A 144179-nucleotide genomic window follows, 5' to 3' on the forward strand; every position below is an offset into this window, starting at 1 on the left:
AAATAGGAATTTGGCTATGTGGACTGCGGGAACCAAGGCAACAACTGTTTTCCAAAAGACAGAAACGCAGCTTCATGCTTTTACTTATAGCTGTGTGGCTTGTAGTGGCCCATAAATGGAAACAAAAGCAGGGGCCTACGAACGTGGACTGGCTACAGAAAGTGTGGAACTTTATAGTACTAGAATGGGCTACCCACATGGCTCAAAGAGATCAAGCCGCCTTTAAACGTAACTGGGAAGATGTGACTATATGCTTCAATGGTGCCCCCCTAAAATACGTATTTTGGACATTATGTGAATGCCCTTAGAATATACTAAGTGGTCTTATAGAGTTTCATACAAACAAATTTGGGTATAGGTCTGAAAAATTTAGGAAGCATTCTCTGCAATTACATTATTACTCACCAATCGGAACATTTGAATTGATCATAGGCAAAACACTAGTGAAGTGTGTCACTGTTTATCATAGGCTAGCACAACCAATCAGACCTATACCCAAATCTGTATGTGTTTCTGTCTGAGGTTGTGAGTGGAGCCTCATAGGTCTGGTGTTGCAGCAAGTCTTACCCCATTTGCGGACACCTAGCGCACTGCAAGTCGGATCTACTCACCTTCATTTACTGTCTTATAGAGTTTGCCTCCAGGGAGGAATGGGGTTGAATTGTTTCTGTTATTTTGGAATGTGAACATTAATAAAAACATATATGATTTTTAAACTCTCCACTTTGGCATCCCTCTGAGGGTGATATGGAGTTGTACGGGCCTTCTTGATGCCAACCAGCACCAGCATCTGCTTGATGAGTGTCGATTCAAAGTCTGGTCCTTGGTGGGAATTAATGCTGGCTGGCCAGCCGTAGTATATGAAGTATTTTTCCTACAAAACGTGAGCAACAGTGATGGCATGCTTATCTTTGGTGGGAAACGCCTGCTCGTACAGAGGCAAGTGGTCTGTGTGATGCTGGAAATGTATTGGAGGGAAAGGGCCTACCTGTCCTTGATCTGTAGTCCTTTTTCATGTGTGTTCTGTATTGTTTTCTGCACAGGAGTCCATGTGTGACTCCTGGCAGTGCAGCTCTGCCTCTGTTTGGTTTGGTGTACAGACCCTTAGGGTACCCTTATGGCACCCATGGGTGGGGTACAACCCTGTACCCATAGTGTATGTTTTTGGGCACCTCTGTGTGGCCCACTGAGCAGGGTATGGGCTGGTGGCAGCTCCATGCTGAATTTGACAGGTGCGCCGAGTATCCTCCATTTTGGGATACGCAGACCCTGCCATTGGAATCAGTTGATTCCTGATAGGAGACAAGATGGCCCCTGTGGCCTCTTGCTTTCTATTGCCTGTTACCTTGTTTTCCCAAAGTCCTGGGAAGCCCTGACTCTGTCCCTTCCCCCTGACTGGCTGTTGGGTGGAAGTTCCATATATGGTGTTGTGGGGAAGTCCAGGCCAGACTGGCTGGAGCCTTCCCAGTGACTGTATGTTGTGGGTACCACCCTTGGGGTGGTACCTGGGTGAATGGAGTGTGTGACCAATATGCACTTCTTGTTATGGGTGTCTGGTTTCTGGTATGTGACACAAAGACTGAGGCAGCCCTGCCCAAAACTGGTATGAATGCAGTGTGGAGTGCTGAATGGCTGGGTACTTATCCCAATACGCATTCCTTGTGAGTGTCTGGAGGGAGGAGAATGGCCTGAATGCACTCTGAGACTGATTGGCTGTCTGCCTGCCTGAATGCCCTTCTGAATGATTGGTTGCCTGAGTGGTCTCTCATTCACTCTGCTGCGTCACAAACAGTACATCTGGGTACCTCTCACTGATGGAAATTGTTCAGAAGCTGAAGTTGATACTTGATGCTTATCCTTGTAGCCCAGCTGGAAGAAGACTTGCTGCTGCATTTGCTTCGATCCTATCCGAAAGCTGTCGAGTTTGTCGAGGACTGATCTGAAAGTGGACCTGGTTAGGAGACCGCTCCCCGAGCTACGAGGGAACATTGTGCAGACCACTAAACCTTCGCTGAAGCCCCCTGGTAGCCAGCCTTCGAAACACTGTTGACCGGAGACGAGGACCGCTGAGGAATGCCAAGTAAAGCACCCGGACATTCTGACCACCGTCATCGACCAGGTTTCCGAGGAACGCCGTAACCGCTGGAGGCCCGGCGAAACAGTGTCGCCCAGAAGTGGGGGCTATGCCGACAACCGGAGCCGCAATGCTCCCTTGCCTAAGAACATTTGAATCCAAGGAATCTATCGCCTGTACCGCCGACCGATTTCTCCTGCCGGAGATAGTTGAGGCCACTGACGTGCCGAGGAGAATCTGCTGGTGGGTTTCCCGCCACCCGAAGACCACAAAGATGCCGACGACCGAAAGCCCTTGCTGGGCCAAAGTTCTTCAGTGACTCTTTGCGGCAACAAACTATCACAGTTGAGGTGCACCGCAAGCCTCGTCTTCGCAGGACGTCCACGACCGATTGTCGATGAGCACCGCCAGGACCAAAGCTGCTGCCCCGACGACATTGTATTGCTCGCCCAGAGTGCACAGACAGTCATTATTCACCAATGCAATTGCAGAGCCAATACTTTAAACGCAGGTAGACGACGCAATGACTTACAACCACACGCACTCTTAGAAAATGATAAGCACTTATACGGCTATTATTCAAAGCTTGGAAGCAACAAGTGATAACACAGAAATAAATCACAGAAAAGACAGAGAATTCAAAAGAAAATACATCACCGTGGGTGTAACTGAATCCCTCATCTTGCCAGAAGCGGCTGGAAGACCCCGATAACAGCCAGGCCGAGAGCACAACAGCCCACAGGTATGCCGGATGGAAGCGTCCCCCCTCCGACTGAGGTCTTTGTACTTGTCCCGTCTGACCGTTGAGGGGTTCCGCATATATGCACTCCTCAAAAAGGGGTGGTCATTTCTCGAACCTTCTGGCAAATGCCCTTGCGCATTGATGGGCAACCGTTGGTTGCCAGCTGGGTCAACCGACAGTAACCTCAAGGAGCAAAGTGCTTCCCTCCTCTAAGAACAAGCGCGGAAACAGTCCCATAACTCATAACAAGACATAACAAAGCCAGCTTTCCCAGCAGAGTGTCCTTGACTGCATACCAGGTTTGGAAAGCATGTTTTCTTCAGCAAAGTAAATTCAGCTCTCAGCGAAATAAGTACAGCTTTTCACTGCGGCATGAAGTAAATATCCATTATGGCTCTGAATGCTCCCAGAATACACTACGCACCAGCACCATGTTTTAGCTCAAGCATAACAATTCCACCCTTGGATATTTATCTTCCATAGCCCACCAATTCCCAGTATGCTCTTGAGACACTTGAGAAATGAGATCCCTCAAACCTTGAATATGACTTTCAATGGATCGTGAATGGTCACTTAGATTGAAACAACACATACCTTCAACTGCATTACAACCTAAATTGTGCTTTAGCAATAGAAAATCAACAGCAGCCCTGTTTTGCAAAGTTGCTTTTCTAATAACTTTGCTATCAAGGAGTAACTCTTCTAATGCCTGAGAAGTATGATTGAGTCCTTTGACTACTAAACATGCTAATTTGATCAAAGATGTGTAACCCCCAGCGGCTAAACCCCAAACTCCCACTAATGAAAGGGTTAATGCTAGAACCTCAGCTTCTGATAGCAAATGCACATGTGAATCACAATCGGGGGATAGACCCACAGACTCAAAAGTTGACCTTTTGCCTCGAGATATCGCTGGGTGTAAAGGGAACATCATTAGTCCTAATCGAGTTAAGGCACATGGACCTCCGGAAATGTTAGCTGGAATATAAGTGTATGTGATGTTGCCACATGAAAAGAGCCATCCTGTTGGAAGTTTCACATGATTCAAATGATTGGCAGCTATCACTGTATGATTACAAGACATAGGGCCTCATTACAAATCGCCCGGTATGGAAACAACGGTGGCGGTAAACCCGCTGCCACCGTTGTTTCCATGCCGGGCGATCACAACTCCTGCAGGCGGGAGGTGATGTTCCCGCCAGTTCTGACCTGGCGGGTTTGTTAGGGAGAATTCTCTCTTTAGGCTGAATTTCCTAACCTAGTGAGTCCCCCAGCAGTTTTGCTGGATTTCTGGAGGTTGTTTTTTTCTCCTGCCAAGAGTGAGACTCTTTTTCTCCCACTCTTGGACATGATTTATGGTGTTCCTTTGACTGTTAATGTGTTTTATGGGCTATGGGGTCCCTTACTCCATAGGGTCTCATGTATTTTTACTATGTGTGTTACACAGCACCCTCCGTGCAGTGACACAGGGGTGTCATAGTGACACCCCACCATAGACTCCATACCCTGGGACTGACTACTGTCTCCCAGGGCATGTAAAGTCACCATTGGCTTTACTAGTCCCAAATTCTTAACAGAAACCAGTACAAACCATCATATTGTGGACGTACTGGTCGGGGCAATTCGATTGCCCCGGGGTCTGTTAGTCGAGGGGGCACGTCTCCGTCCCCCCTGATCGAGTTTTGGCTGGTGGCAGTGGATAATACTTTTTATATTCGACCGCGAATATATCCCTATGGGATTTTCCCATTGTTCGAGGCTGCCAACTTTAATTATTTAATTCTCATAGCCTCGAACATACCGCTGGTTTATTTATTTAATATTAATTCGCCGGTTGGTATTTTTTGCCAGGACTCTATTCTAAAATGGCGTTTGTGTCCCCTTCTGTGACTCCAACCCAAGTCGAGCCCTTTGTTTCACTTTTTGGCGGGCTTCTCCACAGAAGCCTCCAAAAGTGGTGCCACTCTGTCTGGGTACCACAGGGGGAGTGGGAAGGGGTTTAGGCACCCTGGACTGAGTTACCTTGGTAACTCAAGTCGCACTCTTGTGTGATTGGCCCAAGTGGTGAGCCGGCCGGCTCACCACTTAGCATGTTTGATTGACAGCCAGGCTGAGTGAATGGGGGTGTGCTGCATAAAAGCAGGGCTTTGCGGACTGGAACTTCAGAAGTCGTCACAGGACCTGAGAATCCGACAAGGGAGAAGCTGAGCCTACCTACCACAACGACACCACCGGTGGAGCCCTGCGGAACCGACTCACCACTTCCCGACGACAGAAAAGATCTCCCGGCTGGGGAGGCTTCTTCCCCTGACTGGTGGGCACAACCAGTTTACCTTCTTCTCTTCGCACCCCAGACCGGCTTGTGGTCGAATTGCCCGTGCCAAGCACCCCGGCAACCGGATAGCCACTTACCACTGGACCGCGAACCAAAGGACCGCTCCTTTTACCTGAGAAACTCTGCGGCTGGTTTTTTCTCTGGCAGTGCAATGGACTCCTGTCTTCCTCCCCGACGAGATCCTCTCTTCCCCCGGACGAAGCACCGACTGCATCCGCTGCCAGGAACAACTGCCCCTGCTGGAGTATTCTCACCACTTTAAGGTACCGTGTCCGCCAGGCCTCCCTTTCTAAAGATTGCTACAAGGTAATAATAATCCCTTAACCTTCTGGACTGGGCTGGCCGCCTTGACCTTCTAACTGGTCCCTTTCTTTGGTCCAACTCCTTTTTGAACCTTTTCAAGACTTTTGTGCACTGCAACCGTGTGACCTTGGACACATTTCGTTTGATCCTCTTAAAGTGGATCCAGCCTATTGAACTCTAACTTCACGGTTTTACTTTGCCTTCCTCTCTTGTTGTGTTCTTATAAAAGTGTTGGGACCTGTTTCAATTTATTCTCTGCTTTTCTCTCCCTTTTAAAACAAATTATTAGAGTGCCATCTGCGTTAAACGCTCACTGCTGTCTGAAAATAAGTGGGGCTTTACTTAAGACTTGTCTAATAGTCTTCTAAGGGAGTGTATATCTTTTAGTGACCGTGTTTTTGAATTGCTTACTATTAGTGCCTGTGTGTTTTTCTAGATGTGGCTTTAAATAAATAAGTATATATCTTTTACACCAAGCTCTGGTCAGTGTTTACTTGTTCTACTATGTTCTTTTGACCTATTGTGAATACTCTGTATACTACCTAACTCTTCTTGAGGGAAGTCTGACTGCTCAGCCACAGCTACCAAGTGAATCTGTGTGGTACAGACTGCTAACAAGTGGGTTTACTGCCAAATACCTGTAGTCTTAAATCGTTTGCAGTGGTCCCAGAGGGAACTGCACAGGTTTCTGCCTAACAGGGTTTACCACCGCCCGCCTACAGGCAGACGAGGAAACACCGGCAGCATTACGAGATGCTGCCGGTGTTTCCATTGTGGGATGTTTTTACCCATTCAGCCAAGCCCTACCATAAAACTGTGCAGTACTGGCATTGAAAACATCATGATGGCCAGAACTCCCCAGAGAGTGCACAGGGAAAACATGAAGAATAGGCTGCCACCCATTTTTGCCTATGTTGTGAGCACAGGAGGGCACTGCCTAAAACCACCATTGGGCTACACACACAGTACCCTGAAACCATTGGGAATGGCAATGCTGATTGCCAAAAGCAACCCAGAATTGTGGGGAATTCATTTTATTAATGTCAAGAGGGATGCAATACTGGTGCTCACCACTATCAGAAAGCCGGCGTTTTAAAACCACCAGAATTTGGTGTAAAACTGAACAAATGAACCCAAATCAGGCCAAGGAAAGACTTGCTAAGAGGTGGATACAATGTAAAACTATATTCTGAAATGACTTGGAGGAAGTAATTATTTAATGTATATATAAAAAATAGCTGCATGTAAGTTGTATTTGAATGTAGAAAACTGGGAATGAAAGTGACATTTAGCTGAATTCTGCCTGACAACTACCCCCGACAGGAGAAACCGGCCCAGCCACTCTTCCCAGGCCTAGCTGCATCCTGCTGCCCCCTGCCAAAAGGAGATGACACCTCTCTGATTGGGTTAGGGGAGGAGCACCTGGGGACTGCAGGAAGTTGAACAAAGCCCTGTCCTGGACTCATGCAAATGTTATATTTGGGGGGTCGTAAAATGGCTTCCTCTTGGGAGAAACTGGGAGGGGCAGTGCCTCTGCTAGCAAACTGAGCTTGGGGAAAGTGGGCAAACCAGAAACTCTACCATGTGCTTGGGAGAAACCACACCCCTTTGGGCCAGAGCATAATTTAAAAAAAAGATGGATAATTCATAGTACGGACTTGTCAGAATTATATAAGTAATATCATTATTCTTGTGATTTTTCTGTGCACGTTTCAAGAGGTGTTAGGGACCTGTGCTGTATTCTGGGGGGTTGCTAGCGGAAAATAGGGTCTTACTCCAAATGTCTGCATGTTAAAAATCTGACACTTCATCAATGAATGTCCATACTCCTTGCGCACATTTGTGTAATTTTTGGTAAATGTCCGATATTGGTAAACCAACCAAAAGGCGCAAAATGTTGTTATTTCTGAATCCCAGCTCGCAGGAACATGGGGCTTGAACAGAGACCTGTCTTAATTCATCTGTAATATGTACATGTAATGTCAACCACTTGTGTATCTGGGAAATATGTATTTGAATCAAATATAGATTTGTGGGCACATTGACCAGGGGAGGATCCTCTGACCCATAAACAGACCTCATCATGATGACAATCCATTTCCTTCCCCCAATCATGGGAGAGAGGAGTATTGGGCCAATGACAAATAGAGAGGGGCAGGCTTAGCTAGGCCCAGGCACACACCCACTTTCAAAACACATAAAAGGAACATTGAAACCCAGGTAGGGACATCCACTTTCCACTTTCTTGCGGGACGCTTTGCCGGGAGACTTCAGACTTCACATCCAGAGATCCAGACTTCAAATCCATCAATCTCCAGAGACCAGAAATTAACTCCAGAATTTGTAGCAGAGAGGCCTGAATCCACAAGCTCAATCCTCTTCAGCAGGCCTCAAAACCAACCAAACTATTCAACAGCCGGGTGAGCTGTTTGAATTCTTTGCCAAGAACTTTTGCAAGAACCTGTAGCAGTATCCAGAAAGCAGTGCTGTATCCGGAACCAGAGAGAACCACAAACCAGACCGTTGTGAGCAGAACCGGTGCTTGACAGACCCAGAGAGCAGAGCTGACCCAGATAGCCGGGACTTCAGAACCACCCGCTGGAAGTCCCGTCCAACCTGACCAGAGCTTGACGGCTTGTTTCAAAAATATAGTGTGAGTACTCACTGTGCAAAACCAATCTCTTAGTTTAAAATAATCTAATCCAAACTATTTTAGCCTATTAGAACTGCCTCCTAGAATCGTGTCATTCTGTCATCTTTAAAACTGAAAACTATCATTCTGAGCTTTAAAATTTCAAATCTGAAAAACTACCTTTATTAAATCGGCAGTATCTCCGAAACCGTTTGTGCTAGGAGCGAGTTTTAACTCTCATCTTAAAGCTAAGATTCTAAACTGTCCAACGAGCCTAGAACCGACTTCCTCCCTTTAATGCCTTCATAATCCCGCTCGACGCACGCAACTAAATTTGCCGCGATTTGACATTTTGCACAATTTCAGCCACGTGTAAAAATCAACAGCTCTTTGCTTTCCTTTGCTAAAATTCATTTTAACCTGCTAGTTACTCATAGAGCATTGCTAAAGTGAGCCTGAACTAATATCAACTAGATATTACCCACCCTGAACCTCTAGAGGGAATTAAAAGCATTTTTAGCACATTTCTCACTTCATTGTCATCACATTCAAAGCATTTTGGGCCTGTGCTTCAAACTTCTACCTGTTTTCCTCTAAGCTTGCTGGGGGGGGAACTGAACTGAATTATATTTGATTGCATTCCTGAGGACTGTATGCTCTCCTTTTTCATCTCCTTACCTTGCATAAAGGCGGGTGGTAAATTGTTAAAGAAAAGTGATTACATTGTCTTTTGTTGAAGTCATATCAAGTTTATTTTCTGTACTGCATTTTCATTCATCATTGCATTGTCCTTGAAGCCATAAAAGCATTCTCAGCTATTTTATCCTCTCTATATCACTTCTAAGCCATCAAAAAGAGTGTACCACTGTAACATTATCCATTGTTGATCACTATCATCCTCACAAGTGTGCTATCAAATATTAATCTACTATAAAAGTGTGATATATATATATATACTGTCTAATTTTTCAAATAAAACCTTTTAATTTGCGAAACAAACCTACTTCTTGGCTCAGTGGGGTCAGGGGATTCTAAGAGAGAGGTGTGATATAAGGGTTGTCATCCAGAGTACATGAACTGGACATAAAAATATATCTAAGGGTTTCCATCAGCATCCCAGACTAGGCATTGACTTAGCTGTAGTGTTGAATTGAATCCGCTTACAAAGTGGGGGCACGTGCTGGAAAATTCTGGGTTAGATTTACCACTTGTGCAGCTTAATACATTGTGCTAACTGACGGGATACATACATCCGGTCGGATCACCACGCTGTGATACGCTGTAAAGCACTCCTCAAAGGAACGCTCTAAGGAGAAGGTCTGTTTTGCAAAATAAAATACAAACTTCGGTAAGTCAGGAAGGAACTCAAAACTCCAGAATGACGACACTGGTAGACATCAAAATAGCCAGAGAGCACTTCTTACATAAGCTATTTGTGAGAGGTGAGTGGACTCATCAGGACCAAACGGTCTGGTTGCAGGCAATCGCGCAACAGGTCACTGAAACAGGGTCAGATATATGGAAAGATCAGGGTCCATTACATGTGGTCCTGAGTGAACTATACATGGCTCCTAAAGCTAAAGATGAACACGACAAGATGGTTAGGATAGCGGCATATTTGTATCTATATATGGGAGCCATGCAGGACAAATGTGCTGAAGGCCAAGATCTGGCAAATAGGCAACAGATCGCGTTAGAGAAGGCCCAATCGGACCTGGTCTCTTCTGAGCAGATGATGCACAGAAGCCAGGAGTCAGAAAATGAGAGCAGACAGTATCTCATTAAAATAAAAGAGGACATGTGTATCCTGCAACAGGAAAAGTCTGACCAGGATACCAGATTTCTGGCCTTGCAGAAGGAGTACCAAGAAGGTTTGGACTCCCTACTGCAGAGCCAGAAAAAGCTGGAGCAACAATTAGATTTCAATAGGGCATGTGCTGAGCAGGTAGTCACCCTGCAAAGCCACCTAGATAGGGAAAAGGCAGAGAGCAATAAACTGATCCTGAAAGACCTGGATACCCAGGCAGAGTTTGATCAGGAGCGCCAGAAAGCTGGTGCCCTTCAAAGGCAAAGGGACGACCTGGCGGCACAGATGCAGACTCTTAGTCAGGAAAGGGACACCTTAGGCCAGGAAGTCTGCCATTTAAAAAGAAAAACTGAAGAAAATCACTTGGCCCTCCAGGGGCTGGGTGACCTCCAAAAAGAGCATCAGAACCTGTTAGAGCACACCAGGAGGGTGGAAGAGGCTCTGGCAAGAAAGGAGCAGGCCAGTATGCATGGGACTCAGGAGGTAACCCTCCTGCAGCAAAGACTGGCCCAGTACTCCAGGACCAATCAGGAGGCACAGAGAGATAATGAGGCTCTCTGTCAGCACAATGATAGGCTCCAGCAACAGGTAGCCATGCAGGAGAGACTGATAGAGTCTAGTAAGGCCTTAACTAAGGAACTGAAAGCGCAGGCTCTTGCATTGCAACAGGGAGCAGGGGCTGATAGAGATGAGGTTCACTGGGAAAGGGAAACGCCTGAGCATAACCTCAGGAGCCCTAGTACCAGAGGCCTTCATCTCTCCCAGTCCCTGGACTCTGCCACCCCCATGTCCCCTGGCGCACATGAGCACAGGGCCATAGGGATGGCAGATTACTATCCAGCCAAAAGGATGGGGCTCATAGGCCAGTACCACCCAGGAATGGATAGGCGGGCATACGGGTATGGGCACCTAAGTACAGTGCAATTTAGTGGGGAACCCCAGGAGAGTAGGCCCACTAAGGGCATCCTGAAAACCTCTGCCCAGTTAGGTCAGTGGGGGGGTACCCATTAAATCCTGGTAGCAAGGAGGGATCTGAAGACTCCTCTGAGCGTCACAGGACACAGGAGACCAGGTCCCCACATTCTGCCAGCTATTCCCAGGCTCGCAGAATCCGGGAAACCTGGAAGATCAGACTGGCACCTCTGGGAGCAGTGCTTCTGAATCTGAGGATGAATGGACCAGGGTTACCCAAACCAAAAAGGCCAATAAGGTGAAAAGGGCCTTGCTTAAGGACCCCTTAAAACAGATTAAGGCAATCCGGAGTGTTATCACGCCTTATCATAAGAACGGCAAGTATTCTGCTTGGGAACACTTGGAGCTCTATGAGCAAATGATGGAGACTTTTCCATTTGAAGGACAGCATCCAGTACGTCAAATGGACATTCTCCCCTGAATACTCCAGTTTCTTTGCGGGGCTGGAGGACCAAAACCATTCAAGATGGTCCACATATAGGGCGGCCATCTTGAAACATTTTACTGTACATAGAAATCTTCAAGAGGCTCGCAAGGCAGCCTACAATTTGCAATGTGGGGAGGATCAGGCCCCACAAGAATTTGTGCAAGAATTGAATCGTGCTTTTGCACAGACCACCAGAAGGGTGCGCACGGACAGCAGAGAATTCATCAACACATTTTTCCATGCTCTTCCCAAGTACATAATGACCCAGCTCGTGAGAGATTTTCACGAGAAAAGATCTTTAGACTGGGTCATTGAGCAAGCCACCCGGATCTATGAGGTGCAGAAGCCCATAGAAAATAAAAGTAATGCGCAGAAAAACCCCAAAACCAACAGCACCCCTGCTGCTGCCAAGGTGGCAGAAGTAAAGGTTGCCCCCGTTTTAGATTTGGAGATGGGGGGGGGCTAAAAACCTGCCTGCACCAAATAATTCACAGCCCAGAAGGCCCTCGGGCCAGTCACAGACAGGGAGTCGAAGAGGTAGTCCCACAAATGGGGTCCCCGGCTCCCCTGACTATGTAAGTCTCTGCTACAAGGGAAACCAACCAATCCTGGGTTATGTGTGGACTCCTCCAGCCCAAGGGGAGGGGGATCCAGCCAAGCACCTGACCCAGGGAACTTCCCTCCTAACTTCCCACAGGAGGGCAGAAATTCCCCAAACACTGGGCAGAACTTTTTTCCCAGGTATCCACCCAACTTCCAGCCCCAAAATCATCCATCCTTATTTCCCCAATTCCCTGAGCCCAGACAACCTAATCCGGGAGAGGGGAGACCAAGGGTGGAGGGGTACCCAAATCTTCCCAACCCGGGGTATTACCAGAGAAGGGATAGCTACCCTTCCCGGTATCAGCCCAGGGGGGAAAACAGAACCCCGTATCAGCCTGAGCGGGTTTCACAACTTGAGCGCCAGCTCCAAAACATGTCTCGGGATCTGGGTCACATGCTGAGGGCGCAACAGAACCCTCAGATGGGCATGCCGGCACAGAACGCCCCAAACTCTGGACCTGGTGCTCCAGAATAATGACGAGGGCAGCACCCCGGTAACCCACCGGTTCCCAGGGAGGAGGCACAAAGGGAAGGGGGTGTAAAGCCTTGGAGGAAGCTATCTTCCTCACTTGTAAACAGCCCCTGGAAACCCAGGAACTGGAAATTAAATCTCCTGCCCCTGAAAGTCTGCCTCCAAAGGAGCAGAGGGGGGGGTAGGAGAAACAAAGTACCCAAATAGGCCCAGTTTGTGGAGGAGGTACAGATCTTCCAATTTGAGGGAGAGGGATCCCCAGAGGATCCTGGGAAAAGGATCTTCTCCTTTAGAGATGGGGGAACTCCTCCCAAAGAAAAATGGGTCCCAAGGGATTCCAATCCAGACTGGGGAGATATGGAGACTGAGCTACCGCCGCCCATCATCTCATCCCAGAACCCACAATACCGAAATCCCCTGGTTCAAACCCATCCTGGTGACTGCCTCCAAAAGGGGGGGCTCCCCAGAACCGGAACCAGGGGAACCCACAATGACTCTGATCTCCAGTTGCCAATTTTTCCTTTTAGATTCCCAATGCTCTCCACAGAATTCTGCCCAAATCTCTTCTTCTTCTTTTGCAATGTCCAAAACCAGAAAATTGGCCCAACAGTTGTCCAAAAATGTGCATTATCTGTGCCCCCTTGAGGAGAAGGAGGGAAGATATTATGCCCCAGTACAAGTACAGGGGCAGGGTACAATTTCAGCACTGGTGGACACTGGATCTCAAGCTACCCTTCTGTCCAGAAGGGCCTTTGATGAACTGAATTTAGGAAGGGGAGAGAATTATCGTATTCCTCTCACCTCTCTTCCTGGACAACTCCAGAACTTTGATGGGAAGGAAATTCCCATCGAGGGGACGGCAGATTTGGACATTAAAATTGGGCGTCACAGGTTGAAACACCCGGTCATAGTAGTGACTCCAGAGGGCACCCATTGTTTACTAGGGAACGACCTCCTGAGAAGGTTGTCACCCCTAATAGATTGTGTAAACAAGGTCCTCTGGACCCAGACTAGCTGACCAATAAAATTAAAACAGAGCGTCAACCATGTTAGTTTAAATGGCACCTGCCACATGGTTGAACAAAAATCTGACCCAGTAGAATTTCACTTCCAGAACAACCAAATTCCAGACGTGACCGTAATAGCAGTAGGACAACAGACTGGTGGTGGGGGGTCCTCTCTATTTCTGAAAATCAACCTTCCTTCCAGTTTAAGGTGGTATTCCACACTGGAAGGAAACACTCTGAAATTCTTTACCAATCCACAATCAGACACTCCCACTCCTATAGTCCAGAAAGATGTGAAATCAGCTCAGAGCCTGGCTGATATTCAGAAAATTGGAGAGCAGTTGTTCATCCCTGTTCAGTTAAATGATGGGAAGGACTCTGTTCTCGCTCGCGTGTGTGTGAACAACGGTAAGAGCTTCATCAGCGAAGCCATGTTCCGCCAACTCCCAAAAGATCCAGCCATTCCCACATTCAAACTGATAGATAAATGGGAAATGGACCTGGAAGCACCCAATTCCAAACATCTCCTGCCAAGCAGGTGTATGCTCAAAATCTCCATTGGCAACAAGAGCATAGTCCATAATTGTTGGGTCGTGCGAGACGTCACTGCCGCCTTTTACTTAGGCAGTGACATTCTCAATCGCTTTGCCATTAGTTTGGACCTAATAAACTTCAAAGCTTGGTCCCGATTAGCGGATAATCCCATGGGCTTTGATGATTCAGAAAAAGCATTTAGGTCAGCTCAATTGCTACCTTATGCAGTTGAAATTCAGATTAAAGAGGAAGTCACCATCCCAGAAAGGACCCGACAATTCTCCCTGGAAGTGAAAGTTAAAAGAGGACAAAAATTGAAAAACCCTGATGCTTATATTCATCTAAATGCTTCTCTCCAACAGCAAGGGTTAGGGGTAAACCCAACACCATTAGTCAACATAGAACATGACACCATTCCAATAGAGGTGGATAACAGCGACTTAAAGAGTATTACTCTAGCCGCAGGCACCGTTATTGGAATGGCGGTTGATGACCGACATTTCTCCATTGATTTAGGAAATGAACTGTTAGGACCAATCCCCAAGGACTGTTTTGACAGTGACAGTGATGACAATACAACACCAGACAGGATTTTCACCCGGCATGGGGGGAACTTCCTGGTGTACACTTCTTGCCCTTATGGTAAGGAAGATGTGACTTGTGACTTCAGGAGGGATGAGGTGATTTTCCAGGTCCATGAGGGCTGCCTTTCCCACCTGAAGCCTCCAGTCCAAATCAGCACTCTGACCAGGGACTTCTCCACCCAGCTGGAGGAGGCCGCTGAGATAGCTAAACCAGAAGTCTTTCCAGGCTTCAGGCAGATGGTGGAAGAGAGAGTCAACCTAGCTGATGCCTGCGGGACTCTGGAACAGAAGCAAAAGTTGAAACAAGTTTTCTTGGATTTCCAAGATCTCTTTGCGGTAGACTCATATGATGTGGTCGCACCGACATCCACACAACAACAATTCCCACGTACCCTGTCATGACTCCAGTGTTTGTGAAGCAATATCGCTTGCCTCTCGCATCCATGGAGTCCCTTACTGAAATAATTAAGAACCTTGAGTCCTGGGGAATAATCCGTCCAGTCCACAGCACTTTCAATAATCCGGTGCTGGGAATATTGAAGCCAAACGGCCAGTGGAGACTCTGCGCCGACCTTAGGGAGCTCAACAAACGGGTCCATACTTCCCGATGGCCTCTGCCCTACATTGACCAAGGGCTGGCCCAGATCCAGGGGTCACAGGTATTCACAGCAACAGACCTGACCAATGGATACTGGACTGTGCCTGTCAGTAGGGAGGACCAATACAAACTGGCTTTTACCTTTGGGGGCCAGCAGTACACATGGACCCGGACTCCCTTTGGATACCTCAACTCTGGCAATGAATTCAACATTTTCCTACACAAGGCCATGCCCGACGTGGGTGCGAGGGGTAACCTGGCTTATGTAGATGATGTCCTCATCAAAAGTTCATCTGTGGAGGAACACATAGCAGAGATCCGTTATGTTCTGACACAGTTGAGGGCCGCCGGAGCAAAACTTTCCTTTCAGAAAGCACAGTGGTGTAGAACCCGTGTTAATTTCTTGGGGCATGAGATTACTCCTCAGGGTCTCTGTCCCTAAGAAAAGAAAGTGGAAGCACTCCAGAAACTGAAGCATCCCACAACTCTGCGGGAACTAAGGAGCCTCCTTGGACTGACTAATTACAGCAGAAAGTTCATTGAGGGCTACGCAGAGATCACTAGACCCCTGATTCATCTCCTGAGGGGGGGTCAAGTGGGAATGGGGTCCATAACAAGCCGAGGCAGTAAGACAACTCAAAAGAAGCCTCTCACAAGCGCCTTGCCTAGCTTACCCTGTCAGAAACAAGGAGTTCTTCCTGGAGACAGGGTTCTCTAATACGTGCTTGACGGCAGTATTATACCAAAAGCATGACAAGGTCAATAAAGTAATCTCCTTTACAAGCAAAACTTTATCCTCTGTGGAGGAAAAATTCAACGATTGTGAGAAGGCACTCCTGGCAATGGTGTGGGCATTGAAGAATTACCGCCCGTTTACCAGAGGGAACACATCATAGTGGAGACTCCACACCAGCCTCTGCAATATCTCCAAAGTGACAGAATCCGGGCCGGAAATGTAAGTAATTCCCGAATTACTTCCTGGATTCTGTCAATGCAAGGCTTTCCTGTGGAGGTCAGATATGGCCAAAACAAGAAGAGTCCCCTCGCGCAAGGTCTGGCTGACTTGCATGATTGTGCCAGAGAAAACTGTCTCGAGGACGAAAGTCTAAAAATCAAGGACAACATGGAGGCATACCTTAATTCCCCACACAAAGTCTTTGAAGAAGACAAGTGTGAGGGAATGCCCACTGTCTATGTGGATGGATGCTCTTACCATGTTGACAACAACGGGGAGAAAGAACTGGTGGCCGGCGTAGGGAATGCAGGGGTGAAGGAGTTTCCAGACCCCTCCGCTGGATACAAAATTGGTCCCCGAAGTAGTCAGGTGGCAGAATTGATGGCTGTGCATCAGGCCATCCTCACTGCTGTCCAACATCAACTCCACGAACTGGTCATAATCACAGATTTGGATTATGTACGGAACGGGTTTGTGGAGCACCTGGTCAATTGGAAAACCAGAGGCATGTTATGTGCTAATAACAAACCCCTGAAACATGGGAAGCTAATCCAAAATATTGATGATCTGGTCACATCGAATGGGATGACCATCTATTGGAAAAAGATCAAGGGTCATTCCAAAGTAGAGGGACCAGACAAAACTGGAAATGACTTAGCTGATCAGCTGGCCAAAACCGGGGCCATCCAACGGGATCTAATAGAAATAGAGTCGCTGTTGGGGGAAATCCAGGTCACTGCTATCAGACAAATGCTCACAATGATCTTTCAACTGCACAATGGAGTAAGGACACCCCTGATGCTGATTTGATTACAGCTCAGAAGGGGGATCCGATAATTGGTAAGTTTTACCAATACATTGAGGACCCTGAGAACTTTCCCCTGACGGATACCGATTACATTGGGAAAGAGGACCTAAGAGTGTTGATGAAATATCCAAAAAGTTTCCGAATCCAAGACGGTTTGTTGGTAAGGAAATCCCAAGCTGGCCATGATCAGTGGGTGGTCCCTACCTCATTCCGAAGCCTGATGTTAAGTCACGCCCATGATGCGGCCACCGCTGGTCATAGGGGGTTTCACACAACACTGGAAATGTTAAGAGAGGTTGCATACTGACCACACATGGGCAGGACCTCGACCAATACTTGAAGGGGTGTCTTGTGTGTGCACAATTTCAGCCAACATCCCTCACACACCGTGCGCCTCTCCAAAAGAGGGGGATGACACTGCCATGGTCAGATTTTCAAATCGACTTCATAGGCCCTGTAATTCGCTCGTCTAGAGGAAACAAGTACATGTTGACCGTCACATGCTTGTTTACCAAGTGGGTGGAATGTCTCCCGGCCCCAAACTGCAAGGCAGAAACAGCAGCTGCCCTGATGATTAATCACATCTTTTCCCGTTTTGGTCTACCTCAAAGGATTGAGTCAGACAGAGGTAGCCATTTCACCAGCGAGGTAATGACAAAGATTTGGGAGATACTGGGGGTCAAAAGGAAGTTACATATTGCTTACCGGCCAGCTTCCTCTGGGGCAGTAGAACGCTACAACCGAACCATTGTGAGCATCTTAAAAAAGTTTGTGGCAGATTCTGGGCCAAGTTGGGATATCCGACTACCTCTGGTCCTAATGCCCATCAGATCTACCCCTTCATCTGCAACTAAAATGTCACCATTTGAGTTGATGACCGGACGCAAGATGGTGCTTCCCCAGCATTTGCTCTACAGGACCCAAGAGCAGACATTGATAAATGCCTCCATAACTCATGAGTATGTGGAGAATTTAAGGAAACCCCTTCAACATGCTTTTGCCTATGCTCAGCGGAATCTAGAAAGATCAGCTGATAGCAAGAAAACCCACTACGACCTGAAAACCACCAGGAAAGTATACGAGGTCGGGGACCGGGTCTATCTATACAATTTCCAAAGGAACCAGGCCAAACAGCAAACATTTTTGCCTACATGGAAGGGACCGTTTGAACTTATAGACAAGATCTCCCCTGTAGCGTATAAGATCCGCATCCCCAAAGGTAGTCTGGCGGAAGGGGAAGACAAGTGGGTACATATACATCAGCTAAAGTGTTGCCATCCCAGGCACACTCTGCAGCAACTGGAGGAGTCCTCTGCAATACCAGAGGGGACCGCTCCAGATTAATTCAGTTCCCATCCTAAAATATCCCACATATAGGGCCTCATTACACGGAAGGCGGTGATCCAGGGTGCTATTAGCACCCTGGACCATGCCGGTAAATTACCGGCACCGCCTTGGCGGAAAGGGGATTTACCGCCCCATTCCAAGGTTGGTGGGGCGGTAAATCCCCCTTCCGCCATTGCCCTTCCCCATTCCCATTTCTGCCCCATAGGGCTCTATGGGAATGGGGAAGGCGCTAATTACGGCACCGCAATTTTGCGGTGCCGTAATTAGCTCCAAGGTCCCTTAGCGGGTTGGTTTTTAACGCCTGCAAAAGGCAGGCGTTAAAGCACCAACCCGCTAAGGGACCTCGTAGTAAGGCGGCAATGGTTAACGGTCACCGTTACCATTAACGGTGGCCGTTAACCATTACCGCCTTCCGTGTAATGAGGCCCATAGTCTCTAAAATATTATGATTGGAAAAAAAAATGTTTCATGTTATATCTTGTTTTAAAACAAGACTGAAAAATGTAACCGGATGTATAAAATGTATGTGTTCGCCACACCATTAATAGGGGTGGAGAAATGTCTATGAATAGGTATTGCCGCTTTTGCTTTATCATCCTAGGAGAGATGAAACCATGGAGACTGACCACAGGAGGCGACCTGGGGATCGGGAGCGAAGATCCGAGGGGCCCGGGATACCGCCCAATCCTCCCATCAGGACCAGCAAGGAGAACTGATTGATCGACTGGAGGGACGAAAAGATGCTGAACTGTGCCATCCATCAGTGAAAGATCAGAATGGCCATCGCAAGAAGGGGGGCTTATGGGATGTTTTTACCCATGCAGCCAAGCCCTACCATAAAACTGTGCAGTACTGGCATTGAAAACATCATGATGGCCAGAACTCCCCAGAGAGTGCACAGGGAAAACATGAAGAATAGGCTGCCACCCATTTTTGCCTATGTTGTGAGCAAAGGAGGGCACTGCCTAAAACCACCATTGGGCTACACACACAGTATCCTGAAACCATTGGGAATGGCAATGCCGATTGCCAAAAGCAACCCAGAATTGTGGGGAATTCATTTTATTAATGTCAAAAGGGATGCAATACTGGTGCTCACCACTATCAGAAAGCCGGCGTTTTAAAACCACCAGAATTTGGTGTAAAACTGAACAAATTAACCCAAATCAGGCCAAGGAAAGACTTGCTAAGAGGTGGATACAATGTAAAACTATTCTGAAATGACTTGAAGGAAGCAATTATTTAATGTATATATAAAAATAGCTGCATGTAAGTTGGATTTGAATGTAGAAAACTGGGAACGAAAGTGACATTTAGCTGAATTCTGCCTGACAACTACCCCCGACAGGAGAAACCGGCCCAGCCACTCTTCCCAGGCCTAGCTGCATCCTGCTGCCCCCTGCCAAAAGGAGATGACACCTCTCTGATTGGGCTAAGGGAGGAGCACCTGGGGACTGCAGGAAGTTGAACAAAGCCCTGTCCTGGACTCAGGCAAATGTTATATTGGGAGGGTCATAAAATGGCTTCCTCTTGGGAGAAACTGGGAGGGGCAGTGCCTCTGCTAGCAAACTGAGCTTGGGGGAAGTGGACAAACCAGAAACTCCACCATGTGCTTGGGGGAAACCACACCCCTTTGGGCCAGAGCATAATTTAAAAAAAAGATGGATAATTCATAGTACAGACTTGTCAGAATTATATAAGTAATATCATTATTCTTGTGATTTTTCTGTGCACGTTTCAAGAGGTGTTAGGAACCTGTGGTGTATTCTCGGGGGTTGCTAGCGGAAAATAGGGTCTTACTCCAAATGTCTGCATGTTAAAAATCTGACACTTCATCAATTAATGTCCATACTCCTTGCGCACATTTGTGTAATTTTTGGTAAATGTCCGATATTGGTAAACCGACCAAAAAGCACAAAATGTTGTCATTTCTGAATCCCAGCTCGCAGGAACATGGGGCTTGAACAGAGACCTGTCTTAATTCATCTGTAATATGTACATGTAATGTCAACCACTTGTGTATCTGGGAAATATGTATTTGAATCAAATATAGATTTGTGGGCACATTGACCAGGGGAGGATCCTCTGACCCATAAACAGACCTCATCATGATGACAATCCATTTCCTTCCCCCAATCATGGGAGAGAGGAGAATTGGGCCAATGACAAGTAGAGAGGGGCAGGCTTAGCTAGGCCCAGGCACACACCCACTTTCAAAACACATAAAAGGAACATTGAAACCCAGGTAGGGACATCCACTTTCCACTTTCTTGCGGGACACTTTGCCGGGAGACTTCACATCCAGAGATCCAGACTTCAAATCCATCAATATTCAGAGACCAGAAATTAACTCCAGAATTTGTAGCAGAGAGGCCTGAATCCACAAGCTGAATCCTCTTCAGCAGGTCTCAAAACCAACCAAACTATTCAACAGCCGGGTGAGCTGTTTGAATTCTTTGCCAAGAACTTTTGCAAGAACCTGTAGCAGTATCCAGAAAGCAGTGCTGTATCCGGAACCAGAGAGAACCACAAACCAGACCGTTGTGAGCAGAACCGGTGCTTGACAGACCCAGAGAGCAGAGCTGACCCAGATAGCCAGGACTTCAGAACCACCCGCCGGAAGTCCCGTCCAACCTGACCAGACCTTGACGGCTTATTTCAAAAATATAGTGTGAGTACTCACTGTGCAAAACCAATCTCTTAGTTTAAAATACTCTAATCCAAACTATTTTAGCCTATTAGAACTGCCTCCTAGAATCGTGTCATTCTGTCATCTTTAAAACTGAAAACTGTCATCTGTCATTCTGAGCTTTAAAATTTAAAATCCGAAAAAAACTACCTTTATTAAATCGGCCGTATCTCCGGAACCGTTTGTGCTAGGAGCGAGATCTGTCATCTTAAAGCTAAGATTCTAAGCTTTCCAACGAGCCTAGAACCGACTTCCTACTCCCTTTAGTGCCTCTGTAATCCCGCTCGACGCACACGACTAAATTTGCCGCGATTTGACATTTTGCACAATTTCAGCCACGTGTAAAAATCAGCAGCTCCTTGCTTTCCTTTGCTAAAATTCGTTTTAACCTGCTAGTTACTCATAGAGCATTGCTAAAGTGAGCCTGAACTAATATCAGCTAGATATCACCCACCCTGAACTTCTAGAGGGAATTTAAAGCATTTTTAGCACATTTCTCACTTCATTGTCATCACATTCAAAGCATTTTGGGCCTGTGTTTCAAACTTCTACCTGTTTTCCTCTAAGCTTGCTGGGGGGGAACTGAACTGAATTATATTTGATTGCATTCCGTAGGACTGTACGCTCTCCTTTTTCATCTCCTTACCTTGCATAAAGGGGGGGGGGGTGAATTGTCAAAGAAAAGTGATTACTTTGTTTTTTGTTGAAGTCATATCAAGTTTATTTTCTGTACTGCATTTTCATTCATCATTGCATTGTCCTTGTAGCCCTAAAAGCATTCTCAGCTATTTTATCCTCTCTATATCACTTCTAAGCCATCAAAAAGAGTGTACCACTGTAACATTATCCATTGTTGATCACTATCATCCTCACAAGTGTGCTATCAAATATTAATCTACTATAAAAGTGTGATATATATATACTGTCTAATTTTTCAAATAAAACCTTTTAATTTGCGAAACAAACCTACTTCTTGGCTCAGTGGGGTCAGGGGGATTCTAAGAGAGGGGTGTGATATAAGGGTTGTCATCCAGAGTACATGAACTGGACATAAAAATATATCAATAAGGGTTTCCATCAGCATCCCAGACTAGGCATTGACTTAGCTGTGCTGTTGAATTGAATCCGCTTACACCATGGTCCCCATTCCCATTGAGTCCCATAGGACTCAATGGGAATGGGGATTAACACCATTCCGCCTCCGTGATTCCCGGAAAACCGGGGTTGTAATGCCCCGGTAATTCCGGGAATCACGGAGGCGGAATGGTAATACGAGTCCGGCGGTAACCATGCGGTTTTACCACCTCGGTTACCGCCGGACTCGTAATGAGGCCCATAGTGTTATTCACACTGGTACATGTGCGTGGAACTCGCGAACACAATTGTGTCTCGAACACAGTGTGATTTTGCTGTTTGGTTAAATTGAGCTGTTGGCGTTTGCCAATTTCTTTTGCATTGCATGTCATAAGGTAACACACATCACCTTGAGTTATATTATAGGTTATAATACTTGTCAAATTTCTCCATTTGCGATCTGTTTCCTTGCAAAACCTGCAGTACTCATAGACGGAAAAGGATTGCCTGATATCGGAATCTTGAACCAAAGAATCATTGTGCGTGATGCCGAAAATATGCTTTAGAACCGGAAATGGCGTTGGCACTGCTACTAAACACGTATTCAGTAAGGCTTCAGCATTGGGCACGTCACTAAGGCAAAAGTGCGTAATATTGAGCACCTGTTGTGCCAGGTATGTCCACATATTCTCCGTTTGGCAGATCATGGGAGCATTGTTACGCTCACCTGGCTCCCACAGAGGCGTCGATCTGAACTGGACATCTGCGGTCTCCACCAATGTGATGCGTAGGGCCGAGATGACGGACTGGACTGGCCCACCTAGCTTCGTTTTGTTGGCCCGTAGGAATATTCTTCTGCAAATGGAGAAAGGGAATTAACCACCCGTGGAGTTGAGTGTAAATCCCCCCACCCCCGCTGTTCTCCCCACGGATCACCTTTGATGCCCCCTCTTATAGTCTCACCTGATGGTTTGAAAAGTTGAGTTCTCCATCCTGCATTGAGCGCAGGGGCGCGTTGATAACCAGTTGCTTCACTGGTTCGAAGGAATTGGTGAGTTCCAGAACAATGTTGACTCAGAAAAGTATGTAGTTCGTAAGAGTTCAAATGCCTGACTTTCACTCTTGTCTGATTCCTTGCAGATTGCAGCTTGACCCTAGTGAAGAGTTCCTCGTGGCAACCGGTAATATTCTGGTAAGGATTTGTATTTCCAACTATAAATAATGCCAATATGTAACCTGTTGCTTTCTCCCTTATTCAGGCGCTGAGAGAAAGTATGAAGTCTCGGGGAATAATACCTCCGGCGGTAAAATCAGGTAAGTCTATTGTGGTGAGGAGGGTTCCCATTGATAGTCCCTTTGTTTCACCTTGCTGTCCTTTTGTTTCCCCTTAGGGGCCGGGGGTTCGGCGAAGATGCAGTGGAAGCTGCGCCGACCCGTGAAGAGGGATAGTATCCCCGGTGGTAAAATCAGGTAAGTCTATGGGGGGGTAACTAATATTCCTCTGTGTATTCCCTTGGCTCACCTTGCTGTTCTTGTCTACTCCTTAGATGCCGGAATGCGGCGGGAACATGCAGGAGGATGCGGTGGAATGTGAAGATGCTGCGAAGGCCGGTGAGTTCAGCGCGGCGCTGCAGCAGGCGAGGCGACGTGCATAAAATAACTTCTTTCTTCCAGCTCGAAGGCACGCTGAATCGGGAATTCAGGTAAGGATCAAATGTATTGCTCTTGTTATAACCTTTTCTCCTTCTTTCTCCCTTTTTCTAGGAGCTCCAAACTCGAGGCGGGCGTGGCAGAAGACTGGATGCAGACTTGCAGGCACGGTGAGCGTTACACTGCTGGATGCAGAATAACGCGAAGCGTGTGCTGCTCTTTGGGCGTGGTTTAAATAGCCTCCAAAGTAGTCCCTGGTAAGTATTCGTCCCCAGTCCCGCCCGAGTAAAAAAATAGTCCCTAGGTAAAATAGTCCCTTCCAAGCCTCATTTGGCTTGGAGCTCTTGCAGCATGGTCTGCATCAGGTAAGCTTGCAGCATGGTCTGCATCAGGTAAATTCTACTCTATGAGCCTGGCACCTATGGCGCCAGGACTAACTCCATATGAGCCTGGCGCCAGGACCGCACCCAAACAGCCCATAGAAGGGGTTTTTGGGCTTGCTCAAAATAACTTGATGCCTGCTTCCGGGGTTGCTGGACCTGGTCTGGGTCCCCGGGGGTAGGCATCATGACAAGCATGTTTCCGCCGTCCTGAAGATTCCTCTCGCATAACTGGTATCAATGTTGTTTTCACTTGCGCCTGATGTGTGTGCCGCATTTCACGAATCCATGTCTTCGGTCTGGCTGGCTTTTCAGCATCGGCATAGGGCTGCTTTTGGACATCATTACTCATCATCATCAGTTTCTCCTTGATCGCTGGCACAGAAGTGACATTTTTCATTGGTAGCAGCATGCCGTTTAACTCTCCCGAACGGAGTCCATTTAGTCCCACAATTACACCAGCCAGACACAGGATCTACAAGGCAAACCCAGAAAAGAGATATCAGTGTTGTAAATCACTCTCTCAGGTAACATTTGTCTGCGGGCACATATTGCCATTTCTTTCTACCAGGCTCCATTACTAAAACTACTTGGTCTTTGCCTGATGCAATGACCTCTGCGGGCACTGGTGGGCCACTTGGCCTTTCCACCCACACCTTCGCACCCGGTACCATACTGTCTGAGGAGCCAAAACCACGATCCCCAAGGGTAGTTAACACTGTAGGAGGCTCCCCTTTTTAATCATGGACAACTTAACGGGGCTAATAATCAGTTGGGCCACCCGATCGCCCTTGTGGATCGGTAACAATTGCTCGCCACTATTCATCAGGATGACTTTGATCTCGCCTTGGTAATCGGCATCAATTATCCCTCCCAACACTTGAACTCCCTTCAATGCTAGGCCAGATCTAGGGGCAATCCATCCCATTTGCTCTGGGGGAATTTGTACTCCAATCCCTGTTTCAATTACAACCATCCCTCTTGGGTCTAATCTGATTTCCTCATGGGAATGCAAGTCTACCCCTGCTGACTCTAGAGTCGCCTGATAGGGAGCTAAAGAACCCGGGGCAATTTCCCAGTACAATAGGGTTTCTTTGACTGAATTGGGTTGAATCTGTAAAGCAGGAGTCATTAACCGCATCAAAGGAGTTTCATGCTCATTCACAGGCCTATTGTTTAGCACTTGCACCGCATCAAACACACAATCACACCAGCCTGCCAAATTGCCATCGCCAGATTTGCGCAGCTGTTCCTTCAACAACCCATTCATTCGTTCAATCAGTCCTGAAGCGGCAGGGTAATAAGGCACATGGTAGAGCCACTCAATGCTCTTTTCCTGATAATATTCCTCTATCAATTTGCCTTTGAAGTGTGACCCATTGTCACTTTGAATCTGCAAAGGCAATCCGTAATGCAATATGATCTGATCTAACAACCTAATGGTGTTCAGTTGTGTGGCACGCTTGCACGGCAAAACCATCATGTATCCTGAGTATGTATCCACAATAGTGCATGCATACTGACAACCTTTACTGATTGGCAGGGGACCGATATAATCCATCTGCCAAATTTGACCTGGTAGTTTTCCTCTTCGCAATGTACCCAGAACAATCTGAGGGAAAGGCCTATGCTGTTGGTGTTGGCACACTGTACATGTCATGCCTGCGCCATGGGCGCATCCATTTGCGCTCAAAATGGACTATTTGTTTATCATTTATTTACAACAGACTCTTGGATCAATCTATATTTACTTTGGGGACTTTATTTCCCATTTGCGAGACTTTGGTGCTTTATTATTTTTTCCAACAAACTACGCATACCACAATGCACTTGGCTATAACCATCGATTCCTGGCTGTTCCTATTGGTCATCAAAGGAACTACACCCCCCAGAACCCCTAGGGATTGGCTCTGCTTCCACCAACTCAGGAACAGAGAGGGAGGTGGCCGATTGTCTGCAGGTGTGCTTAGCCAGGTGCAACCAATTAGCCTGCCTCTGTGCTGGGCTAGGCAGTATAAAAGGCTGCTGCCTGCAGTAGCTCAGCCTCTTGCATTGAGAGACCTTCCTCCACCTTTCGTGTCTTTCTACCTATCTTTGTATGCTGTTTACCATCACTCCTGCTTGGACCCTGCCTTGCAGCTTGCTACACCCTGCTGCCTACAGCCCTAGCCTTCTGGGCTCCCTGCCTCAGTCCAGCTCCTCTGGGCTTCCTGCCTTGCAGCCTGTTACTCTTCGCTGCCTACAGCCATAGCCTTCCAGGCTTTCTTCCTCACAGCCCTGCTCCTCCGGGCTCTCCACATTGCAGCCGATCCCGCTCTGCTGCCTTCCAGCCTCCGCCCTTGCCCTACCGGGCTTTCTACATTGCAGCTGATCACGCTCTGCTGCCTTCCAGCCTCCGCCCTTGCCCTGCCGGGCTCTCCACATTGCAGCCGATCACGCTCTGCTGCCTTCCAGCCTCCGCCCTTGCCCTACCGGGCTTTCTACATTGCAGCTGATCACGCACTGCTGCCTTCCAGCCTCCTTCCTTTCCCTGCCGGGCTCTCCACATTGCAGCCGATCACGCTCTGCTGCCTTCCAGCCTCCGCCCTTGCCCTACCGGGCTTTCTACATTGCAGCTGATCACGCTCTGCTGCCTTCCAGCCTCCGCCCTTGCCCTGCCGGGCTCTCCACATTGCAGCCGATCACGCTCTGCTGCCTTCCAGCCTCCCCCCTTGCCCTACCGGGCTTTCTACATTGCAGCTGATCATGCTCTGCTGCTTTCCAGTCTCAGCCCTTATCCTCTGGGCTCCCTGCTCTGCAGCCTGCCTCACTCCGGCTGCCTACAGCCCTTGTCCTCTGGGCTTCCTACTTTGCAGCTGATCACGCTCCGCTGCTTACTACCTACCTTTTTCCGCTGGGTTCTCGGCCTAGCAGCCCTCTACAGTCCTCTGCAACCTTCTACGGTCAGCGGCCCTGCCCCTCAGGGCTCACTCCTTGCTGCCTGGTCCTTCTGGGTTCCTTGCCGTGCAGCCTGCTTTACTCTGCTGCCCTAAGCCCTTTCCCTCTGGGCTCTCTACCTTACAGCCCTGCTCCTGTGGGCTTGCTCATTGCTTTCCTGCTCCTCTGAGCTCTCAACCTTGTTCCTTACTGTCCTCTGCTATCCTATCCTGTTACACGACTTTCCCTTCATTTCCTTCTGCTAGTTTGCTATCAACCTCCTTTTCCTGGATTTGTCTGTAAGTATCTTCTCTTGTCCTGTTTGTAGACCCTTTTGTACAGAGCTTGTCTGTTGGTTTCCATCAGTTAACCTCTGCCCCTTCCCTTGTCTCGTTTCTACATTACAGACACCCATAGCTGCTGTTCCAATTCATGAGCAAACAGCGTGGGCCTCTGTTATAGCAAACTGTGCAGAAGGCTTGAGTATTTCCTAAGGTTCGTGGAATACTCTTTTCCTATATCTGCATACACTCCAAGAGGGAATTCATTCTGTACCTTTCCTTGCTACTCTTGCCTACTCTTCGTTCTCTTTCCTTTCTGCTGTGTGTGTGCTTCTCTGTCCACTTTATTTAGGCACAAGCACCCAAACCCTTTTTGGGTGTCCTGTGCCACTCTTAATAGAGTGCCATTCCTGAAGGTACATTGCAAAATGATCGTTTTCACTACCTCTAAAGGAATACTGATTCCTCGAGCTTGTGCCCACCTGATCGTAGCCTTTTCTCCAAGGTGCCCACATTTCTGGTGAGCCCACTTGGTCAAACCCTCCAAATCGTCCTCCTGAGCCTCCGCATCCACAGATGAAATCTTGGTGTGTTCATCTGCAACAGAATTAAACCAACGTTCTAATGAGTCTGTAGCACAATGCGTATCCACATGATACACAGTGACTTCACTTTGTGATAACATTTCTGCAATATCTTGCCACAGTTCTTTTCCCCACAACTCTTTTGAATGAATCTTCCAGCCATTCTTTTGCCAGGTTGGCAACCACACCGCCAACCCATTCGCCACTGACCATGAATTCATGTACAAATGACATCGACCAGGGGTCTCTTGTTTCAATGCCTGGTAAACTGCGTAAAGCTCTGCAAACTGACTGCTCTTCCCTTTCCCTGACGTTGTCAAAATATTTTTTGTCTTGGGATTGTACGACACTGCTTTCCAGTATCGCTCAGTTCCCACATATCGGGCTGAGCCATCCGTGAATCAGGCATGCCCTGTCTGCTCCACGGTCAAATCACCATAAGGTACTCCCCATTTCACGGGAGACTCGCGTTTTTCAGGCACTTCCGGTGGTATGTAATCTGAGGGCGTTATATAGGCTACTTGCTCATGTAATTTCGCAACTCCACCCTTCCCTGATTTGGCTCTGTCTTGAATATACCATTTCCATTTATTTATGCTGGCTTCTTGAGCATGTCCTATTCTATGTGTTTTAGGAGAACTTAGTACCCATTGCATAATCAGTATTTCTGGCCTCATCAATACATCATGGCCACTGTCATTTGCTCGGTATCAACAAGGGCCCAATAACATGCCAGCAACTGCTTCTCAAACGGAGTGTACGAGTTACCAGCATCGGGTAACCTACGACTCCAGAACCCCAATGGCACACGTTTCCTGTCCTGTTTCTGCCACACACTCCAGTTAGCATAATTGTCTTGTACAAACACATTCAATTTCCCTTCGCCTTCCTTCAACGGCCATAAATCAAGCACCTGCTGCACGGTGTCTTTTGCTAAATCAAATGCTTTCTGCTGCTCTTCCCCCCACTGAAACTCATATTTCTTTTGTGTCACTTTGTAGAGGGGGGCCAGTATCTGCCCTAAATGGGGAATGTGCTGTCTCCAGAACCCAAACAGCCCTATAAACTGCTGGGCTTGCTTTTTGTTCATTGGAGTGGTGAACTCAAGTTTTTTCTGTCGGGCCTTCGGCACCATTTCTCAATGCCCATTATGCCACTGAATCCCTAGGAATATCACTGTTTCAGCTGGGCCTTGAATTTTATTCGGGTTAATCTCCCACCCTTCCTTCTTCAATCCTTCCATAATGACTTCTTTTTTAAAAAACTTTATTTAATCAATTTGACAACCTCATTGAGGAAAAAAAACAAAGGCAAGACACAGAACTGGTCAGAAAAGGTACATCACGGCATCAGCCTGCAAATCATACAACGCAGATTTCATAATACAAAGCAACATCTTTACATGAAACCTTCAGAGCGGATACTAAAGGGAGGGTTACGGCCAGGATGTGAGAGGGGGGTAAATACCGCTGCGAGCTACTGAGGAGAGTGAGACGGGGAGGGGCTTCCTGAGTCCGAGCTGGAGGACAGGGCGGACATGTACTTGCGAAATCGTCGCCAGATATCCCTAGGTCTGGAGTGAGGGTGTTGCATAGCCCCCCAGGACTCCTCCATGTCGTGTGCCCAGGTGACTGCCCGGAGCCACTGGGCATGCGTGGGTGCGTTGGGGCGAAGCCAGCACAACAGAATACAGCGCACTGCCAACAACATACTGTGTCCAGCCAATTTCCTGGCGTCGCGCTTCAGACTGGGTAGCTCATGAAAGAGGCAGCTCATAGCAGAAGGATCTATGGTACAGTCTAATATGTCTGATATAGAGGAGCATATGTCCTGCCAGCATTGTGTAAGGTGTGAGCAGTGCCAGATCATATGAAGATAAGTAGCTTGGTCGCTTCCACATCTGGGGCAGTGGGGTGAAACCTCTTGGAACATGCGGTGTAATCTAGCTGGTGTGTGATGATACCTGTGCAGTATCTTGAACTGCACTAATTTAAACCTGGAGTTGTAAGACACCTCCTAGGTACGGGAACACATCCGGGCCCAGCGCTCATCAGTGATCTCGACTCCGAGGTCTTCCTCCCATCTGAGCTTTAGCTTGGCAAAAGAGGGGGCTGCTCTATTTTGCAGCATGTTATAAAGTCTAGATACTTTCCCTCTAAAGGCATCGGAAGAGCACAGTTCAGTTATTATGGGGTCATCCGGAGGGATTGCAGGAAATTCAGGATATTTGGCTTTGAGAACCCTCCGAAGCGAGGAGTATTGCAGCCACGCTGATGGCTTACGCCTAAGGAGTGGAGGGAGGTCCGACCACTCCAGGAAGTTGTCCCGTTCAAATACATCGCACAGGGTCAGGAAGCCTGTTTCCGACCAGCGGGAAACTATAGATTGGGAGACATATGGGACATCAGGGAAAAAGTTCCAGAGTGGGATGTCACCATGGAACGGATTAGGTGTTGCGGCCATTACACATATTTTGGTGAGTGCAAGTGACGTGCCAACCACAGGGTCCGGAGAGTCGGGATCAGATGGAACGGGCTTAAGAATTAGGGAACCAATTGTGCGTTCACTGACCTTTTAGTTTTTCAAGTCGGACATGAGGGGGGGGTGTCCTCTGTGCTGAACAAGTAGGAGGCGAATTGGGATTGAGCGACTACCCAGTATCTGAGGAAGTCCGGGGCGCCGAACCGGCCCAATTCTTTGAGAGTAGTAAGTGTAGTCAGTTTAAGCCGGACTGCACCGAATGCCAGAGAAAGGTATTAGTAATGCTGCGTAGCCTCTTGAAGAAGCTGTCGCCCGGCCATAGTGGAATGTTTGTAAAGCGGTATAGGAGTTGAGTCAGCATAACCATTTTAAGGATACCAATTCTACCAGCCAAGGAGATGGGGAGTCTAGTCCAACTTGTGGTTTTGGTCGTTAAGTTAGTTAAGTAGTTCTGGTAATTGTCAGCGCGCAACTTCTCGACGTGACGGGAGGCCGCCACTCCCAGATAGGTGAAGGTGGAACGGGACCAAGTGAAACCCTAAAGGTCGGTGGGTGGTTGTGTGTTATCCGTGAGTGGAAAGAAGGTTGATTTAGAGTAGTTTACTTTGAGACCAGATATCTGACCGAGTCACATCATGTAGGATTGGGGCTAGGTTGGCTTCTGGGGATCCAATATAGAGCAAAGCATCGTCAGCGTATAAAAAGACGATATCTGCCTGCCCCCCTGTGCGTAAGCCCCTGTGAGAATGTGATTGGCGCATTATGTCTGCAAAGGGTTCAATTGCTATAGCGAAAATTAATGGGGGAAAAGGGCATCCCTGTCATGTCCCTCTGGCTATCTGGAACAGGGTGGAACATCTATCCTCGGTGCAGACTCTGCGACTGGGTTGGTGTAGAGGAGTCTGACCCAGGATTGAAAGTTGGAGCCAAACCTACATTTTGCCATGACTCGCCACAAGTACTCCCAAGACACAGAGTCAAATGCTTTCTGCATGTCCAGGGTGGCTGCCATCGCCTCTGTTTTCGGATTAATCCTGCTGATCACATTGAAGAGCCGTCTAAGGTTTAGGGATGTGGACCTACCTGGGACAAAACCTGACTGGTCAGGATGTATGATGTGAGGCATGAGTGAAGCTAGGCGGTTAGCCAGTAGTTTAGCAAATATTTTAACATCACAGTTTATCAGTGAGAGGGGGCGATATGAGCCACACTGGGTGGGGGGTTTGCCCGGTTTGAGGAGTACTGTTATCATGGCCTCTCGAAGAGAGGGAGGAAGTGTGCCTACTTTGCAGGCCTCTTCCCATAATGCTAGTAATTGTGGGGCCAGGAGAGATTTATAACGTTTGTAAAAGTCCATAGGAAGACCGTCGGGACCAGGGGCCCCTTGCCCGCAGCGAGTGCCTCGATGGCTTCGGTCAGCTCTTCGACAGTGAAAGGTCTGTCTAGAGAAGCAGAGGCATCGATGGATAGGGCAGTAAGAGGGAGTCCCTCTAGGTAGGCGTCGATTTCAGAGTTTTGAGGCTCCTCAGCTTTAGAGTACAAAGAAGTGTAAAATGTGAGGAACTCCGTGTTGATGTCTGAGATGAGGTAGCTAGAGTGCCGTTGGCTCTTTCAATTGCTGGGATGTTGGGAGCGCCAAACTCGTGTCGAATTAGCCTGGCCAGTACCCGGCCCGGCCGTTCGCCCTCCCTGTATCGTCTAACTGCCCGGGGACTGTCAAGGAATTTAACCTCGTGCTCTGCAAGGCCGCGGAACCTATCCAGCTCCTGACCCAGTGCTGCAAGCGCCGTGGCAGAGTGATCCTGAGAATATTTGGATTCCAGGTTGGACAGGGACAATTCACTGTCAGCGATATCCTCTCGAATACATTTTAGAATGCCACAACCTTTAGATATGGCGATACCCCTGACATATGCTTTGAATGACTCCCAAAGGGTGGCTTTTGAGGGTACTGAACCTGTGTTGACCTAAAAAAACTCCTCAATGAAGGACTCGAGCTCAGAGGCCAAGGTATGGTCCAGGAGGGCATAGGGCCTCATTTTCCATTGTCTCGCTTTTCCAGAGCCATGCCCCCAAATTAGAGAGACGACCACTGGGGAGTGATCGGACAGTGTTCTGGGGAGGATTGCTTGGCGGGATAGGCACCTAATTAGTATATCGGACACAAGCCCTCTATCCTAGAATACGAATCATGCACCGAGGAATAATACGTGTACGTACGAGAGTCTGGGTACATTAGATGCCAAGCATCGACCACGGCCAGTCGGGGTAAAGTTGTGAGGATTGTGTAAGCTGCCCTTGAAAGCTGGCGAGGTCTAGTGCCCAACCTATCGAGGGTAACATCAAAGATCGTGTTAAAGTCTCCACCCCATATGATCATGGTCTGGGGATAACTTTCAAGAATCGAGGCCAGTTGTAGGTAAAATTCAGGTTCGTCTATGTTAGGTCCATATATATTCAAGACAGCTACTTCTTGATTTTGCAATTTACCAACAATGAGTACATATCTCCCAAGGGGGTCAATATGCGAATGTGAGCAACTGAATTTAAGGTTCCTATGGATTAAGGTGAGGGTACCTCTGCTTTGGGTAGAATAATTTGTGTAGTATCTCTGGGGTCCCCATTGTTTAGCGAATCTCTCGCACTGTTCGGAACGGGCGTGGGTTTCTTGCAAGCATAGGACTTGGATACCATGTCGCTCCGCATAGAGTTGTATTTGTCACATCTTTCTGTAGTTGCCCAGACCCCTAACATTCCAGCTCATGAAGGTTATGGGGTTATCCGCCATCTGCATGGAGTGGCAGACTGAATTTTGTATTGTGGGTTTGTGTTGGTCTAAGCCGTCTCGGCCAAGGCCAATGCGTTACCCCGTCCGGGGTCTTGTATAGTGTTAGTATGTCACGTGTGACCTCTGGTGGTTGCCAAGATTTTTCCAACATAACTCCCAATCCCCCCACCCCTAACCCACATCCCTCCACCAACTTGAGGAATGAAAACCAATACCCATCAAATCATCAACAAACAACTCGGCATCAGCACCTGGGGGCCTGATAGCAGTCCTAGCCGTGGCACGACGGACAGGAAGAGGGTGAGGATAGTTCAAATACAGTAGGAATAGCAAGTGCGTTCGGCTTAGATTACCTTAGTAGAGGATTTATGGTAAAGACAGGTAGGTCACCGCAACATGTTTATGCATTACAATTGATTCCAGTCATGACACAACATGCTTGTGAGCATTTCGTTGAGACCGGCTCCCCTGCAGGGAGACCGGCCCGCTACAAGCACTAGAGTAACTGCAGGGTATCAATAATAGCTAAACAAAGTGAGAGTCTTCCCCGTGGGAAGATGAAAGCACGGAGGATCAACCCAACAGGAATAACCAGCAGAACATTCAGAGTCAGTGTACATGGCTTAGAACCTCTGAGAATGAGCCTAAATGAGGCCCGTCACTGCCCCAACCCAACAAATAGGTATCATAACAGGTTGGGCCTATGGCAGCAGTAGATCAGCCAGAGAAGTGCTCGTCGAGGAACTTAGAGGCCTCCTCCGGGATCGTAAAAAAGAAAGTTTTGTTGGAATGTTCAATGCGTAATTTTGTGGGGAACAACATGGAGTACCTTACTCTTAAGTCTCGAAGTCTTTTTTTCACAGCCATAAACCATTGGCGCTCCCGTTGCACCGCAACTGATTAATCCGGGTAGAGGTGGATCCTATTCGCACCAAGGAGAAGTTCTCCCTTTAACCTGGCCGCACGTAGGAGGGCATCTCGGTCCCGGAAATTTAGAATCCTGGCTATAATGGGTCGCGGTGGTGCACCAGGTCTGGGCTTTGCGGCCAAGGAGCGGTGTGCCCTCTCAATAGCGAATTGCGAGGAGAGATTAGGGGCATCGAGGAGTGTCATTAGGATGCGCTCCACATAGTCCTCCATGGGCTCTGTAATATTGTCCTCAGGTATTCCAATAATGCGCAAATTGTTCCGCCTCGAGCGGGATTCGAGGTCGTCATTTTTCTTCTCCACTGCCGTCACACGATTGGTGAGCGTGGAGACTTCGCGCGTAGAGAGCCCAGGTCGTCTTCGGTAACCCCCAATCTGGTTTCGACCTCAGCAACTCTCCCATCCGTTTTTTCGATATGGGCTTTTATGGAAGAGATGGTCCCATTCATGTCGTCCAGTTTTGTATGAAGTGTAGTAAAGCCATCCCGAATATATTCCAGCAATTTAGGCCGATGGGGCAGAGGTAGTGGGTTGCCCCTCGGGGTCATCTGGGACAGGCCTGGACGGCGTTTTTGTGAACATGTTTAATGAGCTTTGCTTTTTCCCAGCGCTGGCTCCCTTGGTCGTGTTGAAGATCGGGTTCAGAGTCCGGAATCCCGGACGAAGGTAGGCACTCAGGAGAAGTAAGATTCCTACAAGATTAGTTGCAGTTAAGGGGTACTTAGGCCGACAGTTGTGTTGCTTTCCGGGCCTGCGGATCAGCGTCCAACTAATGGCAGAGTTATGCTCCCAATCTTCTTTCCAAGTAAACTGAATGGTACCGAGATCAATGCTGTGTAGGATTCACAGAGTTGGATTAGTCGGCCCAGTTGGTATACTGTCTAAAATGGATACCACAAAAATAGATCCAGTATCAGGGTATTCCCAATGATTTCAAGTCCCCTGGCTGAGTGGGAACACAAGGAAACAATTCGTGTTCGGAGACCGGGCACCTGGGCCAGAGTGGGATCACAGAGGAAACGCGGTTCCCCCTAGTAACAACTGTATGGTAGGAATATCTGGGTCAATGTAACCCTTAGGGCCTGTGGATCAGAATCCTGTTTGCAGCAAAGATACGCTTCAGGCTTCCCTGCTAAGCCATATATGTGTCCCCAAATGTACAAGGCTCAGACATGTGACGGTCATTGTGGGAGGCGACCCCCAAGGCAGAGTCAATGGGGGGATGAAGGCACTGGTGGTCCAGTATGGCCGAGTCAGCTAAGTATAAGGCAGGTGCTGGGGCTCAGAGGCGACACCCCCTCACCCAAGAAGGCGTGCGGTAAGTATCCGAGTTACTGCAGCAGAGGTGTATAAGTTGGACTTGCCGGCCCGGTGGTCATGGGTCAAAGTGGTGGTGCTCAGGAGTCAGGGTGTCCACGCTAAGCTCAGGCCGCCCTAGGGGGGGTGAGAGCGCGTTATTAGGGATTCCCCCGTTGTGCGTGCCTTGGATATGAAGAAGTGGGGGGGAGCGGAGGCCCCCACAGCGTCCGAGCTGATGAGGCTTCAGGCCCCGAGTCACCCCCTCTGGGGCGCTCGCGTGGTAGGTGGCTCAAGTAGTTGCAGTGGGAGACTGGGGGGGTGCTAGTTGGTGACCGGGTTGTGGGCTGTTGATGCGGGCCACTTGTGGGAAACCTGAGAGCTGCTGAGTGATGGTCGGGTTGAACGCTACTGACGTGTCCCACCCGCAGGAGGTCGGCGGGAGAAGAGGGGGCCCCAAGCCGGTCCGCGGTCGCAAGAGCGGGATCCCAGCTCCGGAGGAGGGCAGCCCGCTCCCCGCTACCCCCCCTCCTTACCTTGATGTTGGATTGTGGCCTGGGCGCCACAGGAGGGGGGAGCGAGGGAGACGGGCAGACGAGTCGCACCTCAGCGCGGGTCAGCCGCGGTGGCTCCAGCCGTTCGCGGCTTCAGTTCCAGGTGAGAAGGGGGGCCCAGGTCTCAGGCTCCGGGCACCGGCCCGCGATGGCGCAGCGCAGCCACAGGTTTGCCAGAAAATTTGTTGGGCTGCACGCCCCTCCCCCCACACAGGCCTCCAGCGCCGGGGATCGGGTGGCTCCGCTGGTTGAGCTCCACGGAGCTCTGTCCTGGGGCGAATCAGCCGCCAGCAGCGCCGGATAATCGATGGTGCTAGCAAGATCCACAGGGGGTCTCCAGATCTCCAATTTGGCTCGAGTGTGGAAGGCAGTGGAATCTCGCAGCCACAGCAATAAGAATGTTCCCAGTGTATTTCACAAGGTTGTATCTAAGGATATGCACCCTCGTAGTCCGGAGCTACACCCTCAGGCGGCCATATTTGCTTCGGCACAACAGCGCCCCCCTTCCATAATGACTTCTAACTGGTTTTGTACACTGCGCTCATTCTTGCCCTGAATCAAAATATCATCAATGTAGTGAGAGATTTGGATGTCAGGTTTACACAGGATCTTGTCTAAGTGCTCCGCCACCAGCCGGTGACAGATAGTCGGGCTATGTATGTACCCCATAGGTAACCTTGTAAAGGTGTACTGACGCCCGCACCAAGAAAATGCAAACTGCTCTTGGCACTCTTCAGCATTGGCACAGAGAAAAATGCATTGGCTAAATCTACCACTGCATACCAAGTCCCCTCAAACATTTGGACATTCTCAATCAAGGTAATGGCATCTGGGACTGCGGGCACTAAGGGAGGAGTGTGCTTATTCAACTCACGGTAATCCACCGTCATCCTCCAAGACCCATCCCCCTTTTTAATAGGTCAGAGAGGATTGTTCCATGCGGTGGTGATAGGGCGTAACACACCTGCCTCCACATACCCTTTGATGGTGTCTGAAATTTCCTTGTGCCCCCCAGGAATGTGGTATTGCTTCATTGCTACCCACTTGGTTGCCACAGGCACTTGCACTGGGGGCATCTTTAATTTACCTATGGTAATGGGTGTGCAGATCAATGCACTCACCCCAAATTGGTACGTTTTACCTCTCAGTCCCAAAGTCAACCCTTCCAGAATGTCAAAGCCAATTATGTACTAGGGTATCGGGACAATCAACACTTGGTATTTCTGCCTATTCAAATTGCCTATTTTCATCTCCACTTCCGTTCGTACTGCGGGGGTCTCCTTTCCCCCGAAACCTGTAATAGTAAATTGTCTGCCTTTTAATCGTGCTGGATTGCCATGAATCAGAGAGGCCTCCGCCCCGGTGTCTATCAATGCTCGCACCTCTTGCGTATTTCCTGGCACCCAAAAAATCTTAACATTAACATGGGGCCGCCTATCAACTTTTAATGCGAGCAGACGCTGGCGGAGCTTGGCCGTAACCCTAGTCAAATTTCGAATGGGTGTGACTTGACTCTGCCTCTAGCATTGCACTCACCACCTTCCTCAAATCAGCATATGTTGGCTGGTACAGGGAAGGTGTCCCGATAGACCCTCCTTCTTGTTCTTCCTCAGGAGGAGCGGAAGGTGAGGTGTTCCCCTGTGGCTTGGTCACTACCTGTTTCTCAACCTGTTTATAGCGCTCTTTGGCTGCAAGCCCTCTCTTTTTGTATAATTCATACATTACCCTAGTTTCAATGCCATCAATTTCTTCTCGTGGCACACCATCTTTTAACAAAGCTAAAAACATGTCCTTTCTGGACACTCGGGAGTCTCTACTATCTTGCCTCCTGCCTTCAGTTCTTCTCTCACTATGCCCCTCTCTCTCCTGTGGCTTGTCATCACTCTTGTCCCACTCCCCTAAATCTGCCAGTTGCCGAATGGCATCCACTACCTCATCAGTGGGTTTGCCCGTCATACCTACGAGCAAAGTCATAATGACACTTTTTTATGCGGGTGGTGCAGTTCTAATCACCATGTTTCTAGTTGAAACTGAGAGCGGCACGGCCCCCATGTGTCCTGGAGCATCTACGTGAATTGCCTCTTTCATAGCATGCTCTCTGACCTTTTGAATTGCCTCTTTCAAAGTATACCACTTTGTTTCCTCGCTAGGCCAATCTGTGGTAATGGGGTATTTACGGTTACATGCTTGGGCTGCTAGGTGCAACAAAGACACCTGTGAATCGTGACCATTCTCATCAGGGGTCGGCCCTGCCCTTAAGACATCCTGTACATTGGTGTCAGTTGACAAGGGTAGAAAACACGGTGAGTCCCTGGAATCTACCAACAATCCCGCAGGACCCCCATCTAGCAACCTCACCATCCATGTCAATAAAGGTTCCACTGATTTTTGCCTCAAACGGGTAATAATTTCCCCAACCTCCTGCTGGGTGTAATCCTCCAGCGTGGTTAAATCCACAACCCCGCCTGCAGGATTCTCCGGGTGGGGCCCGGCTCGCCATCTTCTAACTGGCTTAGCAACCACTGTCTTCTGCTTAATTTCCATTTTGGGGTCTGACTCATTTGCTCAATTACTCTCTGGACTGGTTGAGTCAAAAATGTCACCATCCCAATTATCTGGATCCCAGTCCACACCGGCGGTAGCGATTACAGCTGCCACCTTTCTTTGGTTGACCCCTCCCCGTCTTTTCCTATACTTATACCGGGCTACTCTGACTGCTGCCCTCTCGGCTACAGCCTGGTATGTGTCAGCCTTATCTTTAAAAAGTTTAATTTGAATCTGCTGCATTAACGCAGTCTGCCTTTCTGCAGCCAGCTCTCTTTCCAATCACAAAATCTAATTTTTCATTTCCAAATTCCTTTGATGTATTTTCCTATAGGCATGCAGGAGGACCCAATCCCGCTTACCCAGCGCAGCGCATTCCCTTCCCCTTTCCACTGAAACTTGTAAACACAACATTACATCAGACAGATCAGCATCTCCCAATCCCTGATCCCATGTTTCACTTAGCCCTGCGCCGCATGCCCACACCTGGGCCAATTTATCATATGGGCTCTTAGCCCAGCCCTGGAATGATAACATCAGAACATTCACCGCCAGCGGGAACGCTCTTTTTCCTGAACAAACTATTCATCATTGCAATACTGTACAAAACCTCTTTATGGCTATATTTTTTTTTTCCTTCCCACACTGCAGTCACTCGCACAGGCACGCACACACCAAGGAAAAAAAAAACAGATTAACACAGTCCAACACTCACTGCCAAATTACTTTCGCTTGCAATCTAAACAAAGCCTATCTGCGTTCAAACAGATTCTTTAATATTTGGAACAATTCATCACAAATACCCTGCTCACAGCTCCAAAATGTATTGCTCGCCCAGAGTGCACGGACAGTCATTAATCACCAATGCAATTGCAGAGCCAATACTTTAAACGCAGGTAGACGACGCAATGAATTACAACCACACGCACTCTTAGAAAATAATGAGCACTTATACGGCTATTTATTCAAAGCTTGGAAGCGACAAGTGATAACACAGAAATAAATCACAGAAAAGACAGAGAATTCAAAAGAAAATACATCACTGTGGGCGTAACTGAATCCCTCATCTCGCCAGAAGCGGCTGGAAGACCCGATAACAGCCAGGCCAAGAGCACAACAGGCCACAGGTATGCCGGACGGAAGCGTCCCCCCTCTGACTGAGGTCTTTGTACTTGTCCCGTCTGACCGTTGAGGGGTTCCGCACATATGCACTCCTCAAAAAGGGGTGGTAATTTCTCGAACCTTCTGGCAAATGCACTTGCGCATTGGTGGCCAACCGTTGGTTGCCAGCTGGGTCAACCGACAGTAACCTCAAGGAGCAAAGCGCTTCCCTCCTCTAAGAACAAGCGCCACGGAAAACAGTCCCATAACTCATAACAAGACATAACAAAGCCAGCTTTCCCAGCAGAGTGTCCTTGACTGCATACCAGGTTTGGAAAGCATGTTTTCTTCAGCAAAGTAAATTCAGCTCTTAGCGGAATAAGTACTGCTTTTCACTGCGGCATGAAGTAAATATCCATTATGGCTCTGAGTGCTCCCAGAATACACTGCGCACCAGCGCCATGTTTTAGCTCAAGCATAACAGCCATCAAACCTTTTAAACAAAGACTCTCGACGCCAAGGTTCACCTTATTCGAGGACTAGCAACGATCCGTGACTCCTGCCTTTAAAGGGGGTCACTCGAAGGATCTGTCGATGACCCATTGAAGAAATCTATTATACCAGGTACATTGGGGTGGTAGAACAATTATAGAAGGAGATAAGACTCTGATAAACAATATATGGACTGGGCTTGTATTATATCTTTATTTACAGGTTGGCCAGTTGGGGGGATACTCACACAGAACTGTGCCTATTGGTAGGGGCCAGAATTCTGCCTGTTGTTTAACCAATCTGTTTTCCCCCTATGTCTATTGTTGGTTCACTTTATTTACTGATTTGTATGACATTTGAACTGAGTAGAGTTGATGCATTTTAATGGAATCAATGAGTAATTGTGGTACCACTTAGAAACTGTATATATTTACCATTTTAGATTAACTTGAGCACAAAGTTTGTTATTGTATGTGTACGTAATCAAAGCCTTATTCATATAAAGAACTGTGTTATCCCTAACATAGTGTGCAGACATTCCTCTGTGGGTACTTGGGGGCTACACTGTACTTAAGAACCAGCCTGCATCACCTCCTGAGAGCTTAATCCTTGATTGCTTGTCCAACGTTACCAATAGGAGAATCTTGTCTAGGGTGCTCTGTTCCTCTACTCTGCCATATAGAGAGCAGGCGTGCAAATACCTCCCTCCAGTCTTTACAGTCTGTCACCACCAGGATGTTCTGCACTCTTCGCCTGCTCATCTCCTGCTTGAGAAAGTCAATGCAAACAAGGTCCATAAGCCCAGAACTGTGCAGATGGTGAAGATATGCTGCAGGACGAGTCAGTCTTTCTGGTGATAAACCTGGCACAACGCTGGCAATACTACTCAACGTCTGCTGCTAGTCAAGGCCAGAATAACCCTGAGCAGACCAACTCGAAAGTTCTGTCGCTGCCAAGATGTCTGTGTTGGTCGTGGAGTGCATACAACACAGCTTGGCGGAATCACTGTGGCAAAACCATCTGATGTCGTTGCTAGTCTCTAACTTTGCTTTCCTTGTACAGGATTCCACCCTTCTGTCCAAGCATCTTCCACTCCTTCAGCATTGCAGCTTGCACTGGGTCACGAAGGACTTCTCTGGACACATCCGCTCCTGTGGTTTTGGCTTTCAGGAATGGAGCGAAGCCAGGATGCGCTAGCTGTGACTTAAGGATCTCATCTTGGGTCAGACGCGGTAGCTCAGATTCCTCGAGATTTGGCATATTGCAGCAGACTGTGGGTACCACCTCAGCTGAGGATCCCAAGCAATCCACCCCCCTGACTCTGCCTGCCTCCTGCTGACTTGCAGAATGGCAGATAGCTCTGATGCCTGCTGAAGACAACTCCTTCCAAATGGTGGATCCAGCTGTATCACCCGGCTGAGCATGAGGCCTCTGAGAGAGGGGATAAGCATCGATGTTAGTGCACCCAGGTCTGTATTGTAGACTGAAGTTGTATGTGGCCAGTGCAGTGTGCCAACGGAGTCCGGTAGAATCCAGAGTTGCCGACTTCAACACATTTTAACAGAGTTGTCACTTCTCACCATGAAGGTGGCGCTGAAGAGCAGGGTCCAACGCCCTCTCTGGGCTTCGGACACCCCTGGATCAGGGAAGGCAGGCTGGACACAAGGCAGGAAGGCATCAAGACACTCAGGGCCCGATTCATAACTTGGCGCAGTGAACGTGCTAAAGAGCACGATTCACTGCGCCAAATGAGGACACCCAGGCTACACCTGTATTCTCAAGTGGGCCTGCCCGTCCTCGTAGTGCACAACAGTGCACCTTCAGGATTGCACCTGTTTTAGTTATAACGGGCGCAATCCTGAAATCTCGGCAGCATTTTTGTAAAATAACGACACATTGTTATTTTACAAAAATACTGCAGAGAACACAGGTGTATATGAACACTTTCTTATACACCAAAGTAAGCAGCTTCAACATTGAAGACTACAACATTGAAGCTTCTTGCTTTGGTGTAAATGCAAGTGTTCATATACACCCGTGTGTTGCAAATGAACAATTTCATATACACCAAAGTAAGCAGCTTCCGCAACGTTGAATACACGGGTGTATACAAACACTTTCATATACACCAAACAAACACTTTTACACGGGTGTATACAAACACTTTCATATACACCAAACAAGGCTTCTTGTGGCACTCCTCCAGTATACTCCTCCAGTATAACGGCACCAAAATGGGACCGTATATGTGCACGATTTTAGCGCACATATAAAACTGGAGGAGTGCCACAAGAATACCCTTCTAAAAAGTCAGGTAACAAATGTGGCGGTTGCTATGTTGGTTTCCAATCCATCTTAGCAACAGCCACATGTATTCCGAAAGTGGCGCATTCCTACCGACTTCGGAAGAATGCGCCACCTTCAGAATAGGTCTTAAGTACCGAAAAGGTTGTTAACCCTTTTAACAACCTTTTCAGTACTTAAGACCAGGCTGAGAATCGGGCCCTCAGGCTGGATTTCAAAAAACATCTTTTAATACTTCTCAGGATACAGCAGATAGCATACAGCAAAACCAGCAACAACTCTGAGCTCTCTCTCAGCATAGGATCCTTATATACAGTTTTACAGCTGAGGGCGTTTTACTTTTATTTTATTACGCAATACAAACTGATTGGTTCCTTGTAATTAAAGACAAGCCCTCTCTAGTCCATGGTTGATTGCCTTCACTGCCACTCATTCGCTCCTATGTCATAACTACGCATGCAAACGTATTAAATTTGTGTGAGATGCTCTTGACCTTTTAATATGAATCCTTTGAAGTCTAGAGAAAGAACACTTGGCAGCCTTCTCGAGGTTCCTTTGGCAGGCAACACCATGCCTTCCTGTCAAAGAAATTTTAAACATGGGCATCAGCTGTGTGGACTGCCCCTGAACTCAACAGCTGCCTGCTCTAATTGCAACCTTCCCAGGACACCTGGCACGTCACTATCAAAATTGCTGCCAAGAGTCCAGACAGCATGTTCTTCTCTACTGAACTGCTATGAGGGAATTATTTCATTATTTCAGCTTGACTTTCTGAAAATCGACCATTTTGTGTTTTCAGTATCCATTTTAGAGTTTGCCTGACCTTGTCTCAACCAAAATGTCCGACCAAATTACAAAATGACTGACCAATCTGTTTTTAATCAGAACTTCGTTCGTCCAAGTAAGGGTAGGTTGCCTATTTGCTTCTCTATGTTCATCGACTGCTGCTCTGAAAGTTTCTATCGATTTCCACCTAATGTACCCAGTATTCTAATATTCATTTATCTCAAAGACTTCACCATTATCGAATGTTTGATGCATTTTGATCTCGGTAAATAGCACATTGCATCACTTTGCATTGTGATGGATTGGAATGTTTCGTGGACAATGTTTGAAAGTATGTTTTCTTTTAATGCTTGAAAGTTCATTCAATGGACGAATAATATGTTACAATTTGCAGTATAACAATCAATTCTGTAAGAAAGTTATCGCAGTGTTAAATCGAGCTAGGTTACACAGGTTTTCTTTCTTTATTTAAAACAAACCTTACAGACAAAGCTGTGTAATAATTGATTTATTCACATTCATACAGTATTTTTTGTAATAATTATATTTTTTCTAGAGATCTTACAGACTTCAAGAATGCCTTCATATATTGTTATTGATTGCCCTTCTCTGATCCATGCCACAGTCCTGCATATATTTCCGAAGGATATTGATTTAATAAGAAGATGGATTACAAATTGCAGTTTTTCCAGTGGATGAGATTGAAAGTAGAGCCCAGACTGTCTTGGGAGAGGTGAGGGCCAATTGATTCTGTGTCTGCAGCCTGCACTTTACCGACAATATGTACGAACAAAGTATACACAAAAAAGCGTCGCCCAGAATTCTTCATAAATTGCTTCCCAATGCAATTCCGACTCCAATGAATTTGTTATGTTTGTTAGTATGTAGGACAGTGGTCTGTATAAATATGTATTATCTATGATCTCTTGATTTATTTAAAATAGTGTATTGTAAAGCTAACTTCATGAACGGTTTAGAGTTTTCAGTGTTTATTTCCATCAATGTTGTATTACTCAAGTTTCCATAGTTAACAGAATCACCTGAATTTTAAAATGTTTCACTTTAGTATATTTTATCCCCACTTTTGACAACCTCTAATAAATCAGTGAAATGTCAACCTTAGTACAAACGTCCATATTGCCCTTTAAAAGTCGCCTAAAGTTTTCGAAATGTGTTGGTTGGCATGTCATCCTTTACGTAGAGTACACTGATGGAAGCGCAGTCCCTCACCAGTGACAAAATCACTGACACATCTAGTATGCCAATGGTGAGCCCTACCCACTTGCACGAAGTGATATTTTAGAGCGTTGGATGTGGCCACATTTCTAATACTAATTTACCTTTCCCATTGTACTCTTTTCTGACAATGTTATGAAAATGAAGAAGCAAGATTCTGCATCAATTACCTTTCCAGAGTCAACATCAACCTCACTCGCCTATCAAGTAATTCTATTGTACTACTCCTTTATATGCAAATGAACAATATATTCATGTGTTATGCTTGGAATTTCAACATATTGAAAATGAATACGTATAGCATTGGTTATTTACACAAAGTGGCACGTATGGGTGTCTCTGTATGTACCATCGTCTGCATCTCATTTTTTCAGTTTCATTTTGCTTTTTCATCCATATTAAACAAGTACTATGTTATAGGGGGATGATGGAACTTCGACTACATTCACTTCCTTCTTTGCATTAGGTCCAGAGTATGAGGTATGCGTACTTACAGTTTCCTTGCTCGAATGAAAGTAAATCCTACAAAGGATATACTTTGAGACTGAAATGCATGTAACCTTGCGCTGTTTCAAACTTTTCACGATTGTGGTTATAATGTTACACTTCCTCCCTAATGCAGAATCGATTCGAAAGGAAACATTACAAAGCAAAGTACTTTTGAAGGACACATTTTAATCACTATGTTTTGCAGGCTGGTCTCAGATCAAGTCCATGGGCCTCATTACGAATCAGGCGTTAAGGGGTTAACGGGGCCGTAAACGGCGCCGACCCTTAACGCCTGATTCCGAGGTCCCTTTGCGCCATGGTGAGTTTAACGCCTGCTTTTTGCAGGCGTTAAAATCCATGGCGCTAAGGGACCAAGGTGCTAATTACGCCACCGTAATTTACGGTGGCGTAATTAGCGCCTTCCCCACTCCCATTATGCCCTATGGGGCAAAAATGGGAATGGGGAAGGGTAAAATGGGAAATGGGGATTTACCGCCCCACTCACCTTGGAATGGGGCGGTAAATCCACCATCCACCATGGTGTAAATGTAGTTTACACCATGGTGGTAAGGGTACGACCCAGGCGGTAAATTACCGCCTGGGTCGTAATGAGGCCCCATGTGTCATCTCAGAAGGTTATCAGATGAAATCTGAAATTTATATTATGACCAAATCACATACACTCTTTTCGAGGGTATGTTCATATGAATGTTGTATTTGTGTTGCAACAACAAACCTTATAGTATATGGTTTGTAATCATTTTAAACTACTTTGTGCGGAATTGCTCTGTGCGTTGAAAGGTTTGTCATTTCAGGTCGATTTAATTTTTTTTTTTTTTTAATGATTATTCTCTCCAAGGAATGTACTCAAGATGTCGAATCGGAAGAGGCACATGGACCAGAGGTATACATAACCTAATATGAATTTGGGAATCACATTGGATTGGGAATATATTTTTATAATGTTGTAATGTTTTGAGGTCCGTCCAGTTGGTTCTGTTTGTAGATATGTACATACGTTTGTTTGAGTGGAAATGAAATTTGCTGGATTTAAACCAAATGAAAATGCTCTTTTGTTTCAGCTTGATGTTGCTGTCGGCAAAGCGAAGGCTGCCGTTACGAAACGAGTTAAGAAAACAAGGGTAAAGAACAAACCAGTCTGTTTTGAGGACGTTTTTTAAGTTGATGTTTTAGTTATGTTATGTTTTTGGTTGCAGAATTGAACCTTCTGTATGTGTGCTATACATTGAGCATATTTTTCTATAAATCTGTTAAAGGCCCAGAAGGAAGAGGAGTATAAAAACTCAGACAACAACTGAAACCAAAGATGTCGCTTGCCAAACAGATTTCACATTAGAGCAACTACTATTTGAGGCACAACGTGGTCCAGTCAATATTCAGACTTGTGATGCATGTGGCCAGAAAATGAATGGAATGTCACCTGCGAACCGTACGAAGTTACCATGCAGAACCTTTGACACAATATACACCTTCTAAAAATGTTCCACCCAACAAACATTCAATGTTACCGGTTTCTCAAATTCATGCGGAAATATCCCAGCCTGAACTAACTGAGGCTGAAGCTTCAACGCAATTGACTGAGGAATTTGCTCAAGATCTCGACTTCAGTTTGCCTAGTTTGGGGGAATTGTCCACCACCGTCGAGTAGCAAAACGCAGTACTGCAGGACGCTTGGCTATTAAAGGGGCAAAAATACATTGTATTCGACAGCTGCCTGCTAGAGATTGTACAAATGATTAAATGTGATCATAAATTAAGAGGGAACATATGCAGGGAGCCATTGGTGAATGTGTCTCGTGTATTACAAGGTGTCAACCTGAAAATCCATGCCAGCTGTGTCCACCTCCATGATACAGGTTCATGGTCTGCTCATCCAATGCTTGGCAAAGTGCCTGCTGGCCATTTACTTTGTTCAGCAGCTTTACTGTTCAGCCGATCAACTTTCAGTAAGATGTCCAGTTTCTGTCAATTTGTGGGACTTGAGTTCCTTGCTCAAACCCAGTACTACAAATATCAGAGGGAATTCTTATTCCCTGCTATTAGTCGTGATTGGATACTCGAACAGATATCAATGAACAGTACATTGTCTGGCACACTTGTCAGGCTAGCTGGCAACGGACAGTGTGACAGTGCAGGATTTTCCACTAAGTACTGCACTTACCACTTTGAAGACATGGAAAATAAAATAATTGTGAGTTCGGTCATCGTGCAGGTATCTGAATGTACATCGTCTGAGGCCATGGAGAAACATGGTTTCATTAAATCCATCGAACATCTGGAAATAAGGGGAATGCAAAAAGAACTGATAGCCACTGACAGGCATGTTTCAATAGCCAAGGCCATACGAGAGCAGTTTCCACACATTCAGCATCAATTTGATGTATGGCACGTTGCCAAACCAATCAATAAAAAAAATGACTGCTGCTGGTAAAAAATAAAAGGGTTTGGAAAACCTTTTGAAATGGACTCAGTCTATCAGTAACCACCTGTGGTGGAGCTCCAAAACTAGTGATGGATCTTTAGAAATTCTACTTGAAAAATGGCGCTCATGGATGCACCATTGTTCCAACGTACGCTCATGGACAGAAAACCAACATTTCCACCAATGGGAACATGGACCTTTATCGAAGGAGCAGGATCGCAAGAAGAGGTTGGGGTCCTGGTCCCCTCCACACAAAGCACTTCAAAAGATTGTTTAGGATAAAACACTTTCAAGAGACCCTGCCCTCACCAAATTCTGTCATACTGGAGACCTGGAGGTGTTCTATAATATGTGCCTAAAGTACAGGCCCAAAGGGTTGAATTTCGGCATAGATGCTATGGAGGCCAGAACAAGACTAGCTGTACTTGCGCACAAGAACTTTGGGAGGGAACAAGCAAAAATTACAGGAACATTTGGGATGCTTAGTTACCTCATGGCCTTTACAAAAGGAAGCAAACAATGGGTGGCCAAGCCAATATACCAGGAAATGGATTTTGAATTGGTGAAACATCTGACATTGACTGTGTTGGCCATGTATACTCATGGAAAGGATCCTAATTTTGTTCCCAGGACACATACAATGCCACAAAACATTGCAAATGAGCCTTGTCCTCCAAAATCAGAACTTGTTGAAAGGTTGACTTCCAGATTTACATGATTTGTAGCTGTCTTCAAAATCTGCTCACAATAACATTTTAGGTATTTGCTCCAATGTTTGGACATTTTACAGAAACAATCTAATGATATGATAGATTATTTGTAACAGGCTTAATACCCATGAGCTTCTAAGCGCGGACCCGGGGATCGAACCTCTGGTGCTTCGTGTCATCTTGCTTCCAAGGTGAGCACGTTGCCCCTGAGCTATCCTCCCGAGACATGGTGTTACACTTGCAATTTAGAGGCTAGATAATGTATTACAAAGTATTTATTTACGCCAATATAATCTGGTTTATGATGCATTAATGTATATCTTTTACCATTCCTTCATATATATTGCGTATCCTCTTTCCAGAAGACATGTGTCTGGTGTTGCTATTGGTACTATTGCTCAGAAGAGAATTGCCCTAGCACTCCGGTGTTGGACTGCCCATTTGGGTTGGAGAAAGACTAATATGCATAAAGGTACACCGAGGCTTGGTGTCTGTCAAACCCTCTGCTAGACACAAACCCCATGCAATCCATGGCACTTGCGCTAAAGGCCTCTTGTGATGCGAGAAATGCATTGGATTGACAGGGAGGCCTTGTCCTGTAGTCCTTTTTCATTTGTGTTCTGTATTGTTTTCTGCCCAGGAGTCTATGTGGGACTCATGGCAGTGCAGCTCTTCCTGTTTTTGGTTTGGTGTACAGACCCATGGGATACCCTTATGGCACCCATGGGTGGGGTACAACCCTGTGTCCCTAGTGTATGTTTTTGGGCACCTGTGTGTGGCCCACAGAGCAGGGTATGGGCTAGTGGCAGCTCCATGCTGAATTTGACAGGTGCTCTGAGTATCCTCCATTTTGGGATACCAAGGCCCTGCCATTGGAAGATTTCTGATAGGAAACAAGATGGCCCCTGTGGCCTCTTGCTTTCTATTGCCTGTTACCTTGTTTTCCCAAAGTCCTGGGAAGCCCTGACTCTGTCCCTTCCCCCTGAGTGGCTGTTGGGTGGAAGTTCCATGTATGGTGTTGGTGTGAAGTCCAGGCCAGACTGGATGGAGCCTTCCCAGTGACTGTATGTTGTGGGTACACCCTGTGGGTGGGACCTGGGTAAATGCAGTGTGTGACCAATATGCACTTCTTGTTGTGGATGTCTGGTATCTGGTGTTTGACACAATGACTGAGACAGCCCTGCCCGAAACTGGTATGAATGTAGTGTGTAGTGTAGAATGGCTGGGCACTTGTCCCAATACACATTCCTTGTTGTGAGTGTCTGAGAGGGAGGAGAATGGCCTGAATGCACTGTATGCCTGATTGGCTGACTGACTGCTGAATGCCCTTCTGAGTAATTGGTTGCCTGAGTGTGACCCAGCAGAATGAATGGGAGATCAACTACTATATCTGGGGGCCTCTCATGGCTAGAATTTTTTCAGAAGCTGGAGTTGAAACTAACATTGAAACTGAAGCTGAATCTCGAAGCCAAGCCTAAAGAAGAAGGTTGACTGCTGTCTCCCTTTGGCGTAAGCCGCCGAGCCGTCGAGACTGATCCAAGAGAGGACCTGGTTAGGCGCCCTCTTCCCGTGCTCCGAGGGACCATCAAGCACTGCTAATCTTCGCCGAAGCTCCCTGGAAGTCAGACCCTCGACAGGCTGCCGACCGGAGACTGGGACCGCGGAGAAGAACGAAGATAAGCACCGGACATTCCATCCACCGTCGTTGACCAGGGTTCGCAGGTTTGCACAACCGCTGGAGGCCCGTTGAAGCCGTGTTGCCCAGAAGAGGGGACCGCTTGACGCCGAGCCATCGACGACCGGAGCCGCACGCTCCTTTGCCTAAGACTTTTGATTCACGGACGCGCTCGTCCGCACCACTGCCCGCCTTATCCCGCCAGAGAAGGCCAGGCTGTCGACGTGCCGAGGAGCATCCGCCGGTGGGTTTCCCGCCACCCAAAGACTGTAGAAATGCCAAACGACTCAACGCCCTTGCTGTGCCACAGTTCTTCACAAACTCTTTGCGGTCCTGAACTATCGACATCGAGGTGCCCCGCACGCCTCTTCCTTGCAGGACGTCTTCGCTCCGTCGTCAATGAGCACCTCTGGGACCGAAGCTGCCGCCTCGATGCCAAGTTCACTTTCTTTGAGGGATCTCGAAGATCCGTGGCTCCTGCTATTAACTCTGCTATTCCAGGTTCATTGGGGTGGTAGAAACATTATAGAAGGAAATAAGACTAATAGAACAATATATGGACTGGGCTTGTTATATATCTTTATTTTACAGGTTGCCCAAGTGGGGGAGATCCCCACTGTGTCTAGTGGTAGGGGCCAGTATTCTGCCAATTGTTCTAACCAACTGCTTTCCTCCTATGTCTATTGTCGGTTACCTTTATTAAGTGATTTGTGTGACATTTAACCAGAGTATTGTTGATGCACTTTAATGAAATCTGATAATAATTGTGGTACCACTTAGAACTGTATATATTTGCCATTGTAGATTTACTGAGCACAAAGTGAGTTAATGTGATTGTGTATATAACCTGAACCTTAATTATTTAAAGACTGTGTTTTAACTAATACAGTGTGTGGACATTCCTTTGTGGGGGCTTGGGGACTACACTGTACTTAAGAACCAGCCTGCATCACCTCCTGAGAAGCTAGGCCTTGATTGCTCGTCCATTGCTACCGTAATAGAGAATCTTGGCTGGGGTCCTCTGTACCTCTCCTCTACCATATAGAGAGCAGAAGTACAGACCCCTCCCCCTCCAGTCTTTACACCTCTGCTAGGTAAGATTTTCATAGTAATGATATATCTTCCTGACCTGTGACAACCCCAAAACCTTTAGCTTTACTGGTGGATTATTTGTTCTTATACTTCTATGAATGACCCAGGTTCCAACTCAAAAAGTGTAACACTGGGTTTTGCTTTCTTTCCCTGGTCTGTTTTAGACAGACACAAAAAGAGTCTTGGGTTACACCTGACTTTAAGTTGATTAATGCTCCTGTAAAAAAGTGTATAGGTTTCACTTACCTGGAGTTTAACTGTGTTATCCTAAAATAAGTTAGTTATTGCTTCCCTTAGTCTATGAGCTGAAAAGCAACTGTAGTTGAATATTACACCCCACGGTCTAACTCCCTTAGAATAACTATGTTATCCTGAATCAGAGTTATAGGTTTATACTGTGCCTAGTATCAGTGTTTCACTAGATCAGAAAAAATATATTGTCCAGTTCATATGACCATGTGATTCGTACTGAGCGTCACGGTAAAACTGATATTGTCTATCCTGGTATTACTGAAAGTAATCTAAAAGTAACTATTGGTTTTGACTTCCCAAGAACTCCTGTTAGGTGTTCCAATATGGTTACATGCTTGGTCTGTGTACCTTCAAGCATAGTGTTGTGTTTTTTATATGTGGTTCTATGTAATGTGATAGTACTTATTTACCCCACGATTTATCCGTGCCTACTCGTATTTAAATAAACCATTTATTTTTTACAATACATAGTGTTTCAGTGTTTCTTTGGACCGTTTGTATTAAAATTTCATTTATACTGATTCTACAGCACTCTCTCCCTCCTAAGATAAGCCCCTGGCTGCTCTGTCTATGCTACCCTGAACTCAGGTGGTACAGCCTTATACTAAGAGTGGAGTCTTGGACTATCTCAGTTTAATGGTTTTACTAAACTGGACTTCAGAAAAACTGCCCTAACAGCCTCCCCTTAACAGACGCAATAAGTCGTTCCAATAAGGTATGTGTTTTTTATATGATGAAGTGGAGGTGCATCCCCTCGACAATAAGTTTGATGAAAGGGCAATGGAAAGGGGTAAAAAGGATGTTGCAGACATAAAATCTATCACATGGCTCCAGTTGGCTACATGGATCAAGCCCTTGCATCACGTGACGGTTTCCCTCCGGTACAACTGTAACGCTCACCTGATTGCCGCAGAGGCGCCGGTCTTGACTGGGTGAATGCCGTATCTTCAAAGGTGATGTGTAACACACGGTTGGCTCTTTGGGCTGGACCTCTGTGCACTGTATGTCTGACTCGAAGAGTAAGATGTCTGCAGATAGAAAATATGGGATTAATGAACTGGGGTTATTGGGTGCCTCTCTCCTCTTCCCTTTCTCTTCTCCTGTAGAACCCCAAAGGTTAACACCCTCACCTTAGGTAAGTGAACACCGAGCTCTCCATCTGCCTCGGGGCAGGGTGCCGTAACCAGTTTCTTCACTGGATAAGGGTGCAGGCCTCTTGACCTCAGAGGACTGCTGTCCGTCGTTAACTGCACGAACGGTAAGTTCTGGGCACTTCAAATGTCTTAAAAGTCTTTTGTAATGATATCTCTTGCTTTGCAGGGTTCCGGCGATGGCGGATGGCGGGCTGATGAGAGTTGAGGATCGAACCCGCGTGAGGAATAGAAGCGCCTGGAAGCACGTAAGTAAGCGCTTGTAGCCTGCTTCACGATGCACACTAACTGTCCCTTTTATCTTGCAGGTACAAGTTCGGAGCTTTAGAGAAGCTGAAGGGTGCTGGAATACCCACAGGATTCGGCGTGGGAAGGAGTAATGGCACGTGAGTAATAAAGTTGCCCAATGTCTTTAAACGCACCTTCTTTTGTCTTTCAGATGCGGGATGCAGCGCCGAAGGCCTCCGGAGCGTGCGAAGAGCTGGTAAGCTTTTGTCTTTCAGATGCCGGAATGCAGTGCGAAGACCTCCGGAGCATGCGAAGAGTAGGTAAGCCTTTGTCTTTCAGATGCCGGAATGCAGCGCGAGGCGTTGGTGACAGCCGATGGACCAGGTAAGAGATGCGCTGCCACTGAAGACCGTAGTGCTAACCTGTTCTTTCTTTGTCTTTACATGTGCTGCTGAAGACTGGATTCCAGGATGGTAAGCCTTTGTTCCCTTAGGCCCAGGATCAGAAGCAGAAGACACGATGAGCGTTCTGCTGCAGAGAATGCAGAATAACGCAAAGCAAGATTCATCCATCGGGTGTGGTTTAAATAGCCTCCTGTAGTGCTTAGGTGTCTCCTTCCACAGCCACGCCTAGGTAAGAAAAGAGTTCCTGCTTTCCAGAAGAGTTCCAGTGTTCTGAACCTAGGGAGTGGCTCCTGCCCCACCCAACAGGAAAAGTAGTCCCAAACAGAAGAGGATCAGGGGTTCAACTGGCAGGTAAGTAAGCAGCATGGTCTGCTGCAGGTAAGTCCACCCAAGCATTATGAGCCCGCGCTTCCAGCGCTGGGACTGGGCATCTTTATGAGCCTGGTGCCACTGGCGCCAGGACAGGGTCCAAGAGGTCCCAATTGGGACTGGCTGGCACTCGGAACCGGGGTTATGGGTCTGCTTCCAAGGGAGTCGGGCAAGTCCTGATCTTTTGGAAGCAGAGATCATAACAACAACCTATACCTTTTATGCACAAATATCCCTTAAAGGTATTTGATGTTGGCTGGGTTAGCCTGCGCTCCCCAGCTATTCTCACCTTTTTGAAAACTGTTCTGCCACCAAGGGCACATCCTACTCGAATAGTAGAAACCAATTCTTCATCACCTCAGGCCCCTTCCTGTCTAAGGACCAACTAACACAGATAAGACATTGCAGCGAAGTGTTTTGCAAACAACCTGCAGTCTATCGCCTAACATTGTTTTTTTGGCAAAGAATTATTTTACTATACAAAGACCTGTAGATTGGGCAACACTGAAGCCCTGAATTTAGATCAAGACAAAATGAACTGTCTCAAAGGGAATTAACTTGATTAAAAGAGAAAAGCACTTCCCTCAAACATAGTGGCAACAACTTTTTTAGTTTCCCCTCTTTTCTAGAAGGTTTTTTTTTATCATATGTAGAAGCACTTTTGCTGACATTTTGTTTGTTTGCCATGTTGTTTAATATGTTTCAAAAATGTCTATGATTTCCCTACTCATCTTATTGTAGCTAATGAATCATGAAGTCGAATGATTGTGTCTGCTTTTGAATTTATGTTATGCACAGAATTTATGTTACACACATTGCAAATATCAATACAATCTTGTAAGAAAATGCACGAATGGTTTGGACTAAATTATTTTTCCAAAAGGAATCGTTGATTTACTGTCTCCAACCTGCTAACGATTAGTGGCAAATACATGATTGTTTGTTTTTTCTCCCTCCAACCAGATCATCCTCACTAGAAAGTGGACAAATACCAGCACTAGTGGTTTGATAATACTTGCAGCACTCTCGCAAAGAAATAGTCGAGTACTTGCTCCCACAGTTACCATTTAAACTTAGATTTAGTCCAACAAAGGGTAGGATACACCTATTGTTTATGTATCTTAGTTATTGGAGGCTTTGTATCCTTACCCTATACAGCCTCGTCCTTGAACCCCCATGGGGGCTCACGATGATACCGATTAAGGGCAACCTAAGTTGCTAAGGACCAACCAACACAGATAAGACATTGCAGCAAAGTGTTTTGCACACAACCTGCAGTCTATCGCCTAACATTGTTTTTTGGCAAAGAATTCTTTTACTATACAAAGACCCGTAGATTGGGCAACACTGAAGCCCTGAATTTAGATCAAGACAAAATGAACTGTCTCAAAGGGAATTAACTTGATAAAAAGAGAAAAGCATAGGGGCAACAACTCTTTTAGTTTCCCCTCTTTTCTAGAAGGTTTTTCTTTATCATATGTATAAGAACTGTTGCTGACATTTTGTTTCAGTTTGTCATGTTGTTTAATATGTTTCAAAAATGTCTATGATTTCCCCACTCATCTTCTTGTAGCTAATGAATCATGAAGTCAAATGATTGTGTCTGCTTTTGAATTTATGTTATGCACAGAATTTATGTTACACACATTGCAATTATCAATACAATTTTGTAAGAAAATGCACAAATGGTTTGGACTAAATTATTTTTCCAAAAGGAATTGTTGATTTACCGTCTCCAACCTGCTAACGATTAGTGGCAAATACATGATTGTTTGTTTTTTCTCCCTCCAACCAGACCATCCTCACTAGAAAGTGGACAAATACCAGCACTAGTGGTTTGATAATACTTGCAGCACTCTTGCAAAGAAATAGTTGAGTACTTGCTCCCACAGTTACCATTTAAACTTAGATTTAGTCCAACAAAGGGTAGGATACACCTATTGTTTATGACCCTTCCTGTCTTGCTACAGCCTTCCCAAGAAGACCCGCTTTTTCCTTCACCGGCCTGATCGTGCGCTTTGACACACTAATGCAATGTTTTCGCATAACTAAGTTTATTTGTATGTATTGTTCCTGTTGACAATAAATGTATAGATATCTTTCATATACACTTGCCTAAGAGTAATTTGTGGTTCGTTGCTGTTTGTGCTCATTGTGGGCTTCTGATCACTATAACCCCCTCCCGAGACTTGGTCTTGACTGCCTGCCAAGCTACCTAGATTGGTCTGGGTTGTCCAGAAAGTTCCCATGTTTCACTAAACCGAGGGTGGACTCCTAAAGTTCGGCCCATCAGGTAAGAGTTTAGAAATCCATCTTAACCCCCTCCTCCAGCGCTTGTACACCCATAGCCTCCTCCTTCCATCCGCTATGCACTAGCACGGCCGATTGGCACAAGGCCCAGTCGGAGCATGAATATAACTTATTTAGTATGGGCACGTAATGTCACCTGACTCGCATGATGGTAGAGAGCGCTGCCTCGGGTGCGCAAGGAAGTATGAATGAACATGCGTGAACTAAAGTAAGCGCTGTGCAATTGAAGGCAGTCCCCTACGTTCACACCAGAATGAATACAACCCTCTAGGGAAATAAGCCAAGAGATAGCTTGCAATGATAACAAGGTTTAATTGTACAGAATACAAAAAATATCAATAAAGGACTCTGCTGCTCGAGAAGATTCGGACTGCAGAATGACTGTTGGTGCCTTTTGAGAGGCCACAGCATCAGTAATAACATCACATATAGGGTCTGAACCCACACAGTTAGTTAAGACATTATACATGATCCTGCTCCATAGGGGATGCTAGACTACAATTGGTTTGTTTCTCAGCCGTCTGTTGATTCCCACGTGGGTCAGCTGCGCTCATCTCTCCATGGAGTAAAGGTCAGGTCTCCCATATGTTACATTGTGAAAACTATGATAATATGCTAAGCCTACTACTACATCAGTATGGCATGCACCTGGGAGGCTCAGGGGCTGGTGCCAGGGGGAAGGGAGGAAGAAATACAGTCACACTGACTCGCACATTCTGTGCTTTGTGCCATGAAACAGTGCTGGACGAGGGAGAGGTGGGGTTTCGATTACATTTTCTTACAGAGATGATATATCCCTGGAGGTAGCAGCAACACATACCTTTCTGGATTGTACTTAACGTTCCTGTTGCAAAACATATTTTACATTGCTGTTTTGTAACTGTCCTTGGTTTTCTGAAACACTTGCCTGAAGCAGCGTCTTGTCCAGTTTTTATTTTTTAGTTTTTTGTAGCATTCTTTCCCAAAATCGAAACCTATCCATCTCTGGCTTCAGTCACTGAAAACAGGCTGCTATTGTTGTTTGGCCTTGAGCAAAAGTCAGCAACTGTGTCCCAAAGGACACAATGAGCCTCATTACAAGTATGCCATTCCGGAAATAGCGGTGCCGGTAGCACCGTACCGGGACCGTTTCCTGGACCAACACATTCCGAATCAAGAGTGCGAAAACACTGTCACTGCAAAGTGACCCCCAAGGTACTACCGCACCCCGTAGTCGCCGGATGTCCCTGAATTACCGGCACAGCGGTAGTACGGGCACATTCAGAGTTCCACCTGCACAGAAACACCACCTTAAAAATGGGGGTGGCACCGTGACCACTGCACCTGTAATACCGGCACCGCGGACCAGGCGTTAAACAGTACCAGGTGAGCAGCAACAGGCCCCAGGTAGAGTAAATTAGCCCAGCTGCTCACCATTTACCATTGGGAATGTACAAAAGGGCCACACCCACACCCAACCCACCTCCCAACACAACCATGCTGGCAGTCGCTGTAGCAGCAATTGGGCTGGGGAACCTGCAAGGAGTGATTGAGGATGAAGCAGCAGAGAGGCAGAGGAGATGGCGTAGGCGCATGAGGCGAATCAGGAACCAGTTGGCCATGCCTAACATCAATATCCAGCATGTAGCACCCCCCAGGCAGCCACGAATACCCTGCATTAGGGCCCCGCCCTGGAACCTGACCCCAAGCCAAATCTTTGTACCGGCTTGACAGGGAGACCATAATATCAGTAGTCACCCTCATTAATGACGACATCAGCAGCAGGATAAACATACAGACTACAATCCTCCCCTTGCTGAAGGTAGTGCCAGTACTGCACTTCCTTGCAACCAATACATACCAGCACACCGTGGGTGAGCTGCACAGGCTGTCACAACCCTGTTTTTCAAGGGTTTTGTTCCAGGTACTGGATGCACTGCTGCGCCATGTGGTAGACCACATTGCCCTACACCGAACCCCTGCCCAGAATAATGCCACCAAAGTGGCCTTCCATGCCCTTGCAGGAATGCCCAATTGCATTGGTGCGTTAGATTTCACCCATGTGTGGTTGGTTGCCAGACATGACATTGAGGCAGTGTATAGAAATCGCTAACATTTCAACTCCCTAAACGTGCAGATGGTCTGTGATGCTGAACACCTCCTCACCCATTGCTGTGCACGTTTTCTGGGATCGACACATGACCCAATGGTCTTGCGGAACTCCACGTTGCCAGGGTACATGGCACGTCAAATTGTAGAGAGCACCAGGCTTTTGGGTGAGTAGAATTACCAATACCCTGACCCCTGTGTAGTGGTGGGGTAAATAGGCACTCACCAGAGTGCACCTGGCTGTTGGGTGAGTAGAATGACCAGTGCTTGACCCCTGTTTAGTGGGGCGGGGGGTAAATAGGCACTCACCATGAGGACTATGACAGTTTTCCATGTCACAGGAATCCATGTAGTGGCTAATTCAAATTCGCCCTAACCATGGAGTGGCACACTATGCAATGGTGACATCTACATGGGAGTATTGCCACCGGTGAGAAAGTAGCAGTTGCTCACATGTGCACAATGCCTACTGGTCCCGCTGCGCACAACAGTGTCTTGACTCTTGTGCGCTGTGGATGCAAAAGGCGATTGTTCGCACCATACAAGACATGAGGCTGCTAGTAGGCAGACACACACCATTGTGGAACAAGAAAAAAGGAACCTGGGCGGAATGAGATCAGAACGTCTGTTTCAATAGACAATACCAAGTCTTGTCAAAATGTATATATATTTATTTATATGTATCTTACACAAAACATTATTATTCTCAACATCCACATTTGTACACCACCATTCATTCACACTCTCACTATACATGTCAATATTCCAAAATCAGGTTACTCTGTCCAACTAGAAAACATACATATTTACATAAATTTCAACACTTCTTTGTAGTTTCAATAAGTGTTAATACACAGAAACAAATAACATCCTGCTTATTTGATATAACTCAACATATGTTTCGGTTGTCACAAAATAGACCCCTGCTTTGGGCCAGTTACTAAAAGCGACCTTCTTCAGGAGACGGACGGTTAAGTTGCAACCACTTCGAAATTCGAGTACGGTGGAAGATGTCTTCAAAACACAATCTACAAATAGACAATATACAAAACATCAGAATTCCGATCTCTTATTTGTGTCGACACTATCATTAAAGCAAGTTAAAACAGTCAAGAAAAGTATACACAACTCCCTATTTAAATTGTAGACAAGTTTGAGCAAGAGTGAAAACTGGGCAAAATGGCACAGTGTAAACCAAGCAGAAATGGCACTCTTCAGAGGGAGGGAAAGGTCAAGTTATACAGGGTTCGACTCCTAAACACACCAGCAACACTTCCCAATTAGATTGTGAACAAGTTAGGCATGGTAGTACTTTAGCACAAGCAATACTTGGGTGAAAACCGAGCAAAATGGCACTTCAACAATATCTAAAGGGGATGGAAAGGTGGTTATAGGAGTTTAGATGCACCAACAGATTTCTTGATGAAAAGCAATCTAGAGAAGGCAGTTGTAACAGAATTAGCCAGAGTCAATAGGCCTGTGCCAGAGTCAGTGACACGAGGAAAAGTGCCCAGGTTCAAACAGTTCTAGTAGCTGCAGTCAAGTCTTTAACGGTTGAAAAGTTGGATGCAGAAGGTAAAAAGATAATGTTAGACGATAGGGACGGCCAGCCCAGAAGGCAAGTAAAGGATTTAAAACACCTTTAACAGTACCCCACGAAACGGGAGGCCTGGCGGAACAATGTACCTTAAAAGTGGAAGAGGCTCCGGCGGTAGTTCCTGGCAGTTCCTGCAGTGCAGGAGATCCAGTAGAGGAAGAGAGGCTCTCCTCGTGGAGGAAGGTTCGAGTTACTGCACTTCCCAGGGATGAAGCCGTCCGCGGTGATGCCAAAACAGAATAAAAGGTACGCTCCTTTAAATCGCGGTCGTGGTGGACGGGTGCCTGGCTATCCGGTCTCCTAATGCTTGGCACTGGCGATTCGACCAAGGCAGGTCCTGGAAGGCGATTGGCGAACTGGTTGGCCCCACCAGCTCAAGGGAAGAAGATTCTTGCAGGTGAAGATCTTCTCGAGTCGTTGGAGAAAAGTGGTGAGGATCTGCAGCAGGGCTTCACCGCTGGTTCAGTTGTTGCAGATGTCTTCAGCTTCTCTCCTCTTCGGATTTCTCAGGTCCAGTGGTGACGTCTTGTCCTCCAGTTCTCAGATCCCTGCTTTTATGCAGAAAAACCCCCATTCATACAGCCTAGCTGTCACTCACACAGCGGGGTGGTTATCCTGGCGAGATAACCCCCCAGCCTATCAGGGCAGAGTGCGACTTGGGTTGCTCAGGCAACCCTGTCCAGGGTGCCTACTCCCCCTCCCACACATCCTCTCTACCCCAGACTCACTGGCGCCTGAAGGGGGGGCTTCTGTCCAGAAGCCTGCCAAAAAGGACGAACAAAGTGCCCTGACCTCGGTTTGTATTACAGAGAGCGACACGAGAAAGAAATATTATCAAAGATCTGGCAAAAAAAAACACTGGAGTAAAGTTATTATTAAAATGACCCGGCGGTATGTTAAAGGCTATCATAAAAAGTGGTATCCTCGAACAATGGGAAAATCCCATAGGAAAGTATTTGCGGTAGAATATTAATGGTAGTAACCACTGCCGGTGTTCTGTAATATTTGGTATCCCATACCGATCCGGTACCCCCTGTCTTCGGCTGTCTTCGTAGATCGCAGACCAAAGAAGGAGCGTTCCGAGCCTCGGTATGGGGTACCAAATGTTGCACAACACCGTCATAACGCCCGAGTTCCATATTGTCCAGTCAGGGGAGTATTCAGCATTGCCAGAGAGGCTGGAGGGACAACCACGGTGAAACTCCTGCTACTTTCCCTGCAAATGCATTGCATGCAATTCCAGGTTGTCTCATTCGCGCCCACAAACCGCCCACCCCCGCCCCAATCTATTTTTTAGTAACATTACTAGTGGCATCTCTCATTTTAACACAACAAAATAAAACTGCAGAATCATTACAAATGCAGGGAACTCGTCTATTAGAGATCTGTCCAGGCGCTCAGGCGCAAAATACATGCCCATCAACTAATTTGCATATGGATTGCATCAACAGACATTACTTCACAGAAAGCACATAGCAAGGAGCATCATCAGTCTTTGATACTTGGAGGCAGAATGCAACTGACTTCAGAATAAGTTATCATAAGTAAGCCAAGTGGCAAATCATTTTGTGGTGCAAAATACCTAAATTGCACTGTTATATATGGAGCAAGTCAGGCTTTTTTTTTTTAAGTAACAACATCATATATTAACACATAAGCTTTGAAGTGAATCACTTTCAGAGCTGCAGATGAGACACAGTCTGATTTCATGATCTGCCCAGGATCACACACTTTGGTTAATAGTGAAAACGGGATGGAGACAATTTAAGCAACTGAGCACATCTTCACAGTTTTAGTTTATTTAGATATTTATTAATGTTTCCCTTTGCATTTCATGTGCTTAAATAATACTTTATTTATATAAATGCCTTGGAAGCAAAGCACATTACATAACAAACTTCCCTTTCATGATTAACTTTACACTATACATCATTATAGAAATATGTTGAGCAATAAGAGGATGGATTTGGTTTTATTCTACCCTCCCTGCATGCAAAGTCACAATAGCATCATGCAGATTAATGTGAGCCTAACAAATCCCCCTTGGGTAAAGCCATAGTCATTATTTCATAAAGCCTGCAGCATTATGCAACCTTCTAACACCTGATCACTCCCTGCCATGCACATTTCTAAAGGGACAAAAGTCCCTGCTAATAGTACCCCCTCCCTCTCAATAGTTCCTAATGGCTCACATTGAAATGCTCTGTTGACACTCTGCTGCTGCCCTGAGCTCCTTGGAACATTGTCCTGCCAGAGGTTTCGAAAAGGGTAAGGTGTCCTGCTGCCAGGACAATTACTGTGATGAGCAGGAATTACTGAGCACACATTGTCCTGCCAGCGGGACACCTTTCTCGTTGGGCACCCTCATTGAGGTGCCGAACGGGAAGGGTGGCCCACTGATGAAAGTCGCGGTGAGGCTCTAAAAAGAGCCTGTGGGGTGGCAGCGTGCCGCCCCCCCCCAACCCCTGGCTCGGTACGCCACTGTTACTTGATCAGTCAGCTGAACTGCATTGAGTTCAATGAAACTAAGTTGGTTATATGGTTATTTGTAGCTTTAAAAAAATCACAGCTGCCAACACTTGGTGGGTTATTTGGTTATTAGTAGCTGAATAAACCACAGCTGCCAACAGCGATGGAAATGGGTACACAAACTACGCTTGGAAATTGAAAAAATACTCCGGAATACTACCTCCTTAGGGAAATTGACCCGATAGATGGGTTCACTATAGTTGGTGTTGTGTAGCGGTGCAGTCATCATGGCAGGCACGTAAAACACATACAAATAATATTTCATTTTACAGGGTTGACATGAAAGGCAGATAAATCACACAATAAACGAGACTGACAATATATATATTACACATCTCATAGCATAGTGGGAGTATTTGTGGTGTTTCCCTTTTAACAACATGTATTGCCCCTCTAAGGATGTCAAGAGAGGATTAGAGTCAAAGTCTACCCTTGTTCTAGGCCTTTGACTCTAATCCTCTCTTGACATTCCTCTCTACACCCTCTAGAGTCAGGCCCCTCACAAAAAAGAGGGTCTCGCCCCATTTTTCTCACACCCTCTAAGAATGTGTCATGACAGCCTCATACCTGACTGGAAGAAGGAGCCTCCGCATGCACGTGCAATAACACGGTGGTAGACTAAATGTAATGGTACTCCGTCTCTGTGCCTCACTGTGTAGGGCCTGCAGGCCTACCCCTTGTGATCACAGGCCTGCGGCCCTGCTCGTCTGGGTGCGGTCTGGGTGCCCCAGACCAGCATGTGTAACAGGGTGCCTCCAGGCCACTGGCCCAGCTGCGGTCTTGTTGTGTGACCACGACGATCAGGGTGATCCCTGCCACATTAATTTTGTGTTGGTGCCCCGAGCACCCATTGGGCTGGCCCAGAGTCACAGTGCACAGAAATGATGTACTCCCCTCCCCAATTCAAGGGATAGTTCAAGCAGAGCATTGTTAAATGTTACCCCTCAAAAACAAAGGGATACCAAATATTACAACCCTATATTAGCCATTATATTTGGTATCCCCTTCAAAAAAAGAATGGGATGGCTTCCAGAAGCTGTCACAGTGAAGGCTTATGATGTACTCCCCTCCCCAATGCAAGGGATAGTTCAAGCAGTGCTTTGTTAAATGTTACCCCTCAACATCAAGGGGATACCAAATATTACAACCCTATATTAGCCATTATATTTGGTATCCCCTTCAAAAACAGAATGGAATGGCTTTCAGAAGCTGTCACAGTGAAGGCTTATGATGTACTTCCCTCCCCAATGCAAGGGATAGTTCAAGCAGTGCATTGTTAAATGTTATCCCTCAACATCAAGGGGATACCAAATATTACAACACTATATTAGCTGTAATATATGGTATCCCCTTCAAAAAAAGGGATGAGATTGCTTCCAGAAGTCATTGCCTTCATTTGGCAGTGCTTCCATCTTCTGTTGTTGGAGCTCAGGTGGTGCTCTCTCTGGTTGTGGGTGACTCCTGTCGATGTCTTGCCTCTGATTCGGCCTCTAGGTTTCTTTCCTCCCAGCTCCACGCTTCTCTGGGATCCGTGAAATGCACTGTCGTACCGTTGTGGTATATTTTCAGTTGTGCTGGGAACAGAAGTCTGTATTTTATGTGAAGAGCTTGAAGGCATTTCTTGAGTGGGTCAAAGGACTGCCTTGCTTTCTGAACCTCCCTGGTGAAGTCTGGGAAAAAGGCGATTCTGGAGCCATTAAATGTTATGGAGCCCTTAGTTCTGGTCATCTGCAGTATGGCGTCCTGATCCCTATAGTTCAGGAGATTTGCTATTACCGTGCGCGGGGGAGCTCCGGGTATTTGTCTGCCCGTTGGTGAGCATGTTCAACTGAGAAGAATTTTGATAGGGTCTTGGGAGCGAATAGATCCACAAGCCATTGCTCTAGGAATAGCTCCATGCTCGGGCCTTCAGAGTTTTCAGGCAATCCAAGGATCCAGATGTTGTTCCATCTTGCTCTGCCCTCACCCTCTTCCACTCATTCTTCCAGTGCCTTGAGGTGTGCCAACGCTCCGGTCATTTGGTGATTTACAGTCCTCAGGCTGTCCTCTGTTTCCGACATGCGGCCCTCTGCTTCCCTGGTACGAGCTGTGAATTTTTGCAGGTCACGGCGCAATAGCGACATCTCAGTACTTATGCCATCCATCTTTTTTTCCATGTAGGTCCTTGAGTTGGGGATAGCATTCATGATGTCTTTAAGGGATATATTGTCATCCTCTGGTCCCAATGCATTGCCAGAGTTGCTCTGCTCCTGCGGGGGAACTTGGGTAGCGATTGTGTACTGCTCCATTCTGCTCTGCGCTGTCGCATTCTTTGCCCTGTCTTTCCCCATGGTGGTCAAGCCAGTGTTGATTTCCAGTGGCTCCCTTCCCTTCCCTCTCAGCCGATGTTTGGGCAGCTGTTTAGGTCAGTGGGGTGCTCGCTTCGGGTGCAACGATTCGGCAAGGCACCATCCAGTTGTTGCTGTTGGTTCAGGATCTTGTGGATACTGGTCAAGTGGTTCACCAGAGACACTTGTTCCGCCTTCGCAGGTGCACTGTCTAGCATTTATTACCAAATGGTGTTGTCCGTGACCACCCGGCTGCGGTACTCCGAAGACGGCAGAGCCACAAGCCTTGGCTTCTATCTCACTAGGGAGGTGCCGTTGTAATCTCTAACACCTCTTCCCTCCTTTTGGTTTCTCTTACGGTTTATATGCACTGTCCACTTCTTCCCAGAAGTCTGCTGTGTTATCACCTATGCCCTCTCCCTCCTTTGTTTTGTTGGCCTGAGGATTGGCGTGGTCGGCACCCTATCTTTCGGGAAGGAGGTGTTTCTATTAGTCTCAGTTCAAACGTGTGTCTTAGACTCGTACAGTGCATGATTAGGGGCCCTGTTGCCGCTTCACGCTACGGACAAGCAGGCCAGTACTCCAGTTGCCTCCTTTCCTGGGAGACGTGCTCGTTTCAGTTGTCCTCAGTAGTAGTCTTTGATCGGGGCCGGTGATATCAGAATGTTGTTTTGCTCTCTCAAATCCCTGTAGCTTCTGAAGTGCGTGCTGCCACTCAGGTCGGCGCACCAGTTGTGTACAAGCTCGCCTCCCAGCAGGTGGTCGCTTTTGATAACGGTCTGGGCTCACAAGCGATTTTAAGTGTGTAAACCACGTTTATTGCCGCGTGTTATGGCGGCTAGGTGATGTATTCACAGGATATTAGTCTTATTGGGTTCACCTTGGACGCTCAGCCACATCACTACTTTATTGGGAGCTCGGAGCATTGTAGATTCAGTGCGCATTTCTCATTCACATTATAACAGCCATGCCCTCAGCGTAGGCAGCTTACCTTCCATTCTCGGTTGCTTTGTGGAAATTGTGTTGCAATCCACGTGTCGCGTTCCACTTTCAGGGTCCCACTGTGAGCGGTTGGGGTTCCAGGGATAATTCTGCTGCGTATCGTTGTTGGTAGGCAGTTTAGCTTCTTCGCACCGTCTCTGGGTAGTAGACTTATTTGATTTGGTTGCCCCGCTCACTCCTTGTCGCAGGCGCTGCTCGCTTCGCTGTTGGCCCGGCTCTCCTGCAACTGGAGCGCCTTCAGGCAGCCTTCCTCGGTTCGCCTGCTAGCTCGGGCCCAGGGGCCCAAAGCAGCTTCTCGCAGCCTCAGATGGGACCGCCCCATCGACCGCCGGGGCAGCAGGTAGGAGCCTCGCCTCGCTGGCACTTGGAGATCCCATCAGGTGGAGGACCCATAGCGCGGCTCACCTTGTCGCTGCAGTGATCAGGATCGTAACGTTGGCTGGTCCTCTCTGTCGTCTTCAAGCACGGTTGCTCCACCTCGTATCGGAGCAGGGGATGCCAGTGCCCACCTTCTTTCATGGGCACGCTCGCCGCCTACTCGCAGTGTTGTTTGGGGTCGGGATCCGTGTATAGTCTTCCTTATTTCGGCCGCAGCGATGTCATGGTAGTTGCTGTCGCGGTGCGCTTAGCTCAGTGGAGCCTTTAACGTAATGCGCACCTTCCTCTTAGCTCGCAGTCCCGACGGCCATCTTGTCTGGCATACGCAGTAAGCCGCTTATGGATTCCACAGCGCGTATCTCCGGAACTACACGTCGGTTCAGGTCCATAGTGCAGCGACCCGTTGCAGAAGGGTTCAGCCGCTTTTGGGAGCTAGTTTCGTGAGTTTAACAACATAAATTGTTAGGATAAAGGCAGGATCTAGCTGGCGGACTGGGAGCAGCGAGGAATCATGTCCTCATTGCCCGCTTGCTGGCCACACCCCCCTCCAACCTTGGTGATTATTGAAGGTAAGGTTACCCGGTATATCGGGTGCTTTTCGTCCGTTTACCGTGCAAAGCCCCTATTCAATGAGCCATAAACACATTTGGAGACCCTTTGCACACACCCGTCCATATTTCATTGTGGGCAAGGGGATGTTCAGTGACCAGTCCTCCAACGGATCTAACCGATCCTTTGGCAGACCTACACCCATTTTGAAGTTAAAATCTCCTCCCCATATGCATTGCTCATTACGATTCCTCCTGTTTAGAAATAACTCATCAAACCTCTCTGCCTCAGCCTTATAGGGGCTGTTATAGAGGTTCAAAATGATTAACGGGTCCCCCCTAGAGGGTAAAATACAGAGCACCTCTATGTAGTCCATGTTAGTCTCCAATACCCTAAACCTACAGGTTTGGGAGGCTTTAATCAAAATCGCCAGACCCCCATAACATCTTACTCTAGCATTTTGTTCGCTGAGATCCCCTACGATGTGTCGCCATCTAACAGTGTGATCTCCAAGCCCCAGGTCTCTTGCAGGAGAATGACATTGGGCCTCATTCCGAGTATGGCGGTAAGGGATAGCGGCCACCGGTAACGAGACCGGTGGCGGTATTCCCTTACCGACATACTCCGAGTTCCCTCTGCGCCCTCGCCCTTAACGCCTGCTTTGAGCAGGTGTTAAAGTCGAGAGCGCAAAGGGGCCTCCAAGCCAATAACGGAGACCGTACTGAACGGTCACCGTTATTTGCATCTTCCCCATTCCCATTGAGCCCTATGGGGGCTCATTTGGGAATGGGGAAGAGCCTTGGTGAATGGGGAATTACCGCCCCGCCGACCTTGGAATGGGGCGGTGATTCCGCCATCCACCAAGGCGCTGCCGGTCCGGGTACGGCGTCAACCAAGGCGTTAATAGCGCCATTGGTTAGCGCCGTACTCGGAATGAGGCCCATTGTGTTTTTTTTAATTTTATTTATTTTTATTGGTTTTATGAAACAACAGAGAACCTTTGAAGCAAACATGAAAGGGACTTGTGTACCTATAAACCTTATACAAAAAAAAATTAGATAATTCCCTGGCGTATACACCCTTCCCTCCTCCCTCCCACCCCCTTTCAAGGCACAGTCTCTGATCGCTGCTTTCACTTATACTGTTCAATCCATTGTAGGCAGTCCCGACCGGGCACTAGATCGTCGGAAATGGGGCGATTCCTCTCAATTAAAGTCTGTATTTTCCAAGTTAACTTTTTGGTGGGGCCGAGTCACTGTTCTCTGGGAATTTCAACCAGTACTTTCCATGTTACTAAAAGCACTAAAGAACCCGAGCCATTCAGTCTCTATCAGAACGCTGGATCCCTGTATAGCTTCTGTGATCTTTTCCATAAGATAAATATCCCTGGCCACTGCCACCCATTCTTTCTTCATGGGGAGGCAGGTCTTTTTCCAAGTTCTAGCTCGACAGGCTCTGGCCGCTGAAAGTAAACAATGTAACAGGTGTGGAAGCTTGTCCAACCGCTCATCCCTTCTTTCAAGTCCAAATAATACTAAGATTGGGTCTAGAGAGAGGGATCCTCCGTCCGCCTCTTTGATCCAGCTCAACACTTCTGTCCAATATGTGCGCACTTTGTGACATGTCCACCACATATGCCAATAATTGGCTTATTTGTCGCATCCATGCCAGCAACGGGGAATCACTGCTGGAAACATCTTGGAGAGTACTACCCAGTCATATTTCCACCTGTGAAGCAGTTTTATGGCGTGCATCTTATATTGACACGAAATTGAGGGCTTAAATGCCCTACTACAGAGTCGCACCCATAAACCGTCTCCAATTTCACAGCCCAAGTCCCTCTCCCATCTCTCTCTTAGACCCCTGATTGCTCCTTCACGGCGGGACAAAAGCGCTGTACACAGGAGGGAGATGAGACCTTTCATATCTACATGCGTGTCCAAGACCTTCTCTACTGGGGTGAGTGGCCTCTGTATATATGCTGCTTCCATTTCCCTGCCATGAATACCCCCTTCAATCTTAGGTAGAGGAGTGGGGACAACCTGCCAATGCCCAATGCTTCCTCCAGTTCCGGGATGCTTATGAATGTATTTTCTTTCACCAACTGACCCACCCTGCAATGCCCCGCTTCAAACCAGGACTGATAATGTTCGTGGCCAGGTATTGCGTCCCTCACCGGTGGGGACCAAATGTGCCCACATTCACCTTCCTTCCTGAACAATGCCCGAACTCCTCTATCACCCGCAAGGCGGCTGGGACAGTTTGGGCTGGCTGCCTCACGTGGAGCATTATATCATCTGCATAGAGACCGAGTTTAAAGGTTCTGTCTCCCACATCAATACCCATCACATCAGGGGACCCCCTCAGAAATTCCGCCAAAATCTCCATGGTCATTGCAAACAATAGGGGCGAGAGGGGGCAGCCCTGTCGGGTCCCTCGCTGAAGATTAAATCTACGTGATAGCCACCCATTTACCGTAACTCTGGCTGACGGTTCTGTGTACAGAGCCTTGATCCCTCATCGGGCACCCTCACCGAAACCAAATTTCTCCAGTACCCCATGTAGAAACTCCCAGTTGACTCTGTCAAAGGCTTTTTCGGCATCTATGGCCACCAAGACTGGGTTGCCCCCCCTGGGTGCTGCCTCCCTCATAAGAATGAGAGTCTTCCTGAGGGTGTCTACTCCCTACCTGCCCTGTATGAAGCCCACCTGATCAGAATGGACGAGCCTCGGAAGGAGGCCCTCTCGTCTTGTTGCAATTATTCTGGTGAACAACTTTGCATCCACGTTCAGGAGGGAGATTGGTCTATAAGATTGTCAGTCTGCAGGGTCTTTTCCTTCTTTGGGGATGACCGTGATTAATGCTTTCCCAAATGATGGAGGGGCCCGCCCTGTGGACATAATATTCGTGAACAGATCCGCCAGGAATCCGCCAGTTGGCCTGCAAATGCCTTATAGAAGCCTGCTGTAAACCAGTCCTCTCCCGGTGCCTTCCCCAGCTTCAAACCTGATATTGCCCAGAGGACTTCCTCATCTGTTATTGGGGCCTCTAGGGTGGAGACTTCTCCACGTCTAAGGGTCGGGAGGGTCATTCCCTGCAAATAGGATTCTAATGTTTCCCCTCCTATAACTCCTTCCTTCTCGTACAATATCTCATAGAAACTGGCGAATTCTCCCGCTATCGCCTCTGGGTCCGATCTTTCCCCCTCTTTCCCATTCTTGATCTTTGCCACCCATCTATCTGGCCGCTGGGCGCGGAGCTTCGCCACCAGCCTGGCACCCGCCTTATCCCCTTTTTCGTAATATTTCTGTCTCAGGTGTTGGAGGCCTGCTACTATTTTACCCATCTCCATTTCTCTAAGTTCCTGTCTCTTGGTTTTGGTGATCCCCAGGTCTCTCTCCTTCTCTTCCTCTTCCTTCCCCTCAACTCTCTCCAATAGGCGTGTCTCAGATCTTAGTTTGTGGGCCAAGAGCGTTCTAGTTCTCTTCTTGGCCGCCCCTTCACTAACCAATCCACCCCGCCATGTAGCTTTAGCCGCCTCCCATACTGTCTCCAAGTGAACCTCACCAGTGTTGTTTAACTCAAAGTACTCTCTAATGACTGAAAACATCATCTCCTCTCTAAAAACCGCATCCCTCAATAGGAGGTTGTTGCACCTCCACAATGATTCCCTCGGTTTTAAACCCGATATAATGTCTGCTCAAACCAGGTCATGATCTGACCAGCTAACCCGGTGATGGTTACAAGCATCAGTTCTGCTCATATGCTGGTGTTCCAGAAATATATAATCAATCCTGGTGCTGGAGCCATGGACTGCGGAGTAAAATGTATAGCCTTTCATAATTGGGTGAGTCTCCCTCCAAAGATCTACCAACCTGTGGTTCCACATTAAGTCCAAGAACCCTCTGTATGGCTGCCCCCCCTACTACCTGTGGGGATCGGCTTCCCACTATGATCCAATCCCCGGTCCGCCCACACATTAAAATCACCTCCCAAGAGGATGAGCCCCTCTGCCCTATATAATACCTCTCTCAGTACCTCCTTGATGAATTGCATCTGAACCATATTTGGGCCATAAATGGCTGCTATGGTAATTCTGGAGTTTGACAGGTTTCCTGAGACCACCACCGCTCTTCCATCTGCTCTGCTCCAAACTGATGACTCTGTAAGCCTAAGGTTTCTGCGGAGTAGAATCCCAACACCTCCCTTTTTGGTGGGGCCCGATGCCCAGAATATCTGGCCCACATGTAAACCTGGAATGCGCCTTTCTTCCCATTTCACTGTTCTAGTTTCTTGTACTAGGAGTACACCCAGACCTGCATTCTTCATTTCCCTCCCCAGGAGTGAGCACTTTGTTGGTGAGTTAAGGCCCTTTACATTAAGCGATCCTAGCCTTAAAGTTTCTACCCGGCCCCTTTTCTCATTGTCTGTCATCGAAAGACATTTTTGGATTCACACCTCTTCCGGCCAAATGGAAGCCGCTCAGTTCACTTCTTGAGTCTGATCTATGTTGTGCCTGACCCCATACATTCCCAACCCTTTTCTCCCCTCAACCCCCCTCCCATCCTTGTCTGCGACGCTTGCCAGTTGGCAAGCCACTCGGGGAAGAGGTCCGTCTGTCCCTCGCTGTCCTTCTTATCTCCTCACCACCCCCGGCTGGGGTCCTTTACTTTTTCCCGGCTCCTGCACCTCTGATGCAGCCCTGATCTTTTAATCTTCCTCTAGATCATGCGTCGGGGTGTTTTCTTTTTATTTTCTCTTGCCCTTCATCTTCTTTTTGGGCCAAGGGCCCTGTGGTTCTCGTCTATGCTCCTGGGGCGTCATGGTCCCTTCGTAAAGCTTCCTTCCCCCCCGTGACTCTATAATCCACTCCATCCCATTCAAATGCCAGGGCAAATGGATAGGACCATCTATATTGTATATCCTATTAGTTAGCCATTGTGTGAGGGGACGGCATTCCCTTCTGCAGATAAGTGTGAGGGCGGAGAGATCTTGATAAATCCTGATTGTGTCCCCCTCAAAGGAGAAGCTCCCCAGTCTCTTCGCCTTTTCTAGGACCTCCATCTTTTCTCTGTAGCAGAGGAAACGCACCACGATGGATCTTGGGCCTTTCCCTCTGCCTCCACCACCCCTATGAGCTCTTTCCAGCTGGACTTCCTTGCCCAACTCCAGGGTGAAGAGTTGCTTTATTAAGCCTAGGACTATCCTCCCAACGTCCGCCGCTGTCTCCCCCTTTTGTTTGGTCACCCCTAGAATACGCAGGTTATATCGGAGTTCCCTATTGTCAAGGTCGTCCATCTTCAACAGCATGTCCTCTTCTCTCATTTCCAGCTTTGTCAGCCTCGCTTCATATTTCATGTCCAGCAGATCAGTCTGGAGGTGGTTATTCTCCATACCTTCCTTTTTCTCTTAAAGAGTGTCAACTCTCCCTTTAAGAGCCACTGTCAAGGCCTGTGTATCTGTCCTTATGCCCTTGATTTCCTGCAGAATGTCTTTAAGATCATCCCTGGTAAGTGGTGCGGGGGGGCACTTCCTGTGGCCATATTGTAGTGCGTGTCGCCAGGCACAGCTCCTAGTGGTGGTTGAGGCCTACGGAAATGCTGGAGGGTAGGATTGCGTGGGTAAGTGCTTGTTGCTCAGGGGTGCCTATCAATGGTTGCTCCAAGTTTCCGGTCCCCTGGGTTCCAATAGTTTGGTGCAGACTTCCAGGCTTCCCCTTCTGTACCCCTGGGACCTCGTTCCAGACTCCTTTGTTTTGTATGTCTTGAGCCCAGATATGGTTTTGCCCTGGAGTGGCCCCACTGCAAGCCCAGAGTTCTTTAGAGATTCCTCAGATGAGGTCTGTGGCCCAGTTTCTGGTGGGGCCTCCCGTGTTGAGCCTTCTGCTTCTGGCCTTAGGTTCCCTCCGTGTTCTCTGTTTCTCCCTGGCGAGGGTTGGCTGGATTGTGTGGCTCGGAGCTCCACCGAGGACTGGGATTGTGGGGCACCTGCTGCCTGCTTATTTTCTGCGCCTGCTTCAGTCTCCAAAGGGGTTCCCGGGCTCTGCACTGGAACGGGGTGGGGTCCCGTTGTTGGCACCCCGGGGTTCGATGTGGAAGCCCCCGTGGGCTGCTGTTTTATCCCCCTCCATGCCCCGGAGCCCACTAGCCGCCCTCCCCTCCAACGTTGGGGCCCGTGCACACTGAAAAGGAGGGTCTGGGAGAGTTCTCGGGCCCCCGCCCGCGTGTCTCGTAGCGTCTATATATGCCAGGTGTGGGGGGGGGAGCCTGGCTCGTGATTAGGCTTCCTCTGGGCCTCCTCATCCCCCGCAACCTCCTCACCTCTTCTTCTGGATCCTTCTGAGGCGAGGCGGCATTGGGACATGTGCTGCGAGGCCCCCGTGTGCTTTGAGGCCCCCCGGCCACCGCCTGTCGTCTGTCTCCCCACTCCGCGACAAGCTGGTTCCAAGCCCTCTCTCTGCCCCACGGCTCTGAGGGGTCCCCCGGGAAGGCCTCTCTCACCAACGAAGCATGGGGAGCACCTTCGCCTCTGTTCAGGGGGAACTCTCTTTCTCGTGTGGTTGGGTTTCGCTCTCGTGGTTTACTTCTCCTCCAGGGTCAGCGGAAGGCCTCTGGGCCACGATGGAGCCCACGGGGTACCCTGTTCCACTCTTGGGAATTGTGGGTTTTATAAATCTCCACAGTGGCTTCCCCTTTGAATTTTCCCCTGGCCTGGCTATATTCCAGGATAACAAGCTAGCTACCAAAGGGGCTGCTTTAGATAACATGTGTACCCCCTCAATCTCAGGACCCGCCCCCCCCTCACAAAGCTCCCAGTCGACTGGGCTGGCCGGTCAGCCGTACATCAGTCCAGATCTTCACCGGAGGTTAGGGCCTCATACCGATTAGCTAGCTCAACCCCAATAGTATGCGCCTCTCCCTTCTGTGGGGTCAATCTTTCTAAATTAGGGTTGAACCTCCCACCCAAGGGTAATCTGTGGCCAAGAGGTGGATACAAAGGCCCCTGTGCATGGGGTAACTGTGCTTCCCTCCTCCTAACAAATTTGCTCAAGCAGTTCCCAGAATCAGCCACCCTCCCTGTACATCCGTAAAACAAATTCTGAGAGACCAGCCTACTATGGAGACTGTAGCTATTTGGTTTAAGGCCTCTGGATAAATTAGAGTTGACCAGATAACAAACCATTGTTGCATCCGAGAAGGAAACCACTATGCAGTCCATACATTTGGGTTTTTGGCCTACCATTCCTACCCTTCTTGCCCTTTATATAAGGCTTGGGTCAATGCTCGGTCCAATCAGGTTGGTGTTGATCCAATGGGTCGTTTTATTCATCAGTGAAATAGGTGATTCAAATCCACACTTAGGGAGCCCCGGTACACCCATAATAATCCCCATAAGAGGGGCTGCTGCAGGCAGTAAATTCAAAATGCTCTTCTCCAGCCCTCCTATATGCATGTTAGCCCCAGTGACCCCTATGAAAGTCCTAAAGCTTAAGTCGGACTTCCCAGTACCCGTAAAATTTGAATTAACAGTTACTGAGCTTAACTGTGTGGTTACTGCCTTATCCTTTGCTGGCATCACCAGCCCGCCGACCTCAGTGACCAGGCCAGGACGCTCACCACTCAACCCCCCCCACGATAGTATCTTACCATTTGGCTTTGCCCCAACCCCAACCGTACTTATTTCTGCCACTCTTTTTGTTAGAACTCTGAGGATAGACAGTGTGTTCATTACCCCAGACTTAAACATCTGCAATGACCCTAGGATGGTCTAAAGGGGCTTGAGCTTTACATCTAGAAGTGATTCCAGCTAGAGCATATCCTCCTCCTCCCTGGAGGAGGAATTTAGATCCTGTCTCAGTTCCCTCTCCGGGCTCCCACCCATATGGCTATTCACCAATTGATCAGTTACTATACCCCCTCACTGTTAAGACACATAATGATGGGTCCACACTGCGCAAAGTTATAATTAACTCTTTATTGAGTTAGTAACAGCAACAACCCCCAGCCAGGGGAAATCTTATCAACTGACCTAGTGGAATGTGGAGTCCCTCAGATGCTGAGACTCCACATTCCAGGAGGCGATGTCAGTGAACATATTATGACAACAGTAACCAAGTTATGAATGAGATGTAATGCACACACGAGCCCATCAATACATAGACATTTAAATATAATAACTTCTAATATGATAAACTGTAACCTCTAACACTCACCATCCGGTCCCCCATCCCTAGTCTCACTCCCCCCCCTTCCACTTCTAAAGATTTCACCAGATTCTTCCTCCTCATGGACAGTACCTTCCCCACTCTCTACTGTTTTTATCACTGACCTCGACAACGCATCTACAACCACATTATTTTCTCCTTGCACATGCATCATAACAAATTGTAAACCTTGTAAACTGCTCACCCACTTGATGATGCATCTGGACACACCTTCCAGACCACCCTTAGAAAATGTACTAACCAATGGTTTGTGGTCAGTGCAAATAGTAAACTCTCATCCCCATAAGTTTCTTTTAAATTTCTCCACACCCCAGACAGACGGCAACACCTCTTTCTCAACAACAGAGTACCTAAGTTTAACTTCCTTAAGAGTTCTCGAGCCAAACACCACAGTATAAAGCTCCAAGCCATACTCCTGCATGAGAACACCACCCAAGCCATAGTTGCTTGCATCCACAAATAACAAAGTGTTCCTTGACTCTACAAAACTGCTCAACACGGGAGCATTCACCACAGCCTGTTTAATGTCTGTAAACTCCTTCAGACACTTCGCATCCCAATCAAACAACACACCTTTTCTAGTAAGATTCCTCATGAGTAACAGCAACGACCCCCATCCAGGGGAAATCTTCGCAACTGACCTAGTGGAATGTGGAGTCCCCCAGATGCTGAGACTCCACATTCCAGGAGGTGATATCAGTGAACATATTATGACAACAGTAACCAAGTTATGGATGAGATGTATTGCACACACAAGCCCATCAATACATAGACATTTAAATATAATAACTTCTAATATGATAAACTGTAACCTCTAACACTCACCATCCGGTCCCCCATCCCTAGTCTCACCCCCTCCCCTTCCACTTCTACTTCCTTATCTGCCTCCATACCAGGGTGCAAAGGATCCTGAGGTATACACACCCCAAGCAACTGCTCCTGTAGAGCCATTGCCTGAACCACTGTGCCCCCTAATGCCCCCATCCACTCAATACAACTATTCTTTTTAGTGGTGCTACCTTTGGGATTCCCTCCTGAACCTGAAATAGCATCCCATGTTGCTTTTCCATTAACAGTAATGCGATTCACTATTTTGCTGGCCATGTCTTCCAAATACGAATCAAGGGAGTGTTGCAAAAGATGGGGCATAACCTTGGCAAGCTCCTGGGCCGTTTTAATTTGTTTCTTTTTTTGCCCTTTCTGTCAGCGCCCCCGGTCTCCGATCATCCCTTGCTTTTCTTTTCACCATAGTGGAAATGCACCTAACAACAGTAAAATTGAGCCATTATAAAATTGGTTAAAAAGAGTAAACAGACCGCTAACAAGTCAATGTCTAAATGGTGACTATGCAGTAGGACCTTCCGGCATGCGCCAGAGCATAAGAAATAAATGGTAATGGGTTGTTGGCCACAGAGGACCACAACCATCTGCGGGACAAATACAGCCACCCGCCATCCTGGATTGATAGCTTGGTAAGGACTGTTCGGCTCCAAAGGCAGCCACAACACCCACGGTCACAGATGGCCACCGGCAGCCAGTCCTCAGGAAAAACCTCCAGAGACCCAGAGAGGGGGGACAGGGAAACCCCGATGGCTCAAGGAACAGCCTTAGTCTGTCTGTCTCCCCTTAACCCCACTCTCATAAACACAAAACTTGAAACAGTCAGAGGCATTGGAGAGTGATAGATTTCAGCGGCAAATCAATAGTCAACCAGTAGCACGGCTCACGGGAGGGATTCTAGCTTGGCACACTCCTCCTTATCCAATTGCCGGAATAAGTAAATAGCCAATCAGTTGGCTGGACGTAGAGTAGCAGGCAAAAGTGGAGGGCAGTACAAATATATTCACGTACAGTTTTTCCAACAGTCCAGCTTTCACTTTCCCGCTTTCGGGTTACAGGTTTTCCACACTCCACTATCATGCAGAAGTACCAAAGTGCAGAGGGGTGAGGAAACCCGGGTTACAAACAGAGGTCGGCCAGTGACTTACTTGCAGACCTTGGTGACTGGAGTAACCCCCTCCATGCTGCTCCACCACAAACCACCAATAACCACTTGTGCCTCCACTTCACCTCTGTGCAGCACGCCGCGCTTGTGTTAGGGTTAAATGCTCCTCCTCCACCTCACATGAGCATAGGCAGCAAAAACAGACTGGAAAGGCTGGCAGTCCCCCACCAATAATCACTTGTACCTTGACTTCACCTCTGCGCCACGCTCCGCCCTCGTGTTAGGTTTAAATGCTCCTCCACCTCACGTGAGCATAGGCAGCAGTAAATGTGCTAATCATCTTCATACCCAGTTTATAAAGGCTGGAGATTTCAACACCATTTTAAGCACTTCCCTAGGTAGATCCAGCAGAGTTGCTAGAGCTCTTTCATTGTCTGCACAGGAAATTCACAAGGGCATGTATGATTTTGAGCTTTTAGACCTGTGGAGGACACTCCATCCAAGTGATAGGGAATATTCATATTACTCTTCAGTCCATGAAATGCAGTCACGGATTGACTGTATCTTAATCGGGACGGGACTGTTACATAGGTCTCAGGAGTGTATTCTGCTCCTCAGGACTCTATCAGAACACCGCCGCTTATTGTGGACATTTCTTCTTGAGGAGAATGTGATTGAGCAACTGCTCTGGCATTTTAAATTGCATGCACCGTCGTATGTAGCATTTAAAAGTGACATCAACTTGGTCATTAACACCTTTTTTTAAACTAATATCGGCTTGATCCCCCTGAATATTTACTATCTGGGACACAGTCAAGGTTTATCTTCATGCTGCATAGGCATAGAGAATGGAGTCCATAAAACCATAAGGAGGAGTTTGACGGAACTCGAGGTAGAGATCAGACAACTTGAGATTGAAATGGATCAGGTCCAGCAATAACATCCTGTTTCCATCCATAAAAGCTCAACTGGACCAATTCCGCTCACTGGCAGATCAGGAGGTGAAATTAGTTTCTGCCCAGACACAGACCTGAAATATGGAGAGGACGGAAGACCTGCCGCTTACTAGCCTTACTGTTGTGTTCTGAAAGAGCCATCACCTCTTTTGTTTTGCTGTAGTCACCCTGAGTGGGACGGGTATGCCCAGAAATGGGTCCCGTGACTGCTGGGCCGAGAGACCCAAGCTACTCCTCACTGATGAGGCCTAACAAGACCAAAACATGCTTGTGGATGCTTGTGGTCTCGTGCAGAAGGGATGTGACCTAGTAGTTCAGGCTAGACTGCCCCTTTTGGGGTGGGACCAAGCCTGATTTGCATATGGTCTTTCCCCTTTTGTAATGGCTTGGCAGGCAAAGAACAATGAGGGTTGCCCAGAGCAATGCCAGTAGTTAAGATTAATTCTAAACCTTCCAGCCATCACCTCTTTTGTTTTGCATTCGGAACGGGGGCCTACCAACATAGCGACCATATTGAACGTTGATGGGACACTTATGTCAGATCTGAGTGACTTAGTGTATATGTTTCATACTTCTAGCAAGACACTGTATGCTAGGAAGAATACACAATTCCCTATGGAACTCAAAGCAAACCTATGGGATATGCCAATGCGCAAGTTAAATCAGAGCACCCTATACTCTTAAATTCCCGATCACGGAAAAGAATATAATGAATGCCATTGCAGCGCTACCCACCTCAAAAGTCCTGGTATCGGATGGTTTAACGGCTGTATTTTTTTAACAAATTTAGTCCTAAAGTGTTCATGCACTTGTTGAAAGTCTGGCAAGAAGCTTTCCAGCAAGGCTCCCTCCCTCCCTCTATGGTGAAGCCATGATTATGCTAATCCTGAAGCCCAGGAAAGACCCCACTAATTGTGCCTCCTATAGACCCATAGCACTACATGTGGTGGCATATATCTAGTTGGCAGATATGAACTCTTGTCAGGAAGTTCTGTGGATGAGGGGCAGATAGAAAAAGGGGGAGGGTGGTGTAAGGAACTCATGGTGGCAACAGTAAAGACAGACACAAGTGATCACAGTTAAAGGGTGTTTTTTAAACTGTATGCAGGTTGGAAAAACGCCTAATCTAAACCTAAATCTAAGATAGGAGCAAGTGTCGACCATCAAACGAAAATAAGGCAGTCCAAGTGGCATTGTGTAAAATGAAAAAGGGCCTATACTAAGAAACCTATTGCCAAGCCTTCCAACTAATAGAAAAAGGGTGTGGGATAGTTTTCAAAAAAAGAAAGAAGTGTTCACAAATAATATGTCAGGATATGGTAGCCTGGGTCTTCCTTGCCCATGTTTTGAACACGGGTTAAGGTTGGATCTTGGAGCACAGCACAGTCTCGAGCTCTCCCAGCATGAGACGACATTTCTGTTTTAGCTTATCAGGAGCCTCGATGGCCAACTCTCTTTTATCTTCAAAAAGTCTCTTGCCTTCTAGGGTGAGTAAAATAACAAACACAAAGTTCCTTTTCAGGTACCAATCACTATCCACAAATCATATATACAGTCCCCTTTCAGTGGGTCTTGGGTGATGAATTCCACCCCGGGAACCCCCTCTTCTGGGCTTGGATCCTAAAACAGTTTCTATCGATATCAAGGCCTTAAGTGGTTGAGTCTACTGTTTCCGAGGGCCTGATAGGTTTACAAAAATGACTAACAAATGAAAGTTCTGTTCTACGTATTCCTCAGGGGATGGCTTCACCCCTGGGTCCCCCTCTTCCGGGCACAGACCCCTCGTTGCTTTCAGTCTCCCTCCACTGAGTTCATTATGGCTTATTTTTCAGGCGATGGCTTCACCCCTGGGTCCCGCTCTTCCGGGCGCAGACCCCTCTTTGCTTTCAGCCTCCCTCCACCGGGTTCACTATGGCTTTCTCTTGGTTCCCAAATCTTAATGTCTTTTCTAACAGTTCATAGTGGACATCCCTCTACCAGGTTCACGTTTGTCAAAGCACTGTTTTTTGGGACTTTAGACTTTGTCCCCTCTTAGTCAGCATCACACTTCCGGGTTCACTCTGGCCAACTTCAAATTCACATTTACTTTCAAAGTTTGCAGGATTTCTCCAGCATGGGGTCTGGCATGGATTCACATGCTCATGAATATTCCCCGTCGTCAGGCTGGGAATCCTCGGTAAAGAAAAAATCAGTTTCAGTTTCATTTCTGAACTGTCTTTCCACTAGAAACCAATCACTGGTCTCTGGGTCATACTGCCCCCAACCAACGACTGCCCTCTACCTAAGCCCCTCCTCTGTTAGCCATCTTCAGATTTTTACTGCACGTTCAAGAGTCCTCGTGCTATAGCTCTCGAGCTTTTACTGCCTTTTTTTGCGATTTTTCGAAGAGTTTACGGTTATTTTTACGGTCAATCGAGCCTCAAGGTCCACCAATTCTACTTCCGAACAACGGGGACCCGTTTCGGAATTTTCTACACCCCTCAAGGGCAAATTTTCATCGAGTTTTCCCTTCTTGGAGGATTCCGGAATACTTTTAAGGCCTACACCGCGTGGTCATGGCCCAGGATAAGGGAAACACGACTCCAGGACCCAAGCTGTTCAGAAGCTGCCCTGGATGCGGACTACAGAATGTCTTCAAGGAAAATGAGCACTCCCGGTGCCTCTACTGCCCTCACAACGACAAATCGCACGTGGAGAAGGACTGTGCGTTTTGTAAGAACATGTCGGAACGGACAATGAGGGATCATCGTACCCGACTTGCCAACTGGCTGGAGGGGAAAGCCCTGGTCGATCCCGACGGCGACAGCCGAGAGGGAGCGAGGCAGCGACCCACCCCACAAGGTGAAGGCCTCAGGTGCGCCCAAAGTCACGAAGGCTCCGATTCACCCAGCTAAGGCCTCGATCGAAGGAGTTGGGGCAGCCCTGGCGAAGCCTGTGGAGGCTAACCCAGAAGAGATGACATCCGGACCTAGAGTTTCCCTGCCACCCTGGAGGGAATCCTCTTTTCAGCCCATTAATAAGACCCCTGTGAAACCCCGGGTGGAGAAAGAGGGGGGGCACGTAGCTATAACAGACACAGATACCACCTCTGAAGATGAGCTGGCTGGTGTCGCAAAGATCCCGGACAAGAGGTTTGAGGAAGTCCGGTCCTACGGGAGGGATCCCAACGAGGCGGATGTAGAAAGCGACGGTGGAGCCGATGAGGAGCCGCGGACCGTGGAGGAGACAGATGACCCTACTCCCCAGCTGTCGCTCCCGTCGCAACTGGTGCCTATGCCACAGGACAACTCAGGAGCAATCTTGATGGCTATCCAGGCCCTGTGTATGGAGATAAGGACAAGATTGCCCTTAACCCCAGCGGATGATCCAGCAGCGCCTGGACCGTCGGTAAGCCCACCGAACAAGCGGAGGTGAATCCATCCTCCCCCTCCTTTCCAGCCTTCACCTCCCTCCCCTCCACAGAGGGATGAGACGGGAATGGAGACAGTTACGACGGGGACGGACGATGAAGGTGGTGACCACAGGACGGATCTCACATCACCTCCTGCCCGGGCCTCCCCTCCCGATGAAATTGGCTCTTTCCACGCCATGATCGCCAGGGCTTTGGAGCTCTTACAAATTTGTACCGAAGAACAGAAGAAGGAGGGCTTCCTCTACCAGCGACGGGGGGGCCAAGAGGAAGACCATCCTCTCCGTACCGTTACTAGACGACATCTGGGAAAAAGGACTGTCGCTAGTCATGAACCCGTCCACGGCTCCTGCGAAGAGGGACCGTTATGAGTAGAACCGAGTCCCAGATTCCGCCCGATGTGCCTCAGAGCTCAGCCATCCCCGGATTCGGTGGTCTGTGCAGCGGCCAAGAAGAAATCGGCAGGGGCGACGGGATCAGCTTCCAGTTCCCCACCGGACGGCGAGGGGAAGAAGCTGGACGCCATGGGGCGACTAGTCATCTTGTCGGCGGAGACGACCATCAACCATCAAAGCAGCCAACGCCTTTGCGATGGTGGCGTGCTACGACAGGGAGCTGTGGTTCAAGATCGCTCCCCTCCTGGACTTCCTCCCAGACGACAAGAGGGCAGAAGCCCTTTAAATCCTGCAGAAAGGTGAGGTGACTTCGGACCACGCCATCACGGTGGCCATGGACATCGCCGACACCGGCTTTCGCCAGATGGGCAACAGCGTTTGCCTTCGTCGGCACGGTTGGCTTAAGGCCACCAATTTCCATCAGGACGTGCAGACCAGGGTACTGGCCCTTCGACGGGAACAACCTGTTCGGCAAGGCAGTGGACGAGTCACTGCAGGCCATCAAGGCGGACACCGAGACGGCCCAGGCCTTGGGTTCTCTCCAACAACGACGGCTGCCCTTTCGGACCTCCGGAGGCAAGTCTCAAGGTGCCTCCAAAGGATTTGTAGTGGTTCCTCGTCGTACCGCCAAGCGGCCCATTCATCGTCACAGGAGGCCGAGGACGTCGTCGTTGCCAGGGAGGCCAAGGCGCCAAGGCCTCGCGAAGCAGGATTGAACCGGCCGCGGCATCGGGCTTCCACTGAAACACCCCAGTGGGAGGCCGGCTGGCGAAATTCGTCAGCATGTGGGAGTCCATCTCCACCGACGGTTGGGTGCTGGACACGCTGGGCCACGGGCACACTCTGGAATTCCAAAGAAAGTGTCCCCGTCTACCACCTGTGGCCAGGAAGGAAAACCACGTCCCACAGCTACTTCTGGAGGTACGAGCAATGCTGAAAAAGGGTGCGATAGAACACGTCCCGAAGAGGCTCCGGGGCTCCGGAGTGTACTCGCGGTACTTCCTCGTCCGAAAGAAGACCAGGTCCTGGACCTTTGTCGTCTAAACAAATACATCAAGTCCCAGAAATTCCAGATGGTCACCCTCCAGCACGTGCTGGGATAGCTGGAGGAAGGCGACTTCCTATCGTCGCTGGACTTGGAGGATGCCTACTTCCACATCCCCATTCTCAAAGGACATCGAAGGTTCCTACGATTCGTGGTCCAAGGACGACACTATCAGTTCAAGGCCCTTCTCTTCGGATTGAAGTCAGCGCCCAGGGTCTTCACCAAGTGCCTGACACCGGTGGTGGCGCGGCGGCGCCTGCAGGGGATCCACGTTTACCCCTACCTGGACGATTGGCTCATCCGAAGCAAAGTCAAGGAAACTCGCCGTCGATCACACAGCGAAGACCAACCAACTGCTCACGGATCTGGGATTCTCGATCAACTTAGCAAAATCCCACTTGGTACTGTTGCAAGATGCCCTGTTCCTGGGAGCCAGACTCGACACAGTGGCGCGATTGGTTTTGTGGTCGGTGGAAAGGACGAAGGCTATTTTGGGCAAGGTACAACGGCTGTTGACCATAGATGTGGCTAGGGTAAGGTCCATCAAGTCCCTACTCGGCATGATGTCATCATGCATCTACCGCGTGCGCCTATGCAGGTTGCGGATGCGACCACTGCAGGAGTTCCTCGATGCCTGTTGGATGCAAGCGACGGGCAGCTTCAAAGACAGGATCTCACTCAGCGAGACTTTCCGCCAAGTGATCCGGTGGTGGGGCACCCGCGCGCATCTAGCGGCGGGCATGGACTTCCAGACCCCGGCACATCAGGAAACGGTGACGACGGACGCCTCCCTGCAAGGAAGCGGAGCGCACACCGGAGATCTCCACGCAAGAGTGTAAAGACTGGTAGGGGTGTCTGTACTTCCGCTCTCTATATGGTAGAGGAGAGGCACAGAGGACCCCAGCCAAGATTCTCTATTATTGGTACGTGGTCGAGCAATCAAAGCCTAGCTTCTCAGGAGGTGATGCAGGCTGGTTCTCAAGTACACTGTAGTCCCCGAACCCCCACAAAGGAATGTCCACACACTGTATTACTGAAAACACAGTCTTTATATAATTAATATTCAAGGGTATGTACACGATCAGAATAACGCACTTTGTACTCGGCTATCTCCCGCTACACCAGAACTCCGGGGCGGTCATCTCTGTGGTCTCATCGCCTGGTGAAGGAGTTCATGAAAGGACTGTTCCGGTCGTTCCTGCTGGTGAAGGCCCCGGCCCCGGGCTGGGAGCTCAGAGTGGTGCTGACCAGGCTCATGTGGCCACCATTCGAGCCTCTGCATTCGGCACCGTTGAAGTTCCTGTCATGGAAGACAGCGTTTCTTGTGGCCATCACCTCTGCATGATGAGTGGGAGAGATCCAGGCCCTCTCCTGTAAACCTCCATACCTGACATTCCACGAGATGAGGGTAGTGCTGAGGATGCACCCCTCCTTCATGCCCAAGGTGCCGTCAGACTTCCATCTCAACGTGCCTTTGGTGTTACCTGTTTTCTTCCCGTCACCTTAGTCGCCGGCTGAGAGGACTTTGCACTTGCTGGATGTGGCCAGAGTGCTGAGGTTCTACGTGGACCGCACAAAGAGTCTTCAGAAGACATCACAGCTGTTTGTGAACTTTGGACCTGTGAACCAAGGGAAGGCTCTCTCGAAGGCTTCCATTTACAGATGGCTCTCCGGCTGCATCATGCACTGCATCATGCACTGTCACCGGATGACAAACCGATCGTTGCCTGGCCGTCAGAGAGCCCATTCAACCAGAGCGATTGCTGCTACCATGGCGTTCCTATCTGGTGTGCCCCTGCTGGACATCTGCAGGGCTGCTATGTGGAGGTTGACGCACACCTTCATGAGATTCTACTGTCTCGACCAGGATTCTAGGGAGGAGTCCAGAGTCGGCCAGGCAGTGCTGCGCAACCTGTTCGCCTGAAGGTGAGCCTGGTGAGGAGGTAAGAGATGCTTAATGTGGAGTTGTTGAAATGCTTAATGTTGAGCCTTGCCACCTCCCGTGGTTGTGCATGTGTGTACTGCTATGTATTCTTGTATTCATAAGCATGTGAATCCATGCCAGACCCCATGCTGGAGAAGGAACAAGTTACTTACCTGTAACTGTTGTTCTCCAGCATGGGTCTGGCATGGATTCACATGTGAACCCTCCCTCCAACCCCTCTGCGGCTCTACTCTTGGTCCTACTGCCACTTTACGTTCTGCCAAATCTGAAGATGGCTGCCAGAGGAGGGGCTTAGGTAGAGGGCAGTCATTGGTTGGGGGCAGTATGACCCAGAGACCAGTGATTGGTTACTAGTAGAAAGACGGTTCAGAAACAAAACTGAAACTGATTTTTTCTTTACCGAGGATTCCCAGCCCGACGACGGGGAATATTCATGAGCATGTGAAGCCATCCCAGACCCATGCTGGAGAACAACAGTTACAGGTAAGGAACTTGTTCCTTACTTCCCTTACTTTCTTATAGTTCTTAGGTCAAAGGCTTTCGACTGTACAGGGATTTTGCTTGCCCTCCTGTGTGGCCACTTTGAGCTGTCTCGACGGCTCTCCTACAGTCTTCTGGTATCTGTAGTTTCACTCAGGGATCAATCAGAGTCGACCAGAGTTTCTCGAAGCAGCACCCACGTGGTGCTGGTCCCCTTCTGCAGCTGGTCTCCCCTTTACAATTTTTCTTTGAACTTCTTTTACTTTGTCACTTTGCAACTTTCATTCCCCAGAGCCCAGTTCTTATCAGTTTTTCCTTCGACTCACTGGCTGTGATGAACCGCTTAGTTTTCTTCGCAACGGGAGTCAAGGCCGGTACCATGGTAGCAGGAGTCTCCCTCGATCCAGCTTATCAGCGTCAATACGCTCGGTGTACCTTTGACATCTGCTGCAGGACACTTGGGCCATTGTCCTCGGTCTTACGATTCCTTTTGCAGAGGTTTCGCTGGGTTTTGTCACGAAGGGCAAGGTCGTGTCTCTCCTCGTCTGCATCTCGATGTTTGTCGCCTTTCTCCTCCTCTTGAACTGCCTGGTCTTGATAGCTGTCTCATTGTGCGGTCTGTCTCGCTCATACTGTGCTCTCTTGCTCCCCTTTCTATCCCTCTGGGGAAGGGAAAGGGCCATCAGGTGTGTGTGATTCTGATAAATTGCCTGACTTTTGCCTGACCCTGGTATTGGGACAAGTCAGGTAAACGGCTCTAGTGTTAGGCCATTGTCTTTCATGTTGTGCGAAAGTGTTCGTGTCGGAAAAGGGGGGGGCAGTGTTTTTGAATGTCCTACGGAAGAGGATGGGGAAAAGGTGTTGAAGGAAGGGGGATACCACGTCTCACCCATCAGTGTTTCACTCCCACTCCCCGAGGACACCCCATACAGGTGATCCTCCCTCACTAGTCCACCCACAGGATCCGATAGTGATGAGCATGTCCTGGCCACCTGGGCGACAGATCTCTGGGAGATTTAGCCAGGGTGACACCTTCAGGTTTCTCACAGCGGTTAAACAGGCATTGGGTGCAAGCTTTAATCGGCCACTGAGTGACTACTGTATGTTTTTTATGTTGAAGGGAAAGTGTGAAACGGAATTGTATCTGGGCAATCACAAACAATGGCGGCTCTGCCAAAACTAGGGTGAGTTGGCAGTTAGTTGACAAGTTGTCCCACTGAGCTTGATCATAACCCTGGGGAGTGGCTTCCTCTGAGGGTTTGACAACTGAGAACTAGGTCTGCCTCCCATCACAGTCTTCAGCTACAACCCAAACAGACTTGTTTTTGGGACACTGAGAATGCTAGGATTCCTCGCTGATTGTTTCAATGTGTCCATCCTCAGCACACGAGGGAAGCGGCTACATCCCCCATGCACAGCCCCCACCCTCTCACACAAATACTAGAGCATTGTCTTCTGATTCTAGAATAGGTCTCTGAAGTACAGGCAAGTCCCAGTTCGGTCCAGAACCTTGCTACGACCCACCTCAGTAAGCTCTACCCCATAGGTCAGACAGGCGGCTTTCAGAAGCTACCCTGTACTGGTGTAGCAGTGTAGCAGCAACGTCCTATTTAAATGAAAAGCTCCAAGCTGCTGTGTACGAGCGGAGAGCTTATCACTTAAATAGTGCGCCGCTGCCAGACCAGCATGGGCAGTCTTTCAAAGGCTGTCCCATTCTGGTGTAGCAGCAGTGCCCTATTTAAATGAAAAAAGTCCTGCTCCCGTGCTGGAGCACCCAGAAGATGGGACATTTGTTTTTATGAGGAACAAATCGTAATATATTTTTCAGTTTTTCAGGAGTGGGCTCCAGGGGCCACAGCTCTTCCATTGTTTAGAATGGTAGGTATGTGCAGTGCATGTAACAGACAAATCGGAGCAGGCATATTAACCCTAATGAGGCCTCACAGTGTTGACAACATTGGTATGGAAGACTTTGCTAAACCAGGGGATTACACCAAGAACTGCAATAGAAGCAGCGAACATGCTTTAACAAACTTGTGGCAGTGGGGTTTGAAAGGGAAGGCTGTATCAATCCTACTCACTGACAAATAATCCAGCAGGGCTTCTGCATTGATCTGCACAAAAGAGGAATACATCAGTACAGTATTCCACTCATGCACATCTTCTGAACTAAGGACGTACATGCAGGAGCGAAGAGATGGCACTTTGCAGCAGCACAACATCTCACTTATCTCCTGACTTAGGGTCTGAGCCCAGGCCATTGTAAAAGGGAGGCAACATAATGCGTGCCTGCTGCACTCATGCACCAAAGCAGTATCGCACTTGTGTTCGGAATTGAGGGCTTCTTACCTACAGATGCTGTAAGGGGTGAGAGGCACAACATGTATGCCTACTCTGTTGATGTTTCTGCACAGTATACTGTGTTGCCCGCATCGCTCTGCCCCACGCCACAAGGACACGCCGTTCGTGGTCGAGGAGGCGTGTGAGGGTCTCGCAGGGCGCTGCACAGAAAAGCACAGAGCGGCAGGCAGAGAGGTTGCTCCCATGGGGCTCTCCTGCTTGTGGAGTGAACTACACTATGCACACCAGCTGGGTGTGATAGCAGCTGTTACCAGGCCGGCACAGTCGTAAGTCAACTTCATGTGTAGAAATGCTAATTTCTACACATATCTCTCAGGCATATTACCTCCATGTTCCTCTTCATTGTCCCAGTACCTACTTTTAAGGTATCAGCCTCTTTGATGGAAACCCTTCAGGTGTCGGCATATGAGGAGGGTCACACAGCTTGCAGACTTAATTGCTGCTGTAAACACGCTACTGGTGTAATAAAAATGCTGAAGCCAGGTCTGCATTCAGCCTCTTAATTTATAAGCACTCTGTGTTTCTTTCATTGAAGTGCTGTTAAGCACACACATTGGCAAAGCCAACAGTTTTGGCTTGTGTATAATATTAGGAACTTTCCGGGCACTGCGTAGATGCCCAGGTACTGCCACCATTTTGCACCTGCAACTACCAATGGGCAGTTAATACCAATATGACTGTGCCTGATGAGAGCCTTTGCCATGCCTACAAAAAAGACCAAACTGTTCGCATTGCTATTGCTTGTTGTATCAGTGTGCTCCGTCTTGTAGATGTTGCTGTCTGTCACAAACACACATTGTACCCACCGACCTTCCTTATGTATTGCTGTTTGTGTTTTTTTTTATTAGTGCCTCTTTGATGGAAAATTGTATTTGAAATGTTGCATTTCTTTATGTAAGGAATCTGTGGCGATATATGATGAGGATGTATCACTTTGTTGAAATTACTGTTCACGCTCTTTCTTGAATATAATATTTTGACAAAAAAAGTTTAGAACCTAATGGAGGAAGTCTTATGTGGTGTGTTAAAGCCCTTCAATCAGGAGGATGGGTGAAATGCACAAGGGTGGTTCATGAACTCATAGATGTGGCACCAGGAATTGTAAAGCTTCATACCTTGATCGGCTGGAGAACACCTGGACACAGTGGCGTACCGAGAGGGGGTTGGGGGGGCACACTGCCACCCCAAAGGCTCTTTTGAGAGCCTGACCGGGACTTTCGTCAGTGGGCCACCTCTCCTGTTCGGCACCTCAATGAAGGTGCCCAAACGGGAAAGGTGTCCCCCTGGCAGGACAATGTGTGCTGAGTAATTCCTGCTCAGAACAGTAATTGTCCTGGCAGCAGGACACCTTACCCTTTCCGAAAGCTCTGCCAGGACAATGTCCCAAGGAGCTCAGGGCAGCAGCAGAGGGGCTCGCAAGTTGCTCTGTGTTAACAGAGCATTTCAATGTGAACCATTAGGCACTGATGGGAGGGAGGGTGGATTATTAGCAGGGACTTTTGTCCCTTTAGAAATGTGCATGGGAGGGAGTGATCAGGTGTGAGACGGTTGCATAATGCTGCAGGTTTTATGAAATAATGAGTATGGCTTTACCCAAGGGGGGTTTGTTAGGCTCACATTAATCTACATGATGCTATTGTGACTTTGCATGCAGGATGGGGACAATCAAACTAAATCCATGCTCTTATTGTTCAATATATTTCTATAATGATGTATAGTTAAAGTTAATAATGAAAGGGTAGTTTCTTATGTAATGTGCTTTGCTTCCAAGGCATTGCTATAAAGTATTATTTAAGCACATGAAATGCAAAGGGAAACATTAATAAATATCTATATAAACTAAAACTGTGAAGATGTGCTCAGTTGCTTAAATTGTCCACATCCCAGTTTCACCATTTAACCAAAGTGTGTGATCCTGAGCAGACCATGTAATCAGGCTGTGTCTTATCTGCAGCTCTGTAAGTGATTCAGTTCAAAGCTTTAATATATCATGCGCATATTTTTTTTTCAAAAAAAAGCCTGACTTGCTCCATATATAACAGTGCAATTTAGGTATTTTGCACCACAAAATTATTTGCCACTTGGCTTACTTATGGCAACTTATTCTAAAGTCAGTTGCATTCTGCCTCCAAGTATCAAAGACTGATGATGCTCCTTGCGATTTGCTTTCTGTGAAGTAATTTCTGTTGGTGCAATCCATATGCAAATTAGTTGATGTGCATGCATTTTGCCCCAGAGCGCCTGGACAGAGCTCTAATAGATGAGTTCCCTGCATCTGTAATGATTCTGCCGTTTTTTTTTTGTTGTGTTAAAATGCGAGATGCTACTAGTAATGTTACCAAAAAAATAGATTGGGGCAGGGGTGGGCGGTTTGTGTGCGCGAATGAGACAGCCTGGAATTGCGTGCACTGCATTTGAGGGGAAAGTAGCAGGAGTTTCACCATGGCTGTCCCCCTCACCACATCTTGCAATGCTGAATACTCCACTTATAGGATAATATAGGGAGGCTTTTCATAAGATGTAACTGTCTTGTTATTACCACAAAGTGCAGCTCGACATTTCATGAACTGTAAGGAGTCATTAATGGCTTCAGTCGAAGCCTCGTATTTTAATGAAAGCTTTACATCAGCGGCTTCCTCAAAGACAGCCTTGCGTTTTAATGCAAAGCTTTCTCTCGGAATGAACAGTGTTTTATCTATTACAGCAATGGAGGCAGCTTGCGCGGTGCTCTGCTGCTTATGTCTGTGACAGCTTGGAAGAGGGGCCGCTGCTCAGGCTTAATGCAGCCAATCAACAATCAGCCGAAGACCAGGGGATACCGGATCGGTATGGGATACCAAATATTACAGAACACCACCAGCCAGAAACTTTGGAGAGAGGGACTGGACAGTACCCTCTCGAAAATGAACATCAGGGAAAAACTATTAACCCTTCCCATTACCTCCATAGTAAGATGGTTTGTACTGGTTTTGTTCATAACAATTGACTAGCAAAGTCAATGGTAACTTTGCATGCCCTGGAAGACAGTAGTCAGTCCCAGCAGGGTATGGAGTCTGTTTGGAGGTCACTATGACACCCCTGTGTTACTGCACTGAGGGTGCTGTGTAACACACATGTAAAAAGATGATACCTATGGAGTGAGAAAAACTCCATAGCCCATAGGCACAAAAACAGACTGAAACACACATCAAAATACAGCTAGTAGTGGGAAAAATAGTCTCACTCTTAGCAGGAGTAAAAAATAAACCCCAGAAATCCAGTAAAGCTGCTGAGGGAAGCTATAGGTAAGGGAAACTAGCCTTTTAAGAGAATTCTCCCTAACAGCATGCAACATGGTCATCAAGCTATATTACATTGTAGGTGCAGGCATTGATGCATGGTATGTCTATCTCATGCATGTGTTGCGTTGACTCATGTGACACAGCTTTACTGGGTATGCTCATATGTACACCCACATTGGGCTGTGGTTAGTGCCATACATGTCTGCCCATGTGCAGATATTTGGGATGTGTTGAAAAGGTTGGGGGGCGTGCCTGGAGTCAATGTGCGGCCTGGTTGCCTGGCCAGGATGTGGGTGGTGTTTTCATGATAGGGCTGCCAGGTTCATATGAGTAACATGCACTCCACAATCAGTGTGTGCCCATGTGTCCGTGCAGGTTAGGGCGTACCAGTGTTGTGATGTGCTGGCAGTGGCAGCACGGCAGACATACATGTAATACTCGTGACCAGGATGCACATTGTCGCCTTCGTGGGTTATGTTGTCTGCTATTTGTCATTTAGACCTGCTGAAGAGGTGTTCTTCTGTGTTCGCATGTGCGGGTTAGGGGGGACCTGTGTGCGTGGCCTACACCGTAGCCATGCTTTACATGCAGCTGTATATGGGTGTCCCTGAATGGGTTTGTTTGCTGCAATGTGTAGGTGACACTGTGCCTCATCATGGGTCCTGTATTAACCATGCCAGTATGTTAGGAAAGATTTCGTAATTGTAGGTAATTTTCGTTCCATGTGGCAACCCCTAAACTTTTTGCTGTTGTTTTTCACCTTGTTCTCGACTTTGCCAGAGAAGTGCAGCCTTCTGCTGCACTCCTCTGGGCTTTCGCTCCTTTCGTACGGGGAAACTGACATGCCCTTAAGACAGTCAGTACCGGGGAACGCTGTTTTCCGTAGTTTCTTTTATCATGTTGCGGCTTTCGTGCAACATGACACAAGAGGGCACTGTAAGCTAAGCTACTGCTCTCTTGGGTCTCTAGCCTTCTACAGGCCCTAGATACTCTTTTAGGATTGTAACTGATCGGTGCAAGTGATTCACGGACGGGAATGGTGGCAGTGATCGTTTCTTGTGTTTTGAGCTCCTTTTGGCGTTTTAAGCGCGTTTCTCGTGCTTAGCCCAAAATGGTGGCCTGGCTCCCAAAATGGCCAGACCACGAGGCTCCTTTGTCCTGTCCGCTGATCGTCTTGCTCCCTTCACCTTCCCCAGGTCGAGCCGACCCGGGCCTTCCTTATTTGGGCATGTACTTTCCCGCGAAACACGGATGCTTTCGCGGGCTTCTACATGCCTGGTGTGTGCCTCCAGGGTGTGGGCTGGGATGTCTGGTCCCAATACACATCCTGGGTGCCAGAGAGTCTAGGGTGGTGTGAATGCCTAGGACCACCGTGGTCCGTGATAGGTCCATGTATGGTGTGAGTGTTGATGAGCGGATCTCCCATTGGGTCCCCTTCATTTTGGCGCGAAGGGAACCGTGGATAAGAGGGGGCTGGAAACACCACTACCATGTCGATCTCCTGAGTTCTCACGAACAAAGGAATACAGGAGCCAAGTATCCTGCAACCACGAGGCTGAACCGAGGAATCGCTGGTGACCCGCTGAAGCACTGCCCCTCTGCACTGCTGTCGCTTTGTGAAACCCTTTCTACCTCGGATCGAACGAGAAGGCCTGTACTGGTACTTCGACCCTTGGAATAGTGGGAACAACTATTTTCGGCATCTTCACCATCTCCTGCACGTAAGCCTTCGGAAGTGTCTCTGGGCCATCCAGCAGACTGACCAGACTACCCAGGAGTCTTGCTCTGTAACCGCCGTCAGGTCAGGTTGTGTTGTATTACGAGTCCTTGTCCCTCTCACACGATTCGTACACTTGGCATTCCCAGGTCTGAAGTGAGTAGGTTACATTGGGCTGAAATACACACGGCCGCTCTGTTGCCCTGCAGTAGTAACAAACTGTGCGGGTTCACTGCGTTTGGGACATCGTCAACTCAACTTCTGCTGCTGCGGAATTTACACGACGCTGAGACATCCCCTGCTCGCTCGTATCTGAAACTGCCAGCATTGAAACTGACGCGGAGAAGCCTGGGTCTGCCTGCATCGGGGACCGGTGAGTAGCATCGCTAGGAACTGGTCGCCCTCCTGCAGTAGCCCATCGCTTTTCCCCGCTGTGTCTAACAGCACGCCTTTCCGTACTCACGCTCTGCTTCTGCCCCCAGTGGAGGCTGCGCTTGAGTCACAGAGCTCTGTTCATCTTCATTTGTTCATCGAACTAAACTGCCTGATTCCCTCGAAGAGACTCCCCTTTTGCCCGTTGGCACCAGCGTGTGCAGGTACTTTTGAGCACAAGGCTCCACTCTTCGTAGGGCTTGGACTTCCTTTTAGTTAGGTGCCTCTGAAGGCAGACTGAGTCTAATTATTATCCGCACTGCCTGTTTTCCTCCCCATCTAGGTGGTCTACACATTTCGTGCGTCTAACTCGTTAGACTCGTTTGTATTTGTATATACATTGAATTGGATTGGTATGTGTTGGTTTACTTGAGTTTTATTGTGATTTCTCGCTACGGTCAATGTTACAAAGGCCTTGTAATAAATGTGTATATATTTTTAATATAACACCTGCTTGGAGTAATTTGTAAGTGTCCTTGCTTTGTGTGCTCATTGCGGGCTTTCAGTCACCCTCACCCCTCTTGAGATCTAGTCTTGACCGCCGCGATAGCTACCCTGATTGGTCTGGCTTGTCCAGAGGTTACCCTGTTCCAAGAAACTAGGCTGGACTTCTGAACCTCTGCCCCTCCAGGACAGAGTTCATAAATCCATCTTAACAATATGGGCTAGGTGTTTTCTGTAGAATGACTCATAAACGATGGTCACGTGTGAGCCACTATACTGAAGCGCTTGTGCCTGTTAACCAGAGTTGGCAATTGTCACAGTGGCTGGTGGTCCTACGAACCCATCAGGTATTGCCCATGATGTTCGGGTGCTGTGCTTGCGGGTAGTTTGACTACCGAAGATCTTCCACTTGGGTCGGCTAGCCGGTCTGGGTGGATGCTAGTTCTCCAGCATGGGATCTGGCATGGATTCACATGCTCATGAATATTCCCCGTCGTCAGGCTGGGAATCCTCGTTAGAGAAAAAATCAATTTCAGTTTCGTTTCTGAACTGTCTTTCTACTAGTAACCAATCACTGGTCTCTGGGTCATACTGCCCCCAGCCAATGACTGCCCTCTACCTAAGCCCCTCCTCTGGCAGCCATCTTCAGATTTTTACTGCACGTTCAAGTGTTGGTAGCCCTCGTGCTTTAGCTCTCGAGCTTTTACTGCGTTTTTTTCTAAGAGTTTACTCTTATATTTTCGGTCAATCGAGCCTCAAGCTCCACCGATTCTACTTCAGATCAACGGGGACCCGTTTTCGGAACTTTCTACGCCCCTCAAGGGCAACTTTTCGTCGAGTTTCCACTTTCCGGAGGATTCCAGAAGATCTTTGAGGCCTACCCTGCGTGGTCATGGCCCAGGACAAAGGAAGCATGGTGCCTGTTGGACTCAAGCTGTTCAGGAGCTGCCCTGGGTGCGGGCTACAGAACGTCTTTAAGGAGGATGAGCACTCTCGGTGCCTCTACTGCCTTCACGAAGACAAATCGCACATGGAGAAGAACTGTGCGTTTTGTAAGAACATGTCCGAACGGACAATGAGGGATCGTCGTACTCGACTCGCCAACTGGCTGGAAGGGAAGAGCCCAGCAGCAGGTGAGAAGAGGAAGAAGTCTGAGCGGTCTTCTAAGACCTTTGAGGGCGCTCCGGCGACGGAGGCCCAACAAAAGGCAAAGCACCGCAAGTCCGCGGGCACCAGGAGCGCCGATCGGTTGGGCTCTGCGGGTGCCAGGCAGGGCGCATTATCACCAACGCCATCAACCACAAGCCAATGCTATGGCTCGGGGAAGAGGAAATCGGAGAAGCCGGGTAAGCTTCGGGAGAAGTCCCGGTCGATCCGATGGAGACAGCCGAGGGGGAGCGAGGCGGTGACCCTCCCCCCCAAGGTGAAGGCCTCAGGCACACCCAAAGTCGCGAAGGCCCTGATTCACCCGGCTAATGCCTCGATCGAGGGAGACATGGCGGCCATGGCAAAGCCTGCAGAGGCTATCCCAGTGGAGACTACCTCTGGGCCTAGAGTTTCCCTGCCACCGCAGAGGGAATCCTCTTTTCAGCCTATCGATAAGACCCCCGTGAAACCCTGGGCGGAGAAAGAGGGGGGGCGGTAGCCATTACAGACACAGATACCACCTCTGAAGATGAGCTGGCTGGCGTTGCAAAGATCCTGGACAAGAAGTTCGAGGAGGTCCAGTCCTACGGGAGGGATCCGGACGAGGCGGACGAAAAAAGTGACGGCGGTGCTGACGAGGAACCGCGGGCCGTGGAGGGGACAGAGGATCCTACTCCCCAACCGTCGCAACCGGTGCCTATGCCACAAGACAACTCAGGAGCGATCTTGATGGCTATTTAGCCTTGTGTATGGAGATAAGGACAAGGTTGCCCTTACCCCCAGCGGACACCCCAGCGGAGCCTGGACCATCGGGAAGCCCACAGAGCAAGCGGACGAGAACTCATCCCCCTCCTCCTTTCCAGCCTTTCCAGCCTTTCCAGCCTTCACAGCCTTCACAGCCTTCACCTCCTTCCCCTACTCTGAGGGATGAGAAGGGGTATGGAGATGGCGGCGACGGGGACGGATGACGACGGTGGTGACGACGGAATGGACCTTCCATCACCACCTGCTCGAGCCTCCCCTCCCAACGAAATTGGCTCCTTCCACGCCATGATTGCCAGGGCATCTGAGCTCTTCCAGCTCTGCCCCGAAGAGTAGCAGAAGGAAGGTTACCAACTGCGGGAGGCCAAGAGGAAGGCTGTCCTCTCAGTCCCGTTTACTGGACGACATCTGGGATGAGGGGCTGGTGCTCCTGAAGAACCCGTCCAAGGCTCCTGCTAAGAGAGACCGGTACGAGAAGAAGTACTGGGTCCCGGACTCCGCCCCCATGTGCCTCAGGGCACAGCCGTCCCCGGATTGAGTCGTCTCCGCGGCGACCAAGAAGAAAGCGGCAGGGGCGACGGCTTCAACTTCAACTTCCCCGCCGGACGGCGATGGTAAGAAACTGGATGCCATGGGACGGCAGGTCATCTCGTCGGCGGTGACGACTATTAAAGCGGCCAACGCCCTCGCGATTGTGGCACGCTACGACAGGGAGCTGTGGTTTAAGATCACTCCCCTTCTGGACTTCCTCCCGGATGACAAGAGGGCTGAGGCCCTGGAAATCCTACAGGAAGGCGAGGTGGCTTCAGACGACGCCATTACGGTGGCCACGGACATAGCTGACACCGGCTTTCGCCAGATGGGCAACAGTGTTTGCCTTCGCCGGTGCGGCTGGCTCAAGGCCACCGACTTCCGCCAGGACGTGCAGACCAGGGTTCTGGACATGCCCTTCGACGGGAACAACCTGTTTGGCAAGACAGTGGACGAGTCACTGCAGGCCATCAAGGCGGACACCGAGATGGCTCGGGCCTTGGGTGTTCTTCAACGACGACGGCCGTCCTTTTGGAACTCCGGAGGCGAGCGAGGTGCCTCCAAAGGATTCAGTGGCGGTTCCTCGTCGTACCTCCAAGCCACCCGCTCCTCGTCGCAGGAAGCCTACAGAGGAGGCGGCAAGACAGGAGGATCTCGTCATCTTCGCCAAGGAGGCCAAGGCAGCAAGACCGCGGCCAAGCAGGACTGAACTGGCCATGGCGTCGGGCCCCCACCCAAGCACCCCGGTGGGAGGCCGTCTGGCGAAATTCATCAGCGTGTGGGAGTCCATCTCTACCAACCGTTGGGTGCTAGATGCCTTGGCCCGCGGGCACACCATGGAATTTCAGAGAAGGTGTCCCTGTATACCACCCGTGGCCAGGAAGGAAAACCACATCCCACAATGACTTCTGGAGGTACGAGCGATGCTAAGGAAGGAAGCCATAGAACTCATCCAAAAAAGGCACCGGGGCTCCGGAGTGTACTCGCGGTACTTCCTCGTCCGGAAGAAGACCGGCGGTTGGCGACTCATCCTGGACCTTCGTCGTCTAAACAACTACATCAAATCTCAGAAATTCCACGTGGTCACCCTCCAGCACGGGCTGGGACAGCTGGAGGGAGGCGATTTCCTATCATCGCTGGACTTGGAGGATACCTACTTCCACATACACATTCTAAAGGGACATCGCAAATTCAAACGATTCATGGTCCTGGGGCGGCACTACCAGTTCAAAGCCCTTCCCTTCGCATTGAAGTCAGCGCCCAGGGTATTTACCAAGTGCCTGGCACCAGTGGCGGCACGGCTGCGCCTGCAGGGGATTCACGTCTACCCCTACCTGGATGACTGGCTCATCCAAGCAAAGTCAAGAGAACTCGCTATCGATCACACAGCAAAGACTGTCCAACTGCTCACGGATCTGGGATTCTCGATCAACTTCGCGAAATCCCACTTGGTACTGTCGCAAGTCGCCCTGTTCCTGGGAGCCAAACTTGACACAGTGGCGTGATTGGCCTCCCCGACGGAGGAAAGGACAAAGGTCATCCTCGGCAAGATACAACGGCTGTTGACCATGGAGGTGGCCAGGGTGAGGTCCATCAAGTCCCTACTCGGAATGATGTCATTGTGCATCTACCTTGTGCGCCTATGCATGCTGCGGATGTGACCACTGCAGGAGTTCCTGGACGCCCGTTGGATGCAAGCGGCGGGCAGTTTCAAAGACAGGATCTCACTCAACGAGACTTTCCGCCAAGCGATCCGGTGGTGGAGCACCCGCGCGCATCTAGCAGCAGGCATGGAATTCCAGACCCCGGCACAGTAGGAAACAGGGACGACGGATGCCTCCCTGGAGGGATGGGGAGCGCACACCGGAGATCTCCATCCAAGAGGCCTTTGGCTCCCGGAGGAGAGGTCTCTGCACATCAATGTCCTGGAGCTCCGAGCCGTGTTCTGGGCCCTCAAGTCGTTCCTTCCGTCCCTCAAGGGCAAGGTGATAAGGATCTTCACCAACACCACCACGATGTTCTACATCCGGAAGCAGGAGGGTACCAGATCCCCAGCCCTATCCAAGGAAGCGCAGGATCTGTGGCACTGGGCCGTCGCCCATGGGATGTTTCTGGTACCCTTCCATCTGGCAGGAATAAAGAACACCATCGCCTACTCACTCAGTAGGGAGCTGCGCTCGTGCCACGAGTGGGAGCTCCGGCAGGATCAAGTAGATCTCCTATTCCGACGATGGGGCAATTCCCAGATCGACCTATTCGCGACTGCGACGAACACCATGTGCCGGAGGTTCACCAGCAGGTTTCCCCAGCCGCGGAGCATGGCCGATGCCTTCTCTTTCCCCTGGGACAGCCTATTCCTCTATGCGTTCCCGCCGTTGCCGTTGCTGCTGCGACTCATCTGTCAACTCAGACGGTCCCGGTGCAGGATGATCCTCGTCGCACTGGCGTGGCCGAGGCAGATTTGGTTCCCGGGCCTTCTGGACATGTCAGCGTCCCCCCCCCCAGTCAAACTGCCGACGGACGCAGATCTGGTGAGAAGGAGGTGCCATCCTCCACCACGACCCGAGGTCGCTGAACCTGCAGGCCTGGCTCCTGCAGCACTAGAGTTCGGAGGGTACGATATCCCGGCGGACTGCAAGGAGGTGCTTGCAAAGGCCAGGGTGTCCTCGACTCTCAAGTGCTATGGACACAAATGGAAGAGGTTCTCTGTCTGGTGCTGTGCACAGAAGATTAACCCTCTGTGGATTACGGCCTCTCAAGTGCTGCCGTACTTGCTATCGCTGGCCAAGGCGGGGCTGGCGCATGCCTCCATCAAGATCCATCTGGAGGCCATCTTCCGCTACACCAGAAGTCCGGGGCGCTCGTCGCTCGGTCCCATCGCCTGGTGAAGGAGTTCATGAAGGGACTGTTCTGATCGGTGAAGGCCCCGGCGTGGGAGCTTAATGTGGTGCTGACCAGGCTCATGGGGCTGCCATTCGAGCTGCTGCATTTGGCGCCGTTGAAGTTCCTGTCGTGGAAGACAGCGTTTCTTGTGGACATTACCTCTGCAGGACGAGTGGGAGAGATCCAGGCCCTCTCCTGTAAACCTCCATACCTGACATTCCACGAGACTAGGGTGGTGTTGAGGACGCACCCCTCCTTCATGCCCAAGGTGCCGTCGGATTTCCAGCTCAACGAGCCCTTGGTGTTACCTGTTTTCTTCCTGTCGCCTTAGTCGCCGGCTGAGATGACTTTGCACTCGCTGGATGTAGCTAGAGCGCTGAAGTTCTACATGGACTGCACAAAGAGCCTTTCGGAAGACATCACAACTGCTTGTGAACTTTGGACCTGTGAACCAAGCGAAGGCCCTCTCAAAGGCTTCCATTTCCAGATGGCTCTCCGGCTGCATCATGCAGTGTCACCGGTTGGCAAACTGAACGTTGCCCAGCCGTCCGAGAGCCCATTCGACCAGAGCGATCGCTGCTACCACAGCGTTCTTGTCTAGTGTGCCCCTGCTGGACATCTGCAAGGCTGCTACGTGGAGGTCGACGCACACCTTCACGAGATTCTACTGCGTCGACTGGGATTCCAGGGAGGAGTCCAGGGTCGGCCAGGCAGTGCTGCGCAACCTGTTCGCCTGAAGGTGGGCCTGGTGAGGAGGTAAGAGTTGCTTAATGTTGAGTTGATGAAATGCTTAATGTTGAGCCTTGCCACCTCCCGTGGTTGTGCATGTGTGTACTGCTGCGTATTGTATTCATGAGCATGTGAATCCATGCCAGACCCCATGCTGGAGAAGGAACAAGTTACTTACCTGTAACTGTTGTTCTCCAGCATGGGTCTGGCATAGATTTGCATGCGAACCCTCCCTCCTTCCCCTCTGCGGCTCTTCTCTTGGTCCTACTGCCACTTTACGTGCTACCAAATCTGAAGATGGCTGTCAGAGGGCAGTTATTGGCTGGGGGCAGTATGACCCAGAGACCAGTGATTGGTTACTAGTAGAAAGACAGTTCAGAAACAAAACTGAAATTGATTTTTTCTTTACCGAGGATTCCCAGCCTGACGACGGGGAATATTCACGAGCAGGTGAATCCATGCCAGACCCATGCTGGAGAACAACAGTTACAGGTAAGTAACTTGTTCCTTCCCAGATGACTTGCCCACCAGTGGTGTCACTGCAGCCTTGGGCCTGTCTAGTGGCGCAGGCTTGTTAGTTGTCACCTCTCTTCAGTTGGAGTGTAGTAGTATTGAGGATTCAGGTGCTCTTCTTCCTGGTCCTCCCTGGCATTTCAGACCATCACGTGTTTTGGACTATTCAGGGCCTGGAACCTCCCGCGACTTGGTTGTAATCCGGTGGGGTTTGTACGCATACGAAAGGTGTGGCCCTCCTGTCGGAAGAGCTGGTGTTTTCTCTCTCAGGATGGCGGTGTAGAGCCTCTCCTGGACTCTGGTGCCCTGGATGTCATTACAGGCGGTGGTTTGGCCATGCACCCTCTGCACCTGCATCATCTGAATGGTTTGGCGCAACTCCTCCACTTGATGTCGCAGATCATACTGCGAGGCAGTGTATGGATGTACCAGTTGACTGTGTAAACTGTACACTGAGTCCCCCATCTCACCCTCCAGAGTATGCACCTCTCGGACCAGTTCATCAAAGTGTGGTGGTGTCTGGGTCCGTTCTCGGGGTCGTAGCTGCAGAAGTAACAGTGGCAGAGATTTGGCTCCATGCATGACCTTTTGAAGCCTGATCAGGTTGAGGCCGTTCGGCTCAATCCCCTTCCGTTGCAAAGCCAGCTGAAGAATCGGCTTGGTCCTGGCCAGATATTCAGAGAGACGCTCACCCTGTTGGAGGTGTTGGTGTAGTACTTTAGCATCAGCTCTGCACCGGACTCAGCGGCTCCAAACACTCCATCCAGCATGTACATGATGTCCTTCGCTGTGGGGTCTGGATGTGTGGCACGGAGCACCTGGATTACTCTCAATGCAGGAATGCACAGACTCTGAATTACACAATGCTTCTTCTCCCAGTCTGTAGCTCTCCAGTTGTGTATCATCTGGTTGGGCTGGTCTGCCCAAAGTTGGTATTCCTCCTCACCCCTCAGAAGGCGCTCAGGCAGACATAGGTGCCATGCTCAGATGGTGTCGCGATGGTCTTGTGTAACAGGTCCTTGAAAGCATCCACCATGGAGGAATTAATCAGTTTGGCGCCTCTATCCTCTGGTGTAGCACTGGCACGCGCTCTAGGCCCTGGTAGGATAGGGGTGCTTGCGGTTGTAACCATGATAGCATTTACACAGGGTGCTGCAGGATGATGTGGCGCAGCGCTGGGCAAGGCAGGATTTGGGCTAGCCATAGGTGGTGTGATTGGTACGCTAGCCTGCAACCATGACCATGTGTTCAATGCCCACAGAGGATAGGACACTATTGGGTCCCCCCCATGGATGGTAAGGGGCGATGTCTCAGGATGAACTTCCTTAGGCCCGTAGCAGGCCAGGATACTGGTTCCTGATAGGCCAAGGGCTTTACCCTATAAATTACATATCATTCCCAGCCATTTAACCTGGCCAGTGAGGGACTCTAGGGACTCTGTCATCCTGAGTGTCTGGTGTAGAGATGTGTTCCAAGGGATGTCACCTATGATAAATCAATGGTCAGGCTTAATCCCCTCACCCTCGGCCCAGCTGGCTACCTGAAGCCGATCCATGAGGATGGTACTTGTCTATCAGATAAGGTGGCAAATCCGGTAAAATCAAAACACAGTGATAATACTATATACAAATCCCTATCCAAAATTTGCACAAAGAAATTATTGCAAAAAATGGAAACTTACACTAGAAAACTATACACTACCCCAGGAAGGGAAAAAGGTAGGTATAGGGTATGTAGGTAGGATTGAGAGGGTATAGGTATACCAAAGGTGATCGCAGCAGTATGTAAGGAACTTGTGGTGGTAACAGTAAAGACAGACACAAAAGATCAGAGTTCAAGGGTGTTTATTGAAAAATGAATGCAGGGTGGAAAAAAAACTAAACTAAATCTAAGATGGGAGCAAGTGTTGACCATCAAATGAAAATAAAGGCAGTCCTAGTGGTGTGTCAAATAAAAAGGGCCTATACTAGAAAAACCTATTGCCAAATCTTACAACTAATACAAAAAGGTTGTGGGATAGTTTTCAAGAAAAGAAAGAAGTGTTCACAAATAATATGTCAGGATGCATTAGCTTAGGTCTCCCTTCCCCATGTTTTGAGCATGGGGCAAGGCAGAATCCTGGAGCACAGTACACTCTCTGGCTTACCCAGCATGAGACAACAGTTCCAATTGCAGCTATGAGGGCCGTTGACTGCCAAGTCTGGTTTCTCTTGAAAGTCTCTTGCCGTCGAGGACCTGAAGAATTCAAATAATAAAAACAAAAGTTCCTTCAACAAAATGGAAGTTTGTTTCTTGGTTTCACTTAGGGTGAGGATTTTCATCCCTGGGTACCCCTCTTCTGGGCGCTGACCCCTTTTTACTTTCAGCCTCCCTCCACCAGGTTCACTATGGCTTTACCTTCTTTCACAAATCTTAATGTCTTTTTTTCACATTTAATTTTTATTTTATGTTGCAGGAGAACATAACATTACAACATTAATCACTTTGTTGTTTCAAAGAGTCAAAGAACAAGTAACCAGTAAGAAAGAACATTCCAACAACTTCCGCCGCTTGCGCCACCCCCACTCCTCCCTCCCGACCCCCCCTTCCTGGTACCGTATGCTCGTTATTACTTCTGTTTGCAGGTCCACAGTACTTGCTCAGCCTATGGCATGGCACCCTTTGCCCACTTTCATGTCTGACCCCTTCATCCCCCACTGAGCGGTGTCAGAGCCTTTTCAGTCTTATGCTGCTGTCGTGCAATTCCCCCTCATTAATTCCCCCCTCCTCAAAGATCACTCTTATCACCCGTCTGCGTATCTGGCATCAAATATCTGGCAATAAAGGGGTACCACTCCAGTTCCTTGGGCCCCAGCCTTCTGTGGAGCCCTGCCGTGATTCTTTCCATCAAGTAAATGCTCTTGGCTACATTGACCCACTCTCTCTTACTAGGTGTGTGTTCATCTTTCCGCTTGGTAGCGAAGGTGCTCAATCCCCAAATACTATTATAAACTCATAATAAAAGGACACACCCCAGTTGGGAATGAGACCAAGAGAAAGGTTGTGAGTAAAATAAAGTTGTTTATAAAGATAAAATGCATGCAGAGGACTCTGCTGCTCGAAAGCGCTCTGCCAAACGGTACAAGCATGATACATTTTAAGCTTTGGAAACATCACTATTGACGTTTCCCTATAAGTGCATCGGACGACATCAGGATTGGTGGAAGTTACAATATTGTATATCAATATCAGGGTCGGCTTCACAAAATAGATTGGTTTGGAACTGTTGCTTCGTGTGGCACGTGGGTCGTCTGGGCTCATCTGGGCGGTGTGAAGGTCAGGTCGGCTCTATGAGAGGGGGTCACTCTGTCTAACTAGGCTACATAACATCTCCTGACACATAAGAATAATGCAAACAAAAAACAACGCTTAGAATGTGTGGACACTTATAAATTGTAGACATCTATAAACTTATTTCTGCTCCAGGCCTTTGTAGAAGTAATGGGTGCAAGAGTCGTGTCCTCCAGGTGCGTTATCAGAGGGCTTAATCTAGGATTTACTGGTCATGGCGCCACAGAGCTCGGATGGGTGGATTGATAGGTGTTGGCTTTAGGTACAATATATGATGAAACGAGACCAGTTATAAGGGGGGGCACTCTGGAGTGGTCAGTGGGGAAGGGTCACACATCTGTTACATCAAAGGGAGAATGGAGGGGCAAAAGGTTGTGCAGGCAATACATTCCAAAGGTGGGGGTGAGAGGAGCAAGAGCAGATTTGTGGAGACGAATGGGCCACAGGGCAAAATTCACCCCGGTCACACACAGGGCAATGAGCTCTGAGGAAAGAAAAAAGAATACAATCTGTACTTGTAACAAGTCGCGCCAGACCATCCGTGAGAAATGAGCTTGGACAAAGCAGGCACGGGAGGAGGAGGTGGGGGCTGCCAGTGTTAGCTGTGCGCGGCACTGGACAGGCGAGAGGAGGCTTTGCCACGATCAGAGTGTGGTCTAGTCCAAAAATGGAATCGGGTGAGACACAAAATGGAGTCCAAATGTGTTGTGCAATAGCCCCGCTTCCACTGTCACTAGGGAAGTGCAATGGAGGACGTCTCCCCACTATTGCATGAGCAGTAGTTCTCCCCTGTGCCGAATGTATAGGGGGGCCAAAACTACCATTCCTCCCTTATAGTAGCAATGCATGTCCTGGCGGCAAGCAATAGGGCTACTGCCATTTTAGGGAGCCTGAAGTATTCCCCTTCACCCTCCTCCATTGCAAACAAAGCCAAGATGGGGGTTTGTCTCCAGGTATCCCCTCCAAATCTCTAACTCAACTCAGGACCTCCTCCCAAAAGACCTGTATCCTAGGGCAAGCCGACCACATGTGCCAATCTGCCCTCCCTTCACATCCCCGCCAACACCGTGGACTCACATGGGGAAACATCTTGGACAGTCTGACCAGGTCATACTGCCATCTATGTAGGAGCTTAATCACGTGCGGTCTGTACTGGAATGATAAAGATGTGTTTTGGGCACGTCTGCAGAGTCTGGTCCAGAGGGGCTCATCAATTTCCATCCCCAAGTCCCTTTCCCATCGCCCTCTCAGGTTCTCCGTATTCCCCCCGACTGCCCGCACTAGGGCCCCATACATGGCAGAGATTAACCCTTGTATCACAGTGCTGCTGTCCAATATCCTTTCAATGGGGGTAAGTTCTTTGCCCGTCTTCTCCCGTATCCTTGCGTCTGTGAGCACCCCTCCTGGTTGCAAGAACTGAAATAGAGTCTGCCTATGCCCAGGGCTTCTTCTAAGTTTGTTAATAATATAAATGTATACCCTTGGAAAGCTGCCCTATCCTCTCCAAGCCCACTTCAAACCACTCCTGAAACCTTTCCGTGTTAGGTATGTTGTCCCTAATAACTGGTACCCACAGGGGACCCAGAGGTGAGGGCTACATGTTGATCCCCTTCATATCCGCCCCTTGTCTCCAAATTTCCCACATGGTTCCTAGGACGGGGTGCTCACGTATTCTCCTCTGGAGCTTGTTCCTGGGTACCCACAACCATTCCCCAACTGTGGCTGGGTTCAGAAGGGAATTATCCATCGCCACCCATTGATGATCAGTCTGGCAGCATAAGTGGGGGACCTGGACCCTAAGCTGAGTTGCCTTTATAATATAGCCTCATATCTGGAAGGCTGACTCCTACCCTCTCCGTTGGAAATACCAGAGTAGACTTGGGGATCCTTGCCTTCTTCCCATGCCAGAGGAACCTGTGTAGTGCCCCCTGTACCTCCCTGAAGAAACCTTCTGGTATGCGTATTGGTAACATCTGGAAGAGGTATAACACCGTCGGGAAGACCACCATTTTCATAGCCTTCAGGCGACCCAACCAGGATACTGTTAACTTTTGCCATTTTGTTATGTCTGTGTATATTTTCTGCAGTAGGGGGGGAGTTAGCTTCGTATAGGCTATCCAAGTCTCTCGGAAGATTTATACCCAAATATCGCATCACAGTCATGTCGACTTCAAGCCCAAGTGGGGTGAACCTTTCAGCGTCCCCGTCAAGGGGAAATAGTACTGACTTTTCCCTGTTAATCTTCAGCCCGGCCAAATCGCCATAGTGTTCGATTAGCCGGAGGACCGCTGGGACGGAAGTCATGGATTCAATCGGGTGTAACATTATTTCATCAGCATAGAGGGCAACCTTGTATTCCACTCCTCCCATGTTGATGCCCCGCACCCCTGGGTCATGCCTAATCTTTTGGGCGAGGGGTTCTATTTACAGAGCATACAGCGTCAGAGAGAGGGGGCACCCCTATCTGATCCCCCTTCCAAGCAAGAACCACCTAGAGAACCCCCCATTCACCATCACCGATGCCATAGAGGATGTATACACCTCTAGAGTACCTCGCAGTAAGCTTTCCCCTACCCCAAATTTAACTCAGACGGCCCTGAGAAAACCCCATTCCACCCGATCAAAGGCCTTCTCCGCATCTATTAAAAGAAGGGACGGGTCCCCACCCATGTCCCGTGATGCATGCACAAGATGTAGTGTCTTCCGCATCGTATCCGCTCCCTGACGCCCCATGATGAAGCCCACCTGGTCCGAAATTAACGAGGTTCGGCATATATCCTTCAAGTCATGTGGCGATAACTCTAGTGTACAACTTGGCATCCGTATTGAGGAGAGAGATCGGCCTATATGCCCCACAGTTCTGTAGATCTCTGCCCTCCTTGGAAATCACTGTAACCAGGGTGCGGGATAAGGATTCTGGCGCTCTGCCTGTGTCTAGGATATGATTAAACAGCTTTGTCAGGAAAAGGGAGCAGGGCAGGGAGAAACGTTTTATGAAACCCAGAAGGGAAGCCATCCTCCCCCGGTGCTTTGCCCATTGGTAATCACCCCACCGCTTTTTTTACCCACTCTTCCGTTATGGGGCATCTTATCATAGAGGAGTCAGTCTCAGAGAGTGTGGGCAGGTTAATAGCGTCCAGGTATGCGCTCACCTACTGTGCCGCGGGGGAAACTTCAGATGCATACAACTTCTCGTAGAAGGCTGCAAACGCCCCCAGGACACCCTCCCCCGCCAAGGCTGCTAATCCGGCCTGCCCCCTATTTCCAGGACCCATCTTTCCGCTCGATGACCCCTCAGTCGCGCTGCCACCAATGAGTCTGCTTTATCCCCTTTCTCATAACATTTTTGATTCAGGAAGAGCAGGCTGCGGATGACTTTCCCTTCTTCCAAGAGTCTCGGTTCCTCCCTCTTACCTCTCGCCTCCCGTATACTCTCTGCCCAGTTCACCTTCGGTGCAGTGACACAGGGTTGTCTCTAAGACTCCATTTTTCTGGGGCTGACTGCTGTCCCCCAGAAACAGATAAAGTTGCCATTTACTTTATGTAGTCATTTAAACTGCAGACTCCGTACACCCCATCTTACATGGAGTACTGGAAAGGGTTAATTCCTACTCCTTTTTGTATGCGCCTCTTGGAGCTTTGTTTCGCATCCTTAACACCAAGACTTGACTGGTGGCAGTGGTACCTACCCATCTTTTCTACCGCGATTATATTATATAAACGTGGTACTGTTTTAGGCTATTGTATTAGCCTCGAACTTAAACCCGCTTGACCAAATACTTTTTAATTTGGCTCCGGTCGGGTTTTAGCGCCATTTCTTTTTGTTAAAATCCTTCTTGTGTTTTACTTTGCACGGCAAACCAGCTTTGCCTTCTTTGTTCGCCGACCTTTGGCGGGCTTCTGTCCAGAAGCCCTCCTTTGGCGTCTGGGTGTCTAGGTGGACTGAATGTGAGGGAGGGGTGTAGTCACCCCCTGCAAAGGGTCTCCTTGGAGACCCAAGTCTCACTTTGTCTTGATTGGCTGAGGTGGTTGTCTGGGCCGGACAACCCCCCTGCTGAGTGATTGACAGCCAGGCTGTGCGAATGGGGGATTTTGGCATAAAAGGCAGGACTCTTGGGCTGGAAGTCAGAGTCGCCACTGGAACTGCAAAGAGCCGAAGAGAAGCGGAAAAGAAGACGGCTGCTGCAACTCCCGAGTCCCGGTGAAGCCCTGCTGCAGTCTGAGCTATCTACCCTTCAACGTCAAGAGAAGATCCAGTCCGGAGTCTTCTTCCCTTGAGCCTGGTGGGATCAACCAGCTCACCTTCTACAGCCAGAGAATCCTCTTCTTGGTCGAAATCGCTGCACACAGCTGTAGTGGTCCGGATAGCCATCCGAAGAGCCTCTCCTGTTTTAAAGGAGCGCCCCTTTTATTCACCGTTGCTTTGCTGCTGCTGCCTCATTCCTGGGTAGTGCAGATCGCTCCAGATGTCCTCCTTCTTGTCCCCACGACTGAAGCTCCACGAACCGTGAGTCTGCAGGAACTACCAGGAACAACTGCCGTAGCACCTGTTTTTCTTCAAACAAGCGTCCGACTTTGAGGAACTAGGGTGAACCCTTTTTCTCCTCACCAAAGGCTTGTCCTTATCTTCCTTCCCTCTTATAACGTTTGCCTCCCTTTCGACAATATGTAAGTACTCCTGGCAATCTCGAATCGTGAACTGTTCTAACCTTGTGATCCTCGAAAACAGAACCCCTGTCCCATTGACACTGGCACAGGCCTATTGACTTTTATCTACGTTTTAGAAAGTATCCTCTGATTCTAATTGCCTTGACAAAAGTATTGCCTATGATTTTTATCCCCTATTTTCTTGTGTTAATTCATGTGCTAAGTGTGTTTGACTTCGGTAGCATTTCTTCTTGCGGGTACGCCTTTCTTTAGTAAGACCGAACTGTCATTACTGTCAAAAAGTGATTGCGTATTAACCCACAATAACGTCTTTGTTTCACAACACAGGTACGTCACATCCAATGTACTTACCTTGAATTGAACTGCACAAGGGGAATTGGTTGTGTGTAGTATATTTGAAATGTGGTTTTAACTTAATAGAAGTGAAATGTACGATGAACAGATGGTTTAAAAATAAATGTATTTATATTTTTTAACCAGAAACCTTGAGTCAGTGTTTGCTTGAGTCACAGTAATTGTAGTCCTTTGTGTAATCTCTACTACTGCTCATTTGTTTTTGAGATAAGTCTGGCTGCTCCGCTACTGCTACCACTCTGGTAGTACAGACTTGTACCAAAGGTGAAATTGTACTACCACCTGTAGTCTTAATCTTGTGAAGTGGTCCCTAAGGGCACTGCCCAGGATTCTGGCTAACAGGATCCCTCTCCACGTTGCCTTCCCCGCCTCCCAGACAGTCCTCACGTCTACCTCCCCGTCGTCATTGGTCTTGAAATATTCCTCTATCTCCTTCTGCACCTCTGTATGGAACAACGGGTCCTTCCAAAGCAAATCATTGCATCTCCATTTCAAGCCTTTTGGGTTACCCGCCCAATGTATATCCACCGACACCGTGTCATGGTCGGACGATCTGAGAACCCCAGGCCTCCTCCCATATATGTCTCGAAATATACAAATAGTCAATCCGTGTATATGTACCATGTGGTGGGGAGTAAAATGGGTATCCCTTTATCCCTGGGTGGAAGTGGCGCCATATGCCAGTCAAACCCACTCGCCCATCGAATCATGAAACTCCTGGTAGCCGGGACCCAATGTCTCTTGCAACCTTTCCCCAGGGCCTTGCGTATTCATGACTGGATCTGCCCATGTATGGAGATCCCCCCCTGTGATTAGGTGCCATGAACTTTCAACCAGGATTCTAGCCATAGTCTCTGTGAGAAACCGTAGCTTTCCTTGGTTCGGCGCATACACAGTGGCAAACGTGATTTTCGTCCTCCTAATCTCTCCCGAAACCAATAGGGTTCTTCCGTTCACATCAGACCTTGGTGACCTCCATCCTCAGGCCCTTTTGCACCAGGATGCCCGCCCCCGCCTTCCGCAGAGGATCCGACCACCAGAATTCTCAACATACACCCCACATGGGATCCTACGTTCCTCCCCCTTAGCATACTTGGTTTCTTGGATAAACAACACATCCAGCTCAGACCTCTGGAATTCCCTTGCCAACAGTGATCTTTTGGTGCGTGAGTTTAAACCCTTCACATTCAGAGTACCAAGGCGTAGGAGACCATCCCCCGGTCTGTTGATCCCCGACATGCTCATGTTATCCCTGTCTGGGGGTGACCTGCCCGTCTCCTCTTAGGCTTCATTATTTCTCCTGAACTTTACGCAAACCCAATTCAAGCACTATAGCACCAAGTACCATTCGGAATCCTCCCTTCCCCCCCTTTCTCGCACCCCCAACCCTTCCACCCCCCCTCCAGCGCTCGGCTCCACCCTGTTAGCTTCACTGGGCTAAAACCGAGCCACCTGTGGGACCCCCCATCCAGCGAAGGGCTCCTGCTTACTACAGCACATAGTCTTGAGCCCCCTTATTTTCACCAAATACACACCCATTACCCCCTTTAACTCTCCTTCATACTCTCCTCTCCCTCCACCCCACATTTTGGGCCGATCCACAAAATGAAGTCCCAAAAACCCCCTTCAGCACACATCACCCCCTCAACCAGGCAGGCGCCAGAAAAAGGTCCCCCCGGGCCACCAGGCCCGGAGGGTATTCCTCCTTAAAGGGGCCTTCGACATTCAACAGTTTGTCATCATCCATTGCCCATGACCCCTTTCACCGGGGGAGAGTTCAGTTTCCTAATCTTCTGCGAATCCTTGATTTGTCTTCTCCTTTCTCCTGGCGTTTCCCACCGACCCTAGTCCGGTTCCTCTCCCTTGAGGTGTGAGGGGGGGGGGACTCTCCTTCTCCCATCACGTCACTCATTGCTCTCTTTATCTCTGACTCCGATATAAGTTTGTTTACATCCATCAACTTCGAACGATATGGAGAATGGAAACACCTACCTGTACTGAGTCCCTGCTTAGTCAGCCACATAGTGAGGTGGCGCAGAGCCTTCTCTTAGAGAGGGTAAAGGATGACGGGTCCTGGAACACTGACACCTTCGCCGTACCATACATCACAGGGCTCTTCTTTCTGGCCCATTCCAGGATTTGGAGTCTATCACTGTAGTCATGGAAGCAAACCAGCACTGATCTGGGGCCGTTAGCCCGCACCCCCCTGGCCCTGTGTATCCTCTCAATCTTGACCTCTTTGATGGTGTTATTTTCAAAGATAAGTTTGATGGTGAAGAGGATACTACATAGGTCTTTCTCAGTCTCCCCCTCTTTCTCCAGGATAACGGAAAACCAGAGGTTGTTGCGCCTCTCACGATTCTCCAGGTCGTCCAACTTCAGGATGATTTCTTCCTGCCTTCTTTCAGCCTCCATGAGCCCCACGTCAATCTGGGTCTCCAGCGTGTCCATGAAGGACTGGTTGTTCTGCACCTCCACCAACCTTTCTTCCATCTTGTCTATTCTGTTGGTTATCTTGTCTACTCTACCCCCAATGTCCGCCCTCATGCTTCTCATTTCTTCAAGTAGGGCCGTAAGGTCCCTTTTGGTGGCCCCCGCATCTTCTCCCATCTTTAGTCCCTGGCCCCTCTCTGGTGTTCTCCTATCTGGGGTACGTGGAGTGTATGCAAAGGGGGCCAATTTCTTCCTTATGTCCATGCGCCAACACCCCACTCCTTGTCCTTGCTGTCACAAGGAAGGATCGTCTGCTCTCTGGTCAGCGTTGATGTGCTCTCTGGGCCATGGATGGGAGATATTCCAGCCTCTTCCCTCCAAACCGATTTGTCTCCATGTAATCTGGTCAATGCCGCACCATTGTCCCCCTTGGAGCTTCCCCTTGTATCAAGAGCTTATCACGTACGATGCACTGCCTCTGCCTCCTATGGTCGGCAGCGTGAGATTGTCTGGTGCACCATGTGTTTGAGACTCCGGAGGAGGACACCCGCCCCGGGATTGGGGTTCCACCCTTCCTTGGGGGCACTGTTCTCCTCTGTTCAATCGAGCCTCTGAGGGTCAAATGCAATCCCTTATTTGCCTATTTCTCCAGCGGCCTGGGATTGACTGCGCTGTTGCACTTTTACCGTGATCAGTGTGGCGGGCCCACTCCCCAGTACCGGGAACCCACACCACCGAGGCACAGTATTTGGCCCTTGGTCCGTTCCGCTATCGTGCCTCTGTCTTGGTGTCAGTCCTCTGAGTATCCCGGTCCCTCCCGACACTTAAGCCCTCCCCAAGCAGGTTCACGTTCTACTGTGTCAATGCCTCAGTTGCAGGTTGTTGGGATCTCCCTTGGCTCGATGTCGGGGGCCCACCCAACAGGCCGATGCTGGTTCTGGTCAGCGCCTCTTCGATTGGCCTGGTGTTTTCCCTGGCCTCGTGTCTGCAGTTTCCACCCCTGTGGCGGGCACACACCCCAGTGTCAGGGGCCCACACCACTGGGTGACGATCTTGGACAGGGAGCAACCGGGTCACTCCCCTCCAAACCAGATATTGTCTACTTGGGGCCCTGTGGGAGCCAGGACGTTACCTCTGCTTCGGTCCTTCACGGACCCGGGGGATCTATTGTAGCCCTTGTGAGCGTTTCCCTGCACTGCCCTAAGCACAATCAGAAACACCAGTGAGTTATGGACGTCTTTTCTGCTAGTGTGTGTCTCTAATGGGGAGCATTCTTCCCCCTGCTTGCGTATTTCAATGCAAACTCCAGAATGCTGGGTGCCTCTTCTGTCCAAAAACCGGGAGGAGGGCACACGCCAGAGCCGTGGGCCCACCCGGGGGCCCACCCCTCCTCAGTTGTACAGTTCCCATACGAGGGTTCACCTCAGGCACGCACCAAAGCCTACAGCACAATACAAGTGGTTATAGGGCTCCTCCTGCTTGGATCATTTGTGGAGGTCAATGTGTGCTGCAATAAACCTTGTGGGTGGTCTGTGAAGGGTGCCTCTTCCCCCGCCCTGACCCTGCTGGGGGCCAGAAGCCATCAGAGGGGCTGTGGGGGGGCGCCATACCCCGTGCGGCAAAATCACCACACATGCGTGGTGTAGTTATGGGCAATCAGTGGGGGATCGATGTTGTCCATCAGTGGTTCTCTCCTTGTATGTTCCCCCCCCTCACCCTGCAGCATGATATTGCCAGTCACCTCGCTGTTATCCTCTGGTGTGCAGGCTGCCCGCCCTCCGGGTCACGCCCCTCCTCCACTTTCCAACCCTATTGTGGCCATAGCGTAGGTAGTGCCCCAGGGCCTCTTCCTCTCGTGGCTCCTGGCTCCCCACTTCAGGGACCATCCATGGAAGTGCAGCGCCAGAGCCCTGTCCTCCTCCTCAGCGTCCCGGTCTGCTTTCCTTGGCTCAGTGCAGGACTACGTGCCCTCCGGTGAAAGTGGGGGCTCTGGATGACATTCAGGGGGATTACAGAGATGTCCCTCGAAGCCCCAGTGTCCTACCGTGTCCTTTGTAATCCTCTCAAACACGCATACGTGCAACTGTGTATGCATGTTGTTTTCAGTCCACACCACGGGCAGGGGACCGCATATGCCACAGAGCCTCTCCAGCCGGAGGGGCAGCGTTGCACTACCCGACTCTTGAACGGGTGTGCCTCACCTCCGATTCAGGCGTGGTGGGGGGGTTTCTGTCGTCGCCACCGACGCTCTAGCTCGCCCTTCGCTCGAAGTTGAACTCTGCATACTGCACCAGTGGCACAGCATGTCCGCTCTTCTGGCCCGCTCTGCATTGTCCCTCACAGTATCTGAGGAGGAGGGATCAATCCGGCATAGCGTGGATGTGTCACTGGTGTCTCAGGCCTCCCCTGGATACCCTCTTCGTCCCTCGGAGCGCCTCAGGACCTCAGCAGGTGACCGGACCGCCTCGCACGTATCTCTTCCGAGGACGTGCAATCACTTTTGGTTTCCACGCCATGTTCCAACGGCCCGTTTCTCACGAAACCAGGGCTGATTTACTCAGTTTTTTGGGACAGCAGGTGCTGGGGCACTTCACACACTTCGCTGTCCCATCTCCTTTGGTGGGGGGGGTCATAAGTGGGGGCTCAAACCACTTTTAGGAACTTTGGGACAGGAGGTTTACACAGAGGCTCTCTCCATCCCTGCGCTCCCTGGTGACCTCCCTTAATCTCTTTTTAAACAGTTCCAGTGGATATCTCTCTTGTCAACACACAGTTTCTTGGGACTTTAGACTTGCCCCCTTCGCGTCAGGGTTCACTCTTGCCAACTTCACATTTACTTTCAATGTTCACAGGATTCACTTACCTTGTTTTCGTTATAGTTCTTCAGTCAAAGGATTTCAACTGTACAGGGATTTTGCTTGACCTCCTGTATGATCACTTTGACCTATCAAGGCGGCTCTCCTACGGCCTTCTGGTATCTGTAGTTTCATTCAGATGGGGATTGACCAGATTTTCTGTTAGGCAGAATCCTGTGCAGTTCCCTTAGGGAGCACTACAGAAGATTAAGACTACAGGTATATGCAATAAATCCCCTTTGGTATCAGTCTGTTCCACAAAGATTTAGTTGGTAGCTGTGGCTAAGCAGTCAGACTTATCTCAAGAGGGAGATGAGCAGTAATCAGGGTTTACACGTTAGGGCCTCATTACTATGGAACAAGGAAACACTGACCAAAGCTTTGTATCAAAAAGAATATATATATATATATATTTTACACTCTCTGATGTTCACACACAAATCACTTTTATTAAAGCAAGTTAAATCAGTCAAGAAAAGTATACACAACTCCCTATTTAAATTGTAGACAAGTTTGAGCAAGAGTGAAAACTGAGCAAAACGGCACAGTGTAAACCAAGCAGAAATGGCACTAACAATTTTGCAGAAGGGAGGGAAAGGACAAGTTATACAGGTTTATACTCTTTAACACACCAGTAACACTTCCCAAGTAGATTGTGAACAAGTTAGGCAAGGCAGTACTTTAGCATATGCAATACTGAGGTGAAAACCGAGCGAAATGGCACTTCACAAGTTTAAAAAAGGATAGGAAAAAGGTGGTTATAAGAGTTATGTGCGCCAACTCATTTCTAGGAGAGAAGCAATCTAGAGAAGGCAGTTGTAACAGATTTAGCCAGAGTCAATAGGCCTGTGCCACAGTCAATGGTACAAGGCAATGTGCCCAGGATCAAACTGTTCTAGTAGCTGCAGTCAAGTCTTTGTTTAACGATTTAAAAAGGTGGTTGCAGAAGGTAAAAGACAATGTTAGATGATAGGGGCGGCCAACCGAGTAGGTAAGTAAAGGATTTAAAACACCTTTAGCGATACCCAGCGAAACGAGAGGCCTGGCGGAACAATGTACCTTTAAAGTGGAAGAGGCTCCTGCAGTGTCGGTAGTTCCTGGCAGTTCCTGCAGTTCGGGAGATCCAGCAGAGGAAGAGAGACTCTCGTCATGGAGGAAGGTTCGAGTTACTGCACTGCCCAGGGATGAAACCAGCCCGGTGCTGCCAAAACAAATAAAAGGTACGCTCCTTAAAATCGCGGTCGTGGTGGACGGGTGCCTGGCTATCCGGTCTCTGAGTGCAGGGTACTGGCGATTCAACCAAGGCAGGTCCTGAAAGGCGATTGGCGAACTGGTTGGCCCCACCAGCTCAAGGGAAGAAGACTCTTGCAGAGGAAGAACTTCTCAAGTCGTTGGAGAAAAGTGGTGAGGATCTGCAGCAGGGCTTCACCGGTGGTTCAGTCGTTGCAGATGTCTTCAGCTTCTCTCCTCTTCGGTTTCTTAGTTCCAGTGGTGACGTCTTGTTCTCCAGTCCTCAGGACCCTGCTTTTATGCAGCAAGACCCCCATTCATACAGCCTAGCTGTCACTCGTACCATGAAGGACAGTGCCAGAAAACTCTCTCACGGCTTCGCAATTGCGGTAATTTCAGCACGGCCGGGCTGCTTCCTTTCACATCACTTTGGCTTTTCCTGCTGTGCTGAAATGACCGCAATTGCGAAGCCGTGAGAGAGTTTTCTGGCACTGTCCTTCATTCAATTTATCTTAGGCCCCATCTCCCATTTACAGCCTCGGATGAAGAGTCGGTTTAGACTCGAAACGCGTGTCAGGCTACTTTGCAAATAAATCCATCGGACTTATAACCACATCTCTCTTCAATTACTTGCAACACATGCCTATATTGCACTCTTTGGCGCAGTGCGACTGAGAATTGCCCGTGCTCTAATTGTTTCCACAACAGTGGGTTGTACTTGGCAGTACTCCCACGCCTCTCAGGCACCTGCAGCCTATGTGCACTCTTAATATGTATTCATGCAAGAGCTGTGGTTTTGTGACTTTTTCTGCCAAACTTGTGTTTTTCCTGTTAATAACGGTGCCAGTGCTTCCCGGAAAGTCTGCGGGCAGGTGCCGTCCTGCCCGCCAGGTCAGATCTGGCGGGCGGGACAACAGCCGCTCGCATTCTCGAAGTGTGCTGGTCTGGTAACGACGGTGCCGGTAGGCTTACCGGCACCATTGTTACCGGACCGGCATGCTCGTAACGAGGCACAATGTGTTTTCTTTTTTAAAAACCTTTTTATTGGTTTTTTGTATACAACCTGTTATAAAACATAACAACCATACAACCATGCATACAATGGGCGGGTGAATCATACAGCATATTTTAGCATCTTGGAGCACTTTTGAGTCTTTGCGCTTTGCCATGTTTGCTTTATCCTATGTGGGTCGCGGGGGTGTATGTTCCTTTCGGGTGGGCAGGGGGGTAAGCTCCAGTTGAACGGTCCCCGGCTATCAATGGTCCCGGGTGGGTGTTGTATATCTGCTCTGTTGTCCAGGTAAGTGTCAGTGTTTTTTGTTGCTCACTAGGGCCTTGCGGGTCATGCTCTGCCAGGGGGGGTGGACAACCATGTCATGTACTAGCATATTCCATGCATCGATCCTTTCGCTACTTTCGTGCATACCTCTTTGTAGTGCTCTGTGCCACAGGGCCGACTCGGCTAGTGACCATTGTTTCAGTTCTACCCACCATGCTTTGATCTCCGGGCCAATTTTTGATTTCCAGGCTATCGTTTTTTGGCTTTTAGCCAGGATGCACATAAAGTCCTTCATTTTAGCCAGGTTTGCTCGCTGTCTGTTGCCTCTTCGGAATAGTCCCAGCAAATAGGATTCCGGCAGCCACGGATGCATTTGGATGCTGCCTGCGGCAGCTCTTTTTTTAATCTCCTCCCAGAATGTCACAATCACTGGACAAGACCAGAACATGTGCAGCTTGTTTGCATCCTTTGTGGCACACCTCGGACATGTCTGCCTTGCCCTGCCCCCCATCTTGGATAGTCTACTCGGGGTAAGGTATGCTCTCTGTGTTACATATTTGTATTTATTAAATTTTTATATAGCGCTTTAAGCCAAAGTGCTTTACATAAGCAACAGTGAATACATTACAAGCATTACATAACGAAACATGAATCAAATAACCGACAACAATATAGAGAACAATTTACATGAGAAGAATGAGTGAACTTGTGCAGTAGGGTAGTTGTGAGAGAGAACAGTAGGGAGGTGTCAGATTGAAGTTTGAAGAAGAACAAGTTACTTACCAACTGTAACGTTCTTTCGACTGGATGTTCCTCCCACGTATTCCTCATCTTGTGATAAATCGGTATCTCCAGCTTCGCTGCTTTGGAAAAAAAAATTCTCGGCAGAGGGCGCTGCGCTCGAGGTCGTGGCATTGATTGTCCCTCGACGTACTCCGTACTCTGTCGACGTCACTGATGGTATAAATAGCTCAAGCCGTGCCCGTTGCTTCAGTTCTGTTTTTTCCATGAAATATATTTATATAGGAGGAACACCCAGGCGTGTGCCATGACCAATACATTCTTCGTGAGAGGAAAGTGTAAGAAAACGTAAACTGTACTGTGGGGTAGGATGGGAGGGTCGATGAGGAATACGTGGGAGGAACATCCAGTCGAAAGAACGTTACAATTGGTAAGTAACTTGTTCTTCGAATGGATTGTGTCCTCCCACGTATTCCTCATCTTGTGATAGGCTCCCATAGCAGTATCAATTTTTTGGAGGCGGGAGTACTAATTTCAGTTTTTCGTGGACAGAATGCAGAACTGCCTTTGCGAATAAACCCTCGTTAGAGGAGGCAGTATCCAAACAATAATGTTTAACAAAAGTATGCATTGTTTTCCAGGTTGCAGCTGCACAAATATCTGCTGCTGGGACTCCCCTCTTTAGAGCCGCAGAAGTAGCAATTCCCCCTGTAGAATGGGCTCGAAGCCCATCTGGTGGTTCTTTTCCCGCTAATCTGTAGCATTCAACTATGGCTAATATGATCCAGCGGGAAATGGTCTGTTTTGTTACAGATAATCCTAGTTTATGACCAGTATAACCCACAAAAAGTTGGTCATCTTGTCTCAATTTAGCCATTCTTGAGATGTAAAAATTAAGAGCCCTCTTGGTATCCACTCTGTGTAATCTCTCCTCTTCAGATGAGGAGGAGGATAAAAGGTTGGTAGTACTATTTTTTGTGACTACTTTTGGCAAGAACGAAGGTTTAACTTTAAGGACTACCTTATCTTTATAAAAATAGTATATGGTGGTTTGCATGAGAGAGCCTGAAGTTCGCTAACCCTCCGGGCTGATTATAGGGCCACAAGGAGGACAGTTTTTAGAGCCAAAAGCCTCAATGGACATGAGTGCAGAGGCTCAAAAGGTATGCAAGTCAAGAATTTTAATACTAAATTTAAGTCCCAAGTTGGTACATGAAAAGGTACTGGAGGTACTGGAGGGTATACATTAGTAAGCCCTTTTAAGAATTGAATTATTAACGGTATTTTGAAATATGAAACCTCTTCCGAGGAGCGCTTGAAAATGGACAGCGCAGCAAGGCATCCTTTGATTGTTCCTATCTGGAGCCCCAGATTAGCTAGATGTAGTAGAAAAGAGAGCACCATTGAGGTGCCACACTGAAAAGGGTCCACATCCTTGTCTTTGCACCAGTTACTAAACCTGTTCCAGCGACATCGGTACAAAGATTTTGTTACTTGTCTTCTGGCCGAAAGCAAGATTTCCATTACGTCATCCAGAAGATCCCAATCCTTGTATCTCAACCTCTCAGAAACCATGCGTGAAGGTTGAGTGTCTTGACCTCTGGATGGAGAACCCGACCTTCCTCTTGCGAGAGAAGATCCTCTCTTTGCGGAAGACGTATTGGAGGGCAGATGGACATGTCTAGAAGGTCCGGGTACCACGTCCTCTTGGCCCAATCCGGGGCAATTAGGATCATGGTTTTCCTGAACTTTCTCAACCTCCTGATTACTTGAGGAATCACGGGGACTGGGGGAAACGCGTACAGCAGTGGAAACTTCCACTCCACTACGAATGTGTCTCCCAGAGCTCCTCTTTGAGGAAATTCCCTTGAGCAGTACTGATCGCACTTCCGGTTGATCGCGGTGGCAAACAGATCCACTTGAGGGGTTCCCCAAAGGGTGAAGATTTCCAGAAGGACTTCCTGAGCCAGCTCCCACTCGTGAGAGACTGTGCTCTGCCTGCTCAGAGCGTCTGCCGCCGTGTTCTTCTCTCCGGCTAGGTGAATTGCCGATAGAGAGATTCCTTCTCGTATTGCCCAGAACCAGAGCTGCATTGCTTCTCTGCACAGTGGCAGTGACCCTACTCCTCCTTTTTTGTTGAGGTAGTACATGGCCACCGTGTTATCCGTCATTATCAGGACATTCTTTCCCTGTACAGAGGGCAGAAAGGCCTTCGGAGCTAGTCTGATTGCCCTCAGCTCCAACAGGTTGATGTGTAGTTTGGACTCCGATGGAGACCAACGACTGCTGATTGTCAGTTTGTTGGTGTGTACTCCCCACCCCGTGAGTGAGGCGTCCGTCACTACCGTTATCTCCGGCCATGGTTGCCAAAAAGACTCTCCCTTGAGAATGTTGTCGTTGCAAGCCCACCATAGAAGATCCTGAGCAACTGTGCTCGGGACTTGCAGAAGATCCGACATATTCCCTGAGAACTGGGACCACTGAGTTCTGAGTGCCCATTGAAGGGATCTCATTCTCAACCTGGCCTCTGGTACTAGGAAAATGCAGGATGCCATGGGGCCGAGCAACCTGAGAAAATCGAAGGCCGGTAGACGTTGGGCATTCTGAAACTTCGTTACCATCTGCTGGATGTGGAGAGCTCTCACTTCGGGAGGCGAGGCTTTTCCCGATGAAGTGTCTAAGACTGCTCCGATAAACTGGAGTTTCTTGCCCTGATCAACCAGTCGTCCAGGTAGGGATATATGTGAATACCTCTTCTCCTGAGACTTGCTGCCACAACCGCCAACAGTTTGGTGAAAACCCTCGGGTCGGAGGTCAACCCGAATGGCAGAACTCGAAACTGATAATGAGAATTGCCAATCGCGAACCTCAGGTACTTTCTGTGCTTTGGATGGATTGGCACATGAAAGTAAGCATCCTGAAGGTCCAATGATACCAACCAATCTTGGAGTTGGAGAGCCTGAAGGATCTGAGAAAGAGTCACCATCTTGAACTTGTCCTTCCTGAGGAACTTGTTCAAGTTTCTCAAGTCCAAGATGGGTCTCAGTCCTCTGTCCTTTTTTGGGATGAGAAAATATGGGGAGTACCAACCCCTGTTCCTCTCCGCTAGAGGTACCGGTTCTATGGCACCTTTCTCTAGCAGGGTTAAAATTTTCTGCAACAGGAGTGGATCTGGAAATTTGGCTGAGTTGGCTCCCGGTGGATGATTCTGAGGCCTTTTTAGAAAGGGGAGACAGTAACCTTGGGCTACTGTTTCCAGTGCCCAAGCATCCAAGGTAATGCCCCGCCATTCCTTCAGATGTTGAGAGATCCTGCCTCCCACTGGTGTTTTGTGTAACAAGGTCTCCGAGGGATTTGGAGGCGGCTGCAGGAGTGGCTGAGGGTACAGATGCCGCTCCTGAGGCTGATTTTGCACCTCTTCCTCGTGTTCCATGAGGGAAGTTTCTTTTACCCTTTGAGAAGCCTGTCCTCTTCCTCCACCAAATGAGGAGTAGTATCGAAAAGAACGACCCCTCCATGAAGATGAGCCGGAATAGGGTTTTAGAGGCTGGTGCAAAGAGGCACTAAGTGATTTAGCTGCCGCTTTCGAGGTCTGAAGTTTTTCTAGGCTTTCATCAGCCTTTCTGCCAAAGAGCCTCGAGCCATCAAAAGGCATGTTGAGAAGTCTGGCTTGCACGTCCGGTGCAAACCCCGACTTCCTCAACCACGCAAATCTGCGTAGCACAACGCTTGTAGCCATGGATCTGCTGATACTATCAGCAGTATCCAGTCCAGACTGGAGAGATTCCCCCATTGCCTCCTTCCCGTCTTTGACTATATTCAGGAAGCCTTCCCTTTCCTCGCCTTCCGGAATATGACCAGCCGCCGCCGAAATACAGTCCCACAGGGTATGGGTAAACCTGGCTAGGGTACAGGTGACATTTGCCGACTAAAGTGCCATACTGCCTGATGTGAAAACTTTACGTGCCCAGGCATCCATTTTTTTATCCTCTCTATCTGGAGGGATAGTTGGATAAGCAGTTTGTTTTGAAGTAGATGCTGCCTGAATGACTAAACTTTCTGGAGTCGGATGTTTATTCAAATATTCAGGATCCATTCCAGCCGGTCTATATTTTCTTGGAAAAGTGCTATCTGCAGCAGAAGTAGTTTCTGGCTTCTCCCAGTTTTTCTCCACAGCCCTTTGGAGGGCTCTGTGGAAAGGGAGAACAGGATCTTTCTGAGACACCAGAGAGAAATATGGTGGGGATCGGTGATCGACATCTTAGATCCACAATCTGCACACTTCTTAAACCCAGTCCTGGGTGTCGAAGGTGTCGAAGATGATGACATTTTCTTCACAGAAAAAGAAGCGCTCCGTTCTCGATCGCGAAGCGATCGGAAAAACGGAACTGAAGCATCGGGCGCAGCTCGAGCTATTTATACCATCGGTGACGTCGACAGAGTACGGACTACGTCGAGGGACAATCGACGCCACGACCTCGAGCACAGCACCCTCTGCCGAGAAATTATTTTTTCCGAAGCAGCGAAGCTGGAGATAACCGAGCAGAAGGAGGAGTAAGAGGTGGAGGAGCAGTAGAGAGAAAAGGTGTCAGGTTGGAGTATGAAGAAGGTAGGATTTTAAAGAGGAGCAGATGGAGGAGTAAGAGGTGGTGGAGCGGATTGGGGGAGGGAGACGGTTCCAGTGAAAAGGAGCAAGAAGTTGGAAGGAACGGAAGCGGGATGGAGTGCAGGGTGCAGGTGGAACAGAAAGTAGGAAATAATCAGCAGAGTGAAGTGGGCGAGATGTAGAGTAGAAAGAGAGGAGGGAGAAAAGGTAGGGTGGAGCGAGACCATAGAGAGGTTTGAAGACTCGACCGAGGAAGTTGAATTTAAGTTGGGAGTGAAAGGAGAGCCAGCCTAGTGGGATGAGTGAAGAGGAGATGGAATTATGAGGAGAGAGAAGGCAGAGACAACGGATGGCAGAGTGGTAGATAGATTTAAGGGGTGTTAGATGTGAGGAGGGTAGACCGAAAAGGAGAGCAGAGCAATAGAATAGCCTAGAGAAGATTAGGGAGGAAATTAGGAGTTTAGTAGCGTGAAAGGTGAGGGAGGGTCATATTTTGCAAATGTTATAGAGATGGAAGCTACAGGCACAGGAGGTAAGAGAGATGTGGTGGGTGAAGGAGAGGTTAGAGTCGAAGTGCAGGCCGAGATTGCAGGCGTGAGGGGAGATGGGTAGCTTGGAAGAAGGAAAGGGGATGGAGGGAGTTGGGGAGGGGGAGGGGGGTGTTAGCGGGAAAGAATTAGACTTTGGTTTTGTCTGTGTTTAGGGTGAGAAAGTGAGAGGACAGCCAGGATTTAATAGCAGAGAGGCAGGAAGAGAGCTTGAGATGGATGTCTGGGGTAAACGAAGAGAAAGAGAGGAATAGTTGGGTGTCGTCAGCGTAGAAGCGGTGAGAGATACCAAAGGAAGAGATGATAGGAGCTAGGAGAGAAGTGTAGAGTGAGAAGAGAAAAGGGCCGAGCACAGTTTCTTGTGGGACACCGTAGTTTAGTGAGTAGGTGGGGGGAAGTAGTTGCCTCCCCAGGAAACTGTGAAGGTACGATTGGAAAGATAGGAAGTGCACCAGTAAAGGACAGAGTCTTTGAGGCCAAAGAAAGAGAGAGAGTCAAAAAGTAGAGGGTAATCTACGGTGTCAAAGGCTGCTGATAGGTCACGAAGAATGAGAATCGATGAGTGTTTAGAGTAACAAGCAGAAAGGAGGGGGTTGAGAACGGAGGTGAGAGCGGTTTCAGTGGAGTGGTTAGGGTGAAATCCAGATTGGGTAGTGGGGAGGATAGAGAGGTTGGAGATGAAGGCAGAGAGTTGTGTATAGACAAGGCGGTCAAGGAATTTTGACAGGAAGGGTAGGAGAGAGATGGGTCGAAAGTTGGAAGCCAGATGGTGGTTTGCAGAGGACTTTTTCATGATTGGGATGATGGTAGCATGCTTGAAGGTAGAGGGGAAGGTGGAGGTAGCCAGACAAATGTTGAAGAAGGAGGTAAGGTAAGGAATAAGGAGGGGGTACATTCTGGGAAAGAGAGAGGTGGGAAGGGGGTCAGAGAGAGCAGTGGTTGGGTGAGTTTTAGACAGGAGGAGAGGGACCTCAGATTGATTGACAGGAGGGAAGGAGGGCATGGGGTGGATGGAGTAGTGGAAGGAGGTGAGGATGGAGAGTAAGAAGGGGAGCAGAGGATGTCTTGGCGTAGAGTTTGGACCTTGGAAGAAAAGAAATTAGCAAGATCAGTGGCTGAAGAGGAGAGGCAATAGAATGGTTAGGGGTAGGAGGAGTGAGAAGGTGAGTTAGGGTTTGAAAGATTCGGCGAGGGTGAGGAGATTGAGAGTGGAGAAGATCGGAGAAGTAAGCACGTTTGGCAGAGTTGAGGCAGTTATCATAGAGGGTGTGGTAAGAGAAGTAGGTGGATTGGTTAGTTGGAGAGCAGTGTTTAAGCCATTGTCATTCAAGGCGTCTGAGGAGGCGGCGCATGGAGGAAAGGTGTGGGGAAAGCCAAGGTTGCGCAGGTTTGCGAGAAGGGTGAAAAGAGGTGAGAGGGTGAAGCTGGTCAAGACTAGTAATGAGGAAAGAGGATAGGGCAGAAGAAGCCTTGTTTGCAGAGAGAGAGGAGAAGTGTGAGAGAGGGGAGAGGGAAGAGGCGTGGAAAAGAGAGGGCTTAAAGTTACAGAGGTTGCGTCGGGAGAAAGATATGGGAGTAGAGGGGGGAGGAGAGGAGGAAGGGTGACTGAGGGAAACAGAGAGTAAAAAGAGTGGTCAGATAGATAGTTGGGAAGGGTGGATATGGAGGAGGCGGTGAAGGTAGAGATAAAAATAAGATTGAGAATGGAGCCTGAGAGGTGGGTGGGTGGGGAGCAGAGATGGGTAAGAAGGTAGGAGTCAAGTATAGATAGGAGAGGAGAGGTTGGGAAATTGGTGGCGAGATGGAGATTAAAGTCGCCAAGAACAATTGGAGGTGAGGGACTGGGGGAGATGTGGCCAAGGAGGTGGTCAATATTCTCGTAGAAGGATCCGAGAGGGCCAGGAGGATGGTAAACAATGAGAAAAGATGTAGCATGCAAAGAGTTGAATATTTTATACATAAATTCGAAGGAAGGGAAGACAGGAAGAGGAGAGGAACAGGGAGTTGAGAGCCACTTGGGGTGGAAAAGAAGACCAATACCACCTCCACGACCTTTAGGTCGGGGAACATGGGCGAAGGAAGAGGAGGAGGAAGTAAGAGATGCAGGGACAGAAGTATTGTAGGGGGGATCCAAGATTCTGTAATACAGAGGAAGTGGAGGTTCAGACGTAAGAATAAATCCAGAACAGCAGCAGTTTTGTTACAGAGAGATCTTGCATTCCATAGGGCGACATCAATGGTGTTAGACATTTGGGGATAGATGAGATTTTGGTGTCGAATTGAGGTGTTTGGGCGCTGGGTCATGGGGTGGTGGGGTGGAGGATATTTGAGAATAGAGATAGTCATGATGATAAGGCAGAGAGATTTGGGGAGGGCAAGGCAGTAGAGCGGGGAATGGAGGGGAGAAAAGGATGAGGCTGGGGGAGGTAATACGCATGCCTAAGAGCACAGTAGGAGTGTAAAGGTAGTGGGAAGGGAAGTCGTAATGGGAGATGCTGTATTTTCGTGGGTGAGAGCGTAGTAATTGAGAAGGGGGTTGCCACTGGGCAAGTGGGAAGGGTTAGAGAAAGGGGGCAGTGTAGGCAGGCAGTGGGAGCAGTCGGTGGGCAAGGGTAATAGAATGAATTAGAGGTGGTATTAGTGTGAACAATTAATATTTAGACTGGAGAGCATCCCAAGGAGGTAGGGGCAGCTGGGATTGCGGGAGAGCGTTCCAAGGAGTCAGGGTTTGGCCAAAGGGTTGAAGATGCTGATTGAAGGGGCGCAGATCACACAGACAAGAGTTGCATAGACAGAAGGGACCAGGTGCTAGTGCACTAGTCCGGTGACAATGGAGCGAGGACACAGGAATGTGACACTGGCTTGAGAGAATCTGCATGAGGAGGCGAGGGAATGTGGGAGCAGACAAATGCCGAGGTGCAGACCTCGACGCTAGGGCTCCTCTCAGGAGGCTACAGAGGATGTTGTAGTAATGAGGGCACACACAGAGAAAGCCTCAGTTAGGGCAGTAAGGTAAGGTCTGCTGGGGTTCCAGTCAATGAGGCAGGCGATTGCTGGGGCTCAGTCGATCGAGCAGGAGGAGCTGTGACTGCTGGGGCTCCGGCCGAAGCAGCAGGTGGAACTTCAGAAGCTTGGGAGGGGGGATGCAGCTTAGTAATTCACCCTCTCAGGAGGCTACGGAGGACGTTGTAGTAATGAAGGCGCCCACAGAGAAAGCCTCAGTTAGGGCAGTAAGGCAAGGTCTGCTGGGGTTCCAGTCAATGAGGCAGGCGATTGCTGGGGCTCCGATTAAGCAAGCAGGACTCGTATAATTGCATTAGTTGGAATGTGGCGTTCCTGGAGACATTTTTAATATACAGTAGTGCTCTCCCCCATTCTGTGTCCGTTAATGTTCTCCCCATTCAGTTTCCCATTTGCTGCATGCGGGCGATACCGCAGTTGTGCAGGAGCAGTTCGTACAGTCTGGACACAGTATGCCCTCCTTCCTCCACGTCGAACCCTGCATCGAGCACTTCATTTGTTCCTTCTCCTCTTTTGAGTCCCGGCTATCTTTTATTTATTGTCTTCACCATACTTTTGTATAGCAGAAATTGGCTGTTATGTACATTGTACCCTTCCATTAGGCAGTGGAACTCAATCCACTGTCCTTCCTTCCATAGATCGCCTACTTGGGCTATTCCTTTGGCTTCCCAGTGCCTTCGATATGCGCCAAGCGTTTCCTGTTGGCTATCAGTGAGTCCCGCTAGGGGGATATATGTGGAACAAGGGTCTGGGGTTTTTAGGATCTTCCATGCCCTTCGCCATAGGTTTAGGTCCAGTGTGATGAGTAGGGGTGGTTTCTGGTGTGAAGTCTTTCCCATCCATGTAATCTCTCTTAGATAGCAATGGTTCAGTGTGGGTTGTAGCAGTAGTGTGTCTATGGAAGGCTAATCTCTTAACCAGTTTGCTACAAACTGTAGCTGCCCCACCAGATAGTACAGCTCGAAGTGTGGTAATCTGATCCCTCCCTGGTCATAGTCCTTCTGTAGTGTGCCTGGGACGACTTTGTTCCTGCACCCTCCCACAGAAATTCTCTTATAGTCGTGCTCAGTTGTCTAAAGAACACTATGGGCCTCACTACACGGATGGCGGTAAGGGATTACCGGCACCGGTAAGGGCACTGGTGCCAGTAATCCCTTACCGCCCTACTACGAGGTCCCTTTGCTGGTTTTACCAGCCGTTAAGGACAGGACCTGCAAAGGGACCTTGGAGGCAATTACGGTACTGCAATTTGCGGTAGCGTAATTACCGCCTTCCCCATTCCCATTGAGCCCTATGGGGGCAAAAATGGGAATGGGGAAGTGCCATGGTGAATGGGGGATTACCGCCCCGTACACCTTGGAATGGGGCGGTAATTCTGCCATTCACCATGGCGGACTCTGTAAAATAACGGCGGCAACCGCCTTCCGTGTAATGATCCCTATATGTATGTTATTGGGTATGTTTGTAAAATGGTATAATAGGCAGGGGAGCACTATCATTTTCAGCAGTGCCGCCCTGCCTGGCATCCCCAGGGGCAACGTATTCCAGAAGGTCATGGAATTTCTGACATTTTTAAGCACCACTATTGTGTTATTTCGGGGGAGATGCTGCTTGGTTGTGGTGTATGTTGATCTCCAGATAGCGGAAGATGACCCACATCCATTTTAAGCTCAAATCAGGTAACTGCTCTGTTCTACGCTCTTTAACCTCTTCAGTGCCAAGGACGAGGTATCTCATCCTTGGAATTCCCTCCCTGTTGCCACGGACGAGATACCTCGTCCTTTTCGTCACTCTGTTTTGTGCGATCCCTGCACAGCACAGCAGGGATCGCACAAAACTGTAATCCAACCCCTGGGCTATGAGAGGTGGAGGTCCCCCTTCACTGTCTCGGGGTTGGATTACCTTCAATTTCACGTTGGTGTGCGTGACGCACGCCGACATGAAATTGAAAGTAAATTCACTGCGGCAGCCATTTTTCGGCTGCCGCGGTGGAAAGAGAAGGTAAGCTCCCTTCTCCCTCTGCCTCGATTTCCGGCTGTATTTCAAGCTGGAGATCGAGGCAGGTATTGTTGTAAAGGGGAGATTCACCCCTTTCCAACAATACCTTGTGTGACAGCATTGCTGCTCACGGATCGGGCGCAGAGCAGATATCTGCTCCTAGGAAGGGACGCCGGAGCCCAGGGAGGAGTGCAGGACAGCCCCCCTTATCTGCCCCCGGGGAGGGCTACATGAAATGCACTGCCCCTCCAATTTGGGTGGGGGTGGAGAGGTGCACCCCTCTTCACATAAAAAAATTCCCTAGCGGTGTAGGGGGCCCCTCAGCCCCCGCTAAAGGGCAGCCTGCCATTTTGAAATATTTTCTTTGTTTTCTAAACCTGCCTTGGCGCAGAGGGGAACATTGGTCCGCCAAACTGGCTCTGGGGTGCCCAAACCTTACTGCCCCACCCACTGGGGGGCCTGTCCCACAATTTTTGGGGGCCCTCTTCCCCCCCCCACCCCAAATGGAGGGGGGTGTACCTCACACAGCCGTTTGTAGGAGGCCCAGGGAGGCCTGCATGAGGTGCCCCCGCCACCCATTTGGGGTGAGGGGGGAGATGGCCCCCAAAATTGGTGGGACAGGCCTCCCAGTGGGTGGGGCAGTAAGGTTTGGGCACCCCGGGGCCAGATTGGCACACCAATGTTCCAGTCTGCGCCAAGGGGAGTTGGGTAACCAAAGGAAAAAAGTGAAAATGGTGGAACGCCAACTGGGGCAATTTGCGCAAGGCAGACCTCTGTGGATTCTCACAGGTGTCCTCTTTTGGGAAATGCATGGGGTTCCCTGTTTTCCTTGCTGGCTTCGACACCCTAGGCCCAAATCTGTAGGTTGCCTACATGAACAAAATGTGCTGTGCCGAAAGGCTTGGGGTTAGCAGTGGGTTACCCTTTTCCTTTTGCGCCCCCGGTAGGTGCACCTACACATGTGAGGTACCGTTTTCATCGGGACACATGTGGGGACGTGGAAAGGTAGGCCATGTGTTGTTCGCGGTGTTTTTCGGTGGGTGGCCAGAGGGAAATGTCTGAGAATTGTCTTCATTTCCAGCCAATTTCAGAGACATTTCCCTGTGTCCACTCACCGAAACACGTTGCCAACAACAGATGTCATACCTTCTCGCGTTCCCACAGGTGTCCCAATGAAAACGGTACCTCACATGTGTGGGTGCACCTACCAGGCGCAAAAGGAAAAGGGTAACCCACTGGTAACCCCAAGCCTTTCGGCAGAGCACGTTTTGTTCATGTGGGAAACCTACAGATTTGGGTCTAGGGTGTCAAAACCAGCAAGGAAAACAGAGAACCCCATGCATTTCCCAAAAGAGGACACCCGTGGGAATGCACAGAGGTCTGATTTGCGCAAATCGACCCACAATCTATTACCCAGAACTCCCGGAAAAGTCAAAATTTGGGGGTAAAAAACACAAATTTCAGACATTTCACTCTGCTCTCCCACCGAAACACGGCACCAACAACAGATGTCATACCTTCCCGCATTCCCACAGGTGTCACGATGAAAACGGTAACTCACATGTGTGGGTGCACCTACCGGGGCGCAAAAAGAAAAAGGCTACACCACTTGTAACCCCCAAAGGGTTTGGGGAGACCACCTACAGATTTGGGCCTAGGGTGTTCAATCCACCAAGGAAAACTCGGAATACCATATATTTTTGAAAAGAACACACCCGTGGGAATGCACAGAGGTCTGACTTGCGCGAAGTGGCCCAGAATGTATTACCCACAATCCCTGACAAAGTGTGATATTTTGTGGGGAAAAAACACAATTTCCACTTTGTCAGGGATTCTGCATAATAAAATCTGTCCTGCTTCACGCAAGTCAGACCTCTGTGGATTCCCACGTTGTCCTCTTTTCGGAAATGCTTAGGGTTCCCTGTTTTCCTTGGTGGCTTGGACACCCGAGGCTCATATCTGTATGGTGTGCCCATCTGAAAAAAGTGTGAAATTCAGCTGTCAGAACAGACTTGGGGTTACCTGTGTTTTAGGCTTTCCCCTTGGCGCCCAGGTAGGTGCACCCATACATGTGAGGTACTGTTTTCATCGGGACGGCTGTGGGAGCGCTGGACGGTAGGCCATGTGTTGGTGGCGGCGTGTTTCGGTGGGTGAGCCGAGTGAAATGTGCGGAAAATGGGTTGGTTTTTTTGCCTGATTTCGGACTTTGCCAGGGTTTCTGGGTAATAAAATCTGGCCCGCTTCACCCAAATCAGACCTCTGTGGATTCCCACGGTGTCCTCCTTTCGGAAATGCATGGGGTTCCCTGTTTTCCATGGTGACTTGGACACCCAAGGCCCAAATCTGTATGGTGTGCCCGTATGGAAAAAGTGTGAAATTCAGCTGTCAGAACAGACTTGGGGTTACCTGTGTTTAGGCTTTCCCCTTGGCACCCAGGTAGGTGCACCCACACATGTGAGGTACCATTTTCATTAGGACACCTGTGGGAACGCGGGACGGTAGGCCATGTGTTGGTGGCGGCGGGTTTCGGTGGGTGAGCCGAGTGAAATGTGCGGAAAATGTGTTTTTTTTTGCCAAATTTCGTACTTTGCCGGGGTTTCTGGGTATTAAATTCTGGGCCGATTTGCGCAAGTCGGACCTCTGCGGATTCTCACAGGTGTTCTCTTTTCGGGAAATGCATGGTGTTCCCTATTTTCCTTGGTGGTTTGGACACCCGAGGCCCATTCTGTATGGTGTGCCGGTCTGGAAAAAGTGTGAAATTCAGCTGTCAGAACAGACTTGGGGTTACCTGTGTTTTAGGTTTTCCCCTTAGCGCCCAGGTAGGTGCACCCACACATGTGAGGTACCGTTTTCATCAGGACACCTATGGGAACGCGGGACGGTAGGCCATGTATTTGCATTTGTATTTTTGTATTTTATCTATTTGTAAAGTGCACCAGGCCCGAGGGCTTCCGGGCGCATACCTTAGTTACAACATGGTAAAAGGTGAACAGTACAATACATTTACAGTATAAATTACAGTTATATACACAAGGCACAAAGCATGAAAAACAAGACTAATCGGGAAACTATATACATAACGTGAGGCTGATAGTTATTGCATGGAAGGAAGTTGGCCAGTAGTGCTGGTGAGTCATTGGAAGACAGCCAAGCTTTGGTCAAGTTTTTGAATCTGTGGAAGGAGGGTTCCGCTCTTAGCACATTAGAGAGCGAGTTCCACAGTTTAGCCGCCAGGACGGGGAAACTGGTGCCACCTGATCTTTGCAGGTTGTATCGTGGTATAGCAAGGCAGTTGGTCTGGGCAGTTCTGCGGGGTCTGGTGGAGTTTAGCGAGGTAAATCTGTTAGCTAGGTAGCAAGGTGCCTGGCTAGCGAGGCATTTGTGGGTGAGAGCAAGTGTCTTTAGAGAAATTCGTTGAGAGACTGAGAGCTGGCGAATATCATGTCTGGTGTCTGAAATGGGATGGTTCCTTGGAATGTTAAGGGCTGCTCTTATGGCATTATTTTGGATAATTTGTAACTTGTTTAGGTTACATTGGTTGGTGCCTGTTGCAAAGACACTTGAGGAGGCAGGTATGTCTTCGATGAATATAATTTATTAAGTTACACATATGAAAAAGGCCCCCAGCATAACAGAGGCTCCCTTAGTAAACAGACAAGCTCAACTGACAAAACTTGGAACGCTGGAAAACAAGCAATGCATAACATCTGTGACCTCATTGGAACATGACAAAGTCAGTATTCCAAATCATCCAGGGTATGTACACAGGATTCGACAGAGAGGTTGAAAACCATTTGGGTGGATGTCAATTTTGCATCAAAAGTGGAAAAGGGAGTGTAGCTAAAAAACAGCCTTTGGTTGATGTAGGCGTTCCATTCAAAATATGGAGTGATATTTCTATGGATATACTGGGACCTGTCGATTTAGGATATGGCCGGGGAAAATTCATAGTTCTGGTTGTGGATTTGTTCTCCAGATGGATAGATTTCAGGATTGTGAGAGAAATATCTAGTGAAAGCATGGTTAAGGTGTTGCAAGAGATTTTCGCAAGTGAGGGGCTTCCAGAAAGCATCCTCACCGACAATGGCACTCAGTTTACCGGGGGATGTTTCCCCACATATTTGAAGAAGTGTGGAGTGGTGCATAAGAGGGCAGCCTCTATCATCCTGAAACAAATGGAGTGGTTGATAGTTATTGCATGGAAGGAAGTTATTGCATGGAAGGAAGTCCATCTTGTTTTCCAGCGTTCCAAGTTTTGTCAGTTGAGCTTGTCTGTTTACTAAGGGAGACAATAAGAGAAGAGGAAGAAAAGAATTGCATGTGGAATGTGGAGATTGGGTGAGGATATAAACCGGTGGTCGCATGGGGCGCCATGCGCAACGCCCACATCCTATTCTGAATCGCCGCCAATTTATCAATACCACACTCCTCTCCCATGCGAACACTCTCCATCACACATCTATTCAGTCTTTCAACCACTCCATTCGTTTCAGGATGATAGAGAGCTGCCCTCTTATGCACCACTCAAATATGTGGGGAAACATCCCCCGGTAAACTGAGTGCCATTGTCGGTGAGGACGCTTTCTGGAAGCCCCTCACTTGCGAAAATCTCTTGCAACACCTTAACCATGCTTTCACTAGATATTTCTTTCACAATCCTGAAATCTGTCCATCTGGAGAACAAATCCACAACCAGAACTATGAATTTTCCCCGGCCATATCCTAGATCGACAGGTCCCAGTATATCCATAGAAATATCACTCCATATTTTGAATGGAACGTAACTTGTTTAGGTTCCATTGGTTGGTGCCTAAATAGAGGGCATTGCAATAATCAATTTTCGACAACACAAGAGTCCTGGCAAGTGTAATGCAATTGGCTGGTGATAGAAAGGGGCGGCTAGCTGTGATAAGCTTGCAAGTGTAAGCCGCTGCAGAAGCGACTGCATTCATTTGTCTGGCCAAGGATAGAGTGGAATCGATGTAAATCCCTAGGGTTTTGGTGTCTTTGCAGACCTTGATGGTATTGCCATCTATGGTGAAGGATTTGAATGCAGGGTCTAATTTGGAGAGTTTTTGGGGGGAGCCGAGGATGAGAATCTCTGTCTTTTCGTCATTCAGACAAAGTCCATACTGCGCAATCCAGGCTTGGATGACTTGGTAGATTGCATTTATAGAGAGAGAGTCAGCTGTGAAGTCTCCTGAGATGGGGATGAGTATCTGGGTGTCATCAGCATAATTAGTGTATGTGACACCGAGATAGTCCAACATATCGAATAGAGGTTTTGTAAATACGTTGTACAGAGTGGGAGGGACGCAAGATCCTTGTGGTACTCCGCAGGTGACAGGTGAGGGTGGAGCTGCTGCTAGATGAGAAAAGACACGCATTGATCTATTGTCCAGGAGTGAACTGATCCAAGCTGTTGCTTTGTCCGAGAAGCGGGCTGCTCGTTTAAGGTGTGTGCACAGTATTTGGTGGTTTACGAGATCGAATGCCGCAGAGAGGTCTAGAAGGAGTAGTAGTGCAAGTTTACCCTTGTCAAGTAAGTCTTCAATCTGGGTCTTAAGGTCGATAAGGGCCGTTTCGGTGCCGTGATGTGGTCGAAACCCAGATTGCCTTAATCCCAGGAGTTTGTTGGATTCAAGATATTGTTGAATCTGTAAATAGGCAGCTCGGTCCAGGATTTTTAGTAGGAACGGCACCGTGGTGATGGGCCTGTAATTGGTGGGAATGTTGGGGTCCAGGATAGTTTCTTTTAGGAGCGGGATAACCAAGGCGTCCTTAAGGTTGTCTGGTACAATCCCAGTACTGAAGGATGAGTTAATGAATGTGGTAATGAAGGGAGCTAGCTCAGAGGCGGCCTCCTTGATGATTGGCGCAGGGCACAGATCCCCCTGGCAATTGGAAGGTTTGAGGCTATTGATAATATTTTCCACTTCAGGGACGGAAAAAGTAGTGAAGCTGAAGGGAATCAAAGATTCCGGGATAGGATTATTTAATGTCGGTTGAGAGTTAGGTTGTGGGTTAAGTTGTAAACTAGTTTGTCACTGATTTTGCCTTGGAGGGTGGCTATCTTGCCAATGAAAGCGTTTTGAATATTGATGCACCAAGTGCTATCTTTGGTGCAGATTTCAGGAGCCGAGACAGGGGTTTCCAGTTCTTTTAAAATTCGGAACAGTTCTTTCGTATTAGATTTGGCTTGTTCAATGCCTTTATTATACGTTTCTTTTTTTGCCTGGAGTATGGCTTCCTTGTAGTTTAACGTTGCTAGAATGATGCTGGCTTTATTAGCTTCCGTGGGGTTGCTTTTCCAATGTGATTCAGAGATTCGTTTTTCTTTACGTAGGGTTCTGAGCTGAGGTGTGAACCAAGAGTGAAGATGAGCTTGAGGTTTGGGTTTTCTTAGTTTAGATGGGGCAATGAGGTCAAGGGCTTTTAACATAGAATGGTTGTAGATGTCAACCAAAGCAGTGGGATCGGTACATGAGAGAGCCTGTTCATTGAGGGCTGGAAGCATGAGATGGAGAAGTTTATCACAAGTTATGTTGCGCTTGTTTCTAGTGGGAATGGCAGGTGCAACATCTGGGGTGGAACTAGAAGTTTTGGCGGAGAAATAAAAGTGATCAGGTGATGTTCAGTCCAAGCACATGGTTGGTTAGATTCAACATTAATTTCACAGTTACGGGCGGCTATCCAATCAAGGGTTCTCCCCTTGGTGTGTGTAGGATTATTAATATGCTGAGTGAAGCCTGAGTTAGTGAGCATATCATCAATCAGCAGGGCAGCCGAGTCATAGGGTCGGCGAGGCCTAGGTTGAAGTCGCCTAGTACGATCATTTTGGAGCTGGTTTTAGTATTGGTTACCAGGATGTTGGATAGGTCTTCAGAGAAGGTGGATAAAGGTCCAGGGGGCCTGTATAATAAGTGGAGTGTGATGGTGAGGTTAGGAGTAAGGGCAAGTTTGGCTCTGAGCGCTTCCATTGAGGATATTTGGTGCACCGATTAGAGACGGATGTTCAGGGAGTTTTTATAGATGATGGCAATGCCACCACCTTTGGCTTGATTGGTGCTACGGTCGTGCCTGATGATGTTGTAATGTGTGGGAATGACTAGCGAGAATAGAGGCCCAGAGGCAGCATGGAGCCACATTTCAGTGACGGCCAAGAAGTCGAGGTTGTAATTTAGGATAATATCGGCTACGTCAAGTGCGTGGGCTATAAGGGATCTGGCATTAATTAGTGCCCCTTTGATCTTATTTGTAGTGGTTTGTCGACTTGGGGGGTGGGTGTGTGTGCAAGGGAGGCAGTCCTAGCGGTCAGCTGAGAGTGTTTATACTGACGAAAGGGTGTCATGTGGTGATGAGAAGCATGGGATAGTCTGGAACCAAGTCTGGTGTTTCTCATAGAGAGCGAGCATGGTTGGTTCGAAGTGGGTTTCGTGGCAAAGTGATTGAGCCATAAGGCACGGTTGTTGAGGTATGGATTAGTGGTCATGGTTATCTTATTATGAATAAGAGAGTTGGGCCACGGGGCAGTACTAAGGTTGTGCAGGCAGGTTTTGTGGATGGTGAGATAGATTACGGAAGCAATAGCTAGTGCAAATAGCTTGGGAAGAGGAAGTTTGAAGGAGTGATTGGCTGCCTGCGGCTGGGACATAATGGCAGTTTGCATAAAGGCGTGGATGCGGTTGCTGTAGTAGGACTGATTGCAATTTCAAGTGAATGGGCAGAGAGTGCAGTTGGGCTGAGGAGAATACCATCAAGCAGTCCCAGCAGGGTGGGCATGTGGGGATTCGGTGGTGTGCCTCGAATGCAGTATCAGCTCGATAGGCTCAATGTACAATTCGCAAATGCATACGTCTGAATATGCAAAATAGATAATTCGCTAAATACGTACTAAGAGGTAGCCCTGGCAGAGTATGCACGTAGGAAACTGATAACAGGACTTGAGATTAGCGTCAGCTGGATAGTCTAGGCACCATTACATTGAATGCAGGCTATGTGGCAGGGCAGGGGGCACATGGGTGTACTGTAGCGGGCTCAGTGCAACAACAGCAAAATAAGTAAAACAAGCATATCACTACATGCGCGCTACAGGCAGGGCTGGCAGGGTGTGCACATATGTATTAGGTAGCAAGACTTGAGTGCAGCGTCAGTTAGATATTATGGACAACATTTCAACATTTCATTAAATGCAGGCTGTGGGGCAGGGCTGGGCACATGGGTTTACTGTAGCGGGCTCAGTGCAACAACAGCAAAATAAGTAAGACGAGCATATCACTACATGCGTGCTACAGGCAGGCCTGGCAGGGTGTGCACATAGGAATACAGCAACGAATTACAGGTGCAGAGTCAGCTGGGTAGGCTAAAAAATGGCGATCGGGCCAGAAGAGCTGTGGTGAGGACCATATGCCGAAGGTGCTAGGTGAAGTTACCATAAGGTAGCACAGGGTTTGCAGTAAGTACAGGGTTGCGTTGTGATGGATCAGGTGACGTGGAGCTCAGGGGGCTAATACATTATATAGCACAGCGTGCAAGCGCTGCGAGGTAGTAGGTATTGAGCGGGGGTGGAGTAAGGTGTATCGCGGTAGTGTAGCGAGTCAGAGAAAGGTGCCGCAGGGTAGGTAGCACAGAGGTGGGTCTAGGCTAGAGCAGGTGTGCAAGCCGCGCGCGCTTTGTCAAGGAATAGGAAGGGGAGGTAGGAGGTAAGCCGTCCCTCCGAGAGAAATCTCTGTTTCAGATGAGAGTGGGTGGAACGCCTTGAACCATGAAACAATGCAGTGAATGCTAGGGGGTAAATGTGTACATTGAACGTTCATAAGGGCCTCACCGTGTGAGAGTTCATAAAGTCAAAGGAAGTTCCAGCTGATGTGGGAGTAGCGAGGTGAACTGAGGCAGAGCTTAAGAGCAGACCGCAGCACGGCACGCTCAGTCAGCTCAGTCAGTAGCCTTATTCTCTGCCTTTTTCCATAGGCCGGCGCTTGCCTGCCGGCGATTCAGGATTGGCTATAAGGTGCAGCCAATCGGTTTAATCCGATACTATTTGCCTCAGAGGGAGGGAGGAGGTCGCTTGTCGCAGGTCGGCCATCTTGGTAGGGGGTAGACCGCATGTGGGTCAATGGTGGAAACGCCTCGGTGCAGCAACTGTGCAAATGCAGTTGATTTACAATCTTTTTGATGCTTTTCGCCTGTGCCGCAATAATAAAGGAAATAAGCGGCGGGATGCCATGCGATGGTGTGGGGTGCCTTGGGATCAGCTGGACAGTGTGCTGGTGTGTTGGTGGCGGCGCGTTTTGGTGGGTGAGCCGAGTGAAATGTGCAGAAAATTGGTGTTTTTTCACCTAATTTCGGAGTTTGCCGGGTTTTCTGGGTAATATATTCTGGGCCGATTTGCGCAAGTCATACCTCTGCGGATTCCCACGGGCGTCTTCTTCTCAGAAATGCTTGGGGTTCCCTGTTTTCCTTGGTGGCTTGGACACCCGAGGCCCATATCTGTATGGTGTGTCCGTCTGGAAAAATCGTGAAATTCAGATGTCGGAAAAGACTTGGGGTTAGGGGTGTGTTCGGCTTTCCCCTTGGCACCCAGGTAGGTGCCCCCATACATGTGAGGTACCGTTTTCATCGGTACACGTGTGGGAACGCGGAAAGGTATGACATTTGTTGTGTTTGTGTGGTTTTCATAACGTTTTGACCCATTTGCTGGTGCCCTTTGTCACACAACCCTTTCATTTCCCAAATGTGCCCTACATTTAGTCGCTGCTTTAGGCACCATACACTTTTGTAACCTGCACACGCCACCTACCCTTGAAAAGGTCTACCTGTGCCCTTTCAAAAAATGTATGCTTGCCGTTCCTCACCACATTGGTTTTCCTGATTTACACATGCTAAGTACGTCTGTTCAGGCCGTAAGCATAAAACTCCTGTGTACCATGGCTCAGTGTTTGGCTTGTGGTATTGCTTGTTTTGTGAAACACTACAAAAAATGTGTGCTTTCCTAACTGCAAGAGTCGTGGGAATGTAGCAGTGCATTGCTTTTCTCAAAATTCATAGACGCCATTGCCGTACCAAGCCAACCATGTCCACCACATACCTTTTTTTCAGTCATTTTCCTGCTTTTTCCCCAATCTATGGCATTTTCCTCTACTTAGTTGTTGCCCGACCTGCGCAAATCACCCCTTCCTGAACTTTGAATTTTTTCTACTTTTCAGAAATGTATGCCTTTCTGTCCTCCAATTCAGCTTTCCTACCCTTTTCTTCCATTCCGTCCATGCATGTCCAATTGGCAAAAATTGCCAAAATCGCCTACCTCTCACAAAACGGTTGATAACCACATCAAAATAATTTTCATTCGTTTCCACTCAACCTTTTCTTGAAAGCCAGGATATTGGGGAATTAAGTACAGCAAACCATTTGTTCCTAGCTCTTACAAGGAAAAAAACACAGGCTTCTTTGTACATCATTTTATAAAAAACAAAGTTTTCCCCCTTTTTGTTTATTTTCTCTCACCCACCTACAGCAACCTAATATTTCTGGGTGGCGTTACGACCGCCTACATGTGGGAAAAACAGGTGCCAAATGTGGCAGAGATATCTCATGTAACAAAAAAGTTACAAGGCATTGAATGGCCATATACCGAAATCACCAAAAAAGGCCTTGGCAATGGGAGGAAAAACCCATGGCAGTTAAAGGGTTAAGTACAGCCAAAGGCAACCGGGAGGATTTGTCATTATTGATACTTATGCCCGATATTGTGGCAAATTCTGCTATGACATCTAGTAAGTAGGGCAGGTTGTCTTCCGGTCGGTTGACATATAGGAGCATGTCATCTGCATAAAGGGAGATTAAGTGGGTGGTGTTATCTATACTTATCCCTTCATTGACAGTTTCCTTCCTGAGGAAGGCCGCCAATGGCTCCAGGGAAAGTATGTAGAGCATTGCCGACAGTGGACAGCCCTGCTTCGTGCCTCTATGTATTTCACATTCTGCCAAGACTTGTCTACCTGTTTTAACCCTGGCTTTATGTTTCGTGCAGATCAGCGTGATCCATTTCAGAAAATGTGTACCCATCCCAAAGTGCGCCAACACGTGTAGCAGCCAGTCCCAGTGTAGTGAGTCGAAAGCTACAAACCTGTGGTTGGTCTGGTCTATAATGTGGTGGAGTCTCCTTAGATTCCACGTTGTGTTATGGCCTGGGACATATCCCATTTGGTCTGTGTACTAGGGTATGTATGACCTGTTTCAGTCTGTTGGCTAGGACTGCCGTTAGGATTTTGCTATCTTGGTTGATCATAGAAAGGGGTCTATATGATCCGCAGTTTAGTGGTTGCTTCCCTGGTTTCAGAACAGGTATAATTAATGATTCTCGCATTGTCTCAGGTAGGAGGCCATGTTTGTGGGCTTCTTCATAGACCTCCAAGAGTCTGGGTGCTATTATTGCTTTGTATTTCTTGTAAAACTCCCCTGGAAGTCTGTTCGGGCCCGGGGTCTTGGCCGGTGGGAGATCTGCGATTACTGTTTCCAGTTCCTCTATTGTTAGTGGGGCATCTAGATTTGCTGCCTGGTCCTCAGTTAGTTTTGGTAACTCAATTTGGGTTAAGGCCTCCGGTACATCCCTATAGCATGGGCTCACGGTAGGGGAGTACAGTTCTTCATAGAAATGGGGGAAGACCCGGTTGACCCCGTTCTGGGATCTGATGATCTCCCCGTCCCAGTTTCATATTGCGCTGATGCAGTCTCTCTGTACCTCTCGCTTGGTTAGCCAGGCAAGTAGTCTGCCTACCTTGTCGCCCTCGGCATGCAGTTTTTGTGTGTATTTTGCGTAATCTAGTTTTCCTAATTTCTCCCAAGTAGTGATACATTGTAATCTGAGTGCTACCAATTCGACTGGTTCTACCCCCGTTAGACCTGCTTTCCTCTCAGCTTTCGCTATTTCCTCTCATATGTCTGATATTTCCCTCTGCATGATCTTTTTGAGACCCCCCATTTTCTCCATTGCAGCGCCTTGTATCACCACTTTGAAGGCATCTCACAGAGTGTCCGACCTGTCCACACTCCCTGTATTATGCTGAAAATATTCCTCTATAGCAACTGACATGTGGTTGAGGAATTCCTCATCTAACAATGCTTCTGCGCGCAGTCGCCATATTGGTATAGGGATTCCTGTGGTTATGTGTATCCATTTCGCCATTATTGGGGCAAAATCTGACAGGGTCTGTGCCTTAAATTCTATTCCTGCAAATTCACCCAGGATCTCTGTTCCGGTAAACACGTAATCTATTTGTGTGGGTGTACCGTGTGGGCCGCAAAAGAGGGAGTAGCTGCAGCTCTCTCTCTGTGCTTTTCCCTCCAGACATCGGTCAGACTAAGTTGGCTTAGGAGGATTTTTAAGATATTAGCTGGTGGGGCTGGCTTCTTATATTTGATGTCTGATCAGTCTAGCAGTGGGTTAAGTGTGCAATTGAAATCCACCCCAGATGTATGTCGCACCCCTATATGGTGAGAATTGAGGGGCCAATGATCTGAAAAACCTGGTAGCGTCATGGTTGGGTGCATATGTGTTTACCAGGCACACTTCTCTATTTTCAAGTAGGCTAGGTACTATCACAAGCCTTCCTTCTCTGTCCTTGCTGACTTCTAAGAGTTGGAAGGGGAAAATGGGGGCTACCCATGTCAACACTCCTCTTGTGTAGGTAGAATAGGTTGATCTATATACTTTACCCCCCTCCCCCATTTTCTTGCTATCATGGACTGTTTTCCGTTTCCCAAGTGTGTTTCTTGCAGAAATGCCACTTTCATTTTATTTAACCATGTGTACACCTTTAATCGTTTCACATATTATTTAGTCCCCTTAGGCTCCATGTGACTGTTTGTACCTTCAAGACTTGTCACTGCGGTTCGTCCAAGGGCTTGTGTCTTCCCATGGGCCTGCTTGTTTCCTCATGTTCGATGTCAGTTTTACTCCCCTTAGTGGCCCCCAGCTTATTTGTCTGCCCCTCTTCGGACCTGCGGTGATGCTGGAAATGCATCGGAGGGACAGGGCCTCCGTATACTTGTCCTTTACTGCTTTTTATCGTGTGTTCTGTTGTGTTTTCCGCACAGGAGTTCATGTGGGACTCCTGGCGGTGCAGCTCTCTCGCTTTTGGTCTGGTGAACGGACCCGTGGGATACCCTTATGGCACCCATGGGTGGGGATACAACCCTGTGCCCTTAGTTTATGTTTTTGGGCACCTGTGGGTGGCCCGCAGAGCAGGGTATGGGCTGGTGGCAGCTCCATGCTGAAATGGACAGGTGCGCACAGTATCCTCCATTTTGGGATACCCCGGCCCTGCCATTGGGATCCGTTGATTCCTGATGGAAAACAAGATGGCCCCTGTGGCCTCTTGCTTTCTATTCCCCATAACCTTGTTTTCCCAAAGTCCTGGGAAGCCCTGACTCTGCCCCTTCCCCCTGACTGGCTGTTGGGTGGAAATGCCATATATAGTGTTGTTGTGAAGGCCCGGCCAGACTAGCTGGAGCCTTCCCGGTGATGTATGTTGTGGGTACCTCCTGTGGGTGGGACCTGGGTGAATAGAGTGTGTGACGAATATGCATTCTGTGTTGTGGGTGTCTAGTATCTGGTGGTTGACACAATGACTAAGACAACCCTGCCCGAAACCGGTATGAATGCAGCTTGGAGTGTTGAATGGCTCGGTACTTGTCCCAATACACATAACTTGTTTTGAGCGTCTGGAGAGAAGTGAATGGCCTGAATACCTCGTGTGCCTGATTGGCTGCCTGCCTGCATGAATGCCCGTAGTCGTGATTGGATGCTTGAGTGTGACCCAGCGGAATGAATGGGAGATCAACAGTATATCTGGGGACCTCTCACTGCTAGGAATCGTGTTCAGAAGCTGAAGTCCACTACGACGAGTAACTGGAGTAACTGACGCTTAACCTTTGAAACCCCGCTGGACGAGAAGGAGTGCTGTGGCTCTCCCTTGCAATCTGAAGGCTGCGTGTTTCCAAGGACTGACCCAGAGAGGACCTGTTAAGGCGCCCTCTTCCCGAGCTACGAGGGACCTCGTGCACAGCTGATCTTTGGCAACGCTCCCTGGTAGACAGACCTTCGACAGGCTGCCGACCCGATACGGGGACTGCTGCGGATTCTCAAAGAGAAGCCCTCGGACTGTTGTCCACCACTGTCGACGACCGCCGTCGCCGACCAGAGCCGCCGTGCTCCCGTTTGCCTAAGAACTTTCATTGATCATCGTACGCTCTCGTCTGCATCGTCACCCGCTTGTCTCCCGCTGGAAAAGGCCTGACCGTAACTCGCCGAGGAGCATCCACCGGTGGGATTCCCGCCACCTAAGGACCACAGAGACGCCGATGACTCGATGCCCTTGCTGGGCCACAGTTCTTTATCTCTTTGCGGTCCAGAACTATCGTCACCGAGGTGCCCCGCACCCCTCCTCCTTGCAGGACGCCAACGCTCTGTCGTCGACGAGCACCGCTAGGAACGAAGCTGCGACTTCCCTGCCATAGTTCACCCTGTTCACCGTCGGCCGTTCGACGACCCGTGACTCCTGCCTTAAAGGGAGGGCACTCAAGAAGGGCCATCGATTCCCCGACACCGAACGCCAAGTTCCCCGACACCTCTCGACGATCCGTGGCTCCCGCCTGAAAGGGAGGCACTCAAGAAGGATCGGTCTGCGCATCGTCGGAGAACTCTACTCCACCAGGTACATTGGGGGGGTAAAACCTTAATAGGAAGAAGTAAGACTATCGAACATTATATGGACTGGGCTTGTGCTATATATCTTTATTTACAGGTTGCCCAGGTGGGCGGGATCTCCACTCAGAACTGCGCGTAGCGGTAGGGGTCAGTGTTCTGCCTATTGTTCCAACCATCTTACGTTCCTGCCTATCTCTATTGCTGGTTTCCTCGTTATTAATCTGTGTGACATTTTAACCGTACAGTTGATGCACTTTAATGAGATTCGATAACATTAGTGGTACCACTTTAGAATTGTATATATTTATCATTATTGACTTCCGAGTACAAAGTGCGTTATTGTGATCGTGTACATGCCTTTGAATATTAATTATATAAAGACTGTGTTTTCAGTAATACAGTGTGTGGACATTCCTTTGTGGGGGTTCGGGGACTACACTGTACTTAAGAACCAGCCCGCATCACCTCCTGAGAAGCTAGGCCTTGATTGCTCGTCCATTGCTACCTTATAGAGAATCTTGGCTGGGGTCTTCTTCGCCTCTCCTCTACCATATAGAGAGCAGAAGTCAGACACCCCCTACCAGTCTTTACATTGGTGGCAGCGGTGGGATGCTTATGGTTTTAAGAATCAGTGTATAACCGTGCCACTTACAAAATATCCACACTTTATTAGATTAAGGTTTGGGTGTTTACAAAATAACTGCATTGCAAGCAATAGAGTCTATTGCGAATGGTAAATTGACTCGGATGAGCTTAGAGGCTCTCCAGAGTGCTTGTGAAGCCAGGGAGTTAGACTTTTTGGATAAGTCTAGGGCTGAGCTGATAGCTGCCCTGGTGGACTACCAGACCGATGGTGAAACTCTTGATGAGGGGGGGAATACAACCAATGAGGACTCTGCCCCTGGGGTTTCCACTGAATCTGTTTCTGGGAATGCCGCCATTCCTGCTACCTCTGTTCCGAACCCCAGCAATTCCTTGGAACTTGAGTTATTAAGGATGAAATTGGCCTTTGAATATCGCAAGTTGGAAATAGATGCTGAACTTAAGAAAGAGGAGCTGGCGCAACAAGTTGAACTCAAGAATAGGGATCTTGTACTCAAAGACAAGGACACTGAATGTCAGAGAATCCAGCTAGAGAAAGCTCGAGTGGAGACTTCAGCGAAACCCAGGGAGAGTGTCAGGTCCCCAGAAACTAAATTTATGAAGGATTTTGTTGGTTTGTATGTGGAGGGTTCTGATATCCTCCAATGGATTGAAGCATTTGAAATGACGTGTGCAATTCATGATGTTGACAAAAGAGATTGGGCTAAGTGTTTGCTAAGCAGAGTGCCTCAAACTGGGTATGACTGTATTCTGAAGCTGAGTGTGGAAGAAATGGGTCAGTATGAGTGTATGAAATCTGCTTTGATTGCCAAGTTTGGCAAGACGCCTACCCAATACCTTAAAAGTATCAGGGATTTTAAGAAAAGAGAGAATGTGTCTTGGGTTGACTGGGTGAGTGCTGCGCACATGAATATGATGGGGTGGATTGATGGTTACAAGGTGAAAACTTTCGTTGAATTGTCCCACCTATTGTTTTTTGAGCATTTTTCTGAAGCCTGTTCACCGGAGCTGTGTCAGTATGTTGCTGACCAGAACATTTTGGATCCCTTTAAGCTAGCTAGGTTGGCTGACAAGTGGGTCTCCCACCGGGTGTCCCCTAAGGACTCCAGTGGGAAGGACAAGGACAAAGAAAAGGGGGCCTCTCAGAAAGCTGAGGAGTCCCAAAAGCAGTCACAGTTGAATAGACCTAAACCCTCCTCTCCCAAGACCCAAAAATCTAGTGGGGATAAGTCATCTGTGGGAGGGAATAAGAGTAGTGGTCCACCTGCTGCAAAGCAGGCTCCCGGTGGTTCCAGTACCGTACTCCGCACTCCCGGCACTTGTTGGGACTGTGGGGCTCTGGTTCACAAAAGGGGTGACTCCAAGTGTAAAGATAAGGCACTCGGAGTACAGGCTGTCAGCCTGACCTACCCTTACCCCATGTCTGAGGTGGAGGCCACTGTCCTCCCCTCCTCTACCGGAATCACTTTTGGTGCTCCCGTAGAGATTTCCTTAGTGTCCCTTGGCCTGGGGCCAGTACGCGGAAGTACTGGTGACTATCCCACAGAACACCCGTAGATTTTTGAGAAGTGTCCTCCTGAATGGCCAGCCTTCTACTGGTTTCAGAAACACTGGGGCAAGCATGACAGTGGTGGACAGGACCCTGCTCAAGCCAGAGGACTATGTAGATGCTCCTCTGAGAACCACCAGGTTAGCTGGTGGGCCTCCCAAATTATCGCCTGTAGCCCGAGTCACACTTGTAATTGGAGACAAGACAGCAAAGCTTCCTGTCCTGGTTCAGGACAATGTCCCTGCTAACATTCTGTTAGGTAACGATCTAGTCGAGTTGGGATTGATCGCGGATGGTCTTCCCATGACTGCTGCTGCGGTCACTAGGTCACAGGTGACACCGGGTCTGACTGTGAGTCAGGTACCCGAGCCGAAGGCGCGGCCTAAGGCACGACGAAGGAAGAGCAAGAAGGCCACCTCTGTGGAGGGAGCTCTTTCTCTTCCTGCTGTTCCTATAGCACCCACTGGGATCCATGCTCCGGACGGGCTAGGTCCAGTGGTAAACCCCGTCTCAATCTCCTGTGGGAGAGGTTCTTAACCCGAAGGATCATCCCGATCTTCAATGCTTGCTAGCTGAAGGGGGACCCTCCCGGGCAGACTTCTGTAAAGGACAGAGAGAGTGCCCCTCTCTCGAGTGTCTGAGGAAACAGGCCCTGTCCCAGGCACAAGGAGAGGTGCCTAGGACTTTCCGGATTTATTGGGAGGGTGAGCTCCTTGTTAGTGAGCCCACTAAGCCTGAACCTGATGGCCTCAAGAGGTTGGTGGTACCCCAGGTTTACAGGCCCTTCCTACTGCAGTTGGCGCATGAGCTGCCCTTGGCTGGTCATCTTGGTACCAAGAATTTATTGGGAGGGTGAGCTCCTTGTTAGTGAGCCCACTAAGCCTGAACCTGGTGCCCTCAAGAGGTTGGTGGTACCCCAGGGTTACAGGCCCTTCCTACTGCAGTTGGCGCATGAGGTGCCCTTGGCTGGTCATCTTGGTACCAAGAAGACTAAGCAGAGGCTCTCTGCCCATTTCTACTGGCCTCAGATGGGAGTAGAAGTCGAGTCCCACTGCAGGACCTGCCCAACTTGTCAGTTGCCTGGCAAAACTGGAGGCAGTGTCATCGCCCCACTGCAGCCATTGCCAGTAGTTGGCACACCGTTTGAGAGGGTGGGCAGCATCGACATCGTCGGTCCCCTTG

The sequence above is a fragment of the Ambystoma mexicanum genome, chromosome 9 (assembly GCF_040938575.1).
Source record: "Ambystoma mexicanum isolate Mex_15411 chromosome 9, UKY_AmexF1_1, whole genome shotgun sequence".
Taxonomy (NCBI): Eukaryota; Metazoa; Chordata; class Amphibia; order Caudata; family Ambystomatidae; genus Ambystoma; species Ambystoma mexicanum.